This window comes from Rutilus rutilus (assembly GCF_951802725.1).
Source record: "Rutilus rutilus genome assembly, chromosome: 7".
Classification (NCBI taxonomy): Eukaryota; Metazoa; Chordata; class Actinopteri; order Cypriniformes; family Leuciscidae; genus Rutilus; species Rutilus rutilus.
This window is the reverse complement of record NC_140221.1, coordinates 44,550,751-44,672,646: the sequence shown is the minus strand read 5'-3', so window position 1 is coordinate 44,672,646 and position 121,896 is coordinate 44,550,751. Positions and strand designations below refer to the sequence as shown.

The 121,896-nt window shown below is 37.1% G+C and overlaps 3 protein-coding genes across 4 annotated transcripts; 1 reads left to right on the top strand and 2 right to left on the bottom strand.

The window, feature by feature from the left end:
- Positions 1–774: 774 nt before the first annotated feature.
- Positions 775–34,935, bottom strand: rabl6a (RAB, member RAS oncogene family-like 6a). 2 transcript variants are annotated; one of them, XM_084413638.1, is made up of 16 exons: positions 34,752–34,935; positions 32,242–32,685; positions 29,080–29,214; positions 28,864–28,911; positions 24,394–24,446; positions 23,663–23,754; positions 22,141–22,281; positions 20,283–20,388; positions 17,312–17,415; positions 15,662–16,029; positions 11,871–12,033; positions 11,198–11,401; positions 7,878–8,088; positions 7,141–7,327; positions 6,050–6,108; positions 775–3,895 (listed from the first exon to the last, which is right to left on the bottom strand). In XM_084413638.1, exons 2-16 carry the CDS (start codon positions 32,369–32,371, stop codon positions 3,683–3,685), a joined length of 2,214 nt encoding a protein of 737 aa, XP_084269764.1. In that variant the 5' UTR covers positions 32,372–32,685; positions 34,752–34,935; the 3' UTR covers positions 775–3,682. The 2 variants fall into 2 exon arrangements, with proteins under 2 accessions (XP_084269764.1, XP_084269763.1); XM_084413637.1 differs by having other exon boundaries at positions 24,394–24,450; positions 28,865–28,911; positions 34,752–34,885.
- A 1,157-nt stretch (positions 34,936–36,092) lies between these two features.
- On the top strand, positions 36,093–47,214 carry LOC311293132 (TNF receptor-associated factor 2). Its single transcript, XM_084413178.1, is given in 13 exon segments — positions 36,093–36,206; positions 38,002–38,212; positions 39,015–39,093; positions 39,198–39,296; positions 39,405–39,566; positions 39,649–39,723; positions 39,837–39,911; positions 41,265–41,476; positions 41,478–41,526; positions 41,529–41,789; positions 42,847–43,024; positions 43,131–43,279; positions 44,989–47,214. Coding segments are annotated over 12 exon segments (1,746 nt in total). The 5' UTR covers positions 36,093–36,206; positions 38,002–38,024; the 3' UTR covers positions 45,208–47,214.
- Positions 47,215–48,989: 1,775 nt separating this feature from the next.
- Positions 48,990–106,405, bottom strand: tnca (tenascin Ca). The gene is made up of 29 exons (XM_084415061.1): positions 106,178–106,405; positions 87,739–88,291; positions 85,426–86,739; positions 84,168–84,431; positions 83,161–83,276; positions 81,391–81,544; positions 79,667–79,936; positions 79,379–79,564; positions 78,311–78,400; positions 77,086–77,349; positions 74,805–75,197; positions 72,685–73,113; positions 71,059–71,337; positions 68,623–68,895; positions 66,786–67,058; positions 64,763–65,035; positions 63,361–63,639; positions 61,063–61,335; positions 59,734–59,856; positions 59,440–59,583; positions 58,246–58,365; positions 57,829–57,972; positions 56,906–57,036; positions 56,151–56,283; positions 54,513–54,664; positions 53,584–53,680; positions 53,317–53,478; positions 52,681–52,844; positions 48,990–49,673 (listed from the first exon to the last, which is right to left on the bottom strand). The coding sequence occupies exons 2-29, from the start codon at positions 88,217–88,219 to the stop codon at positions 49,563–49,565; spliced, it is 7,092 nt and encodes a 2,363-aa protein (XP_084271187.1). The 5' UTR covers positions 88,220–88,291; positions 106,178–106,405; the 3' UTR covers positions 48,990–49,562.
- Positions 106,406–121,896: the final 15,491 nt, after the last annotated feature.

Below are 121,896 nucleotides of genomic sequence, written 5' to 3'. Positions count from 1 at the left end.
TGAATGCAACGTCAGCACTTCGGATTTGATTTTTACGCATCTGCCAAATATCTAAATGACAGTCAATGGTAAATTGACAGCGCGCCACAGATGTGGTAGATATTATCAAGATAAAATAACCTCGAATATTGCATTCTCCTGGACTGGGGCCACATAGTTAATGTGATCAGTAAGACAGAAGGGGAAGAGAAGGACAAGGAAGGTAGTATAAATAAGAGTTACTACTTACGGCAATGACTGAAGCTGGCACCAACGACTGCACTTATCAGCACTGAATACTGAAACACCATGCTATGAATGTATTAACAATAGAAAACAAATGAACTGGAAATCACAATGGCTGATAAATCAAAATAAATAAATCAGTCAATCAATCCAAACACACATCCTCAACTTTACATGGTGACTTGAACCTTCTAACTGTATAAATTGATCAAAAACTGCTCCCTCTAGTGGCGATAAAGTGTCACAACCAAGATGTCCACGATGTGGATTGGGACTGTAAACTAATCTAGAATCACATTTCCCGAACAAAAACAACAGTTCGGGCAAGGCAACAAACGAATAGTGCGCTAAAATGATCTAGAAAAGGAGAAACAAGCTAAATGTTTGAGGGACGTAGAAAAACAACCTGGGTATTTCTTCATGAGATTCACTCAAAGTGGCTAGAAAAACTAAAAAAAGTTGCATGAACGCTGCATTGAAAGCACTGAAACTATGATTAACACCACAACTTTGAAGTATATCATTACGATACAAACAACTCACTCGCTTGCTTTCAAATTTCGCTTGCATTTATTACACAGTTGAAACACATAAATCAAAATATGAACACTGTGGGTAGTGAAACAGGGTAACAAAAAATAAATAGGCAATCACAACCATTTATGGTCCCAAATAAAGGTTTTGGAATGCATATATGCTGGATGAACAAACAAATGGATTTAAAACTAGCGTTCCCAATCATTTCCAGTCCATAAAAGCAGTCGTGGTGAAACGCAGGTAGTGTGTTGGTAACTGCATCAGTCCAGAGCTAGTGCAGCACCAATGCATTCATTTCCCATCTCCTTTTTCCCCTAACAGTGGGAAAAATATGCATGCCAAACGGAGAGATAAACAAATAAATCAAGCGCCCTTCAGAGTCAATCATACTTGAGGCAGAGTAAAGAGGAAGTTGATATGTGTTCGAGTCGCTGGTTTGGGGTGAGAGTATTAACAGTGTACTCGTATATCCAGGAGTGTGTGACTATTTATCACAGTGAGCGTGTAGACAGTTTTCCCAAGCGAGCAGTTCCATGGTGACAGCGTGATGCATCACATGGTCTCAGTGGCGCATGTGGAGCCGGCAGCCGTGCTCGATTTGCAACGACCTAAGAGACACAGGCGATGGTCGCAAGAGACACACGGGAATCTGCAGGTCTTTAAACGTACCGTTATTTAATGGCTAGTCGCCCCAATGATCTCCGTTCCTCTTTGAGAATTCCTTTGGGGATTCTGGAAAAACATCTTTACGAGCAGGAATCAACATTCAGTTGTCGGCACCGCTGTGCCTGAGGGAAAGCCGTAGCGGGACAGTGTGTAGAATGCAACATCTTGGGCCGAAACAACCAGGTTCAAAGGTTGATGCCAAGGTGAACGTCAAGCCGGAAAAAAGGCGGAAAGTACGTTGCTATTTTGTCCCAATAATAAGAATTGAAAAATAGAAAATCCATTGAAACCATTTGAAATGATGAGGTGCACTAGAAGGGATGATGTCATTTTGCCACTTAAGCTGGAGCCAATCAGATTCCACAACAGTCTAGTTCATTAGAATAAAATTCACGCCTGAAATTATTAGGTTATCACTTAACAATACATGATGAAAACAAAAGCAAAAAGAGGGCGTTGCAAGTAAACATTGGGCTTCGTTCATGAATCACGAGCAGAATCAATCGTTGGTAAAACCATTCTTACGTAAATGGTCATTTTACATTCAACACCATGCAAAAATAATTGAAGTAAGAACTGGTGAAATTATTTGGTTATTATTAATCAACACATGATGAAAGTAAAAGGAAAAAGGGGAAAATTATTCATGAAATGAATCGCTGATAAAACCATTCTTACAAAAGTGGCCATTTTACGTACAATCTGATGCAACAATTGAAGTAAGAACAATTCTAATCTGTTTTCATGAATGATGCCCATTATGAGTAAACAATTGTTTGCCAATACAACTTTCATAACATTATTGGATCATTTGAAGCCAAAATATTTTAGGTGATATCACAAAGTATAAATGTGCGCATTCAAAATATGATTTTACTTTCACTACTATACGCTCAAGAAGTTTACAAATTTACATATACAGCCCGTTTTTCTAGATCTTTTACTAAAACGTAATTTTCTCTGCTTTTAGTCACCTAGTCATGCAAAAATATGAGGGATTTTTTTACATCAGTTCTGTTTCGTTGCGCTCGAATCATTTAAACAGGGCCGTTGCTAAAATGTACACATTTCTATGCATGTGCAGCCAAACACTAGGTCTACACACAACTTCTCACAGGTACACATGCCATAACAGAAATAAAGATTAATCAACAAAGGAAATGGATCAGGAATACCGGAATTTTTAAATCAGAAACTATGATTATGAATCTTAAAACGCATTATTAGAATTGTAATACTGGTTTAGAAAATGCATGAATATAAAGAAAAATCAAAAGACAATCTGACCGACTTGCTGTGATTATAGCATATATCTAAATGCAAACATGATTTTGCTTGCGGAAAGAGTGCGTCTCTCCAGCTGGCAGTAATTCTGTCTATGTTAGCAGTGTGTCAGAGCCTCAGCCATTAATTAACTTTATACGATTGCTCTATAAAGGCTTTCATTATATTAAGTGTAAAACAATTTAAGGCAGTAATGAAAGAAACTGATGGCAAAAGCAGCTTTTGTAATTAATTAATAGTTATTAGTTGCCAACTGATTATTTGAGGATCTGATGAGCAGAATCTGTGCACATTCTTTGTGAAAACTATTAATTGTTGGATAGAATTGACAATTTATGCAACATTTATGAAACACGACCAAAACGATTCAATTAAATGCAAAAATAATGAGAAAATAATCATTTTTCGAATGATTTACACAGAAATTAGTGTTGCTCGTGTATTGAGGGCCAATATGTGGCCTTCTACTGCTGTGCAGATCTGAACGGAAAGTCGGATTAATCCCTCTATAAGTTTGCTAAATTAAAATGCAAGCACACACAGAGTTGCCAAACGTTTTCAGGGACACATATATACACACACACACACACATTGACAGACACACACAAAACAAAACCAATACAGCTAAAAGTGACCGAGTTTTTGTAGAACGTCATCATTTTGCTGGAATAACGGAATAAACTCTGGATCGACTGAAGAAGCGGGTGAAATCTGCCTCTGTCCTTCCCGAAAAATGCATCTAAAGTTATAGGTCTGAAAATACTGATACACTTTGGAAAACGGCATGAGGCGAACAACGGTGCCATGTACCCATTTGAGAAAGCACAACGTAAAGCTGCACTGCTGGAAGAACAAACACGCTGTGAACATTCAAAAGGTTAGGCACTGAAAAACAGGTGGAATGGATTGGAAAATGACCTGGCGATGTCACACGGTGTTGATGTCAAACCCTGATTGGTTAGATGGAGCTCTAGAGTTCTTCATAATCTCCACCCTCACTGTGTCCTGGTCCGTCTCCACCGGCCAGGAAGGCCTCAAGATCGTCCACAGTTCCTGCTTTCTTGGGCCTTGATGATTTCTTCTTCTTCTTTTCTTTCTCGTCTACTGTTCCTGTTCCTATTCCCGCGTCATCTTTTTCCTTTTTCTTGTGTTTGTGTCGTTTTTTGCTGCTTTTCTCATCCTCCTAGAACAACAAGATTTTTTCTTCAATTTCACTAATAAAGGCAGTTTATGCACAAGCAACAAAATCTGAAACGCATGAGAAAATGTTATGCCTGGTTCAGATTACACAATTTTTTTTGTCTGTTATGATAATCACTGTGTCAGATTACACGATTTTGACTCCTAAAATCTTGTCGTGTCGTGGACAAGAAACTACACGTTGCTTTCCGACCAGTCATCGTGTGCTGTCTCACACACACATTCACTTGCACACATTCACGCACTGACACAGTCACGCACTGACACACTCACACACTCTCGCTCACTCACACTCACTCACACTCACTCACACTCACTCACACTCACTCACACTCATTCACACTCACTCACACTCACTCTCACTCACACTCACTCACACTCACTCACACTCACTCACACTCACTCACACTCACTCACACACACACTCACTCACACACACACTCACACACACTCACACACACTCTCACACACACTCACTCACTCTCACTCACTCACTCTCACTCTCACTCTCACACTCACTCTCACTCTCACACTCACTCACTCACACTCACTCACTCACACTCACTCACTCACACTCACTCACTCACACTCACTCACTCACACTCACACACTCACACAAGCTGTGTCTGAAACCGCTCACTCGTTCACTCATTCACTAATCCCTACATAGTGAATGGCAGTTGAGTGCACTACATCAGCAAAGAGTGAATGAAAATGAGTGAGCGAATTCGGACGCTGACATAATTATCACGCGCCAGAGAGCTCGGACCATTTCGTCATAAACATTACCTACCCATCTTTAATATTTCCTTTTTTGGCTGTATGAATTGTATGTAACAATTGTATGTACTTTTCACGTTTATTGCGTTATTTGATCAAAAAAAGATAATAAAAACACTTGCTTGTCATATTTTATTTTTACATTTATATGTGAAAATAAAAGAGAACAAAACACTACACAACACATTCGTTTATTCAAATATAGATATAACGGTATATATATAAATAAATAACCAGGCGTCTGGTCTTATAAATGATTGTTTTCTATCTCGCGTGCGCCGTTGCCATGGTGACATTGTTGCCGTCCGCCATATTTATTTTTCATTCACGCTCTATCGCCTTATCGTTTTGGATTGTGGGAAATAGTGTCTCAGCAAGTGTACATCGGATGTACACTCGAATTCAGAGAGGATTGTGGGTAAAAGTAGTGAACGAATGTAGGGAATGATGTCGTTCACTCAGAATTCGGACACCACTACAAAATGGCCGACACCCTAAATAGTGCACTATATAGTGGATAGGGAGCGATTTCAGACACAGCCTCACTCACTCACTCACTCACTCACTCACTCACTCACTCACTCACTCACTCACTCACTCACTCACTCACTCACTCACTCACTCACTCACTCACTCACTCACTCACTCACTCACTCACCTCACCTCACTCGTCGTGGAGGACCGGAAAAATAAAATTAAACATGCTAGTCTTTTTATCGTGATGTCGTGAAGCATTGTAGATGCGACGTCGGTTGTCGCCCACTATGACGCACACTATACAAGATGATACGATCGAATCTTGCGCCCCGACGCCCAATGTCGTTTACGAATCCCCACAACACCCTACGTCAAACGGATCGTGCCAAAATCGGGCTAAAATCGTGTAATCTGAACCAGGCATTAATAAGAGCGAGTTATCGACCAGTGGAGGCTTTTTGATTGCTGATACCGACTGATGTCCAATATAATGTTGTTCAATTATAAACTATAAACATTAAATTAATATTTACATCAAGCACAATTAAACTCCATAAATGGATTTAGCAGTATTTACAGAATGAGAACACAGAACAAATGAATTTGCTGTATAGTCACATTAATTGTTTCCTAACTGCAAAATATTGCAACACTGATTTACTGTTAAAGCTGCTTTGAAACAATCTGTATTGTATAAAGCACTATATAAATACATGTGACTTCACTTTACACAATATTTACTCATTGTCATTCTCCATTGTCAAGCTGTTGGTAGATTTTGGAAGTGACGCACAACCTCAAAATAGCAAAATATTGTTTGTTTAATTGCCCTAATTGATATTTGTCTATCGCTAATATAATCAAGTTTTTCATATCTTACCTCTTTGCTTTTCTTTTTCTTCTTTTTCTTGTCCTTTATGGAGTGTCTGCTTTCATTATCTGCAAGATAAAACAGACTTGGAAATGTGCACAAAGTCATCCTTTAACCCAGTTGTTAAAGACTGCAGACATTAAAAAATAAAAAATAAAAATAAAAAGCCCTCACGAAGCATTTGAGGGACGCGAGATCCTTTTTAAGGGTGTGGGATTATATGGGTTACATTGAAAAGCAAAAATACAGCCAGAAATATTTACACGATTGCCCGTCCGCTTCGAAATCAATGGATTTGCAGCATTCTTTGACAGCATAAACTCTTAGTTTTACCTGCATTAATATAACTTTGAAATGGGCATCAATGCTTTTAAAGACCTGTTTTTATATAACGTGTCAATTAAATCACTTACAGTACATTAAAGTGCCCCATTATGATTTTTTGGATATTACCTTTCATGTAGGGTGTAATATAGCGGTTTGTGAATGTAAAAGGTCTGCAAAGTTTCAAAGATCAAAGTGCATGACAAATAAAGTTATCATCTCCTAAAAGCAAGAACCGATTCTCGACTGCCTGAAACGAGTCGTCAGCAACTTCCTGCTCGAAGGTTTGTAACAAGTTTGCATAATGCCAGCCTGTGTTCTTCTATCTACTTTGATCTGCCCTCAAACACTCTAGCTGTAACTGAAGAGATTGGTTGAGAAGACGCTTTTTCTCTGTGCAGTGATAGCAAATCCACTTTGCATGTGCTTCCATGAGGACTCAAATTGATACGGAGGGGTTTAGAGAGATTGAATCCTTTACTGAACCGTTTCTGACACAGTGAGCAAAGAGCTGATGCTGCAATGTATATGATGAGAAAATTAAAGTGTTTTTTTGACCTTGGATGAATGTAAACCTATTGTAGGAGACCCCAAAACTAAATTATGGACATTTAAAATAGCATAATGGAGCACTTTAAAATGAAAAAAAAGTAGGATAGATTTCAATGTCTGAGTAAATAATGTTAATCCTTACTTATCTTGTAAACATAAAGCCCACTTTGGCTGAAAGGATGTGAATTCCCTTTATTTGTGACCAGTCATTTACTGATTGTTACCTTCCTGATCTTCACTGCTGTCTTTACTCTTAGGTGTCGTCTCTTCAAATCCCAGGCCGAAGAGGTCAATGTCGCTATTGAGGGTCTTGAATGAGGGGGCGACAGGTTTGGGGGGCTCCTGGAGTCCAGCTAACACAAAACCATCATCCGACCGATCAGATAAGTCATCTAGTGCAGAAAGTGCCCTCTAAGAAAAACAGACAAAGCATTAAATATGAGTGGCTAAGTGGGAATTATGTGGTGGCAAAATAGATCAATTATATTCATTAGACTTTAGATGCATTAGATGATTTACATTTCTTAGAGAACAACACTTGTGATGGATTTCGGTCAGGGTTATTATAGTTAAAACTAAAACTAAAACAATAAAAATAATAATTATTTATTTATTTATTTATTTTAATTCGGCTAGCTGCCAAGACAATATTTCTCTTTTTTTTTTTTTTTTTTTTTTAAGTACTAAAATAACTAAAACTAAATAAATTAAATGTAATAAAAAAAAATGATATAGACGTTCTGTATTTACAACAAAATAGTAAAAATGACAAAAACACACGACAAAATGACTAAAACCAAATTTAAAATGAAAACAGAAAATATAAAAATAAAATCCAATTAAAAATATTAAAAACTAATAGGATATCAATTACATTCAAATAACACTGATTTCAGTGTGGAATAACAGGCCATGGGTTGAAATTTCATTAATAATCAAGAACCTAGAAATGGTTCTCTACCGTCTTGATCTTGTGTACGCCAAGTTCTTCACTCTCAAAATCAGGGTCATCCATGGCAAACGACAGCATCTGCTGAGCGTCTGAGTCTGAGTGCACCTCAACAGCGCCCCCTGTCTTTAGACCTACAGGTCCTGCTGTTGTTTTCAGGCTTTGGGGTCTCTCGGCTGGTTTAGACATGGTTTGCAGATGTTTCATGGAGTTCACTGAAGATCTGAGAAAATAAATGTTAGTTACTACAGGAAATGTCAGTCCGTCCGTCCAAATCCATCCATGTATTTCATCCATCCATCCATCCATCCATGTATTTTATCCATCCATCCATCCATGTATTTCATCCATCCATGTATTTCATCCTTGCATTTCATCCATCCATGTATTTCATCCATCCATCCATCCATGTATTTCATCCATCATCCATCCATGTATTTCATCCATCATCCATCCATGCATTTCATCCATCCATCCATGTATTTTATCCATCCATGTATTTCATCCTTGCATTTCATCCATCCATCCATCCATCCATGTATTTCATCCATCCATGTATTTCATCCTTGCATTTCATCCATCCATGTATTTCATCCATGCATTTCATCCATCCATCCATCCATGTATTTCATCCATCATCCATCCATGTATTTCATCCATCATCCATCCATGTATTTCATCCATCATCCATCCATGCATTTCATCCATCCATCCATGTATTTTATCCATCCATGTATTTCATCCTTGCATTTCATCCATCCATCCATCCATCCATGTATTTCATCCATCCATTCATGTATTTCATCCTTGCATTTCATCCATCCATCCATCCATCCATCCATCCATCCATGTATTTCATCCATCATCCATCCATGCATTTCATCCATCATCCATCCATGCATTTCATCCATCCATCCATGTATTTCATCCATCCATCCATGTATTTTATCCATCCATGTATTTCATCCTTGCATTTCATCCATCCATCCATCCATCCATGCATGCATTTCATCCATCCATCCATCCATCCATCCATGTATTTCATCCTTGCATTTCATCCATGCATTTCATCCATCCATCATCCATCCATCCATGTATTTCATCCATCATCCATGTATTTCATCCATCCATGTATTTCATCCTTGCATTTCATCCATGCATTTAATCCATCCATCCATCCATCCATCCATCCATCCATGTATTTCATCCATCATCCATCCATGCATTTCATCCATCCATCCATGTATTTCATCCATCCATCCATGTATTTCATCCATCCATCCATGCATTTCATCCATCCATCCATGCATTTCATCCATCCATCCATGTATTTCATCCATCCATATATTTCATCCATCCATCCACCCATGCATTTCATCCATGCATTTCATCCATTTCGGCTCAAGGGCCACACTGGGTTTTAAAATTTGACAGAGGGCCGGCCCAGTAGCAGATTATGAAACACGATTTCATCTTTTTTTTTTTTGCGTGCATATGCTGCACACTGTAAACCCCTTGGTTAGGATTAGGGGTGCGGAGTGCGTGCCTATTACACGCCATTAAAGGGATAGTTCGCCCAAAAATTTAAATTCGGTCATCATTTACTGACCCTCAAGTTGTTTCAAACCTGTATGAATTTCTTTTTTCTGCTGAACACAAAAGAAAATATTTAGAAAAATGTCGGTAACCAAACAGTTGATGGACCCCATTGTTTTCCATAGTAGGAAAAAAAAATACTATGGAAGTCAATGGGGTCCATCAACTGTTTGGTTACCGACATTTTTCAAAATATTTTCTTTTGTGTTCAGCAGAAAAAAGAAATTCATACAGGTTTGAAACAACTTGAGGGTGAGTAAATGATGACCGAATTTTCATTTTTGGGCGAACTATCCCTTTAAGTGCGTATCATATGCACGCGAAAACTGCGTTTCATAAGAACTACAAATACAATTCGTGGTATTCGCACTTTCATGACATCGGGCTGAGCAAACACATTTACGTTGTGGCAACGTCTGCGCGAAATTCAACAACTGAGAGACGACATTCTGACAATACATTTTTTATGCTATATCCCCCATTTAGCATGTTATGTTTTGAGGTTAATTTTTAATTAGATGTTTGATAATTATAGCCTATACTTTTTAAATATTGTTTATCCTTATTATTATTTAATGGGCCCAACCATAAATTAGAAACAAAACACCTAAGTGTACACTTAGAAGAGTAAAAATGACAGAAGGTTACGTTCATTCAACTTTATTAAAACTGCATGGCAATCAATTTGCACTTCCAAAAGTCATACATTTGTGGAAAAAAAAAAACTAAATAAACGAATATACAAATTTATTTTAAGTATAATAAAATAAAACATAAAAAGCAAAGGCAGATCAGAACATTTAATGAACAAAACCGGGTTCAGTAGCCTACATGGCAGACAGGGGAGCGTAGTCGAAAGCCGGGCGAAAAGGTCGGTAAACGGATTAACGGAATCAGTCAGGAGGATCCATCCACAAATCCAGAGTAACGTTAGGCAAACTAAATAGCAGACAAATCAAAGGAAAAACTAAACGTGTGCAAGCGGTTACCAAACATTTTTTTCTCTGTGAGTTTTCAAAAAAAGGAAAAAACATTAACGTGCACCAAGTCTATGCCGCGGTCTGTTTGGTTTCCATGGTGACGCGTCTAGCTTGTTACGTGACACACCGCAGCCACAACAGCGCTGAATGAATGATGATCTGCTTTTATGTCATTTTTCCTTTTTTACATTTGTTAGCTATGGCATGAAATATCTGATATTCTGATTGTCAAATATATGCCACGCAATATATATAAAGCAAAGTATTGCAAGAAAAAGGCAAAATGAATGCGATCTTAAGACATTTTTTTTAAATACTCGACGGGCCGGATTAAACAGCCTAACGGGCTGTATGTGGCCCGCGGGCCGTAGTTTGCCCACCCCTGTTTTAATCCCTCCATCCATCTTTTTCATCCCTCCATCCATCTATCTTTTTCATCCAACCATCCATGTCTATCTGTCAGTCTGCCGATCTATCTACAGAAATCACTGCCAAGGTAACATTAATTGAAAAATAATATTATCAAGAAATGTAAATTGGTTTTGCCTTCATTACGGGTGTTTTAATTAAAGTAAATTAGAGAAGTCTCTCTGCTAATGGAATAATTTCTATTTTGGAAGCTCATCAACAGTGAGGGAAATTAATTAAAACCGTACAACAAATCTTCTGGAAATTCTGGTCAGGTCTCAGCATGTCTGTATCCCACTGATGTCTTTCTATTAAAAGTAAGATGCATTTGTGCATGCGGTTTTTTACCCCTTTGAGTTTGTTCCTGAGCTGATGCCTTTGTGCAGGGCAACAGAGGGTAGGGATAAATCTTCCTCCTCTTCGTCACTCGTGAGTGTGACGCCCACGCTCGGGACCACCGCTTTAAGGGGAGGCTGGCTCAGCGCTCGGTCATCCGGATCTAAATCATCCTGGAAGCCGGAGACCAGAGGATTTCCCCGGCCCTCTCCATCACTGAGGAAAAGACAGGAAAACTCATCATGAGTTTAACATGCGACTACAATTTAACCCAAATGCCTCTGCTCTTATTGCGATCAATGCCTCAGTCCTTATTTAATATAAATATGGTTATGTAACTTTACAATAATATTTCATTTTCCAACATTAAATAAATTAGTTAACATGAACAAAGAATGAACACTTCTACAGCATTTATTAATCGTTGCTAATGTTAATTTTAACATTTACTTAGTTAATGCATTGTGAACTAACAACATACAATTTTTATTAACTAACATTAACAAAGATATATAAATAATAAATATTATATATATATTTCAATCATGTTGATCTGAGAAAATGAAACCCTGTCCAGTATGTTAATGAGCTGCTAAAATTACAAAAGTAATATTCAAACAAGCGTATGGAATTATTATTATTTTATTTTTTTAGAAAGAATAAAGGACGTGTTATGACAGCTCACCTATCACTGTCCAGAATGGGAGCTGATGTTGGAGGTTTTTTCTTCGATTTAACTGCTGTTCCACCGTCTTCCAGAAAGGTCCGGTCCAATCCAACCTCCGGCACAAACTCATCCACGCTCTGCACCTTTCCAGAGGGCTTCGGGCCTTCAGAACCTGCAGTTTCTGATGAAAATAAAAGACCATATTGGGTTAAAATGAACATATGCAATAATTCCAACATTTGGAATAGTAATGTGCACGAATTATGATGCACAGTTGCAAAGAGTCAAGGCAAGTCAAGCCAGCTTCATTTCTATAGCGTTTTATACAATACAGATCGTTTCAAAGTAGCTTTACAGTGATAACAGGAAAAAATGATTCAATGATGCAAAAAGAATTCAATTATGGAATAAAGCAGCATTGTTGAGCTGTTTCAGTGCAGTTGTTGATTCAGTTCTGTCATACAGTGATGTCATGGTCCAGCTCAGTTCAGTTCTCATCCAATAGTGTCAGTGCAGTCAGATCAATAATATTGCCGAATATTGTGTGTTCCCAACTAAGCAAGCAAGAGGTCACAGTGGCAAAGAACCCAAAGTCCATCAGGTGACAGAAATGGAGGAAGAAACCTTGGGAGAAACCAGGATCAGTCGAGGGGACGATTCTCCTCTGGCCAAACAAGCCAACAGTGTGCTTATGAATCCAGGCTGCATCACAAGTCAGATATTTATACCATATTTACACCTGAAACATATTTGACCATTTTAGAATTTTGGTTTGATTTTATTTTCTTGTTTATTAATATTAAGCTGCTTTGAAAAAATTAAATGTGCTACATAAATGTGACTTGACCTTTTTTAGGGATTAAGATATTTTGCATTGATGATAATCAGACCCCTTCCCCCCCATATTCTCATAAAAAAAAAAATCTCATGCTCATTAATAACATGCAAGAATGCATTTGCATGAATTAAAACAGAAATATATTTGACTTTTATAGAATTACAGAGTTGTCTTATGATATTCTATTAAACTTGCATTATTATTTATTATATTATAATTATTCTGAACAAATTAAATTAGGTAAATCTGTCATTACACATATGAAAAAATTGCATAAAATAAAGGATATTTTTTAAAACTATTAACATATTTTGCATCATCCATTTTTTCTCTCACATTTCTCTATAGTTTTCTTCTTCAACAGCCGCTTGCACCCCCTGCTGGTGAGGACGACTAACAGCTTTGGAGATCATCAATCGGCAATCTACCGATATTCCCGGATGTCAAATGTTGAATTTTCTGTCGAATTTGAACCACTGAATTTGTGGAAGCGAAATAAAAAAAATGGACCGAAAATTGCTGGTCGAATATTATAGGTTGTATTTTTAAACAGAATGAACATTTTGGAAGTGAATTCTGAACGTTGAATATGGATTATTGAATTTTTAATAATGAAAATGTTTTGAATTAACTGTTTTGATTCACAGCCTAAATATACAACCATGTTGAATTTCAGCCCATAAAAATGCAAGCCCTAAACATACAATGCATTAAAATGCAAGCAGGGTTAATGCAATGCATATTTTTTCAAGTAGTGCAATTCAACAAGCTTTTTTGTTTCAAAAACATTTGTCATTATTTTACTTCCATAAATTTCCCCCGAAAATTCTCATTAAAAATCTCATTCGTTTATTACAGTAATGAAAATACAGACACGATGATTTAATTTAAATCAGCAATACAATAGGCAGTACAACAACTTTTAAAAAATATAAACTTAATGAGATTTCTTGGGGGAAAATGTGCTTAATCATGATAATATTAATAAACAGTAGAATAAATAAATAAATAAAAAAGGCTTGAGATTCACTGAAACGCATGAAACGTACAAAGGAAATAAATATATGAATATATCTAGATTTCATGGGCATTCAGCACACTTTCAGACATATTAGAAGGACAGATGATGGCAGCAATGAAGACACAACAAGTATTTGTACTGTCACAGATGAAGGAACTGAATACTCAGCACAATCCTGTGATTAGAAAGTCTCGGTAAGCATGTTGTTGAATAAAGGAGCTTTTAAAGGTCCTAAAAAAGGAAAATGTCCAGAAGAAATTAGCAAAAACTGCAATCTGGACCATCTTGAATGCTGAACTAATGATACATTATTATTAACGATATCTTGGACCTTTCATACCAGTTTAGACATTTGTCAAATTGGATCCAGCATTCCACACAACAAAAAGGCCACTTCTGTGAAAATGAGCAAAAACACAAACTTAAGAGAGCAAAATATTTGCAAATGATATTTATATGGAGCCATTTGACACACTTTCTGTGTGTATATGTGTTGATGGGCCCCATCCCCCAGGATCTGCAATGCAGCAGCAGATGCACTGGTGCAGAGCCGGCGTGTGTTTGTCAGTCCAGCGCTCTCCGTAATGACTGTGCAGCGGCGGGTCCAGCGCTGCCTGATAATGTCTCATTGGTATTCAGTATATAAGGCAATGAATGTAGTCCCTGAACGACTGCCCCTCTTTAGTACAGTTCATATATTCACATTAGCAAACCTACACACACACACACACTCTCAGATCTGAAAACACACTAGGGAAACCGTGTAAGTTAAATGTTGTGAAGGTCTTTGAAGTACATAATGAATGTAAACAGACCCTTTTATACAAAGAGACTTACTGGGGATTTTCAAAAGTTGCACCTTGCATTCAATTCCGTGAGAGTAAATATTCTAAACTGTAGACTAAACTTTAAAAACAACAGCATTTTGAGGCATTATAGACACACTGCTGATGTTAAGGATGTTGCAAATGGTAGGTCGTAACGTTAAATCAACATTTTATTTAGTTCATTACCGTAAAAACAAAGCTAGTGTACCCAATATTGGAGTATATCATATCAAGTGTTTTTATTTGTGTGATGCACAGAGTTGCACATGTAGAGCGTTTCAGATCAGACACAAACAATCAGTTTGGATGTTGCCTTCACTCAAAAAAAATAAAAAATATATAGACCTACATTTAAGATCTATGTAATTACTAGGGCTGGGAAAAAATTAATCGCGATTAATCGCATCCAAAATAAAAGTTTGTGTTTGCATAATATATGTGTGTGTACTGTGTATAATTATTTTGTATATATAAATACACACATATGCATGTATATATTTAATATATATAAATATATATAATATAAATGATGTATAAATTTATATACAGTATATACATGCAAATATTTCTAAAATAAATACATGCATATGTGTGTATTTATATATGCAAAATAATTATACACAGTACACACACATATATTATGCAAACACAAACTTTTATTTTGGATGCGATTAATCGCAATTAATTTTTTCCCAGCCCTAGTAATTACATAAAATCTTCATTGATTTGGGCATTTAAAACACACATTAGTTTAACAAACTAATAATTGGATCTTGCTTGAACTAGCTATAATTAAATTCAATGACTTTTAAACTGATTAAATGTAATTGTTTGCACAATTAACAGACTTATTCTGATGCAAAGCAATTTTAATAAAAACATTTTGAAAATATGATTATTTGAAAGAAAAAAAGAAATAAGCAAATAATAATAATAAACTATGCCATGATTAATTTGTGTGTGAGTGTGTGTTTATGTAGGAAGTAGGCGACAAGACGGCTTACAGAACAGAGCTTATCTGTGCTACAGAAAAGCCTCATTCTTAAAAGTGAGATCTTTCAGAGCCGAGACATAACTGGCAACAGACTACTAAAAACAGACTCCTCTGACGTTTTGTACTGACCTGGTGAAGTCTCTGCAGCAGACGAACCAAACAGGCGTGACATGAAGCCTCGTTTCTGGGCATGAGGAGGTGCGGGTTGGGTAGATGCGGGTACGGTTGCTGCGGGCGAAGGCTCCAGGGTTTGAGATGGTGTTTGGGGAGCATGGGCGGCTGTGATCTGGACAGGAGGGTGTGGTATAGATGGAGGTGGTGGCGGGGCGGATTGGGTCTGGAGAGGGACAGGGGCCTGTGGTGTACTGGGGCTGGAGTTACTGGGAGAGGCGGCACCGGGCAGCACCACAGGGGACTGGGACCCCGAGGACGGGCTCTGGCCATTAGAGGGCGCTGGAGATCCATAAGCTTTGCGTGCCTCCATCATCTCAAGAAATCTGCAAAAACAGCAGTGAAATTTGTAAAAATGTTGGTCAGGTGGTCTTAGTGGGTGGCTCTTGGCCATAGTGGGACTTTTGCTTTGCTAAACTCTGAACTTGTGTGACATCTCATGATGCTCTACAGCAGGGGTTTCCAAACTTTTTATCAGCCGAACCACTTACATTTGAAAAATGTAATAATATAATGCAAGTTAATATTTCAATAATTTATCAACACAGTAATAATAATTTCTATTATAACTATATATACTATAATATTGATAATAAAGCAACAACAATAATAATAATATAAATTATTATTAGTATTATTTTTGTGTCACTAATATTATTTATTATCATGTTTTAATAGAATTAATAATAATAAAAATAATTATTATTATTATTACCATTATTATTAATTCTATTATCTTATTATTTTAAATCTGAAATATATTACTGTTGTAAATTACAATTGTAGTGTAAAATTAAAATAATAATATTTGATAATTATGATAATTTTATTTAAGAATACATGCAACAATATTTATATTTATGAGTCTTAAGTTCTTTATTTTCAAACGTTCAATCCCTCCATATTTTAACATGCCAAAACATTCATTTTGGAGGAATACTGGTGAAATACTGAACATTTCTTTGGAATTTGAGACATGGTGTAGAACATTTTTTATAAAAATGAGATGGGAGGATTGCAATCTCTCACCAATGTTTTGCATTCACCTGAGAAACTTTGCGTTCGCTCGCAAAACGTTTGTTTTCCTTGCGAGCGAACGCAAAATTTCTCGGGGGAACTCAAAACATTTGCAAGAGAACACAAATATTTTCCCTCCCATCTCATATATTTTCCCCCCACCACGTCCACTTAGATATATCTATGTCCGCATGTGTATATATATCTATTAGATGTATGTATGTCCGGCCCTATGTCCGCCGTACATATCTGTTCACTAAATGATGTTAAAAATAATGCGAATGTGTAAAGATAACCTAGCACCCGGTGCGTTACCAAATGCACGTGAACTACAGCAGTCGACATTTGAAGTGGATCAAAACCTTTCATCAAAGTTATACATGAATTTTGAACAATACCCGTTCTTGTCTTAGGACAACTTTGATGACCTTTTTTGATCCACTATAAAATGTTGACTACTGTATATATAAATATATATATATATATATATATATATATATATATATATATATATATATATATTTTTTTTTTTTTTTTTTTTTTTTTTATATGCATGCATAGTGTCTGTGTGTGCTTGAGGTTCACACTCACATGTCATAGTTCTGGTCCTCCGTCTCCTGCTGAACACTGAGTTCTTCTAGCATGGCATCGATGTCAAGCTGATTTGTCTCCAGTTGTCGTAACAGAGTCTCCCTCTGCAAACACAAAAACACCACATCAAACACACTGTAATCTCTCAGGACATCAACAGTGACCTCATTTTGACTCAAGTAAGCACTGTCCTGCTTTATTATTTCTAAATTAGGAGGAGGACTGGAAATGAATGGGTAGAGAGAAGCACAAACTGAAAAACACGCACCAACCAATAACCGGTTTCTGACCGAACTGATACTTGGGGTTAGAAGTTTGTTCAAAGTCACGGAAGTTAGAAGTGGCCTTTAAACTATGACTGAAAAAGATAGCAAGGAGAGGGAAACAGATCTAGGCACAGTACTGAAAGTTTAATGAGTTTGACACGGACTAATTCTGAGCAGCGGGATTTGCATCACCTTTACAGCAACCAGTTGTTCAACTGTCAGCAATATTCGCAGATAATAAAGACTTGTGTATAACAGGGGAAGGTCAACCGTGTCCATCAGACAAAAGAATTACAAACAGATTGAAGTAACCAGAACCCTGTGAAACCAATCAATATACAGAATCTGATATACAACGTTTATGAATTATTGTGGTTGCATCTGTAATATGATGTTGCGCATCTCTTGAGTTTTATTATCAATCTATGCTGAGCTGGATAATTGAACAGAAGTTAATTTATCTAACAAGATCAATAAAATACATTAAACTGAAACCAGTCCGCCAACCCACTTACTGTGGAGTAACCTTAGGAAGAGAGGCTGACACATAAGACACAGCGGCCGCCATTGATCCCCAGGCTAATTTCTACATTCCTAATTAATTAATGCCATTCAGCCAGTCTCAAGAGACATATAACGACTTTAAAGGGGATCTATAATGCCTTTTTACAAAGTCTTTCTTTTGTTTTTGGGCTCTACTAGAACAGGTTTTCATGCTTTAATTGATCAAAAAACACATTATTTTCCCCATATTCTCAACTGTTGCAGCTCCTCTCTTCCCAGTCTGTCAGTAACGCTCTGTTTAGCTCCTGTCTCTATGAAGCCCCTCCTTCTGAAAAGCACAGTGTGCTCTGATTGGTCGGCTGGAGCAGTGTGTTGTGATTGGCCAACTGCTCAGAGCGTGTCTGAGAAATGTCCCGCCCCTCACCATAACCGCCAGTTTCAACACTACTAACTCACTCAACCCCGCCCCTTTATTTTGCGTATGCCTTGGGCGGCAATTATATATATGAGGAATATTGTGATGTGTTTGTTCCTAGAAGAAAACTCAAGACTACAATGGAGGCGTTTCAGGGAGTTCAGAAACCGTGCGCACTAATATAGAGAATAACTCCCGCTGGAGGGACTTTGTGCTTTGTAAATTTGCAGACCATTTCATTCTCAAACAGCAACATTACACACTAACGAAAGTTGAAAATGTAAAAAAGTATAACAGGAACCCTTTAATGCTACTGCTAAAGTTAGTCCTAACTTGACTGTAAGACTAAATCTGTTGGGCAACAAAGACGGGGACTCAAATCTACAGCTGCCTACTGAGTGCACTAGAGAAGGTCCTATTAAAGGGTTCCCACAACTTTTGACCAATTCATTTCCATGATTTTTTTTTTCAGTAATTGAAAGCGAGCTGAAATAAAATAAAATATAAATATTACTTATTCAATGAAAACCTTAAGTTTTTTTACGTTTTTTTTTTTTATGTTGTCTTGGCAATCTAACTGAAATATAATAAGTTTTAGTTGAAGTACTAAAACTAAAATAAAAATAAAAGCAAAATATAAATATAAATATAAATATAAAAAACCCTAAAACTAACAAAAATGACATAAAATAACAAAAACTTGAAAAAAATGAAAACTCAAAATATAAATGTCAAAACTAGTTCAAATAAATAATATATCAATAAAACGAAAGTCATTAAAATCCCTTGAATTGATTAAATCATAAAAAAACAAGTAATAAAAACTCAGTGAGTGTTTTAGCGCAATTTTCTCACGTCATGGGAACACAACACTCAAAATTCAATTTTTGAAGCATAAAGGAAAGATTTTTGATCAAATCTTTTTTTCTAATATTATTGTAAATTTTAGAAGCTATCGATTGCAATTTGTTTCAACTCGATAGCTATTATGGTTGCCGAGAAATTAGCAAAAAACTGAATTTTCTTCTGGAATTTCCAGGAAATCCAAAATCTTTTCCTGGATTTTTTTTGTGCGTTCCCGAGATTAGACCTTCCTTAACATAATGCCGAAAACCCGAAGTCTCTAGGTGGTCTGGTTGAGGAGTAGATAGAAGTGCAAGATTGGTGCGCACAGACAGAACAGAAATCATGAGTTAACAATCGCAATTTTGTCCGGTGGAAAATTGCGCTAAAAAAGCTACTGAAATTCCCATATCTAAAAAATAAAAAATTTAAATGGAAAATTCAACTATAGAATTGCCTGATTTTCCCAGGTTTCCTGTGAATCATAAGTGATTTTGTCAGAATCAAATTCATGAATTGAGCAATTTCATATTTCTCTCATTTTCACTTCCTGACAAAGACTATAAAAAAAATAAAGTGAATTCTCATATTTTATGCCTGGATACTGTACATCCTTGCATGTATACACCATAGCAGCTTTAGCATACTATTTTCAATGCACTATGATTTAGCACACACTTATTTTTTGCTTGCATACTTTTTAGAATAGATGCAAATGAGGACGCAGCCCTGAAAACTACAGAAGATCTGTTAGAGCGGGAAGGCAGATCTCCAGGATCAGCATCAAGAGCCCTTGCCGTAATCCACAAACTCTTATATCACCAAAACATACGGATGAACTCAAAGCCCCATGTAAGATATGTGAAGATTCCACTTGAAATGACGCTCGAACCATCTAAACGTTGACCTGAGAGCAAACATGACTTCGAGAGTTTCCTCTGACCTGCAGCTGCAGGAATGGGATGTTGAAGAAGCGATGGAGGTATTTGAGACCAAAGCCGTTTTTCATGGAAGACTCGGCATAGTGGATGTAGGAGGAGCCCGGAGGTCTAAAATGAAAAAGGATTATGGGATTAGGGAAAAGTTGGCTGATAAGTGACACATACATTATTCATAAGAGCTTTGCATTGTATATTTGGAGACATTTTTAACTTTAAAACAGTAATAAAAAAAACTGTTGTCAGTATGTAAGTTTTTATGTAGGTTAAAAGGCATAAAAGACATACATTCACTTAAAAATAAAAGGAATTGTTACATTTTCATTTGAATACATTTTAAAAGATTAATTAAATTGTTCATGTTTTATGCCTTTATTTGATTACAACTGTTTTGATAAATTATTATTAAATTGTTAAAGTTTTATGAATTCGATTCATTTGACATTTGATTTAATTAAACGCCAGGTCTTCAACCTTGCTCCTGGGAACCCACTGTCCAGCAAAGTTAACGACTCTAACAGTGCATTATGGGTATTCTCTAGCTGAGTGATTGAAAGATTGATAGCTGAAAAATGTATTATATAGGGCTCTACTTTAAGCATGGACTTGGACTAAGAGGGTCTATAAGCCCCAGAATAAAACTCTTCTCTAACTTAAGAAAAAAATATAAGATTATTTTGTATTCCCAAAATTTTCTTAAGAATGATCTTGAGACAGCATTTAAGAAGTATTAATATTCCTGGAAAGAATATTCTTAAAAATAATTGTAAATAATTTCTTAGTTAGGATAAACCTCCACCTGTCTTGAATCCCCAAAGGTGATGATTAATTAATTTATTGGGTTGTTTTAAAGATTCATTTCAACATAACACTAGTAAAATATAATCCATATTACTAGTACCAGGATTGTGGACGAATACTCTGAAGTGATACCGATCATTTGAGCGTATTTATATGATGCGCTCACTTTAGCTAAAAACTAGCACGGCAACACACGGATACGGGATGCATTCACTCTAGAGAGAGTGCAGGAAAGACAGAGCGCACATGAATGGAAAAGAGCACTAATTCTTGGGACAGGCTCTTTTAAAACAACTATTTTAACTTGAAAGCACATTAAAAAAAACTGCGCTGAGTGATTAACTCCCATCAAGCTGAAAAAAAATAAAATAGCACAGACAAGTGTCTGAGCACTTATGTCATGTACAGTAATCTATGCAGGGCAAAAAGATGGGTTATGAGGTGTTTTTCATTCAGCAATACCAGCCTTTCAATCAAATAACACCAAAGCCAGTCATTTTCTTCTTAAGAAAAAAATAAGATGATGTTCTTAAAATATTTGAGAACTTAATTTTTCAAGAATTGCACTTAGGAACATTCTTACAAATTTCTTAGCATTATATCTTAAGAATTTTCCTAACTTCTTTCTAAAGAAGATTTTTGTGAATCCGGCCCCTGGTTTTGAGGGTTACAGTCACCATGAAATCAAAATTTATAAAAAAAAATGTTTATGGAACATTGTAAGAAATTATTATAAATGATTTATCGATGCACATCATTATTTTTTGATTAAGTTAGCATTTCCCAGATGACCGATTGCACCTTTAATCAAAACAACTTCCCCTCCCTCATGCAGTGACATCTCTTCTATTTTCTAAAGACGAAGACAGAACAACCTGTCACTCACATGAGATCCACCAATAGCAAACCACAACCATCCGATCAATCCCAATGGACCAAATGAAGTCCCGCCCTACAGTTTTTCTTGTTTGAGAAGCCGTTTCACTCGGATATACGACACAATAGGAAACAAAAGACTATCACAACTTCCGTTTCATGCCGACTTTAATCTTATCTGCTCACCTGTTCAGACTGTTGATAAAATCTCTGATGTCATCGGGTAAGATGACCCTGTGCTCGCCCATATCCCGCTGGTTACCCAGGACACACACTGGGACGTGTGTTGGCACTTTTGGTAACTCCCTAAGGATGTAGTTGAACGTCCTGCAGTAAAGACAAGAGTCTGTGATTCATACGAAACATACACTGATGTGATTTTCTTGTGTATTGCACAATTTTATACATCATAATCTAAAAATGTGAGTTTTAACATTCAGCACGGTTTAAGATATTTTTGAACAGATTCATCAAATTATGTTATTTGCATTATTGGCCACCACTCCCAGACTTCATACCACCCACATACTGTATATGTTGGGGGGGGGTGTAGTGAAATGCCAGGATCTTATTAGCAAGCAGCATGGAAAAGCAAAGCAATAAATACATCATATTGTGTGTTCATCTTTACCGGCCTCACAGCAGCATAAATACCAAGCAGAAAAATAATCAAGGTTATTCGACCGTTTACCTGGTAAGAGATTCGGATTAAACATAAGAAGCTTAAGAAAAATCAAGATCACAGCCGACATTCATTTAGTGAGCTAAAAAAAAAAAAAAAAAAAATATATATATATATTTATATAATAATAATAATAATAATAATAATAATAATAATAAATAATAAATAAATAAATAAATAAATAAATAAATAAATAAATAAATAAATAAATAAATAAATAAATAAATAAATAAATATATATATATAAAAAAAATGCAGTTCACTATGCATTCATTTAGTGGCCTTATATTTAAATACATTTTCAATATATATCATATATAATCAATTTTAACACTATTATTATTTGAAAATGTGGAAAATAGTCACAATAAAGAAAGTGCTCTTTCCAATCAACATCAACACAAGAATGAACAATTATCTCAACAACTCAATTAGTTATTCCAATCACGCATATTTGAAGAACTGAATCAGACAGCGAGGATCTTGTTAGATCTTGTTATGCAATCCACAAAGAATGGGGCACTGATTAAATGTTGGTCTAAACACCCAAAAAGCACCTGCTGGTCACAACATTCCCAATGGTTTAAGCAAAAAAATTCAGCCCTATCAATAAAGCAGAGCCCATAGGTTTGCAAACAACGGGCACCTGTGATGGTGTGCTTGGGTCAAAAATGTAAAGACCCATTGTCAGAATGCAAGGCAGATCCAATGAGCAGAGAGATAAACAGAGTCAGAACCTTTAAGAGACACTGAGCTGCAGGTATTGGTTTCATTGCGTTCTTTGTTCCTGACTGTGGCCTCGACTCTACTGTGAAAGAGACGCTCAATGACCCGCTGCAACCCAACGCCCAAGTTCCTCCACCTGATCCTGACCCCCCGATAGCTGTCAGACCAAAAAGAGGGGCGGCAGGGGCGGGAACGGAGTGGTGGAGGGACAGGAGAAGGGTGATGGAGAATGAATGTGGGGTTTGGAGAGAGTGAATGTGGAATGTGGGGAAAAAACTGAAGGAATGGCAGATTCCTTACCACTGTTTGGTGATGTCAAACATCATGATCACGCCATTACAGTTCTTATAAACATCCAGGAACTCTGCGTCGAGAGCCATCTCGGATTCAGACTGCAACAGAGAACAAAACATCTCCGAGATTACCATGTTGTTTCCAGCTGACTGAACATTAAAATTATCTTGCAAATAGCTCACAGATTCCATCCTGAGATATTGGAAGATGTCAAATGATTAATTAGTAAATTAAATGTATTACTCAATACATTTTTAATTCAGTCAAAACAAAAGATTGAAGTATTAATCACATGGTAATTGTCTTACAAAACAGTTTAAAAGTTTGCATATTTTTAAAAAGACATTAATAGTTTTATTCAGCAAGAACACATTAAATTGACAGTAAAACATTTACAATGATACAAATGATTTCTATTTCAAATAAAAGCAGTTCTTTTGAACTAAGCAGCACAACTGTTTAAACATTGATAAGAAATGTTTCTTGAGCAGCAAATCATCATATTACAATGATTTCTGAATGATCATGTGACACTGAAGACTGGAGTAATGATGCTGAAAATGCAGCTTTGATCACAGGAATAAATTACATTTTAACATATATTCAATTAGAAAAGAGTCAATTAAAATTTGAATAATAGTTCATAATATTACTGTTTTATTGTATTTTTGATCAAATAAATACAGCCTTGATGAGCAGAAAAGACTATCAATCCCAGTGAAAACAGCAGTGAATACCTCCTGAGGTTCGTTTTCCAATTTCAGATTCTCCCCACGTCTTTTCCCTTTCCCTGCAGTAGTTGGAGAAACACAGTTATTACAATTAGTGTGGCTGCACTTCAGGAACTGTGAGTCTGAGATTCGAGAAGAGAAATATTCATCAAGAACCCACCAAAGCAGACAAACTAAAATTATGGTGTCCTCTTACGCAAGTTGCTCTGAATCTTCACATGTTTTAACAAGACTCTGTGAACACCTGACTATCTTACCTAGTCAGTCACAGCAATTCAAAAGTAAAGTATTACTCAGAAAAACAATGGGATGTTATTTTTAATTTTCATTGATGTATTTGGCAGATGCTTTTATCCAAAGCGACTTGCATTGCATTCAAAGTATACATTTTATCAGTCCATGCATTCCCTGGGAATCAAACCAATGACCTTGGCGTTGCTATTGTCAGGCTCCACTGTCATGATGACACACATTACTCAAACACACAATGATTTTTCAAAGGTTCTTTAAACATAGTAACAGTTTAGAACAATTTCATGCTTAAAAAAAAAAATAAAAAAAAAATAAATAAATATGTTTTAAGCTAAAAAAACTTTTTGTGTTAGAGTTTAGGGTTCTTTATTCTCGCCTTTTTTTTTTTTTTTTTTTTTTTAATCTGTAACTGTCAAAGAATCCATTCAAAGCCATCTCATTATTGATTTTCTGAAGCTCAACTACCCAAGACAGTCAACACACTGTCAAAGAGTACTTGATATCCTTCTTAAAATGTCTATACATTTTGGGCCCTATCTTGCACCCAGTGCAATTGACTTTGTACACCGACGCATGTCTCATTCCTATTTTGCACCCGCGCACAGCGGACTTTTCCCTCCACAGACGCACGTCGGTTAACTAAGAAATACACTTGCGCTCCCGGGGGCGGTTCAGCGCAAAGAGGAGGCGTGTTCCGGCGCAAACGTTCCCTCATGCTATTTTGCAGGTTTAGAAAACAATTCCGCCACTGACCGAAAAAAACTAGTTTAAAGTCAGTGGCGCGTTGCGCATGTTATTATATGCTGTTTTAAGGGTGCAAGCTTGGCCATAATCAATGTAGCGTGTGCACAACGCATACACTTCGATTCTCTCATCTACACAGAAGCAGCAGTTTTCATTTTTGCAAATCATACATTATTACGATAGATAGATAGATAGATAGACAGACAGTTTATTATAAAAGCATACATCTAGCTTACACATTTACCCAAATTATCATACGCTTGTTTAACCGAAGTTAATTTGGGTGTGTTTCTCCATCCCCAACGTCACTTCTCTGTGTTTTACGGCCCTGACGAGAACGTCGGTCTCCTCGGCTGTGAACCGCTCCTGGCGTGCGCCTGGCAAATCCGCCGTTATAATAGCAATCCGCCATAGAACAAGCGCGCCTGCTCTTAATGGGAATGTGAGATGACGCTCTGATTGGTTTATTTCACGTTACGCCCAAACCACACCTATGAATAATGAAGCTACTTCAGACCAACCCATTTTAGATTTGCGTCGGGCGCAAGAGTCATTTATCCCGCCGGTATAATAGCAACAGCGCCCGAGATCCGCCCACAAAGTTACTTGCGTTTTGCGCTTGATACTTGCGTTTCAGATCGATAAAATAGGGCCCTTTAACTTTCAAATTGTAACTGGTTTCCTACCAATCATGTATTTTTTTTTCCTTTAAATTTTTTAACAGAACATATACAGTATGTGCTGTTTATATAAACTTCAATAAATACACTGCATTTTGACGCATTACTTTTGAAAAAATCTAAATTACAATTTTATACTAGAGTTTTATATTAGATCTTTTTTTATCTGATGATTTAGTAGAAAGTCTCACCCCTCCTTCCCAGAAACCACTTTATTCACATTAACCCCAGTGGCACATTATTCAATAGCTTATTTCAATATTTACACATCTATAAATTGAATATAGGAAATAATTAGAGCAGACCTGGATCAACAGCAGCAGCTCCTTGTGCAAATATTTTCATGGTAACCACAGTTTGCTCCTGTAGTTAATATAGATATTGTTACTGCTAAACCCTCATAAACTCAGATGGGATCTCTTTCCAGCAGTGTAAATCTCTTCCCAATTTTTATGTATTTTTTTATGACAGTTATAACAAATTTTTAACAATACTTATACGTTTTTTTTTTATGAAAACTATGGTTACCATGGTAAAAGGTTGTACTAATTCCCAAAGTACCAGATTTACTAAACAGGGCAAATTAGCGTGAGAGCACAATCCCATAAAAGCGCAGATGTGAGTGGAAAGTTCTGCGCGCGATCTACTGACGACACACAAATTAAAGAACACAGACGCAGCCGGATCATTTCCATAATGATCAATGCAATCTACCAAGAGCAGCACATATTAGCGTTTGGTTTAAAACATGCTTTCTTTGTGCGGTAAATAATACTAGTAAATTGTCTAGCGCAAACCTTAGTAAATCACCTTTGTGAAAAGCAAGTTTTTAATGTGGTTTATATGTCTATTATGCTTTAAGACAAACCATGTCCAAATTCATAAGTCAACACCATTGCTGAGTATTTTCTCCTTAAACCTGCAGTGAAAAATAGAGTCTCAAAAACGTGGTTTGAAATCACCGGTGTTTCTTACATCACAAACTACCTTGTAACCAATCAGATCAACGTGTGGGCGGGCTTTAGCATATCATTAACTGCTGTGAAGCAGGGGAGTCTCAAGAGAAGCCAGGTTATCCCGGTATATTTTATACATTGGATACGCAACACATTATTAGCTGTTTGATAACATAGTCAAGCAAAAGGCTAATCATATTAATTACCGTAATGTGTCCGACGTTGTAGAGAGCGATACATAAAAGTTTAAAACGCATTACTATTCTGATACATCGACTTGTAGACGAGCCTGTATGAGTGAGTGGAGGCGGGGCTCATTTGCATATTCATGAATACGCGTAAACTAAATGAAGTAAGGGTGTAGAGTTACATTCAAGCTATTTTAATGCAAACATACATTTTTCTCACAGGAAAAAAGCATTAAATATGTCATTTTTGATGATCAAAGATGAGTTTTAAAAGATAAAATTGACTACGTGGAGACTTTACGTCTGAATTTTGCGTCTGAAAGGAAAACTCCCATAAATGCATATTCAATAAGGTCAGCCGCAAAAATAACCCTATCCACGCCTTTTCAGCGCTCATTTTTCACTGCATGTCTTTAGTAAATCCTGACAGTAGCTTTTTAACGCCAAAAGAGGGTTTGCGCTGGTTAGTAAATCTGGCCCTACGAGGGTAAATCGAAAACTCTGGCATATCTGAAAGTAATATTGTTGTTCAATCACAATTTAAACCACAAGCTGAAGAATCTGTTGAATTTCCACTTCATGCAATTTTAAAAGAGGGCTGTTTGCAATAATGATACTAATATTTACACCTAATATTCAGCAATATAATCAATTTGAATGCACTGAAACTATGGATGAGAACTGAACTGAGCTGGACGATGGCATCACTGTTTTTCTGCAGCGCTGCTTATAACTGAATAGAACTAATTTCCATATTCGATTAACTTTACAGTTATTGGACTGAACTGAATCAAGACTGAACTGACTTCAGCTGAACAATGACACTATTGTTTTTTTTTAGAGCTGCTTTACAGTAGAATCGAATTCTGTTTCCATCACTGATCATTATTTTCCCGTTTATCACTGTAAAGCTGCCTTGAAACAATCTGTATTGTATAAAGCGCTATAGAAAAAAAGGTTACAAGACTTGACATTGTAGAAGATGATTTAACAATTTTTTTAAAAGCTGTAAACTTTTTACATATAAATACAAAATGAAATCTATAAAATAAAATAAAATAAAAAATAAAAAACATAAAATGCCCCCTATTAAAATAAATGCAGTCTGGGAAAAAGTGGCCATCTGATTTTAATGCAAGTACATTAAAATCTAGAGTCTAAGAACAGCACAGACTACTGAAGGCAATGTCTATTCTGGGCACAGTTTTATAAAGAAGAGAGGTGAAGACCACAGCACACACACACAAACACACACACACAATGTTTAATGTTTAACTACTTGACTACTAGATCTCACCTACACCTTCTGGAAGAGGAAGCTTTTGTCCTTTAAGTATTTGCAGACCACAAAAATATAAGTAAAATACAACATTACTTCCTTTTCCTTCAAAGATAGTTGAAAACATACCACAATTTCATTAGGTTTGCACTTTTGAGTGCTAATATCTACTGTGTGAGAAAAACAATTCAGCTGACTTAATTTTACACACATTCATTTTAATGATTTGATTGAAATCATTTTCAAAGCGTTTACTTTGCACTGGAAATTAAAATGTTGCTTCAAAAGTCTCACTGCTAAACTGAATAGCTGTACAACATGAATAACTTAAGTTCAGATCTACGTCACTCGTTCCAGGGTGTTTTCTAAACACTCACCTTTGTCTACCACATCCCAGACCTCAACTTTCACCACATCATCGGTCGCTGTGAATAAGAGCAAACACAAAACACAGTCAGAAACGTAAAGTCAAGGAATATTGTAAACAGCTTCTGATACTTTCTGATAGGGTAGTCTACTTAAATTATTTTTATAAACCACTTCCCTTCATAAAAGACCACATAATCAGTGTGAACGTAGCCATTGATACTCACTTTTGTAGTTCCAGTGAATGCTGGTGACCTGGATCTCCTGCGTGGGGATGTACTCTTCCAGGAACTTTTTCCCTTGAAGTCGGTGCCAAAGTGCACTTTTACCGGTGTTCCTGTCCCCACGGATTACTATTTTCACTGAGAGAAACAAGGAGATAGGAGAACACTGATATGATATAAGAAACCCCAAATCAAACAGACCAAGTTTCAAATGAACTACCACAGGGCACTGACTGTACATGGAACTATCTGAACCAAGACAAACCTTTCACACTTACTATGTGCTAGATTTGTACTGATACAGCACATATCTACCAACATTTGATTAAAGGGGTGGTATAATGCCCTTTTCACAAGATATAAAATAAGTCTTTGATGTCCCCAGAGTGTGTATGTGAAGTTTTAGCTCAAAATACCCCACAGATATTTTTATATAGCATGTTAAAGTTGTCACTTTTTGAGGGTGAGCAAAAACGTGTCGTTTTTTGTGTCTGTCCCTTTAAATGCAAATGAGCTGATGCTCCCGGCACAGGGGGCGGAGCTTCAACATCTTGTGTCCTTTTACCTCACACACACATGCACTGGAAATTTCTAAAACCTTTAGCCTTTTATGTTCAAACCGAAGTCAGAAAGATGGAGTGACAACATGTAGACAACATTAGCCTAGTTATTGATTAGCATATTCCGTCTTCTGTCTACCACAGGGCACTGACTGTACATGGAAAGATCTGAACCAAGACAAACCTTTCACACTTACTATGTGCTAGATTTGTACTGATACAGCACATATCTACCAAAATTAGGCTTGGGTGCCGAAACCCGGTTCCAATAGGGAACCGGTTCCGACTTAAACGGTAGTAACGAGACCGAATAAGAACGAAACTTTCAGTGCCTGACTTTTTTTACCGCCCCCTATAAAACATCTCGCGGCACGAATGTTCCAATAATAAAACATCTCCAGTTAACCAGCAGAGCATTAATTTCGTTCGTTTGTTAAATAAGAGACGATCTTTTTAAATCAAGTGATCAAAGTGCTCGTTGCCGCTGCGATCAGTGGCGCTGATACACCGTTTTCTTTTGTGGCTCACGCACACCGCACCGTCTTTACTTGGACGCGCGCTTCAAAATGTTGCGGAGACTCTATTCGTTCTGGTGAAAACACAAAACATAATGCACACAAACGTGTCCCTGCTTGATATACAACCACTGATAAGCATAATTGGTTTAAAAAAAATAAAAAAAATGTACGAATGCGGATTAGAACCCAAAACCTCTGACACGCCTGACGAAAGTTCAAGTTCAGCTGCCAGTGTCGTGGTGGACATGGTAAGTCTACTGTATTTTAATGCCAACTGCAAATCTTGCATATCAAGTATGAAGTAGGCTATGTTATATGAGGCTATACTGGTTGTGTGTTAAATATTTCTGCCCAGTGTCAGATATTACTCTGTTTTAAAGTAAAAGTCATAATATGAGAAGACAAAATTTTGATCTTAACTTAAGTGTTTTAGGCTACATGCAGTAGCCTATTAAACGGCGCAATTTTTCATTTAATCAGAAATCAGAAAATCTTTAAAGATTTAAGTTAATATTGTGTCCAGTTTGGGGGGACACACACACACACACACAGAGAGAGTTTTTTTTTTTTTTTTTTTAAACTGTGTGCGGTTTTGTTTTCTTAAGTACCGGTTCAAGAACCGTTTAAAAAATACCGAGTAGGTACTGGTATCGGATAAAACCCAACCAATACCCAACCCTAGCCAAAATACCCTTTTCACAGCTGAAATGCTTGGTATCTTGAGATATCTGCGTGTCTAAAAAAAGATACCTCTACCAAGGAGAAGCGACTGGAAAAATAGGCCAGTAGGTGGGTGATCGTGTATCATTCATGCATTTTTTATTAACACAGAGCTGCGGAAACAGCACAACGAGTATTCAAAGCGAGATCAGTGAAGAACCGCCGACTGGCTCACTGATGCAGCATCACATGTCAAAACACGTCTACACAACATCTACACACCAGTACGAGGGATTCAGTTACGCCTGTGCATTTAAGACAGAGTGGGCTCTTGATCTTCAACATTGACAATTGTTATGATGTCTCAAATTTTCCCATGGACGGATCTTTAACTTTGTGTTTAATAATTGTGCTAATTGTGATTGAAATAACTATGACAGAAAATAAAGCCTATTTAAATTTTTTGCATTAACATTATTTCATGGCATTGACAATTAAACATTTTCAAATCCAAATTCACAGTATTGTAATGCAAAAAAATTAAAATAAAATAAAAATCTCATTAAAATGCACTGAATGACATTTTACCTTGGATTCTCATTGGATTTCCATTACTATAAAGTTTTTATTTTACTAGAATCAGCATAAATTGGAAGCAGTGCAGAAAAACTAGTCTATGACTAGCATGAATACGTCAATTTAAATAATATACTGTATATATTTTTCACATTATGTTTTTTTTTTCTTTGATATGGTGGCATAACGCATCAGATGCGTTTCATTGTTATGACAATGTCACAATGAAACACTTTTATGAGTCCAAAAAAAGCTTTCTGAAACTAAAATATTTTAATACATAATCTTTTTACATTTCAGATTTTTTAATTTATCAATTTTAATGATTTAGGGATGAAATATTACAGGCAAATTTTTTTTGTCCCTAAAAATAAGCATATCAAATTAAACATGTCTCACAAATTTCAATTTGTTTTTAATTTGTCAACAAACTTTAACATAGCAAGTACTGCCGTGTTCAAAGTGGATAAGTGAGTCAAATGTTTCTATCTACGGTAATAATGTTCCCCACTTTACATGATCGGTTAAGGTATTAACTTCATGTTTTGATTAATTGATTTAAAAAAATACAATTATAATAGTTTTAAATGATCTTAGAATAAGTGACACAAGGTATTTCTCCTGTTTTAGGAAATGTTTGTTGTTTGTAAATTATGTTTTTGTTTCTTTTTCATATAAACCTACGTGTCTGAAATAAAGAGTTCAACAGTGTAATACTTTAGACAAACCACAAGGGAAAAACTCACTCTACTACAAGCCCAAAATAAAATAATGGATGTCTTTAACACAATCGAAAACTTTTTATGAATGGCTCTACTCAACTAAAATAAGATTAATCATGAAGCTCTTACTGTTATATTGTACACCCTTGGCGAAGCGTCTCTGTAGACTCTGGTTCATGGATTGCAGGCCTGCAGGAATATTTCTATCCCTGAGCTGCCCTGCTTCAGAGCCCACTAGCTTCTTCAGAGCGGTAAACATCTCGAGCAAAGGCTCTTCAACAGTCCAAGAATACTAAAAACGGGTCTTCAGGGAAACACTCGCTGCAGCGTCAAAGATCGAAGACTTCTAACTTTCTTAAGCAAACATACTGACTGGCAGGTATGACGTGGTCTAAAGGTCAAAAGTGGAGTCCGTCTACAATATACTGAGATCCTGAAGAAGGTTATTATGGTGCCAAATCCAGTCAGCTGATGGTGACTTTCTATTTCAACAGTTTACAATCCTAAAATGCGCCATTTTAGCTACTGTAACTGTTGTGATGATGTCGGTCCATCCTGGTCTACTGGCATCACCTGTGGGCAAAACATAAATTTCGGTCAAGATCATAAAAATTTGACATTTCATTCATAACATTCAAGTCATTTACATTTTCTTTCTTTCTTTCGAGGAGCACAAAAGGAGACGTTTAGCCATATGTTTACATCGTTCTTTTCAACATAATGAAAGCACAGTGACCAAAAAGGACACAAAGAGCAACATATAAGTAGTCTAGATTAATTCGCTAAGTCTTCCATAGCCATAAATTACGTTTGTGTGAAAATTGGACCACAATTTAAGTTACTTGAATGGAAAAGAGCAGCGGAAGAGTTAATTGATAACAGACTTTTGGGTGAACAAACTTGAGCCAAACTAACCTACTAAAAGAATTAGAAACTGCTTTTACCAGCAGAAACGACATTACGTAATAATATTTTATGTTTCAGATAACTGATAGGTATTATTTTTAATTACAGTTTTATTTAAAATGCATTTAATATCTATCTATCTATCTATCTATCTATCTATCTATCTATCTATCTATATATATATATATATGTATATATATATATTCACAAGCAGAAAACAAAGTATTATGGCATCATATTTTACATATTTTACCAGCAGAAACGACATTACGTAATAATATTTTGTGTCTCGGATAACTAAGAAGCATAATTTTTAATTACAGTTTTATTTAAAATGCGCATATATATATATATATATATATATATATATTATACATACACACACACAAGCAAGCAGAAAACAAAGTATTATGGCATCATATTTTACATTTACATCATATTATAACAAACTAACTTACTAAAAGAATTAGAAACTGCTTTTTACCAGCAGAAACGACATTACGTAATAATATTTTGTGTCTTGGATAAATGAGAAGCATAATTTTTAATTACAGTTTTATTTAAAATGCATATATATATATATATATATATATATATATATATATTACACATACACACACACACACACAAGCAAGCAGAAAACAAAGTATTATGGCATCATATTTTACATTTACATCATATTATAACAAACTAACTTACTAAAAGAATTAGAAACTGCTTTTTACCAGCAGAAACGACATTACGTAATAATATTTTGTGTCTTGGATAAATGAGAAGCATAATTTTTAATTACAGTTTTATTTAAAATGCATATATATATATATATATATATATATATATATATATATTACACATACACACACACACACAAGCAAGCAGAAAACAAAGTATTATGGCATCATATTTTACATTTACATCATATTATAACAAACTAACTTACTAAAAGAATTAGAAACTGCTTTTTACCAGCAGAAACGACATTACGTAATAATATTTTACATTTACATCATATTATAACATCAAAAGCAACATAAACATCATCACAACTTCAGATTAAGACAGATGCAGCAGACACATGATTTAATTCCGACTGCAACAAAAAGTGTACATGTAAACATTGCTATATAGAGTCTATTAGTTGTTTATCTTATTATAGTTAACATTCTCACAAAATCAATATCACATTATGTAACGGCGTTACGTAACGTTAATCAGGATACAAAAATCTGGTAACTAGTTACGTCAAAAAAACCCCCAAGTAAACAGATTATATCTACATTTTGTAAAAAACAATACTTTATACACAACATTCTACTATAAAGTCTATACCCAAACAAGCACCATCCAAAAGCATTCAGTCGTACTAATCTAAGCACACGTAATATCTCTCTCACCTGTCCGTGGATAAAACCGCTGTAAGAAAGCTGTCAGTTTTACCACAATCTCAGAGTGGACCAGCTGTTAAATGTTCTTTTGCAGTCAGTCAGCAGAGGTTTATATTCACTCTGTAAGCTGTTAAATCCCGCTGAAGCTCTGACAGGGAAGTGTGAATACTGTCCCTGTGAAGGCTCTCATTGATACCTGTGTGTGTTTAGTGAGGTGAATTATTTGCGCTCGTCTGTTTTTAACGGCCATCAGCTTCACAGCTAAAGCGACGTGTCAATTACAGCACAAACACAACGGCAACGTTTCATTGTAATTCAGAGCCGTTTTACTTTGAACAAACTCATTACCTTGCTCACGGTCTTCGCCTGCGATATTTCAGTCGCATTCTGCTGTCGGCTGAAGTTCACGATAGCCCATTTTCTGTGTTGAAGGAAAACATTTCCTTAGCATCCCTCTCTCATCCCTCTATCAGCTGTGGAATGCCGTGAGGAGCGCGCGTCGTGTGCGCGCTTGTGCTGCAGCTCCTCTAGCGGTAGGATGATGATTTGCGTCACTGTTGTGCTGAACGCCTCTAGTGGTGGTGTTGCGTAACAGCAGCACTTTAGCGCCTCTAGTGGTGGTGTTATGAAACAGCAGCGCTTTAGCGCCTCTAGTGGTAGAATGGAATCTATTATGTATGTACAGTACAGTGTATGTCCAAATCTAATCCAAACATACAACTGGCCGAGAACAGTATATTGCTATTATTAACACCTCCCAGATAAACAGTAATCTAAACAACAATAAGAGCATCTTAGAAAAAAATGTACCCCTCCCAAAATTAATTTTCAGAGGACAAAATAAAATAAACGAAAATGAAATAACAAAATAAACCCTAATTAATAATCGTGAGAAAGTTAGGATATATATATGTGTGTGTGTGTGTGTAATTCTTCGCTATTTTTTATTTACCTTTATTTTTAAATATGATGCTGTTCAGAGTCTGTACAATAGTAATCAATATGCATATTATACATTTGTATTAATATTAGGCATATGTATTTATATTATATACCGACCAAAATGAAATAAACCCAAATAAATCCAAAATAAATAAATGAATAAGTTAAATATGATAAATGAAATAATTAGACAGACAGACAGACAGACAGACAGACAGACAGATAGATAGATAGATAGATAGATAGATAGATAGATAGATAGATAGATAGATAGATAGATAGATAGATAGATAGATAGATAGATAGATAGATAATGGATGGTGCATAATGTAGTGTAATTGTGATGTGTTCATAGTGATTATAACTGTAGATTATTAACTGTAAAGCGTCTTTGATTGTCTAGAAAAGCGCTATAAAAATAAATGTATTATTATGAATAATAATAATAATAATATAATAATATTATTATTAATAATTATATTAATAATATGTATATGTATTATTATAATAACAATCACTATGAATACATCACAATTACACTACATTATGCACCCAACAAAAAACAATGATACAAATAAAAAAATATGAATACATTTAAATGGATATGATGTATTTACAAGTAATCCGGTTTTGTTATTTTTTTATTTTTTTACCACGATAGACACAGTCCTGAAAAAAAGAAAACTGCTTTAGAAATCCAAAAGCCCAGTGCACGCTCACATTATGACGTAATCCTGTGAAAGAGCACGCGCTCTTCTCAACAATGTCGACCACCAAAACACAGCAGCCGCGCCGCGCGCCTCGATCCGTCAAAGCGCGAGCACAACCGAGCAAATGAAAGCGAAATCTCATCGCGGTGCGGTAAGTGCGTCGCTCTCATAATCAGTTCTTTGATTCTTATTTTATTGCATGCATGTTTATTGTCAGGCTCAACATATCCCTACATGTAAAAGAGGCGTGGCGGTACAGAACGGACGCAACAACCATTCGAAAGATGTTGCATTTGCTTAGCAACAGAGGAAAAGATGAGATTTGCAATTGTCAGCTGACTGTATGATGTGTATATCGACGGGCTGCATGGTCGATATCTGATAAAAGTGCTTTCAGATATGCATGAAAGGTTCTAGTGTGTGTTTTATGGGAATGTTTACACCACTCTACACTATTATACATCATCTGTGTGGTCTGGATGTCTGTAAGGAAACACGCACGTATTCAAGCAAAACTGAAACAGAAACAAAGAGATTGGGATTCACATTAAGAGACCTGCTGTGCATGCTTAGGTTTATTAATGCTTATCTAATTACTTTAGAGAGAGTCTTTCCATTTCACCCTGTAAAGCATAACAATCTTATCAAACGCATTCAATTGTCGCCCACTAATGCACAAATAATCATTTATTAATTTGTACGTAATATGTTTGCAAACAGCAAGAAGGCTCTAAATATGTCACTAAAAGCGTATTAGACAGCACAATATGTTATAAGTAATGCTACATTTTGCATGTCAGTGCTTATTATTCTTTAAAGTAAGATTACTTGATAAATGGCTAGGAATATGATGATGTACAACATTGCAACAGTTCATGATATTGAACTGATATTGTTTATTTCATGACTTTATTATCTCACTGATCGCATGGCTACTCACCAAATAAATAAATACACGGACATAAAACATTGATTTAAAAATTTGGATTATGTTGATATGATACAAGCATTCCAGAGAGCTGTGTTATAAACGTTGGTTACTCTTTATGGGAACACTTTATTTTACAGTGTCTTTGTTACACGTTACATATGTGACCCTGGATGACAAAACCAGTCTTAAGTAGCACGGGTATATTTGTGGCAATAGCCAACAAAACATTGAATGGGTCAAAATTATCGATTTTTCTTTTATGCCAAAAATCATTAGGATATTAAGTAAAGGTCATGTTCCATGAAGAAAGTTTGTAAATTTCCCACCATAAATATCTAAAAAATATATTTTTGTGAGTGGATGCAGCACAATCGCGAATAGAAATGGACAACTTTAAAGGAGATTTTCTCAATATTTCGATTTTTCTGCACCCTCAGATTCCAGATTTTCAAATAGTTGTATCTCGGCCAAATATTGTCCTATCCAAACAAACCATACATCAGTGGAAAGATTATGTGTTCAGCTTTCAGATGATGTATAAATCTCAATTTTAATAAAATTACCCATAAGACTGGTTTTGTGGTCCAGGGTCACATATAGTTACTGTAGTAATAACTATAAATGATGCATAATTACATGCAACCAACCCCTTTTCCTAACCCTAACCCTATAGAAAGTGCATTTAGTTCATTAACATTAAATGTATAATTACACTGTAACAAGGACACCTTAAAATAAAGTGCAACCCTCTTTATTTTAATGTCTTTTTTACACTGTCTGTAATAATACATGTACTTACTATAGGGTTTGGTTTGGTTTATGGCTAGTTGAGTATATTTATGCATAATTTCTAGGTATTATAACTATAGTAACTACATGTAACAATGACACAGTAAAATAAAGTGTTACAGTACCTAATCTTTTTTTGGAGACGGAATAGAAAGTCACTGTTGTCATATATATATATATATATTTGAAGGTAGTGTTCAGCCCTTATGGATTGTCTCTTGTTTAGACCAGGAACGTTTAGAGCGGGATATGGCTGCTCAAGAACCCTCTCCCCCGTCCTCCATGGAGAACAACAAGCCAGGGTTCCCAAAGAAGATCCTGGCCAACAAACTTGAAGACAAACATTTATGCAACTGCTGTCAGAACATTTTGAGAAGGCCGTTCCAAGCTCAGTGCGGTCATCGCTTTTGTTCTTACTGCTTCAACCGGACTGTTGGGTAATCCAGCCTGCTGATCTAAAACAGATGCTGATCAATCCAGTTCTGACAAATAAATCTATCTAACATCATATTAATGACATTCATTTTTGTGAAAACTACAAAATACACTGCTGGTCAAAAGTTTGATAAGACTTTTTGTAACTTATTTTGGAATTATAGATATGCTATATTATATGCTGATTTGCTGCTCAAGAAACATTTCTGATTAACATCAATGTTGAAAACTTGCAGCTTAATATTTTTGCAGAAACCGTGGGACATTTTAGTTTTCTGGATTCTTTGATGAATACAAAGTAAAAAAATCTTTTGTAACATTATAAATATGTTTACTTTGATCAATTTAACGAGTCCTCTCTGAAAAATAATCATAATAATAATTCCTTTAAAAAACTTTTTACCTACTACAAACTTTTGAACAATAGTGTAATTTTGAGGTATAAAAGTGATTTTTTTTTTGTATTAAATATTTTTTTCTTCTGCAGTCTAAAGTTCGGTCTTTGAATTTAAATTATTATCTGTTTTATCTTTAAGTTGTTAGTTAAATTACCTACCAGTCACCTGATATGCTTTTCCAATAGCAGCATCTACAGAATGTATTGTTCAATATCGACATAAGCTATAGAAATCAATTACAATAACTGAGATAAGTAATTTAGTGCTCTTATACGTTTAATTGTATAAATACATTTTAACACAATTTTTACTCAGAATTCACAAGCAATATTTGAAAATAGAAATGAACCGATGCCAAAAACACTGATGTCAAAATAGCAAACCGTGTCTCGCTTTGCCGTTTTAGATCTGGACCACAGAAATGTAATGCCTGTATCAAGGAGGACATCTTCGAAGAGCCCACGTCAATCCTCAAACAAGGCTGCGTAAGCACAATGCTTTGCTTAATGTGAAATATCAAGAGTTATGAACACTTTTAAAATGACTTACTGCCAGACATTCATTGCACATTCCCTGTGTTTTCCTGCAGGCGTTTCCCGACAATGCTGCCAGAAGAGAAGTTGAAAATCTTCCAGCTGTGTGCATCAACGAGGGCTGCGCCTGGAAAGGCAGTATTAAAGATTATGAGGTTGTGTGTTCATTAACATTAGCTTTATTTAAATAAAGTCTTTCAACACTTAAATGCACACAGTTTCTCATTTGGTAACTTGTTGTCATAACTCTGTTTTTGTTGTAGTTGAGCCATGAGGGGAAGTGTGAGTTCATGATTCTGTCCTGTCCCTTGTGCAAGGAGCTCATTAGATTTAACGAACAGGAACGTCATAATGAGCGCGTGTGTCCTGAGAGAACGCTAAACTGCAAATACTGTAAAGAACCATTTCACTTCAAAAACATCAAGGTAAGTGAGTGGTCTAAGAAAAGATGTGATGTGTTTGAGAGGTGAAAAGAGATTTTAATGTTACAAAATAATGTTTTCGCAGGCCCATGATGAGATCTGCCCCAAATATCCTATGATTTGTGAAGGATGTGCGAAGAAGAAAATCCCCAGGGAAAAGGTGCGGTGATTAAAAACATTGATCCAAGTCGCATTGAACGTGAACACTGGTCTTCAGTAACACTCATTATTGACTTCTTTAAGAAAACAGAACTTTACTCTTTTTTTTTTTAGTATGTTGACCACATCAAGTTCTGCAGCAAATTCAGGACTCCGTGCAGATATCATGTGGTTGGCTGTGACATGTCAGTAAGTACAGTTTTTTATATCGTAGCATTCAACCAGACCAAGAACTGAGTTCATGAAATGGCAGTCAATGCCTTTGCTTCTGTCTGTTTTTCTTGGGAATGTTGCAAATTTGTACTGTAACTTCATTTGCTCAGCGTTTGTCCAAGAGCACTTCTGAAAACAAGTTTCCAAACTAAACATCATCAATCGCAGTCAAAAAGACGGTCATGACCTGTTCTTTTCTTTTTCTCTATCCCAAAACCTCAATGTACAACGTAATGTACATACAATGTACATAAAATGCAATACGTGTGTAGAGTAGAGTTGAAAAATATACATAAAATATACAATGTTCAGAAAATATCAATGGAATAGTAATAACTAAATCTGCTATGTGTGAGAATAGACTATTATGAATAAAAAATAACTGATAAATTGTTAGTCGATGAAAAACTTCAACTTCAAACTTAAATGTCTTGGCAGCTAACTGAAATAAAATAAGTTAAAGTTGAAGTACTAAAATTACTAGAACTAAAACTGAAATAAAAATAAATAGAAATATAAAAAAGTAATATTAAAATGACTCAAGCACATGAAAAAAAAAAAAAAAAAAAAAATAACAAGTAATTTAAATTATTAATAAATACTAAAAATAACACTGAAGGGGAGTTCATATCAGGGGCGCGGGAAGTACGGGTCATGTTTTCACAGCTATAAACGCAACGCAAATTTTATAAAGAAATCAATACATTTTAAATCAGAAAACCTTCAGTAAGGAATTTAACTGTTTATTGTAAGTGGACTGCAAACCATTCTCTTATTAAACTCTTTTAATCTTGCATAGTTTACTTTCTCAAAACGGGATTAGTCTATTATTTCATTCTTCTTGGATATTGATTGGCGCGCACCAGGGACTGAAATTAACGGGGGCTTGTGCCATCAGAATTAATAAAAATGCTCCCCAAAATTAAGTTAAGGGTAAAAATGCCCCAATAAATGAGTTCCTGATTTCTATATTTATAGCGATATAGGTAAACAACAAGACACAAGCAAGAGTGCTTTTTGTCCCAGAAAAGCATATTTAAAATGTGATATTGATATTATAGAACAGATAAATAAACAAGCAGTTAATATTAATGTTCATTAATTAAAATAAAGCTCAAATAAAATTAAATATTGCATGAAAAGCTTCAACTTAAAAAAATTAAGTTGGCAACTAAAAAATTTGAAGTACTAAAAAAGTTGAAACCTTTATATTTTCTAAAGAATATGTGAGCTGTGCAGAACTCTCCACACAATGGAGGAATAATTCATGTCTATAGCATAAACGGGATGTTAGACGCTTAAGTTTAACCCCGTTGATTTCCCTCTGAGGTGGAGAAGGAGAAGATCCACGATCACGAGCGTGCCTGTGCTCACGAACATCTAAACCTGCTGCTGCACTACATCATGGGCATGAAGGTCAGTCTGGAGGGCCTGCAGCCACAAAGCCTGGAGCTGGCGGGTCACAAAGCTCACGAGCTTCACCAGGCGCTCCGGGACCTGGAAGCCAGAGTGAGTCAGCTGAGCGCCATCCCCGTGCAGGGGGTTCCCTCCTCTTCGTCCTCCTCCTCGTCCTCCTCCTCGTGTGCCGTCGTCGCTCCTCCACCTCCTCTGCCCACGTCCTTCACGCCTCTGCCCAGCTCGGTCGGCGCCGCCCTGGAACTACAGCTCCACAGCGAGAAGACCAAGGTGGCAGATCTGGGCCGCCGCTGCCAGGACCTGGAGGTGAAGGCGGGGACGTTTGAAGATGTGGTGTGTGTGCTGAATCGAGAAGTAGAGCGCTTCGCAACCACCATGGAGGCCAGCAACCGACAACACAGACTCGATCAGGACAAAATCGAGGCTCTTAGCAACAAGGTGTGCTGCCTAAAAATACATCAATTTAAGCTTTAACCCTGTAAAGCCTGGCTTATGAAATAAGAATCTTTTGTTTTTGAAATGGAAAAGTTGGGTCTTAGCAGTCATGCCAATAATATAAGATGATATTTAAATGCTTAGTTTTATGATCAAAGCTCTCTAGTTTGAAATTGTTCGGGGGCGAAAAAACATAATGCAATGATGATTAATAAACGTTCCTCAAAATGTTTATGGTATTCCAAAGCTTCCAAAATAAATAAATTCATACATATATTTTTATAAATTAGTATTTATACTTTTATTTCCTTATTTATGTATAATTGCATTTTTCCACATTTATTTATGTATGTATTTATGTCTACTTTTATTTTTCAAATCTATTTATTTACATTTATTTATTTCTTCATTTATTTATCCATATGGTTATGAGGGGGGGCATGTTTAACCTCAGACATAGATCATTTTGTAGACATAAATAAATATATACATGAATAAATCTGGAAATAAATAAATGTGGAAAAAATACAATTAAACATGAATAAGAAAATAAAAGTATAATATTTATTTTTGTTATTTTACATTTATTCGTATATTTATTTATTTATATATTTATTATTTTTGGCAGCTTTATAATTCCATACATATTTGACATTCATATAAAAAAAAGAAAATTCTAATAAATGATGTATGAATAATCAACTAAACCAATGTTGCTTGAGTAATTGTTCATCTTGAAATATTACTAACAATATAAAAGTTATTCATATGTTATTCTTATGTTCTTACGTTTACTTAAATCAGTAAAGATTTCACAGCATGGACATTTTTACAATTATACTAAAAGGCCTTTTACTTGCTAAAAACTTATAAACTATCAATCAGACAACAGAAGGCATGACGTAGATTGTGTGCAACACAAATGTTTGATCATGTTGATAATTCATATTTCAAATATGACACATTAGGCTTAATATTGTCAGTATAAATCTTGTGAGAATCATTAATGATCAAAATGTTTGCTCTGTATTTCTCCATTCCGTCTCTGTTCATCTCATAGGTTCGTCAGCTGGAACGGCAGGTGGGTGTTAAAGACCTGACTGTTTCTGAAATGGAGGGCAGACTACGGGATATGTCCGCAACCACGTTTGATGGCGTCTTCATCTGGCGGATATCAGATATTACTAAAAAGAGACAAGATGCCATTGCTGGACGGGCGCCTGCCATGTTTTCACCTGGTAAAAAAAAAACATATGAATCAGAATAGATAAAGTAATTTCCTTAGAAGTGAGTCAGTGTTTTTTTACATATATTTTGACTTACATGCTCCTCGGTCCTGTTTAGCATTTTACACAAGCAAGTACGGCTATAAGATGTGCCTGCGCATTTACCTGAACGGGGACGGGACGGGTCGTGGAACTCACCTCTCGCTGTTTTTTGTGGTCATGAGAGGAATGAACGACGCGCTGCTCAAATGGCCCTTCAACCAGAAGGTACGTCACCTGTTCGTTCACTGCATGTCTTCAGACTAATGCTATTGCACTCATGAAAGTTATTTAAAACTTAAAGTGATCATAGAAATGTTTGGTAACACTTTACAATAAGGTTTCATTAGTCAACTACTTTAGTTAACAACATGAACTAATAATTAACAACACTTCTACAGAATTTATTAATCTTAATTATTTTTAATTTCAGCATTTACCAATACATTGTTAAAATGTTGAATTTGTTAACATTAGTTCGTGATCTGTGAACTAACATGAACAAACAATGAACAGCTGGATTTTTATTAACTAACATTAACAAAGATTCATAAATATTGTAACAAATGTATTGCTCATTGTTAGTTCATGTTAGTTAATGCATCTACCAAATATTTTTATCAATATATATTTTTGCAAAGAAATTAGGTTTTAAGTGTATGTTAATATTGCATAAAAGTTTTTGCAATTTATATACAATACAGAAGATACAATACTAACAGATGTAATTAAACATAACCTAGAATACTTTTTAAAACAGATTTACATATTTCCAGCTAAACAAAGTGTCACGATTAGATCCAAGGAAGACAGAGATCATTGAAAAGTAACAGGTTTGTTTAATAAGTAACTCGGAACACAACCAACAGGCGAGACAGCGTGCAACGCACAAACAATACCGGACACTAGACAGAACACAGGCAGGAACTTAAATACACAGGGATGATTAACATAAACACTAGCAGCTGTGATGAATGTGATTAGTGTCCATGGTGACAGATCAGTGGCGGGAAACACATGTGCGGAATGAAAACAAACTAAAAGTCTATGACCTGAATATAACTGAACATAATGGTGACACAAGGTAAATTAAGCTTGAAATATATGTTAATAGTTCAATTTGTTTTTGTTAAATAAACAAAAATTCATAAAAATAAACTGTAATATATATATATGAAGACTTCAGATGCAAAAGCCTCTAAGTGCCATCTGAAATTTTCTTCTAGAATGATCATTTTTATCAAGCTCGTATATTTAGGTTCAGTAATTTCACTTTAATGACAATTAATAGGTCATTTTCATTGCCATTAAAGTGAAATAATTGAACATAAACATACAAGCTAGATAAAAATGATCATTCTAGAAGAAAATTTCAGATGGCACTTAGAGGCTTTTGCATCTGAAGTCTTCATATATGTGTGTTAATGTATGTTTATATAACAAAAAATGAAAGTATGACTAAAATATTAGCCTTTTTTACAAATTGAGGTGAATATAGAAATGTTTTTTGTGAATAAATTCGCATTTAAATATTAATATCATATAAATAATAATAATGCACACTATATATATGTGTGTGTGTGTGTGTGTGTATATATATATATATATATGTGTGTGTGTATATAATAAAATAATATATATAATACAGAAGACTGTATATAAGATATTATATATATATATATACATAAAATAATGATATTAATTATATTTGTAAATTTAAATACATATCAAATAATATATAATACAGAAGACACATGTATGTCTTCTGTATTATATATTATTTGATATGTTTTTAAATATTACAAATATGATTATTTTCTGTGAAAAATAAAATGAACAAAATGAAAAATGAATGAATATTTTCACAGCCTGAACCACAGTACCTGTAAAAGCATTGCTATGTGTTTTGTGAGCTGAATCTGGCCGCGCTCTTCCAGGTCACACTGATGCTGCTGGACCAGAGCAACAGAGAGCACATCATTGATGCGTTCCGTCCCGACATCACTTCCTCCTCATTCCAGAGGCCCGTCAGCGAGATGAACATCGCCAGCGGCTGCCCGCTTTTCTGTCCGCTGTCCAAGCTGGAGGGCAAGAACTCGTACATACGGGACGACACCATCTTCATCAAAGCCATCGTGGACCTCACTGGCCTTTAGGTTTTCAGGAGCTGCTTCACCACAGCAGGAGCTTTATTCCATGACGTCTGTTTGGACACGTTTCCCTGCATGCGTTAAGCCGTCACAAGCGTTGCACTGCTGCACAGTTCCAGAAAGGGTCAGTAGAGCTCTATAACAGGAAAAAGGGTTGTGAAACACTGGAATTGAACGTGAAGTCCGGTCCAGTTACGTAGTGCAGATCACAATTCAAAACTTAAGTTCTTCAGCACAGCGCAGGCTTTTTTTCAATCATGGTAAAATGCATTGAACTATTAATGGTAGTTGAATGCATCATCACATTAGAGGATATATTTAATAAACAAACAGGCTGATTAGCATTTTACAAATTGCGGTTTGCATGATGAAGACTATGAAATGTGTTCAGACCTTTTTTGTTTTTCATTGGCAAGTAGCTAAGCTGTTTTTGAGGGCGAAGGGGTTTTTAATTGTCATACAATAAGTATAGTGAGGGTCATGATCGTGGATTTCATTTAATCGGTGTTTGGCTACATCTGTGGAAGATAGTTTGAAGTTTAAAGGTTAAATCTTAGCGTAGGTGTCTGTGAAATGGTCCTGAGCAGGAGCGAAGATTGAAGTTATTGCGTTGCATTTTGTATATTTTTAAGAAACTACGAGTCTTGTTATTACTTTTGTAAATAGGAATATTTATACAGTTTACTTGGTACATCGGAGCTTGAGTTTATAGTGTTTGCCGGCTTCATGGAGTGCAAGTTTGTATTTTATTCCTTTTAAATTGTTCTCACTGCCAAATGACGTACGAGGCAGTTTCTGTATTTTCTAGGCTAAATTTAAGCTCTTGAGATGTTTACACAGGACCAAGCTTTTGCTATACAATTGTCTTTTATATTCGGCACTGGGGGTATGACCACGCGTTAACCAGAATCCACTGATTTTAAACCAGTTATGACAACTATTGAAACTTCTCTGTGCATGGGAGGCCTCAATCTGCAAATGCACATGATATTTATCACAGACAGTTTTCTCATCCAGTGAGTGACGACACCACTGCAGACATACTTTAGAGATAAATGAAATAAATATTAAACGTAATGATTATTTTATACGATACACTGCTTCTATTCTTAAAAATACAAGCAGATATCTATATATTCATACTATATAAGCAATCGATATGTATCTTTATATATAACCATAAACTCTCAAAGCGAGTGATCTTTATACAGGAAATGTATATACAGTTTACATCTATTTTATTATATTTAATGCATATTATTTATATAGCTGTACATGTGCAGTCATGGTGGTTTAAAACTAATTTTAACTTCTTCTTAGTAAATTGTCAGAAATACAAATTAATTTGTACATGCGATGCCTTGTGATAACTTGAATCCGATCACTTGATACAATCTTCAAACAGAAATATCTGAAAGCTGAGGATATAAACTGCAATACTGAGAAAGCTCAACTTTAGGGCATTTATTAAAAGGGACAAAAATAGATGGACATTAAAGACCAGACATTAAAAAAAAAGATATGTTATACTGTGTTTCTGTGACATTATTTGTGCCAAATATCCATAGTGAAGTGCTGTTAGAGTTAATAGATAATGATATGTCCTTTAATGAAAACTGACTGAATGTATGTCAAACTCAAAATGTGCAATTTTATAAAAACTAAAACTTAATGTATACTGTATTATTTTCCCTTTCCCTTTTAAATTGAAATTTGTGACAAGTGAAATTTCTAGCAATTTTTTTTTTTTTTTACTATATTACAATGCTAATGATATACCCCCAAATTTGTAAAATGCTAGATTAAAGGTAAAAAGTTTAGAAAATGTTGCGCATACCAAAAATGTAGCCACAATTATTAATGCCACATTTTCATTTAAAAGTTGATCCTGACAGCTCACAATAATTTACTTGTTAGAAAGTCGAACGACGTTTTTCCTGTACCCATTTCTTTTTTAATTTTATCCTAGTATGTTTCTATGTATGATGCAAAAATTGTTATAAAACATTCACATTTCACAAACCTTGATTGTGGCTGTTGTTGATATTTGAAAGTCCCAAACGTCATGGTCTGCTTAGTCGCATGGTATTACGCTCATCAAGAAGACAGTTGCGCTGTCACAAATGCATACATGTGGTCATTATGCATAATTAGCAGCATTGCTGGCTGTCTTAGAAATGCATTCAAAATGATTAACAATATATATATGTGCCTAAACATTATGACCAGTCATAGGTGAAGTGAATATCATTGATCATCTCCTAACAAGGCCACATATTAAGGTCTGGGTAGATTAAGCTGTGTTCCCAGCACTTTTACAGTGTTTACAGCAACTTTCCCCAGAAACTAGCGACTTTGGGTTGGCACTCGGTGTGTTTCGACCGCAGGAACCATGAAGTTTCGGGTTAAAATTCCCCCCTCAGAAAGTCCCTGTTCACGAGGTAGTACTTTTTCAAAGTTCAAGAACTTTCGGGGGAGGCACTTGAACATGCTGATTGGTTCAGTTCATGCCACATTTTGAAGATTTGACTCATTTTAACCACCATTTTAAAAAATCTGTTGCGGTGCGTGCAGTCCTACATCACTGGACTAATTTGCCTAATCTTCAAGGTACTTTAGACCACGGTGGAAACGCAGAAAGCAACAGGTCTGGGGGAAAAAAGTTCCTGGGACAAATTGTTCCAGGTAATTTCGGTGGAAATGCGGCTTTAGATGGCAAAGGGACACTCAGTTCTCATAATCAACATGTTGGTTGCAGGAGAAATGGGCAGGAATAAAGATCTCAGTGACTTTGACAAGGACCAAATTATGGCAAGGCGGCTAGGTCAGAGAATCTCTGAAATGACAAGGCTTGTGGGTTGATCCCGGTCAGCAGTGGTGAAAATTCACCAACAGTGTCCGAGGAGGAACAAACCATAAACCGGTGACATTGATGCACGAGGGCAACAAAGGCTATCCCATCTGGTCCGAACCGACTTAAGGTCTACAGTGGCACTTTGGCACCAGCCCTCTGCCCAGTAACACATTTCCACACTTCACACAAAATTTTAATGTTGGATATGGGAGGAATGTGTCACAACACATAATGCATCACACTCTGTTGCGTATGGGGATGCATAGTGCCTATGATGACCCATGTCCACCATTGAAAGCGCCTACAATGGGCACGCGAGCGTCGGAACTGGAACTTGGAGCAGTGGAAGAAGGTCACCTGGTCCGATGAGTCCTGTTTTCTTTTACATCACATGGACGGCCGTACACATGTGTGCCGTTTACCTGGGGAAGTGATGGTGCCAGGATCACTGTGGGACGATTACAAGCCAGTGGTGGGAGTGTGATGCTCTGGACAATGTTCTGCTGGGAAACCCATTCATTAAATTTGACGTGCCAATGACCTAAACATTGCAAACCAGGTACACCCCTTCATGACAATGGTGTTTCCTGTTGGAAGTGGCCTCTTTTAGCAGGATAATGCATGGAATGGTTTGAGGAACATGATGAAGGGTTCAACATGGTGATGTTGCCCTGGCCTCCAAATTCCCCAGATCTCAATCTGATTGAACATCTGTGAGATGTGCTGGACTAACAAGTTTGATCCACCTTGCAACCTACAGGTCTTGAAGGATCTACTTTTTTGGGTAATGTATCTTTGGGATAGTTATAGGAAAATTGACAACATATCAATTCCAACATTACAAATTATATTTTTATTTCCTATTTTGTTGAAGATCAATTTTAGACATTCAAGGAGAAGAGATACAGTTTAATCGACAGTTCTGCATTGAGGGATTATAGACATTTAGGACTCTATGGGGGGAAATACATTACAAAAATAAATTTAAAACAAAACAAATCATCAATAATCAATCAAAAAGCAAACTGGCTTATACAAACTTGTCAAAAAAAAAAAAAAAAATCACATTAACATTTGCTTACTTTTATTTCGTATTAAAAAATGAACACACTTATTTGCACCATCCTGGCTATGTCAGACCTGAGTGGTAATGATTCAGTCGAGGAAATGACATCGCTGGTCTTGAAAACTGAGCTAATAAAGCTAACTCCATTAATCATTATAATAGTGGAGACTTATTCTCATAGTAGCATTCTTATAGATCTGTTTTAGATTTGTTATAGGAAGATTTTGTTAAGTGAAGGTGTCACTTTCAAATATCACGTGTCAAGTTCATGTAAAACTCCCCAATAATCATGCAGCCTTTTATAACATATAAAAAGGATTGACGAAACATTATTCTGTGGCATCCAATAACGTTGAGGCGAAAGACAAAGTTTGTATCGGGGGTTGTATCGTGCTTTTGACTGTGTGGGTTTTTGGAGAAAAGAGAGGGACATTTGAAGTCTTATGATCTTTTCCGTCTGCCTTCCAAGTTTCTGAAATTTACTGGCCGGATCTTCATCTCCGCAAATGGAATCGAATGCTCGTGGCCTTTCCAGTGGAACCAATTGATACCCTGTGAATTAAAACAGGTGAAATAAATTACAATTACAAAACATTTTAAAGTTTAATATGTAGGGGTGTTAAGCATATTTAAGTTAAAAAATACCCCATTTTTACAAATTACAAAGTTATTCAGACCACAAGTCATTGGGATGCATATCTATCCTCCTCGAACCATAGACTGTAGCGAAAGGGTTTTTTTGTTTGGCGACTTCAGGGAATCTTTCGGTTCGGTGGGGAAGCGCAAATTCGTCTGCAAGTACCGCCGCATCAGAAAGCTTTAACACTTTTTGTTCATTTCAATTAACTACAACACTTTCCAGCATGCAAATTTTAAAATCTTCCAGCAAGACTGACTCTTGCAACTCCTCATAAGTGGTAGTCTTACTGGAAAAACACCACTTTTCAAAAAGCGTTTTTTTTTCTCTGGCGAACTCGACATAAGTTTGTTTGGCTTGCTCTGAATACACTCAGAATTTTGGACGATTCGCTAGTGATGGGGACGAGACCGCCTATGCCGAGTCCGAGTCAAGACCGAGTCTTTGAAGGGTCGAGTCCGAGTCGAGACCGAGTCCGTTGGTTTTCAAATTCAGTCGAGTCCGAGTCAAGACCGAGTCTTTGAAGGGTCGAGTCCGAGTCGAGACCGAGTCCGTTGGTTAACATGGGAGGATTTGAACTTGAAACACGGAGTGTACTGACGCCTTTCCGTGGTTAAAACAACATTGCTTCTTATGTTTGTTCATGTTTATTTGAGGCTATAAATTAACTAGAAGGAAGAGATGATCGGTTCACGAGCAGCTTTAACTGATGCTCTACAGCGATCTGTCACTACACATTTAAGAGCCACAAAACGGTATTTATTGTTTAAATTTCTTTTAAAAAATGACCAAGTTTGAAAGGCGAGACTTTGTTTAATATGTTTAATATCAAAAGTAACCGAAAAGTAACCTGGTCTGTCCTGTCTGTCAGCGTGTTGTCAGTCTCCTCTCTGCTCCGCGATGTATTTTTCACTGCGTGAGAACATGGTGTGGCGTGAGTCAGAACGGTGTAGCTTGTCGGACATAGCGACAGTAACTAAGGGGGGCGGGTCTTTGCGAACAGTCAATTAAAATTTTCTAGTGGTATGTATTCTAGTGGACTAGTGATGGGACGAGACCGCCTATGCCGAGTCCGAGTCAAGACCGAGTCTTTGAAGGGTCGAGTCCGAGTCAAGACCGAGTCTTTGTAAGAACAAGTCCGAGTCGAGTCCGAGAAAGCAGAAATCGGTCTCGAGACCGGACTCGAGTCCGAGACCGGACTCGAGTACTACATCACTACGATTCGCCTCTGGCACCAATTCGTATGCTCTTAAACTGCTGTTCTCACAGTGTCATAGTCCAGTGACTCCTCAATTGGCAAAGCTTTCCCAACCATGTTACACTGAAGTCCACATGTCCTTCGGCCAATTCAATTTAAAGGCGACACGCTCTAAAGCAATAAAATAAGAGTGTCCTTCTGCTTCACAAAAAGGCGGTACCAACAAATTTGCCTATATTGAAGTCAGATTTAGACTCATCGAGACCAGTAGAGGAAGGTGGTATAGGAACTGGTCGACCACATAAGGTTTGCGCTTCGAGTTCAAGCACCCGTACAATCCCGGACGAGCCCCCAATTAATAGGTAACACCTCACAATAAGGCTCCATTTATTACAGTTAACTACATTAGTTAACATGAAAAAACAATGAAAAATATTTCTAAAGCATTTATTATTCTTAGTTGATTTCAAAATGTACTAATAAATTATTGAAATAATGGACCTGAGCAAACATGAACTTACAATGAACAGTTGTATTTTTATTAACTAATAAAAACAAAGATAATTAAATACTGTAACAAATCTATTGCTCATTGTTGTAAGTCAATCATGACAACTCTTGGAATAGTTTTAGCATATCATTGAATATGTCAATGTTAATGTATTTGGCCTTGGCAGAATAGATCTGCTACCCTGCTTCTGCAGAGCAAGTATGGACTAATACACATGACAGAACTAGATATTTAATGCATTAAAGGATTAGTTAACTTTTAAATGAAAATTAGCCCATGATTTACTCACCCTCAAGCCATCCTAGTTGTATACGACTTTCTTCTTTCAGACGAATACAATCAGAGTTATATTAAAAATGTCCTGGTTCTTTCAAGTTTTATAATGGCAGTGGATTGCAACCAACAAATTGAAGCTCAAAAACGTGCATCCATCCATTTTAAACGAACTCCATATGCCTCCAGGGGTTTAATAAAGGCCTTCTGAAGCAAACCGATGAGTTTGTGTAAGAAAAATATTCAAATTTGAATAACTAGCTTCCGGCCAAACGAACATACGGATTGCACTTAAGTGTAAAGCACAACTTATGCAAGTAATGCGACGTACTGCTGATATTTACGCTACGCCATGACGCACTACGCTACTTCTGACATCATAAATTTCGTAAGTTGCTCATTAGGGGCAAGTAGACTTTGTATGGCCGTTTGACCGGAAGCTAGAATTTTACCATGTTAATTTTACCGTTAAATATGGATATCTTTCTTACACAAACTCATCGTTTTGCTTCAGAAGGCCTTTATTAACCCCCCGAAGCAGTTTGGAGTTCATTTACGATGGATGGATGCACGTTTTTGAGCTTCAATCTGTTGGTTGCAATTCACTACCATTATAAAACTTGGAAGAGCCAGGACATTTTTTAATATAACTCTGATTGTATTCGTCTGAAAGAAGAAAGTCATATACACCTTGGATGGAGTAAATCATGGGCTAATTTTCATTTGAAAGTGAACTACTCCTTTAATTAACAGGATCTTGCTGTAAAGTGTTACTGATATATTTTTTGCCATTTCACGGAGATAAGTCGGATTATGTATCTGTTACTTAACTTTTATTTAAAACAGCCAGTAAAAATAATTTTGATGTAAAATGTAATTGGCCAAAACCATTCTTTACTTTTGTCTATGAGTGGAGAATATTACTCGATGTGTTCCTTACTTTGCTGTGACTGTTGTCTCCATATTTCCCCATCAGATTCACTCGATGGCAGTTTTTATACCAAAACGCTCCCTTGTAGGAGAGGGCGCAGTTGGTGACGGCAATGTCATTGTCCTTGTCAAACGTGGAGAAGGGTCTGTTCTGGTGATACGACAAGGAATCGCCTTAAGAGAGACACAAAGACACAACATTACAAGCTTAAAATTACAAAACCTTTGCAATCATTGGGTATGAAATATTAGAAATCACCTAAGAAAGTAGTAACATTAAGTATGCATGTATTCAAGGGTGAAATGATCTTTATTATGATCTTCATATTTGCATGATAAAGTAATACCTTGAATACACTTTAAGGGGCCCTTCACACAAGACATGTTTTGCGTTAAAAATGCAAGACACATTGCAGGTCTAGAGACTTTAAAAAAAAAGTTGAACTTATTTCTACTTTAATAGTGCCGCATTTTTACTGAAGAATGTCACGTCATGCAGAAGATGCGAGAAGCAAGTCAAAGATGTCCAACAAGTCACACTGAAGATCAAGGGTAAACATCACAGTGGGATGCAAAATTGCGTCGCTTTGGATAAAAGCGTCTTCCAAATGCATAAATATAAGTGTAAATGTTCAATCTAATTCACCTGCGGTACCACTGTATGCACCAATCTGGATCTTGTAGCGAGAATTACGGTCTGCGATGTAAAATTTATCGTAAACAGCAAACACAGTCTCTGGTCCATCACGCAGGTCCACACGCATCTCATACTGACCAGCCGTTGTGATTTTGTGAAGATTCAACAGTCCTGAAAGACAACGATGCACAGTCTTTGTCAGTGAATGCAGATTCAGAAATGGACTGAGTAGATTTTAATGTTATAATGACATTGGCCTGTCAAATAGAGTCCCACCGAGCCAAAACTCATCGTTCGTGTCACCGAATCCTGCAGAGTAATTCCTCCAGTTCCTGTAGAAATCGACCTTACCGCTCTGACGCCGTAGGAACACCTGTGGATAATGGAGATGTTACAATTTTTTTTTTTTACAGCCAGTGATTATAGTTTATGAAGTTATAAATGGAGCCCTGGAGCCGTATGGATTACTTTTATGATGGATGGATGCACTTTTTTAGGCTTCAAAATCTAAAGTACCATTCACGCCCATTATAAAGCTTGGAAGAGCCAGGATTTTTTGTGTTTGGCTGAAAGAGGAAAGTCATAAACATACTGTAGTATGACTTGAGAGTGAGTAAATTATGGGATCATTTTTGGGTGAACTATCCCTTTAAGGCAGAATGTAACTAATATACAAAGTAAAGCTTATTCACATAAAATGACGTTTACCTATTATATTTAAAAGTATGTTTCCATTTAAATAAGATACTACTTTATCATGGATAAGGTATTTGTACATGTAAATAACATTCAGAAACTGTATTTGAAGTTATTAAGAATCAATAAATAAATACTGATACAAAAAACATAAGAAATTACATTTATTTATTAATGTTCGACACAGACCGCGCGAGACGCGCTGTTTATGTCTGGTTTATGTTGAAGAGCCGCTAACAAAGTACGTTTTTCACATAAATGCTCTCTCTTTTATAAGTGTCAACATTTCCATATACTGTATGTCTAAAGGACTGAAGTCTGTCAGGTAAAAAGAAGAGCTTATTGATGAAATTAATCAATCTGCTGTTTTATTCCAATGTTACTCCTGGTCCGAGGCATCCATAAATGTTTAGTTTATCCATAGCATTACATGTTAAATTCATAGTTTGTAAGTTGCATACTCAAAACTAGGCTAAGTTGTACCGTAAGCACAGCTCATCTCGACTCACCATCCAGCCGCCGCCGTCGGTGGTCATGTCACAGTACACCTGGACCGGTTGTTTCTCATCTCCGGTCATGTAGATCGTGTACAGACCGGAGGACGTCTCTCCGTTCAGCAGAGCTTCTGAGCAGTCCTTGGCTTTACTGTAGAGCACAGCAGCTGCACACACAAAACAAGGTTTGATTCAAGAATCAGACACTAATAATGAACATAGATCACAAAAACTGCAGAACGCTGTGCGTCAACACCTTAAAAACAGAACAATGCAAAATCACTGACATCTTTTATAAAGGTTTGTAGATGAAGGTTTGAATTTTCCCTCAGTCAAGACTGTTTGATATAAGCCACAAGGAAAACATGGATTTATTTTTAAAGAACTTTATGCATAAAAATGACACATGACTGCAATCATTTTGTGTTTGCTAAGGTAAGTCTCACTAATAAAATTGCTCATACTAAGAGTTAAAGATGGCATGAAACAGAAATTGCAATTGTTTTCACAGACCGCGTGACACGTTCCACAGTTATTAACATCGTCAATCTATCAATTCATCAATTCATAAAAAAAAAAAAAAATTGTTAAGCAGATTTATAACACTATACTTTGTTATATTATCTTAGCATTAAATTACAGAAAACTAGTTAACGCTGCTGTGTGAGTGTTTCTGAGGGGCTGTTTACACGACACCGTTTTCAACTGAAAACTGAAAACTTTTTATGTGTTTTGGGCCGTTTTTGAAAACAGTACCCTTATCGTCTCTGTACAAACTACAAAAACTTTAATTTGTGAAAATGGTCGTGTAAACGTACCCTAAGACAACGTCAGAGGGAATGGCACCAAATTTGACATTTTCTCTCTTCTGACACTGTAATCAATCTCTCAATATTTTTTCCTCTTCTGGAAATTCATAGAAATGCTCTTGTGGATTTTTTCTTTTGCTGTTGGAGCAAATGGGAATGCATATATATATATATATATATGAAGAGTTCAGATGCAAAAGCCTCTAAGTGCCATCTGAAATTTTCTTCTAGAATGATCATTTTTATCAAGCTCGTATTTAATTTCTGTAATTTCACTTAAATGACAATGAAAATGATCTATTAATTGTCATTTAAGTGAAATTACTGAACATAAATATATTTAGCTTGATACAATTTTCAGATGGCACTTAGAGGCTTTTGCAACCGAACTCTTCATATATAGTATTTGTTGTATTTTCCATTCTACGTTCTAGTTTACCCAACTAAGTTCTAAGTTAGGTTTAGCTTGATTTCACACGGCAACATTTCAAAGCATACCAAAATGTGTTTATGCAATCAAGATGGATTGGCAAGTTAGCTTTTTAAGATGAAGAGGCACTGTTTGGTTTCCAAATGTGATAAATAATGTGCTCTGCTCACCAACAGAATCAGACACAGATTTTTACGCGACACATTTCCACTTATGAATTATGAGACAGCTTGATTTGTTGGGTCCAGAGTTCGATTTCAATTCTGATCTGGACTGTGGCCCGATGTAACTGAACTAAGTGATAAAACACGCCAGGTTCATCGAGACAGGTGTGAAAACGCCCTATAGTTTGAGCAATAGTAATATAGCTAATATAACAAAACCCAGCGGTGTGTGTGTGGTTAAGTGACTGACCAGTGGTGAAGACAGTGCTGATCACGTTGCTCCTCTTGTCCTCAGCGACGGCCTGCAGTCTGACGGTGTATTCTGTGCTGCTTCTCAGCTCCGACAGATCGTGTGAGGTGACAGATGGGTCTAGTCTCAATTCCTGTGTTAACATACATCAGTTATACTCTGAATATCAGTAAAAAAACATATTTTTCGCAAAACCGTTTAATATTGAATAACTATTGCTATTATGTATCATATATGATGTATTACTTCACTTGTTTTAGTAATGTGCTATAGCGCTTTGAGTATAAGAATTATTACTGATGTCTAATCATGTCCAGAAATATAATTCTATAATCTGCACAATAAACAACACTCTACAGATGTTTAAAATTTTGTCTGCCACCAGACAAATTACTAATGCATGCAACATATTATTTATACTGGATTGACTAATAATTTAGACAAAAAAGATGCATAAATTCTATATAGTATTTTAAATACAACTTCCGGTGTAATTTGGTTCTGGTTATTTTACCTGTATAAAAACAGTCATTATGACAGTATGCTGCTTTATATTATATTATATTATATTATCTTAATGTAATATTATAATCATGAACAGATCATAAATCAAATAGTTTTACTGTTTACTGCATTTGTGAATCTTCTAGTTATTGTGGCTAATGAATCAGAAGTCTCACACATTCACAGAATGTAGCTTGTAAAATAAGGTGATATGGCCTTTGAGAGTTTGTAGTATGTGAGAAATGCCTGACCCTGACATCCCCGTCAGACGTTTCAAAGGTCAGTATGTAGTCGCTGATGGCTGCTCGGGGGGGCTTCCAGGAGAGCACAGCGCTTTCTGTCTGAATATTACTGGCAACCAGATCACGCGAAGCATCCATATCTACATAACACACAACCAGATCACATTCATGCATGACAATAAGATGACAGAGGAATAAAATGACAACTTCTATCACTGATGCATTATGGGAGACAAAGCTGTTGTTGTTTTGACAAAGCAGAATAAAAAGCGCTGAAGTGAGTTATTTTGTTGGAAGCGAACAATTTTTCATAATATTATCCAGGTAGGTACATTGGGTACTTTTTGTATTGATTCCAAAATGCTAGGCAAAACATACAATATGTAAAAAAAAAAAAACATTTGTTTGAATTATTATTATTATTATTTTATTTTGCAAAAAATCTTTGTCATACATGAAATGGTTTTAATTTCTTATAGCTGCTTTTAATATTTATTATTATTTTGTAAATTATTTTTTTGTGATACATTAAATGTTTTTTATTCTCAATCAGGACATTTCTTAAAAAAAAAAAAAAAAGCTGCTTTTTAATAGTACTACTATTATTATTAAAATCATTATTATTTTGTAAATAATTATTTTTGTGATACATTAAATGGTTTACTTTTTCGATCAGGACACATAAAACTATTTTTATATTTTAATCTTAAATATTTAATATTAATAATTATGTGTTTTGCATATATATATATATATATATGCAAAACACTGCACATGAATAACAGAATTTCACTAAGATTTTATATGTAAATCCTCATTGTTTTATGGGAATTTCCCATTTAAACTCTTCAGTAAAGCTGTGAAGCTGTATATCGTGTGGCCTATAGGGGGCGCTACAGCACTAGTAATGGTTGACTGTGACTGCATCTCACCTGTTGTGAAGTCTGTGGTCGCTGGAGCACTTTTCTCTTGGTTTCTTATGGCATAAACATTGACTGTGTATTCAGTTACTGGAGCCAGTGAAGTCATCTCAAACTCCACCGTGTTGCCAGAAACCTGCTCTGATATCGGGGGCACTTCAGAGAAAAATACAAGAAGTATACAGAAGTTAACCTATCACACTTAAAGCGATAGAGCCTAAAACATATTAGAAATAAGGATAATGCAGTAAACTGAATAACAGGTGTGTTTATATGTATATTTTGGGGTATCAGTGACGGCAGTGTCCTGCAGATATCTACAACTATTTTTGCTCTACTCAGGGCGAGTAGCAGTAGAGACCTTGCATGCAAATCAAACATGAATAAAGAAAACCTAAAATAGAGCAAGAGAACGCAGGAGGTTCCCACCAGTGTCTGCGCTGTATGTGATGACATATCCATCCACAGTCGCAACTGCAGGCTGCCAGAGCAACAGCGCACTCGTGTCAGTCACATTGACAGCAGTCAGGCGGCGTGGCGTATCCAGGGCTGGAGGTCACAAAACAATTCATGTTTGAAAAATAAAAGTAAAGAATGAAGACAAAAACTATATTTGCTATGATATTATTTGTTATATAAAAAAATTTATATTATATATAATATATAAAATACAGCCAAAATAAAATCAAAATAGTTATGGGGTTAGTTATGGAACTGACCGAGCAGAATAATGACACTATTACATTTTTTAAAAGGGTTAGTTTGAGTTTGTTTTCAAAATTGATGATTACAAAAATTTAAATAATTAACACTTTTTAACAAAATAGTTAATTATTGTGAAGCTGCTTTGAAATAATCTGTATTATGTAAAGTGTTATAGAAATAAATGTGACGACTTATTTTGTTATATGTAAATTAAATAAATAATAATTATATATAAAATAATAAAAATAAAAACTATCTTAAGGTACAATTTGTTATATACAAAATAAATGTAATATATATTTATTTATATGATAAAGTAATATTTATATAATTGATATTTTAATTGTATAAATTGTCATGTCTTTATGTACATGTACATGAATTACTGATTTGTTTTATATATATATATATATATACACACACATACATACATACATGTGTATGTATATATATATATATATATATACACATGTATGTATGTATGTATGTATGTATATATATATATATATATATACATACATACACACACACACACACACACACACATATATGTATATTTAGAAACGTTTGTTAGATGTGATTAATTACAATCAATTGATTTGACGCCACTAATTATATTATATTATTATATATATAGTACTGAAAAATCGATTAATCATGATTAATTGCAACTAACATAAAAGTTTGTAAATATTTAATATATTTTGTGATTTATACATACACACACAGATATATATGTATCTAATAATCTATGTATGTATGTATCTATCTATCTATCTATAATCAATTTGACAGCACTAATTATATAATATATTATATTTAGGTTTAAGGTTTTGCTCAGATCACTAACACCCTGTTTGAGCAATACGGCTGCTTATCTTAGAAAACACCACTAACCAGATAAGTGCCTTAACCGACCTGTTGTAAAAGTGTCGGACGCTGGTTCGCTCTCCTCCAGACCTTTCACTGCAATAACTGACACCTGATACATCTCTCCAGGAACCAGGTTTATTAGCGAAACCTGAGATTGTGACCCGTCCACCATCACGATCATGGGAGTCCCTGTTAATACACAGAAGAGAAGCAATAACGAATGAATTTACAGTATAGTACTTGAATATACTTAAATAACGTGGTTTATAGTAGTATTCACTACATTGCATATATCTATTTTCAAGCATTCTTTAGGGTTTGAAGAGGACCAGCACTCGCCTCCTTGGACTGGGAAGTAAGTGATTCTGAAGGAGTCCGGCTGGGCACGCGGCACAGTCCAGTAAACCACAGCTGATGTGTCCGTGACGTCAGAGAAACGAAGGTCTCGTAGAACTCCAAGGCCTGCCAGACAGCAAAGCAGATTTATGTTTAGCAATGTCAAGAAGAAAACGCTGAAAATTGGGAAAATGTTCCACCCAGCAGGGTCCTTATGGCCATTTAGAGATGAAGTGAATTAATACAACAGCCACTGGAAAATGGACAAAGAAAGACCAGCATCAAACACTGAACTGCAGGAGAAGCGGGCCTTTCCCTGGCGCAATGAAAAAGGCCTAAAAGAAAGATTCGTTAGTCTTAATAGTGCAAGTTTCCATTCCAAGAAACATCCACAAAAGCTCCCATTTGTGCCATGATCAATCATGCCGAAATCATTAAACTGCATTCCACAAATTTACCTGAGACAATGACAAAAAGAAGGAATGTTATTTAGATCGGACCATTTGCATAAACCAACACAGAATCATTAGTTCTCAGGGCATGCGGACAAATTAACATCGCTTTCCCAAGAAACTTGATGGTTTAGTAGTGACATGAACATCAGGAGACTTTCCTCTGGATGCATGAACACACACATGAACGTTCCTTCGTGAGAGAAACGAAAGCATGCAAGGTTAAAGTCAACATGAACTGAAGTTGAACATTTGTCAAAATGTCTTTTTTCCAGCTTCTAAAGCACCCACTTTTCAAGCCCCAATCAAAGTATTTTTCTAGTTGAATATTGTATTTAATTTGATGCTTTTGTGCATCTTTTGTGAGTAGCTTTGGATAAAAGCATCTGCTAAATGCATAAATGCAATGTTTGCGAACAGAAATCTTTCACACTCTCAAATGTTGAATACTAACGTTAACATTAATACATTTTTGTTAGTTCATGTTAACTAACGTAGTTTATTAATGTTAACAAACATAACTTTATTGTAAAGTGCTATCAGTCTTTCTTAATGGAAAAACGTTGATTCTTGTGAAGAAAAGACATTGACTGACAAACTAAATCTTTTTAAATGACAGAAAGAAACTTGTCAGAGGACCACAAACTAGCTCTGTTTCAACCTCAGTATTTGCTGTTGACTTTAACCCTGGATTGAAACATATCATGATAGATGTATTTCAAATCATGGTGCACCAAAGATTAACACATCAGTCAGAACCTGTTTAGGATGAAGAGTGTTATTTAGTTGTTAAAGACACTTCCACCACATTGCAGCCAAGAAAGCCCTCTCAAATCCAGAAATGATGCGAAAGGCAATCCTATGACACTGAACACAATACCTGTTCTGGCAACAGCAGTAACGGGTTGGGAGCGATGTTCCAACGTGACACCGTAAAGCTCAATTTCATACTCAGTTCCCCCCAAAAGCTGTGTTAACACTTTGGTTCTCTCATCGCCCGGCACAATCAACTCTCGAGGGTGGGAGAGCTTTCTCGAATCTCTAACTTTGAGCACAAATCGATCAAAAACGTCGTCTTCTGCCGTCCAGGCCAGCCGGAAACTCTCAGGGGTGACGTCCGACACGAATAGGTGCTCAATCTCTGGTTCTGCCTCTGATTGACAAGAGGAAATGGGTCTTTTTCTTGGTGTAACGAGGAAAAGAGTTTGAGTTCATTTCCAACTACCTTGCCGGTCTCCAACCATTTGACATGCATCGAGTATTACTAGACTACTTCTCGTGTTAGTTGGACACCATGGACACATAACAACAATGTATACGCGTCCCTTCTTTTGACACCATATAGGCATTGCAAATCATGCACGCCACTTACACACGACATCTTTCTACTGTGCAGTGATTTCATGCAAGACTGTTTCCTTCTGAGCGGCATCATACAAGATCTCAGGCCTCATGCTGGTGAAAAACCTTGATGAAACCTGATGATACGGGACTTGAATATTGATGGATATAGTTTTTGCCAGCCATTTAAGTAGAAGAAAAAAAAAAACTGTTTAAATATGGCATCAGACATGTGGGACAAGTGAAGCATGTATTGTTCACTTGAAACAAAGAAAAAGACTTATCGATGGAGGAGACCTGGCAAATAAACAAGGGATAGTATTGAGGGAGTAGTTGAGTTTCCCAACCAAAGCTTAGATCAAACAGCATGCCATCTTCTCAAATATAAACTGTGACATCAAAGAGGACGTGTAAACACAGGACATGTTCATTATTTTTAATTGTTATCTGCATAAGCATTATGGGTCTTTGAACTTTTGTTTTCTAGTATTTTCTTTTGAGCCTTTCTCGATCAGTCTGTACAACAGAAGCCGCATCTGAAGCGGCACCATGGAAAAATGTGGCATAAATGTATTTACACTGCAATCCCAATTTTGGGAAACAATCTAATGCTCAAGTTGTATTAAAGTAATTTTACAGTTAAAAGTGATATTTATCTTGCTAATTGGTGGCACTGTGTACCATGTGGCTTTGCTTCAAAGAACTGCTTCACCCCAAAACAAAAGGTCACAGCCACTTCAGCCTCTCATTTCATTGAACAGACATGTCAGGTGATATTATATATTTAAAAAAATTAAAAAATAAAGGGGCGGTGTGGGGTCCAAAAAGGTAGTTTGTTACCTGAGGGCAATGCCATGCCATAGAGGGTTAAAATAACTAAATAATCTTCAAACCAAATACATTTTCTTGAAAAGCAACAGTGCATAACATATTAAAACTGGTGTATTTTGTCTTGATGCACTGGCAGATGGTTTTTTTGTAGTAAGACCAAATATACCCAAGATGCATTCTCTGAAAAAATAAAACATTAAATATCTTATGCATTACTTCTCAAACAAAATATCTTGTAATCTTCTTGCAAACTTTTTTTAATTGACAAAAAAAAAAAAAAAAAAAAATCTGTGGACCACAATATAACAGTTTCTCTTTATTTCAATGGTCCGCTTTAGACATTCTACAAACTATAAGTAACTTTGCAACTACAAGCCAACTAACTCTCATAACTCTTATAAGCAGATGATACTAGACTGTTAGGTTAGGGTTCAGGTTTGTAGAATAAGTTTAAATAGTTGCAAAGTTACTTATAGTCAACAGAATGTCTGTTGGCGGAGCATAAAAAAAAAAAAGAGTTAGCAGATATTACTGAGATAGACAGATAGACAGTCTACTAATACTCTAATGAGAGTTAGTTGACATGAAGTTGCAAAGTTACTTATTATGGTTAATAGAATGTCTAAAGTGGACCATTGAAATAAAGTGTTACCAATAACATAGTTCTCGTCAGTACTGATTTTAAAACGACTGACCAATCAGAAGCAGCAGCAGCTGGGGGCGATAAAAGCATCTTGAGCATATTAAGTGTTTACTGTAGAGCAACTGTACATTTGATCAGGTTTTCGTCATGGTGTAGTGTTGTGTAACATATCAGAGAGAATCTATCGATCTTGAACATGTCCTGTGCATACAAACCCCTGCAAAAAAATGCAATAGCGGTCAAATATGATCTGCTAGAGATTAAAAACAATTTGCTAGGCAACAAAGTAAAAACTACTAAGCTTGGGCAGTGAAAGCTCTGAGGTGAAGGAGTGACGTGCAGTTGAAAAGCAGAAAGCGGTACCTGTAACAGCCACTGTGGTGATTGGACGAGACTGTAACCCATTCCCTGACACCCCGGTCACACTGACCTCATAGCCAATGCCAGTAATCAGGCCCAAAACATCCAGTAAGGTCTGGTTTCCCGGCACTACGAACTCTTGTGGCTCCAGCAGCAGGCCAGAGTCCGACACCTTTACCTGAAAATGGCTGAAGCCCTCAGAAGAATCTGCTTCCCAGGACACCCGAAATCCGTATGGGGTAATATCCGAAACGGTGAGGTTTCCCACTTTAGGTAATGACGCTGGGATACGTGGTACAGGATTCATTTGGGTCCCGTAGTTGCAGTGTTATAGGAGGGGACAATACAGGGTGAGGATGTATAATTGATTCTGCAGTGATTGCAAGGTCAAAATAGCTTGTTATTTGTCAAATGTTAAGATATTATTGTATGAGCTTTCTTTCTCCATGTAAAATAACCGAGTATATTCAGTGGGTGCAATACAACTGCATGCATATGCAATGACAAAAACGGGAATGATATCATCTGTGTTAATAGAACTAAACAACATGTGGTCAGACAGATGCAAAAATGAGTTTCCACACTGCTAATCTACTTTTCCTAATGCGCAATCATGTAATGTTTCAAGCACAGCAGATTTTGTTGCAAACAGAAACATCAGAAGGAGGATTAGTGAAGGTCTTTTTTTTTTTTTTTTACCAAGCACAAAAAACTGCTTCAAGTTCCAATGTTTTTTTCTTTCATTTTTGATATAGTCCAAAAATCCACACTTGGGGCCAGATTTAACAGCTTGCACCAGCGCAAACCCTTGGCTTTCAAAAGCTACTGTCAGGATTTACTAAAGACACGCAGTGAAAAATGTGCCCTGAAAAGCCGTGGGACAGGGTTATTTTTGCGGTTGTCCTTATTGCATATGCATTTGTAGGAGTTTCCCTTTCAGACCCAAAAAATGTATGGGAGGAGAGAATTTAAATGAATCATGCAAGGTGATTTACGAAGGTTTGCGCTCGCCAATTGATTTGACGCTATTTGTCAGCGTTAATTTGCGCTGCTCTTGGTTGCGTTGATCATTATGGAAATGATCTGGCAGTGTCTGTGCTCTTTCATTTGTGTGTCACGAGCAGAACTTTCCACTCACATCTGCGCTTTTATGGGATTGCGCTCTTGCGCTAATTTGCCCTGTTTAGTAAATCTGGCCCTTAGTGTAAAAAGGCCTTCGGAGTCATTAAAATAACCATGTTAAATACATGCATGCAATTGTACCAAAACAAACAACCAAACAAACAAACAACCAAACAAAAATGTCAATTTCAGAAATGTTCTTGCAACCAGGATGCAAATGTGTTAGTTCTGTCTGTTAAGTCCTGATTTGTTGTGATAGAAGCATGAAAAACTTGCACAGTACCTGTACTGGTATTGAAGGAAACTGATGGAGTTTGACGGCCACGAGACAGACCATAAAACACTATGTCATAGACCGTAGAGTCCATAAGACCCATCACGGTAATGTTCCTCTCTGATCCTGATAGCCTGAGCTCTACAACATCATACAGCTGCTCACGGTCAGTGATACGAGCAGCAAAGCCATCAAAGTGGCCTGACAATGTGCTCCAGGACAGCGCCAAGCTATTCGGGAGGGTTTCAGACACCACAATGGTGCCCAATTTAGGCTTAGGCTCTGAATGAGAGAAAGTGGTACTGTTACGAAACTTAACAGTAGCTGAAACAAGCGAAAACTGGATGTATACAGTAGGAATATTCTGGGTTATTTGCCTTAATGTCTATAAGCATCTGTGGTCTGCAGTCAATTGCGGTCGATGAGAATTACGACTTAGTCCTCAGTTTGAAACATGCCAAAGAAAATGCATAAGCATTCAGTGGGACCAACTCATTTTTCCACTTTGAGGACAAACTATTTAGGTTTGCCAGAAAAATGGCATCAAATCACTGATAGCAACTCAAGTGTTTCATTTTAAATGCTACGTAGTAAATCTAACATTTTGGCCAGAATTAGATGCAAAATGGACCTGGTTTCATCCCACAATTCAAAATGACAAATTGGACATAACTTGTGCAAACACAAGGTTGGGAAGCAAATCTTTCCAGTCCTATTTACACTAGTCCTGCTTATCAACAACATGCCATAGACATTAACTTGCAAACAACCAGGATTTGTATTTTGTGCCATACTATGAACTATGTAATTGTGATTTTTTTTTTCTGCACAATTCTGACATTATTTCTCAAATTCTGAATTAATAATTCTGAGCAATTTTGAGAATGTTTCTCAGAATAGTGAGTTCATACCTCGCAATTCTGACTATTATATAAAAAATAAGTATACTTCAAGTTCATTTTATTTTTAAATATACTTTATGTAGTAAGTATACTAATATCAATGTACTAGAAATATACTTACCGTTTCAATATTACTTGGGACTAAATTGGCCCACTTTTTAGTGTATAAAAGTATACTTTTCAGTATAGTAGACAGTACTAGACTGAGTACACAACTAGTTTACAACTAAGTTTTTCATTTGTACTGCAACTATACTACAAGTGAACTTATAGGTATACTGATAGTTTACTTGTCAAGTACATTTACTCTTAGTAAACTGCTAGTTTAGTAGTTTTATAATGCAAATTGTTTTCTTTAAGTGAACATAATACCATACTTATAGTTTACTATTTATATATTATTTTTGCACTTTAAGTATACTACTATGTTCCTATTTAGGTAAAAATATATATACCTTTAACTGAAGGCTACTTTTAAAAACGTTTTATTCTAGCTTCATGCATCCTTTTTTTACCAACACTTGAATGAAGTGGGTCATTTTCATAAAGAAGCAACATTTTAAACAAAACTACACTTTTGTCAAAGACTATGTCCAGATCGGATTCAGATCGATGATCAAAACACAGATGGAGTAGACTGAGTCCACCAACACCCCCAGAGCTTCACAGTCGTTAACCCTTCCTGGGTCGACATTTCATTCGGTAACATTAGGCAGTTTTGATTTATATGTGGTTTAATGTTTGATTATCGCGTTATTTTACATTTGCGTAAGCAATGCCTCTATCGCTTTTCTCTGCTCTTCAGAAGATGCGTAATAGCGCCCCCTACCGTATAACAGTGAAAACATACATGGATAGATTTTAAGTAAATTTTTTATATTTTTATATGTTTTATAAAACAGTTTTGTATGTGGGAATTAAACATTTTAAAAGGTAAAAGTCCAAATTGCGAGATATAAACTCGTAATTGTGAGAAATAGTCAGAATTGTGAGATAAAAATGTGCAATTACCTTTTTATTGTTTTATTCCACGGCAGCAAATGGGCTTCCATAGCAAACCAAATCTTCAAAACCCAATATAAATGTTTAAAGCATGTATTCTGAGAACTCAAAAGCATGCTCTGCTGTACCTGTGGTTACTACAGTTGTCAGGGCAGCTGTGTTGGCGCCACCAGAGGTGGCATACAGCTTGATCTGATATCGCGTGTCTCCTCTGAGCCCGGTCAGCACCGTGGAGCGTGTACCTGTGGGCAAGGTGCGCCCCGTCGCCTGCGTGGGCAAAGCAGACTCTCTCACCTCGACTATAAAATTATCAAACGCCTTCTCTCCCGTCCGCCAGGAGAGCGACACTGTGTCTGAGGTAATGTTTGAAACAACTAGCCCAGACAAGTCAGGCTCGGCCGCTACAGGGGGAAAAAGCCAGCCATGGCGTTTTGTTTAGTGTCTCTTTCTCTGCTGTCAATAGTTTTAGAGATCTGTCCATGCTAACTGTCCACCTAACAGCCTTGTTTAAAGAGATAGTTCAGCCAAAAAGCATTTACTCATCCTCATTTCGCTTCAAATCTGTATGCTTGTGTGCCTACGTCCATAGCACTTGCTTTCCCCTAAACCTCACTCCCATCCGGGTCACGGCACCAAATGTAACCAGTTATACTCGACCAGCTTCGAGATTCGAACCAGGGTCTCTGGTATGGCTCGCTAACAAGGACACTAAAAACCGCAGCCTCTTGAGGCCAGGGGAGTGAGGTTTACACGCACAGCTCTTACTGGCCTACGTCCGTTACACTTGCATTCTTCCGTGGAAGACAAAAGGAGATATTTTGAAGAAAGTCGGTCAATGTGTATAGTGCTAACTTGGCGAAAATGACAAAAAGCACCGTGAACCCAGCTAACAGGAAACAGTTGCAGGACTTTAGCTAATGTTCTGGCAAGGTTCTCTCAAATTTATTAACAAACATTCTTCCAGTAACGTTAATAGGACATTCCCTGAAAGTTATCTGGTCTTTAGTAATGTTCAGAGAACATACAAAAGTAGCATTCCCATCATGCAGAATTATAAAATGGAATGTTTCCTCAACAGTCGCGTAACCAAGAAAAAAGATTACTTTTATCTGACGCTTTGAAAGTTCAGAGACCATTCAGAAATAATATTTTCATAACTTAATTGTTAAGAAAATGGAGACGTTAAGAACATATTTTTTTTAGCTGGCAAAGTTCAACTGCACTGTATTTTATGTCTTTTGAAGTCAAACAGCAGCTTTGTGTGAATGAGGGCATTTACATGACAATTTTTACCAAATAAAAGGGAAACGTTTTCTGCGTTTTTGGCTGTTCATTTACATGACAACAGCGATTTGGGGGCCTGAAAACGCAAACTTTTGAAAACGGGTTTCAAAGTGCAATTCAATACAAAAAAACTAAACAAATTTGTGAAATTTGTGTTCAGTCTATAGGCACGTAGTGTTTCTTTACTACGTAACATCGCCATCTACTGGCCTGGCAGCAGAATACAGCACTTTTAGTCATTTTCGAGGAACGTTGTCATTTGTGCGGAAAAAAAAGCAACGGAAAAACTTTAGTTTGTAGTACATCATTGTCGTGTAAACCCTTAATGTAGTCACGTACGTGCTTGCATACAGAATTTAATGCAAGTCGAACCTGATGCAAATCATCTTGTGGCACCACATTCAGATTTCCATTGTGCACAGGCAGTTGCTAAAACTTTAATTTAGTCTTCAATTGTGCATGTTCCTCACACAAAGCTATAACATGACTTCAGAAGTTTTATGGACCACTTTTAGAGAAATCTTCAACATATGAAGATGAAGAAAAAACATACAGGTTTGGAATGACATGAGTACATAAATGTGAACTTTTTGGTTGAACTACTCTTTAAAGGCCTGATTAATCACTTCCAATATAAACAAACGGGGGAAAACAGCAAGGAAAAGAGAGAATTCCAGTTACCTGTGGAGGCGAAAGCACTGACGGAGTCTGTTCTCCTTCCCTTCATAACTCCAGTGAGGTAAGCTATATAGTCAGTAGTTGGCTGTAGCCCAGTGATTTCATATGACTGTGTACCGTGTGTTAGGTTATATTCAACTGGCTCCCGCTGCCAGCTAGAGTCTATAATCTCCAGGATAAACCTCTCAATATCTCCTCTCGTGTCATTCCATGAAATGGAGAAGCTCTCTGATGTAATATTAGACACATACAGACTGCCAACCACTGGAGCGCTCTCTAAAGGAAGAAACGGTTATTGGAACAGAGGTAATGTATAGTTGCAAGGCCGTACAGTGTTTGGACATTGTCAACCTTAATGTCTATGGTGGTTACATCCTTGCTGTACAATATGCATAATTTGCATGTATAATTTGTTTAGCCGAGGAAATGATTTGCTATTTATTGTGAGAACTGATATGAATTGTTATAGGCTAAATGCTTGACGGATCAGGCCTGTTTTCTGTAGCATGCAAACAGCGCATATTTATTTTTGCATGCATACAGGTTACAGTTTTCATAAATTAGATTTCATGGCAAAGTTTGTACAAATATAATAAAAATTTAAATAATAAGCCAATTAATAAATAAATAAAATACTTAAATTCTTCATGTTTAATGTTTTCATGAATTGTTCGCTTACACACTGCAGATGCGTGATGTTAAACGGGCCTCACTATGACACCAGAAAAGCTGGGCAGAAAAAAAAAAGAAAAGGAAAAGACTTCAAGAATTTTTGTTTAGATATGAATAAAACTAAGGCTATTTTGTTGTATTTGTTCACTGTAGTGTCAAAACAGGTTAAAAAGAATATCACGTTAGTGCATATGAAGCAATCAACACAAAAGATGTAAAAAGATTATTCCAAATTATTCCCATGCCAATTTTTGATTATTCCCAATCCAAACAAGTTAATGCTCAGATGGTGCCCAGAAAGCAGTATGTTTGAATATCACATCAGTATTTCCAGTGAAGAGGTAAAAACATAAATAACAGGGTTAAAAAAAAATTCATAAACGTGTTAGAAGAAACAACATGTCAGAAGATGGATGAGCAGCATCTAAATGATTCTGAATCTTATAATGGTGACGGCCAGTATCTATTTTGGTTTATGTAAGGCTACTTTAATTATTTCAAGAAGTATATTTAAAAAATGTACATCAAAATGGGTTCAGCTGACGAAATAGATTGGGAACCGCGGCGCTGACATGGAAAGGCCTCAAAATAAACACTACATCAAAATGGATTACTTATTCAAATGCATGTTGCTCCTTTATCAAACCAATTGATGTGTGAAATGATGCAGGTAGATGATGAGATCACGCAATGAAGTCAATGTATGAGGATGAAATATGTTGCAATCACTGCAGCACATCAAAACTCACCACAATGCGGTAAATAAATGGATGGGTGGTGCCATGCATTTGGGGTAGCTGGATGAAATGGATGATATATAATGGTTGACAATGATTACTGCTGAACACAAAGCTTTGATTTCAGTGGAAATGAATGGAAACATGACATATCCTTTGACCCAACGCAATCAACTTGGAGGCAAGACCGACACAGTGGCTGGAACAGTACAGCTGACAATCAGTTAGCTTTGTTAAATGAAGTCGTTTCACAATCAACAAATTATTGTGGACATTCGAGAGACGCCGTTATGTGTTCGGTCATCATTCTCATGGGCCACATGCAACAAAGATGCTTAGGTTTCGTGAAGAATTAAAAAGAAATGTTAAAGCACAGAAGCACCTGCTTGACACCACAGCTCCCAACTAGAATGAAAAAGGTCAGAAAGAGAGAAAAGATTAAGAAAAAAAGGTATAATAGGTAATAGGTTTCCCATCCCTTGTGAAAAAGAAGTGGGCTTAATTGTATTGAATGTGCACTTGCATTGCGTTTTAAATCTTAAAAGTATGTTTATAAAAACTGTACTTGCAGATAATATGATTAATTGATTGATTGATATAAAATGTATTATAATTAATATAACATTAATTGAACATGAAACACACCCATATACATATATATATATATAAATGTAATACATAAATAAATAAATACATGCTTGTCAGATTTTTTTTTTCCAGCATTTTTCAAAGACAAAATGTTTCATGTAAAAATTAGTTAAATATGTACTTAAGTGAGTCATGTTCAACTAATTTGAAATGACTAAGCGTATTTGAAATGAACTGGAAACTTGAACTTACTAAAAATTAAGAAGGGGCTGATTTGTGAGTTTGTTTCTCAATTGAATGTGAAATGAATACGTGATGAGTTAGTTAAACTTAAGTTCAACTCATTGTATTTAATATAAATTTAAACTATAATACATTTTCATGCAAATAACATGCAATTAAGTGTCTTTTTCACAAGGGATATCCAGGTCAGCATGGATACCTGTTGCTGCTTCAATGTTGATCGACCCCAGGATCGAGCCCTGATGCACTCCGTATAGTGTAATTGTATAGGACGTGTCGGGGCTGAGCCCAGACATCCATAAACTACGTGCATCACCAGATACCGAAAGGTTCTGTTTTTCTGGACCACCTGCTGAATTTGCCACTTCAATCACAAAACTGTCAAAGGCAAGGCCATCCTCAATGATCCAGGACACATTGAAACTATCCCAAGATACATCAGACACACTCAGACTGCCAAGCTGCGGCTTCTGCTCCTCTGACAGACAAAGAAATCAGAAATGAGTTATTGTCACTGAAATTAATTACATTTGCATAATGAAATGAGCTCAACTTGCCAGTGCCACTGGCATAAACACAATGACAGATACAGATAAAACAGTTTATAGATGGAATGAAACGATATGAATGAAGACATGAGGCACAAAGATGGTGTTCATTCATGTTGAGAAATAATGGTCAGAGTGATCCGATATAAAACGTTTATAATTATTTCATGCCATAATCCCGAGGGGACGTTCGGAAAGCACAGGAACAATTCTGCAAGCGTTTTGTGGCACTAGAGGGATCACATCTTGGGTATTACCTAAAATGTTTAGTTTGATTGGAGAACGTGAACTTCAAATAATATTCAATGTTTAATAAATAATGAATACACTACCATTTAAAAGTTTGGGGTCGGTAAGATTTTGTCAAATGTTTTTGAGTCTCTCATGCTCACGAAGGCTGCATTTATTTGATCAAAAATACAGTAAAAACAGTGATAAATTGTGAAATATTATAACAATCTAAAATTATGTTTTGTATTTGAATATGTTTAAAAAAAGCTATTTATTCTTGTGATCAAAGCTGAATTTTCAGCATCATTACTCCAGTGTCACATGATCCTTCAGAAATCATTCTAATATGCTGATTTGCTGCTCAAGAAACATATATGATTATTATCAGTGTTGAAAACAGTTGTGCTGCTTAATATTTTTGTGGAAAGAGTGATACTAAAATTAAAATTAAACCAGAAAATCGAACAATAAGTTCTCATTTGTAAACAATGAACTAACAACGAATGAGCAATATACTTGTTACAGTATTTATTCATCTTGGTTAATGTTAGTTGGCAGTGCATTAACTAATGTAAACAAATGAACCTTTTGATTTTAACATTGTATTAGTAAACATAGAAATTAACATGAACTATGATTGATAAATGCTAACAAAAGTATTGTTCATTCTTAGTTCATGTTAGCTAAAGTAGTTAACTAATGAAACCTTATTGTAAAGTGTTACCAAAACAAACTATAACAGTATATCAATGATACTAAAATAACACTGATACTGTATAATGCTTCCTTGCTGAACAAAAGCATCCATTTCTTAAATTTATTATAATTTCATAAACATAATTTCTGTTGAACTTTTGAATGGTATTGTACAACTAAATACTTAACATGCACAGAGCGTCGCTTGCAGGATTTGGGTTTGAACTAAACCAAATTTCTTTCACAAGCCATCTTACGCCTGCAGAAATGCTCCTAAGATAAATGACATTAGTAGTACTGTGATGGCGGATGACAGATGACTGTGGTTTCTGAAGATGATGTCCATGTACCTGTCTTGACGTGAACATTGACTGGTCGAGATTTTTCGCCCTCCTTCATCCCATATAAAGTAATGTCATAATGCATGCCAGCGGTCAGCCCATCAACATGGACCTGCCTGGCTTCTCCAGATACGTCAATAATGTGCTCTTTAGACTTATTCGACGTTGAGTTCAGCTCAACGATGAAGCTATCGAAGGCTCCTTCTGGAGCTGACCAAGATAGCCTCAAACTATTTCTGCTCACATCTGAGACTTTTAGGTCACTTGGAGGCCCTCGACTTGGGCCCTCAAGTTCATCACCTGAGGCTTCAGCTTTAAAGTCTTCTGTTAAAAAAGTGGAGGTAGAGACTGCAGGTTGAACCTCCTTATGGAGGCTTGGTAGCATTGTTGAAACACTTTTGACGGTCAAAGCAACAACATCAGGAGAGGTAGACTGTGCTAGAGGAAAGTACATTCATTGCATTTAAGGTCAGAGATTAAAGACGGGACAGAGTTAGAAGTGCTTTTCCTGTGTAACAATTAGTGCACAATTAAAGGGGACATGAGAAATCAAATTTGCCTTGATCTTTTGACATATAAGAGGTCTTTGTACCATTAAAACATCCTGAAAGTTTCAAAGCTTAAAAAGTCCTCCTCATTCTAAACAAAAGCATTCATTTAATCAATAAAACGGGTCATTTCAGACAAAGTGACCAGAATGAAGGTTGAAAATTATAGGTTTTTTTGCATATATATTTGTCACATTATAAGTCAACCTCAAGGAACATATTAAAATAATTGTCATGACCCCTTTAAAATATGACTATTTTCACTTTAAACATACCATTAACCTCCCGTTTATCCTGGGAAGTGGTTCTTTGATTTGCTCCATTAATAATTTTAAAATAATTTCTACTGAAATCTCAAAAGTACATTTTATAATTCTTTTTGAATTAACATTATGAAGGTCAATCATATTCTCACTGGAATGCCATGAGGCTGTATTCATAAAATAGTTGCACCACTTTAACAAGTGGTATTTCATCCACATGTGTATGTCAGGGTTATTATATTTAACTAAGCATTTTCATTCATATATATATTATTCAAAACATATTCCATCCTCACTTTCTCAATGTGCACTGAGATTTGAGACACACTTCATGCGATAAAACTTAATTCACATGCAAATGATGTTACCAGTTCTTGAGTTATTGAAATCTGCATGCATGTATCTGAAAACATCTGGCATTAATGGCTATGATGAGCCATTAATTGCTGAAGTTTCCAAGTAGTCCACCAGAGTGGAAGTACATGGGACACTTCAGACTGATGGTCAATCCATGCAGACCTCGAGATGTTTTGAGGAAACGGCATGCATGAACTCAATTCGTTGTTAACTCTAACAAGTTAAACAATATTCTACCAATCAGTTTTCTCATGCATTCTCTTTTTTCACCACACAGTTTAGTTTGTTATGAGCCTTAACTATTTTCTCCACTGAGATTTGTGGATAATCTTGTCATTTATAAACTTGGGCTGGGTGATAAACTGCATATTTGCAATGTATATCTGAAAAACCAAAAATAAGAGTTCTTTATGCATTTATGTCATTTTTAAGCAGCAAATGTTTGGTTAATTTTAATATTCAATAAACGATTATTACAATAATTATAATTATTATATTATATGAAATAAATAATAAATAAATGTGGCATTTTTCCTTGTGTTAATTTAGCAAAAACAAATGTTTTAATGCAAAAAATATTTATTGCATTAAACAACCTGAATTGGCTTCAATTCTTGTTAAAATAATGGCTCCTCTTATAAAAAAAATTAAATGGTCAAAATTAAATATTGAGATAAATATTGAATAGAGTAAAAAGAAGGAAAAATATAAAAAGTATATATATAATTATTATTCTTTTTTTTTTTGGTCTATATCACCCAGCCCAAATAAGCATCCATATCCTGATGCATCATCATCATGCATATTTTTTGCTCTACCATTTGGTATATGGGAGCAGTTGCATATCATATATCATGCAAAATATGTCATTCCACTCTTAAACCTATGAGACCAAATATTTCTTAAAGTAGCAATGGCACGAAATCAAACAGATGGCTTGAAACCCAAAGATAGTTTATACCTGTAACTGCTACTGCTTCTAGTAGTGAAGATCTTTGGTTATTGGATATTCCATAAAGCCTTACTTGGTACTCAGTGGAAGCCCTTAGACCTCGGATTTTAGTGTCATTCACCTCCGCATTGAGATGAACCTCCTTGTTCCATTTCCCTGAGAAATCTTTAAGTTCTACAGTGTAACTATCATAGCCAATGTGCAAATTTGACTCCCACGAAAGATCAAATCCATCGGATGTGACATTGGACACGGTCAAGGTGCCGGTCGGATCCTCGTATCCACTCCCAGAGAACGGGCTCTCTGAGTTGTCGAGAGGCACAAAGCTAATGACATTGTCGTCGGTGCCTTTGGCTGAACCGAGCTCAGGAAATGTGTTCGCTAGATAAAAAGTGAAAGATGCTACAAGAAAAAGACAAAAACATTTGAAACTGGGCAACAACGGATGAAACCTCATGACAAGAGCATGATCACACGTGCAAATCCCATTCATTCAAGAGCAAATATGATTGACTATCATCTAGACAGATGAATCAAATTAATGCCAGCAAAAAGCCCTCACACTGTTCCCTTACCAGGTGCAACACAATACGTTTCCTGAAAGTGAAAAATGCTGCATGATGCCACAAAACCGCAAAGAATCTGATCATATTTGATGTTTAATACACAGCTGTGTGGAGAGAGATTTGTGTTCTGGCATATTCAGAAAGTCAGATTTACAGATTTACTGGTGTCGCAGCTGGTTTGGACACAGTGTTAATTAGTTATGACAGGAAACATTCTTCACGCAAGTGCACAAATGCAAACAATGCACTACAGCAAGTATGCAGATCTGTTGAACCAACTTAAAGGAACACGCCGACTTTTTGGGACTTTAGCTTATTCACCGTATCCCTCAGAGTTAGATGAGTCCATACATACCCTTCTCATCTCCGTGCGTGCCATAACTCTGTCTGACGCACCCACCGCAAGCCTAGCTTAGCACAAAGACTGGAGGTAAATGGCTCCAGCTAGCATACTGCTCCCAATAAGTGACAAAATAACGCCAACACTTTCCTATTTACATGTTGTGATTTGTATAGTCACAGCATGTAGAAATAACATGGTCACATGAGACACAGCCATCTTCTAACCGGATACATAGTAAATAGGAAAATGTTGGCGTTATTTTGTCACTTATTGGGAGCAGTATGCTAGCTGGAGCCGTTCACCTCCAGTCTTTGTGCTAAGCTAGGCTAGCGGTGAGTGCGTCAGACAGAGTTACGGCACGCACGGAGATGAGAAGGGTATGTATGGACTTATCTAACTCTGGAGGACACGGTGAATAAGCTAAAGTCCCAAAAAGTCGGCGTGTTCCTTTAACACACGCCGTTTCTCTGCACTGGTGATGACGCTAAAGTTTCCGCCATGTGTGTTACGATTCTATCCACCTTATGTTTCAATGCAGAGGTAAGCTATTTTCTGTGAATGTGAACTGAATTACTGGCTCAATGTGAATAACAACACTATTGTCTTCTGTAGAGCTGCTTATAGGTGAATTGAACAAATTTCGTAATTGAATAACTTTACACAGTTATTGAACTGAACTGAATCAACACTATAATGAATAATGACACTATCATTGCATCATTGAATCATTATTTTCCTGTTTATCCCTGTAAAGCTGCTTTGAAACAATGTGTATTGTATAAAGAGCTATAGAAATAAAACAACAACAATAAATGACTTGAATGTGCGATTGAATGTTTTGATTCATTATCGGTTATAGTTAAATAATATTAATTGCTAGCACTCCTCATTTGTAAGTTGCTTTAGATAAAAGCATCTACTAAATGAATCATTTCAATAATATCAGTTTGCAATATCAAGCAGACTGTTTTGCACAGCTAAAATAACTGGAATTGGCTGGCATGGAAAGCCTTGCACCCACACCCACTCTTACATTAAAAATAAGGTGGATAAACATGCTCTTAACTTTAGATAACTTGCCTACCGAGTAGAGAAAACTGACAGCAAAAGGAAAACATTAATGCATGCTAAAGCAATCCTTGCAATGATGATAATTGCATTGCGGTATGAATTGCATTGACACATTTTGGAATGCTTCCAAAATTAAACGTACTGTAGCTGAATGTTTCATGCCTAAAACTGATGAACAAATATTATGGGGGGAAAAAAACATGCATATAAAAGTTAGTCATGATCGTTTTCACAATCTCTTGTCCACACCTGCAAAAAAACAATGGCATTATCATGTTGCAAAAGCAAACAAAAGTAAGGAAGCCCTCACCTGTGGATGCGGTTATAGTGGCTGGAGCACTTCTTCTCCGTGCACGTTCTGCCACGAGGGTGACGGTGTAGCGCATGCCAGGAGTCAGGCCGGCCAGCGTGTGTGTGGTGGCAGTAGCAGGCAGCTCCAGTTCTTCCCGTCGCCCGTCGGCAGACACAAACGTCAGCCTGTAGGTGGAGATCTTGGCCCGGGGTCTCTTCCAGACCAGCTCCAGGGTGGTTTCAGTGGAGTCTCGCACTTCCAGGTCTCGCGGTGGATCCAGATCTATGTGGATGGAGGTTCAAAACACAGCACAGAAGATTCATCGTCATTCAAGAGAATGGAATCAAGAAGACTGAAGAGATAAAGACTAGTCTGTCATCATCTACTCACTCTCATGTCATTCCCAAACTGGGAGTCTTTTTGTTTTAGGAGGTTTTTAGGAGAATCTTTGTTTGTGTACCATGTAATAAATATGAGCCAGGTGTTATCAAGCTCAAAAAATGACAAAAACACCATAAAACTGTTCACTATATAGTAGTGTAAAACATGATCCATGGATGAAAGTCATACTGGTTTGAAAAGAGGACATAAGAGTAGTAAATGAGGACATAATGTAAATTTCTGGGTACAGTTATATTCATGTTATTGTTCTTGGTATAACTCTCGGTAGGCATCTTTATAAACAGCCTATATTTAAACAAAGTGTAATGTAAACTACTGTTTTATAAAGAAGATTCTTTTGCTCAGCAAGGCTACATTTCTTTGATCAAAAATACTGTCAATAATTGTGAAATATTATAATATTTAAAAGTAATTGTTTTCTATATGAATATATTTTAAAATGTAATTTATTCCTGTGATCAAAGCTGAATTTTCAGCATCATTACTCCAGTCTTCAGTGTCACATGATCCTTCAGATATCATTCTAATATGATGATTTGATGCTCAAGAAACATTTCTGATTATTATCAATGTTGAAAACAGTTGTGCTGCTTCATATTTTTGTGGAAACTGTGATAAATTTTTTCAGGATCCTCTGATGAATAGAAAGTTAAAAACAACAGCATTTATTTGAAATATAAATCTTTTGTAACATTATACATGTTTTTCTTAACTGTCACTTTTGATCAATTTAATGCACCCTTGCAGGATAAAAGTATCAATATCTTTCAAATAAACAAAAACCAATAATATTGATCCCAAACCTTTGAACGGTCGCTCATATAAAGAGAAGAGGTCTCACCGGTCAGTGCATTGGTGGTGGCCGGCTCACTCTCTCTCTCATTCTGAACGGCTGTGACTCCAATGCCGTACTCCGTTCCAGGCTTCAGGCCTACGGCACACAAAATAAGTTAATCCAGAAGATGAAACTCTAAACTGATGCATTTTTAAGCAGGGAACAAGGGGGAAATTCTGAGTTAGGACTCCTCTATGTGAACATTTTCACTTCTGTATGCGAGTGTCTTTAAATAATCCTTTTGTTTTTATACAATGCACCATGTTTAAGCACTTAGTAGTCTGCACATCAGCAAACAAAGTGCACTTTCCAGGAGTTCGAAACAAGTTGCATCTGTGACAAATCAAACTCTTGTTTACAGTATGGGTTTAAAAACAGAAATGTGCCGTTTCTATTTTTGTTAGAGCACTTTAAAATGTTTTTGAATAAATAATACATTCTTTTTTGTGATGATCTTTTTCTTTTATCTTTGTGCATATTGTGCAAAAATCACGGCAGAAGTTATTGGATATAACTGACATGACCTTTTTTATTTTACAACTCTAGTTTCAAGTTAAAACATAAATTGTTTGTGTCTTGTGGCAATACTTTCTTATCGTGTATTTTAATGTTTGTGTTGCCACGTTTTTGCCGTTTTTTGTCCCCCAGACTAAATTACAAATCACAATCAACACACTGCTAAAAAATATTTGCTTGCTTAGTATTTTTATCTGGATTTCCATTTCAAATTTATAAAATTTTTATAAATTAGAGGGGAAAATGACTTAAGATATTAAGTCTCGTTTTCTGACAAATTGATCAAAATTAAGTGAGTTTATGACAAAATATCTGCCAATGGGGAAAGAGACAATCTTGTTTTCCCTTTGAATTAAGTTTATTTTTCTTACTCTATTGAAAGACATTTGTCAAATATAGTCACAAATGTATTTATTTTTTTAGAAATCAAGATTTAAATATTAAATGTTTAGATATTTGCACTAGAACAAAATGACAAAAATGCCCATTAAGAACAATTCTTTGCAATGCAACTAGTAAATAATATGCAGTTCTCAGTAACAGCAGTATCAGTGTTACCTGTAATTGTGGCCCATGTCGTGTCTCCTGCTCTTCTAGGGAACATGTCTTCACCATGAGCACCTCCTGCGATCGGTCCGTACTTGATACGGTATCCTTCGACGGATGAGCGGCTGTTTTTCCATTCCACTGTGATGCTGTTGTCAGTCTGATCAACAGCTTTAAGGTCACTGGGGGAATCCAGGCCTGGGACACACAGAAATCCATCCCAGCATCAGTAAAACACTGGTTTGGCTGAGTTAAGTAACTCCTGATAACCGACATATTTTATACGTAGAGTGATCATACCTGTGGTGAAGCTTTCAGAGATGGGCTCGCTGGTCAAATCTCCCCTTCTAGAACTGAGAGACACTCTGTATTCAGTGTCGGGTTTCAGGTCCTCCAGGCTGTACTGCCTGTCTTTGGCCGAGAGGTCGACATCACGATGGACTAACGGGTCTGTGCTTGGCCCGTACGAAACCCTGAAGCCGTCCACCTGAGACACAGGCCTGGACCAGGAGATCACTGCCGACCTGTCAGTCACATCGCTAACGTCAATCTGTCCTGGAGAATCGATTCCTTCAGCAAAAGGAGGGATATGTGGTTATACTTACAATGATATTCAGTTAAAATAACATTGTCTCAGGTTGTGTGTTCATTCACTCGCAGAGCGCTCTTGTCTCGTGTGTTTTGTGAGCGTCTGTTTTGCTCGGTGTATCATGGCTGGTTTTATCGGCCGTGTGCTTTCATGTTTTGAGTTCTCATTAGCTGCACGTTCGTGTTTAGTTTGAGCACATGGCTTGAGTTTGTGCTCGTGTTTTTGAGTTGGTTGGTGTGAGCACATGGCTTGTCGTGTATGTTTCTATGTGTCATGTGCTCTCCTGTCTATTGTGTTTTTATCTGATTATTGTTCATTTGCCCCACCTGTCCTCCCTCATCACCTGATTTGTTTGCTGCTCTATTTATTTTCGATGTCTGCATCCGAAATTGCATACTTCCCTACTAAATAGTAGGCGAAAAACCATATGTGACAAAAGAAGTATGTCCGAATTCGTACTTCAATTCGGAAAGTCCCCGTATGACCTACTACTTCCAGTGAGATTCTGAAGTGTGCATAAGATTGACACTTTTCAATCCCATGAGGCCACGGGAGAGGATTTGTAAATGGCAGTGAAGCGACGTAACTGATGCTGGTAGGTCACATGATAATGACAACATCGCAGATGTAGTACGTCCAGGTTACATTCATACTCATACTATATAGAAGTTTTTTTTTTTTTTTTGCGGCCATGAAGTAATTATGTATATATGTATTTATTTATATGATTTGAATATACACCTCTCCCACAGGAAGACACACGATTTGAGGAATCAAATCAAATGCACACTTGCACACTGCAGTTTAATATGTCGTGTTAAGGGTTAATTCAAATGAATAAACTAGACTATAAACTTGTCAATGCCCACAAAATTCGTTCATGCAGTAAATATGCACTGAGAAGCACATTTCACTCAAAATGGATTGACGTCATCATGACCGATATCTCCAGATCTAGAAATCTGAGCACTTTACAGGCAGTAAAATGGGGAATTACACTAACTACTGTCAGAAATCAAGGGCCTGTTGAAACCAAAACACGCCTTATTGGTTGTTATCGAGGATTGCATGTGTGCAAAGGCTGTAAATGTCAAGCCAGACACATGGATCTTCCAGATTTCTCACAGTCCAGCACAGAATTGGGCTGTTAAAGCTCTGCTGTCCGGCCCACGCTGGATGTTTCATTTGGTTAAATGATGGCCTCTATTCTTCTTGGCCTTTCCAAACAGCAGGCTTTCAAATTCTTTACTGCTGAGCTAGTTTCACCTTTGACCTCCGACACTTTAGAGCCGTTTCCCAGATGTAGATTAAGCCAAACTCTGCAGTCAATTACAGCACAGATCAAAAGCGACGCCTTCAACATTTACTTCAATATTGAAATGGGATCATGACACAGACAATAAACAAGAGCTTTGCTTTAGAGAAGGATCATTACTTGTCACTACAGTCGAGCTTATTTCGGGTCCTCTGGTGTTGTTCTTTATGACGGACAATGTGACTTTGTATTCCTGTCCCGGCCCGAGTCCTGGTTGCTCAAAGTTGGTCTGGGAAGGTTTCAGGTTGTTCACGATCTTCCCGTTTTCTTCCTTCTGTTATGGAGAAGACAGAAGAATATACATTTGGCTTCCTTTAGTCATGAGTGTTTCTGCAAAACCTGTAATATACTTAGTAAATGCTAAAATCCAGATCAGTGGGAGCCTCAGACATTTTTCCAAGGGGGCTTAAAGATAACTTAAAATGATTGAAAATAAGACAAAACAAGCATCAAAATAAGACAAAACAACAACAACATAAATTCTTGTTTTAATTCACACCCTCAAAAACCTAGATATATAAGGTGGTATAATTTTAAAGGGTGAAATAAAAAAAAAGTAATAATGATGGAAAATCTTGTCAGGTCAAAAAATAGGCTTTTTTTTCCCCACATGCAAAAATTATTATTTTTTTTTGTATTGTATTTGAGTGATGTCATGAGAGTTACCCTTAAACAAATGAAACAAATTCTGACAATCTGACAAAGTATGAGATACTGTAAATGTTCTCTTAAATCTGAATTTTGTGTCATGCACATACATTTTGTGGCTTCTCAGGTGAGTTTATCTTGTTTTAAGGATTCAAATTTTTTTGTATTGGAAAACATACCAAAAAAAGTTATATAATTAATAAAATCTCATAACTCCATGGGCATTTTTTTTAAATGAATATAGTATTTCTAGGTATGCCAAGATCTAAAATATTTTATCAAGAAGAAATTTGTGTAAAAAAAATCCTTGGGTTAAAAAAAATAATGGGTTTTTCTAATATTGTTGTAGACAATGGGGAGCCTTGGAGTCAAAAAGGCTGAAACCCACTGAACTTGATGACCTCAAATCTAATAGACGTGTACTAAAAGTCACAAAAGTCCAACTGTGAGTCTATATTTATACCCCCGTTATTGGCAGTCATGATTTGAAAGAGAAAACGTGTCATGCAAAAGTTGACAGTTTCCTAAATGCTGGTGGCATGAAACAACAGAACTGAAAGTGAGCAGTAAGTTCAAACATCTGGGATTTCTGGAGCGCCATTAAAGCAAGTCTTAATGGAGACTTTATGGTTCAAGGATGGTTCTTTTTAATGGCTCCTTAAATGAGTGTATGAGCTCATGGCCGCCTGTAACTCTGACTCAAATGGAGAAAATGCCCATTCACATCACTTCTAATGAAGAGTGATTAAATTGTCCATTACTCTGTTTTAAATACGAGAGAGAGAGAGACTCTGAAACCAGCCGCATGACCGTATAACCCTGGCACCTAGGGCCGCGTTTAGAAAAAAGAAAACGCTGTGTGAACAACTTACCGCAGTAAATCTGCTGACCTAAAGGTTGACATGTTATGTTCTACCAGCTTGTACAGAAATAAATTTTTACTATTAGTTTTAAAGCAAGTTATTAAAGTGTTTCAAGATATTTCAACACTTTTCTCGCACTTTGCTTTAAAGAATGTGGCTCCAAAAATGTTCATGTCCTGAGAAGATGTTTTTATAAAGTTAACGACACTGACCGAAATACCTTTGCCTAGTAAGGCATCAAAAATATATATTTTTGGTGTACTTTCTGAGTCAAGTTTTTCCACCCGTTTTTTTTTTTCTTTTAGTCTGAACAGCCAGATAAATACAGGTAAGTGCGTAGGAAAAAAAGCCTTTATCATTATCTCCCGTTGACACTAACCGTGTTACGAAAGTTGAGCTCCCAGCCGTCAAAAGGAATGTTCAGCTGGTCCCACACAACTTCCACAGACGTATCAGTGATGGATTTAAACTTCAGGCCCTCAGGCTGCGGTAGATCTGTAGGGAAAGAGCACAGGTTTAGTAGCCGAGTATCATTACATTAATTCCATTTTATTAGCAGTGTTCAGTTCCTGGATTTAAGAGGTTTACCTGTGCAAATGTATAGTGGCTCAATGGATAAGTTCCTAATGCTGTTTGGACAGTTTTGCATGTGCAATGAAAGGTTTGACCAACTTTACTGTCAGTGTTAAAGATGTTTCTGGGTTTACAAGGGCTTCTCAGTGAACTACTATCATTATGCTTTGAGCAAAACACTTCACTCCAAATTGTTCCAAACTTTCCCTATAATTCGTGAACTGTGAGCTGCTTTGAATAAAAGAATCAGCTAAATGACAATAGAAAGAGGAAGTGACACGAGTGGCACGGAAAATTACAACAAATACTATCATGATAGATATATATTTTATAATCTTTTACATTAAACATTGCAGTAATGAGAATATAAAAATTTTACTTTAATTTTGATGATATAGCTATGAGAGCTGGGGTGAGAGGAAATGCTTAACTGTCATAATTATAAACAGTTATTAATTAATTAATTAATTAATTAATTAATTAATTATGGAATTGAATAAATTATTAATAAATTATTAACTGTGTTATGTTATTTTATATTATTTATTATATTATTATAACTGTATTAGTATTATTAATAAAATGTATTAAAATAAAATAAAAATACCAAAAATTTAGAAGATAATAAAAAAATCCTAAAAAGTAATAATCCCCAAAAAAGACATACTTTTCTAATTTTTTTTTTTGCAACATTTGGAATTGCAGTGTTAAACATATATATATAGGCTATAAACATTTGTTTCACCACAAAGTGTGCAGGTGTGTATAGTGATTGCACGTGTGTGTAATGTTGACCAGAGCGTGTGGACGTACGTGTGGCCACTCTGGCACTGACGGGAACGCTCCTCTTGTTGTTGAGGACGGCATACACGTTGATCAGGTACTCGATCCCAGGCTCCAGCTCAGAGACGGTGGCAGACGTCCGATCTCCAGGCACTCGGAAGTCTAACTGCAGGCCGCCTGGTGAAGTCGGGATGTACGTGACTAAAAACTCCGTCACCAGCATCTCGTTCTTCCATGTGAGGTTCACCTTCTCTGTGGTTACATCTGTGACGGTCAGGTCTTCCGGTGGTGAGACTGGGAAAGATATTAAGGCTCATTTACGTCACAGATGTTGAGAGACCGAATGACCTTAAGTGCCAAGTGGTTGGAAAATTCTCCATGTTTCCATTGTGGTGACCCGAATTCATCCAATCAAACTATGGAGAGGTTTCAATAAAGCTACACAGAGTAAATAATCTTTCGTTTTTTTTTAATGGTCCTCTATGTAAATCTATTTCACAGGCACACATATGGTATTAGTCAAAAAATGAGTTTATAATTAGCCGAATAAACCTACTGGTTTTTTTTTTGTCCTTAATGTTAATCTAACAACAAAAGACAAAGAGAAAATCACTCACTGCTCTTGACTGAATGACTTTTGTAACTTTAATAATGTTTAAGTTATATTTTATACTGTGAAGACTATACAGTGTAATTTTACATTTGATTACTTTATTCAATTTCTGTACCTGAAAATTTTTATATTTCACTGGTGTCATTGAGCCCTGCTGGAGCAATAAATATTCACTGTGCTATTAAATTAAAGATAAAATATGATAATGCAAAAATATGAACAGTGAAAGTAACAGAAGATCCTACTAATTTTTTAAAAATAATTAGGCATGGAAATAACTTAAGAAAATATCTATTTGCTAAGTGATAAGCTCAATTCATATTCTTTTGGTTTCTCTGCCCAATATTTTAAAATATAAAAAAAATGAAGGTATCGGAACTGGTATCGGACGGTGCATCTCTAAAAAATACAGTAAAAATATTAATATTGTGAAAGACAATGTGAAAATTTTTAAACATTGCCTTAGCAACTAGTTTAAATAAAAAGTTTAAGCATTAAGCAAAAACATTTTATTTTATTCCAGTTAACATTTATTTTATTTCAACAAATGCTTTTTAATGGTTTTAATTTTAATTTTATTTCAAAACAATAGACATATATATTTTTTAAATAAAATACTAAACTTTAAAACAATAATAAAAATGAATGCAAATTAAAAACAAAACAGAATATCACCTTCTGAGCAATCCTCGCCAATGTAGCCTTCGTCACAAACGCAGAGGCCGTCCACACATTGGCCCACTCCCTTGCATTCGTTCGGACAGCTTCTTTCTCCACAGGCATCTCCAACGAATCCCTCGTCGCACACACATTTCCCGTTGACGCAGCGCCCGCGGTTGTTGCAGTTTCCAGGACAGGTGGGAACGGAGCAGTCCTGACCCTCAAAACCCTCCTGGCAAACACACTGGCCGTCCACGCAGCGTCCACGGCCGAGGCAGTCATTGGGACACTTCTTTTGAGCGCAGTCCTCTCCGGTGAAGCCTTCGTCGCAAACGCACTGCCCTGCGGCGCAGCGTCCACGGTTCAGGCAGTTGCTCGGGCAGCTCAATTCACTGCAGTCTTCGCCTGCGAAGTTTGCAAAGCAAACGCACTTCCCGTCCACGCACTGGCCTCGACCGTAGCAGTCCGACGGGCAGCTTTTGATGCTGCAGTCCTCGCCGCCAAAACCCTCATCGCAAACACACTGCCCGTTAACGCAACGCCCACGATCATTGCAGTTATTAGGGCAGCTGACCTCTGAGCAATCGAGGCCTTGGAAGCCAACGTCGCATTCGCACTGACCGTTTATGCAGCGACCTCGGTTGTTGCAGTTGTCCGGGCATGAGAGCTTCCCGCAGTCCTCTCCGAGGAAGCCCATGTCGCAAATACACACTCCGTTAAAGCAGCGTCCTCTTTCGTTGCAGTTGTTCGGACAGGTTAAGCTGGAACAGTCCTCGCCTGAGTACCCGGCGTCACATACACAGCGGCCATCAATGCAGAAACCTCGTCCTGAGCAGTCGTTCAGACAAGAGATTGTCCCACAGTCTTCTCCGGTGAAGCCTTTATCACAGTAACAGGTCCCGTTGTCGCATCGTCCGCGGTCGTAGCAGTCATTCGGGCAGATGAGCTCGGAGCAGTCGAAGCCAGTCCAGGGTTCGTCGCAGACGCACTCACTATCAACGCATCGGCCGCGTCCCAAACAGTTGTTGAGGCAATCCGACTCTGTGCAATCTTCCCCAGAGAAGCCTTCATCGCAGACACACGCTCCATCAACGCAACGCCCGTTCTCGCCGCAGTCGACGAGACAGGTTTCCAAGCTGCAGTCCTCACCCGTGAAGCCTTCGAAACACTCACACTTCCCGTCAACGCAGCGGCCCTGGTCGCTGCAGTCTCCGGGACAGACGGGAACGGTACAGTTGGGGCCCTTCCATCCGGGAGCACAGACACAGCTGCAGGTTTCAGTGCTGTAGTTTCCACGACCGCTGCAGTAGGGCTTCGTTCCTACAGCACCTAAAGAATCAGGAGATACGTGTATTTACATTTATGCATTTGGCAGATGCTTGTATCCATCAAGGTATACATTTGATCAGTTCACACATTCCCTGTGAATGGAACCCATGACCTTGGCGTTGCTGGCGCCATGCTGTGCTGGTTGAGCTACATACATAATACGTATATGCAATTTTCAATTATGGAAATATCATTGCCAAATAGTATTTGCTAAGGAAGAGGCATGTGTACATTAATGCACTTTAAAAGCGCCATGACCTCCTATTTAGAAGCTGTACAGGTTTGCCAAAGTATATTGCAAAGAGTTACATGATTACGCCACATGAAGACTTAGTGACTTTATAGATTACTGATTATTTATTTATTTATTCTCTATGCAAACAAACAAACAAACAATTATTTTATGATTAAAATTAATTCTGTAAATAAGGATAGTAAATAAATGTTTTCTATAGGATTTATATGAATTATGTTCATGAGGTTTAATAAATAAATAAATCATTTTTTTATGATTTATATTTTTTAGAGTTTAATTAATTCTGTAAATGAGGATAAAAAAAAAAAAATTCTTCATGATCAATTCTGTCTTTGAGGTTAAAATAAATCAATCAATGTTTTCTTTATGATTCATATTAATTCTGTCTCTGAGGTTAAATAAAATTGCAAAAATGAGAACTATTTTCAAACTGGTTTTGCAAACACTTCCCACCTCTTTCATTAAACAGCCCATACTCAAATTTACACCATTGGTTGAGACAATTTTGCTATATCGGGGTCAGGATGCTCAAAAAGATCGATCTTTTAAATGGGACGCATCGTGTTTATACTTTTTGAAGGAATCAGAGTATGAATGGCATATATTTGTCCCTGCATTATGATCCTATGAATAAGAGAAAGCATTTAACATTAAAAACAAAACACCTTTAAAATCTGACTGCCAGTTAACACTGTGAAACTTTCGACCCTCAATAAAGAAGTTAATCTGAATGTGTCCTGTACCTGAGACCTCTGAGCTGCAGCAGATCGGCTCTGTGCCGCATTGCTCTCTGAGTGTGGACACCTCACCCTCCAACATCTCCAATCGACTCAGGAGCTCCTTCAGATCCGGCAGTCCACCTGTACAGCCACAGGCCTGCTTGGGGATGTTGATGCGATGGGTGAAGACAATCTGATTACTGCCGTCCAATGTCTGGTCTGTTACCATCTGGTCTGAGCCAGATGGTGCATCCTTCTGCTCGAGATCCGAACCACCACCAGGAGAGTCTAGATCCACACACAGAGAGCTACCCGGGACTTTGATGTTGTAAACGTGATTGAAAATGACCGGTTGGGAAGAGTTTGGAAGGGTTACGTTGTGTATGCCGGGAATCGTCAGAGCTTCCCGTCGGTGCCTGATCATCTTCTTTACAAGGCCGGCGTGATTTAGAGTCATCAGGGTGGCCAAAACCAAACAGCTGAAAGTCAGGCGACCTGACCACATGTTTCTGCACTAATGAATGCTTGTCTTGGCAAGAAAGCCTGCCTGGTGAGTCTGGACAAAGTGGTGCTGTCTCTGAAAAAGACAAGACACAAAACATATTATAAAAAATGTAAAATGACATTACGATTTCAAGAATGAATAGAAAAGGCAGAAAACCCATTCAAAGCACCATCAAATATGAAGCGTCAACCAGTGTCATTTTAGTATAATTGAGATACTATTATATTTTTAATTCATATTTTTAATTTTGGTTATATTAATTTTGGTTCCAAGGAAACATTCTATTAATTTCATTTAACTACTAAAATAACTAAAAGTTAAACTAAAAGAACAAATAATAAATAGACATATTTAAAAAAAAAAGAAACTTATAAAAATGACAACAACAAACAACAGAATCACAAACAGTCCCCAATAAAGGATGATTAATTGTAGTAATTAAGCTTTGACAATTCTGTTATTGTAAAGATCCATGTTTTTCTATGGATTGCAAAATGGTAATTATATATATATATATATATATATATATATATATATATATAGATATATATATATATATAGATATAGATAGATATAATGTAAATATGAAATCAAATATAAGGGAAGAACAAAACACTAAACTTAGTTAAGGTATTTATCTGACAAAATTATTTCGCAAAGGCAAACTACAGCTATAAGTTTTATTTTACAACGCAAAAATAAAATGGAAAATTTCACAGGAAAAAGCATACATTGACTACAACACAACAGTCTCTAGTGGGCAAGAGAGTACAATTTTCACCACTATGGAGTGCTGGAAATTGACCGGCTGGTTTTCGGAAACTGCATCCCAGGCAAGATGCACTGTCCCGGGGATGACTTAAATAAGACGGGAGGAATGTCCTCCTCAGAAAAACAACTAAGTCCAAATTGCCATATTTGGCCAAACACCCATACTCTTTGACATCCCCCTCCAGCCCAGGGAGGCTGCCTTGATTCGAACGCCCTCTGAAGAGCAGTCGCATGTAAAAGACTGTCCGAAAATGGGCTGTCGGGTGTTGGCGATTGGGTGACAAAGTGGTTCTTGAGGCAGAGCCACATTAGACCATCGTGAGCTCCGCTTTAGGCTCTCTCTGGTGGGTGTGAGTTCAATTTCCACCGCTGTGGAGCTCTGGAAGTATGAAACCTCCAGAAATTGACCGGCTGGTTTTCTGAAACTGCATCCCAGGCAAGACACACCATGCTGGGCATGACTTAAATAATGGCCCTCTGCCTGGAAGTCTTGACTTTTTTTTAGCGGCTTTGAGAACTAAGCTCCAGGGCCACATTAGTCCATCGTAAGGCCCACAAAGGCTCACTCTGGTGGGTGAGAGAGTTCAATTTCCACCGCTGTGGAGCTCTGGAAGTATGAAACCTCCAGAAATTGACCGGCTGGTTTTCTGAAACTGCATCCCAGGCAAGATGCACCATGCTGGGCATGACTTAAATAATGGCCCTCTGCCTGGAAGTCTTGACTTTATTTTTGCGGCTTTGAGAACTAAGCTCCAGGGCCACATTAGTCCATCGTAAGGCCCACAAAGGCTCACTCTGGTGGGTGAGAGAGTTCAATTTCCACCGCTGTGGAGCTCTGGAAGTATGAAACCTCCAGAAATTGGCTGGCTAGTTTTCTGAAACTGCATCCCAGGCAAGATGCACCGTGCTGGGCATGATTTAAATAATGTCCCGCTGCCTGGAAATCTTGACTTTTTTTTAGCGGCTTTGAGAACTAAGCTCCAGGGCCACATTAGTCCATCTTTAGGCCCACAAAGGCTCACTCTGGTGGGCGAGAGAGTTTCATTTTCCACCACTGTGGAGCTCTGGAAGTATGAAACCTCCAGAAATTGACCGGCTGGTTTTCTGAAACTGCATCCCAGGCAAGATGCACCATGCTGGGCATGACTTAAATAATGGCCCGCTGCCTGGAAGTCTTGACTTTATTTTAGCGGCTTTGAGAACTAAGCTCCAGGGCCACATTAGTCCATCGTAAGGCCCACAAAGGCTCACTCTGGTGGGTGAGAGAGTTCAATTTCCACCGCTGTGGAGCTCTGGAAGTATGAAACCTCCAGAAATTGACTGGCTAGTTTTCTGAAACTGCATCCCAGGCAAGATGCACCATGCTGGGCATGATTTAAATAATGGCCCGCTGCCTGGAAATCTTGACTTTTTTTTAGCGGCTTTGAGAACTAATCTCCAGGGCCACATTAGTCCATCTTTAGGCCCACAAAGGCTCACTCTGGTGGGCGAGAGAGTTCAATTTCCACCGCTGTGGAGCTCTGGAAGAATGAAACCTCCAACCTCCAGGAATTGACAGGCTGGTTTTCTGAAACTGCATCCCAGGCAAGATGCACCGTACCCAGGCACGAATCAAGCTTAGACGCCCTGGAGGATTGTCGAACATCCATGCTCTCTGACGTCCCCCTCCAACCCTTGGTCCCGGTCCTCTGGTGGGCCAGAGAGTTCAATTTCAAAAAACATATTTGCAAAAAATATACATTGACTACAACATAACCAGTGTTCAAACTTTCCTTAGTACGTATCTTCATATTTGGGTGAACTATATCTTTAAATTCTTGTTTCAACAAATTGAACATGCATTATGTGAGGGGTAATGTGACTTATCTGTAAGAAAATATTGATAGGCAATATATTCAATGCATGTATTGAATAAAAGTCTATTTAAAGTCTGCACCAGTTATTGAACAAAATTGATTGGCACTGTATCTTACAAGACTATGAGGTCCATCGTTCATCACGATACCCTTATTGCTGAATCATAAATTTGTTTTTTTCTTTTTCTAAGACACTCTGCCAGATTCCTAAAAATACAGTCTTTGAGCATATTAATAAAATCTGTGTTTCCCGTCTGCACACTTGAGCCTGGATGACTTCATATCTGGACATGGGAGCTGTGTAATTTGTGGATGGTGGATGGGGGCCAGAGTCTAACTCTCCTCCGCAGCGTGGGAACGCTCATCTGAATCTCCTTCTGGATGTCCATACAGCCTCCACATGTCTCAGATGTCTGAGAGTGTTTGAGTCGGAGAGGAAAACTTGACTGCGGGACCCCAGCGTGATTCAAAAGAGATATCAGACACCTACACACGACCGCAGTGAGAGGGACTTCCTGTCTCTACTGTGTGAGGGCCACTTACAAACTGATTGCAAAATACATTTTTTCACTGAGCAGTTCAATGATAAGCTTTGTGCCTCAAGTTAGATGCATACAATAGGTGCATTTTTTGCATGTGCATAATTTGAGAACACTTTAATGAGATCCTTTGAGTCCAGGCCTGTAATTATGTTAATAAAAGTTACTTGGCAAGACTTGGTTCATTTCAACGATCGACGCACTTTCCTGTCGCTAGTAGGGCTGATATGTTGAATATTCACATTAATAGATATGACATTTCTGATATAAAGGTGCTGTAAGTGACTTGTTTTGGTATAACACAGTGAAATATGTGTCATGTGATCTCACACCTGCACCTGTGACACAACTACAGTCTGTAAACCGAGTCAGGCTCTCTGCCTGTCAATCATTTTGGTTAGAGTTAGTAAGTTTGATTCTTTTCTATATCAAAGAATCAAAATAAAATGACTGATGTTAAAGTAAATAAATAAATATATATACAGAAACATTGAAAAGTAGTTTAAAAAATATTTTATTGTCACGAAGGCTATATCTGTTTGATCAAAAAATCACTTTGAAATACTATAATAACTTAAAATAACTTTTCTATTGTAATATATTTTTAAAATGTAATGTATTCCTATGATCAAAGCTGAATTTTCAGCATCATTACTCCAGTCTTCAGTGTCACATGATCCTTCAAAAATCATTCTAATATGAAAACATACATATACATACATAGACATGTGCAAGCTATTTACAACATATACTGTACAGTAACTTAAAAACAGAAGATTCAGTCGCTAGGATGAGAAGAGTCATCCCATCCTTTTATGACTCCCTTTCATGTGATATTTTGAGCGTTTTAAGGTTTTTTATAAACGTTTTGCCAACTTCATAAAACTGCATGTAACCTAATATTTCAGAACCATAGTCATCACATTCTCAGAGCGCTAACAGCCTTTAAAACACATTAAAAGTTTATTCATGACCAGACAGAAAGTACAGCCAGACTGATGCATTTAGAGTATGATGCAACAAACACGTGAGATTAAGAAAATGAGAAACAAAATGTAAAGAGGACTTTTTGTTGAAGTGTTCTAGTATTATTACGTGTTCTACTATTATACATATAAATAAGTTTATAATACTGAAATTGCATGTCATTTGCATATTACATAAAGATGCAGGTGTTTGCATTACATGAGACCAACCAGTGAGATTAACAGTAGGGATTCCTCTGTGAAGTGTACTTATTAAAAGAAAACACAAAAACACATTAGATTAATCATCAGTGAGTGAATTCAAACTGTGAGTATGTATCCTAAGTTGCTTGCTATTTAGGATGGATTTAAATAAGGTAAATTACAATCAACCAACTGCATGGTTAGTTCGCTGTGAGCAGCCTGCTAGCTGTTAAGACATGGAAACCTTCCAGTTTAATGATTCTTCCAACCTGTGACCTTTGGGTTAGGACCCTGAACCCACCATCACCTCATCATTGCACTTTAAAGTGTCCACTCTACACTCCCAGGTTTTGTACATTCCTTCAAACCCTAACAAGAGCTGACCTTGTGACCCTGTAGCCCTTAAAGGTCAGATCAAAATACTTAAAACTAATGCAAAGGATATACAACACAGCATACGAGTTTATGAGATCGTATACACAGCCATGCACACAATAAAGTTAAAATAAAGGCCAGCGATTGGGTCGCTACGGTAGGTTCAGGAACAAAGGTTTGAATTCAGTGTAGATCTAATACGTTTCCTCCTACATTCTGTAAAACCCCAGGATGTGAACATATAAACCTGAGCTTGAATTTCACATCTGGTGAGAGTTTCTGGAAAATACCTTGTGTGGCTAATGCTAATCTGGCTACAACTCACTACTTACTTATGCTTTGTTACTTGCGACTACGTTTGGGCGGTATGATGTATGAACCACGCAAATCTGTTAAGCTCCAGAGATTCTGCAAGATCATTTATTCAGTGTATCCAAAGAGCAATTTAAAAAAAAACTTGACACCAAGCGGAAAACTACAGCCTATTATGTAATCCATTGTAGTGGGTCTTTCCAAATAGTTCAAAAGATTTATTTTCCATTTAAAAAGCAATTCATTTACTGGCTAATACAAAATAGGCATAAATGAGTCACGTAAAATGCATATTTGCATTTCAAAACCTTTCATCAAAGTTATACAAATTGTCTTAAAAGTGTTGCATTTATAATTTTGTTCAGTGTGTATATACAGTATATATATATATATATATATATATATATATATATATATATATATAGCTTGTTATGTGAGCAAAGTTAATATGAGCAATTTTATTTCAAGGTATGGTAGGTTATATGTATATATATATATATATATATATATGTGTGTGTGTGTGTGTGTGTGTGTGTTTGTGTGCATATATATATATATATATATATATACACACTGAACAAAATTATAAATGCAACACTTTTGTTTTTGCCCCCATTTTTCATGAGCGAAACTCAAAGATCTAAGACTTTTTCTATGTACACAAAAGGCCTATTTCTCACAAATATTGTTCACAAATCTGTCTAAATCTGTGTTAGTGAGCACTTCTCCTTTGCCGAGATAATCCATCCACCTCACAGGTGTGGCATATCAAAATCCAAAAACCAGTCAGTATCTGCCTCACGCAGAGCAACACATTTCCTTCGCATAGAGTTGATCAGGTTGTTGATAGTGGCTTGTGGAATGTTGGTCCACTCTTCTTCAATGGCTGTGCGAAGTTGCTGGATATTGGCAGGACCTGGAACACGCTGTAGTATACGCCGATCCAGAGCATCCCAAACATGATCAATGGGTGATATGTCCGGTGAATGTGCTGGCCATGCAAGAAATGAAAGCTATAGCATAAGTTCTGCCAGGAAGACTCAATTACTACGTCACTTATTACCTTCACATCTATCCAATCATGTCCTAATACTTGCTGTATAAATGATCAGTACTTACACATGTTTGAGTTTGCAGACGCTAACGCAAACAATTACCTCCACCCTCTCCACCACCACCAGGATGGTCCTGTCCATACCTGCACAACAATGGGCCTCAGGATCTCGTCACAGTATCTCTGTGCATTCAAAATGCCATCAATAAAATGCACCTGTGCTCGTTGTTCATAACATACGCCTGCCCATACCATAACCCCACCGCCACCATGGGCCGCTCGATCCACAATGTTGACATCAGCAAACCGCTCACCCACACAACGCCATACACAACGTCTGCCATCTGCCCTGTACAGTGAAAACCGGGATTCATCCGTGAAGAGACCACCTCTCCTAAGTCCCAGACGCCATCGAATGTAAGCATTTGCCCACTCAAGTCGGTTACGACGACAAACTGCAGTCAGGTCGAGACCCCGATGAGGATGACGAGCATGCAGATGAGCTTCCCTGAGATGGTTTCTGACAGTTTGTGCAGAAATTCTTTGGTTATGCAAACCGATTGTTGCAGCAGCTGTCCGGGTGGCTGGTCTCAGACGATCTTGGAGGTGAAGATGCTGGATGTGGAGGTCCTGGGCTGGTGTGGTTACACGTGGTCTGTGGTTGTGAGGCCGGTTGGATATACTGCCAAATTCTCTGAAACGCCTATGGAGACGGCTTATGGTAGAGAAATGAACATTCAATTTACGGGCAACAGCTCTGGTGGACATTCCTGCAGTCAGCATGCCAATTGCACGCTCCCTCAAAAGTTGCGACATCTGTGGCATTGTGCTGTGTGATAAAACTGCACATTTTAGAGTGGCCTTTTATTGTGGCCAGCCTAAGACACACCTGTGCAATAATCTTGCTGTCTAATCAGCATCTTGATATGCCACACCTGTGAGGTGGATGGATTATCTCGGCAAAGGAGAAGTGCTCACTAACACAGATTTAGACAGATTTGTGAACAATATTTGAGAAAAATAGGCCTTTTATGTACATAGAAAAAGTCTTAGATTTTTTAGTTCAGCTCATGAAAAATGGGGGCAAAAACAAATGTTGCGTTTATAATTTTGTTTATAATATGCACACAGGCACATACAGTATATACAAATATATAGCTTGCTACCGTTATACTACCATTAGCTTGATATAAAATTGCTCATATTATTCTATAATGCTTATTAAAAAAAACTGCCCCACTGCTACTTTTCACTTCAGTAAAAAAAAAGAAAGAAAACTGCATACGCTTAGAAACAAATAGGCTATGTATTTAGGAATATTATAAAGGGAAATCCTCCTTCTGGAACACAAATCAGCGCTTTAAGTTATAATCCAGAATTACTGTATCTTTATTAGTTTTCCCTGTACTGGCAAAAGAAAGGGAACTTTCCCACCTGGAAAACAGGGACTAGGAATGTTGGCCTGTGTATTCAGCCATCTGTTTTGCCTGGTCCACAGCGAAGACTCTGTGCATGTGTGTGTCATACGAGTTTAGACTAGAAAAGCTCCGGCCGTCAAACGTTTTCAGCATTCAGTAGATTCCATATACAAATATACAATTATGGTGGAAGTCTAGAGCTTAAAGATAAACTATCCACTGTAACCCTATAGCAGGATGTATCAATCTACACTCCAGGAGAAGTGTAGCGCAGACTCATGCTGTATATGTGAACACTCTAACATGTTTAGTCCACTGCCAGTGGGCAATTACAAGACTTTGATTGATGTCTACACCCAGCACAATGCCACATGCTGGTTTGATTGCTGAAGGAAACAGATTTAGAATTTTTCTGTGTACTAATTACTTTCTAGAAAGTAAAGCATCAGTGCATTGTTGTGATTAATGTCATTCTTTTATTATATCTAAAATAAAAACATCTTATAATCCAGAAGTTTTTCCTCTGGATTTTACGTTTAGTTTTTTAGAATTATTTACTTCATTGAAATGGTACAACTGGAACACACACACACACACACACACACACACACACACACACACACACACCAACACACACACACACACACACACACACCATGGACATAATTCAAAAAGGTGAAATGGTCCTGAAAAAAATTGTTACAATTGTATTGTTTGTGGACAAAAATGCATTTGGTACTGCAGCCAAACTAATTTTTACCGAAAGCTCATTTTTTTGAGATATCAACCTCAAATTTGTATCACAGCTTATTTAGATTTATGGATTTGATTTTCTCACAGTTTTAGAGTAAAATGTGTTTTGGAAAATATACATTTCATATAAAAATTTAAAAAGGTATTTTTTGTGGATTTTTTCATAGCAATAAATGTAACATTTTATAACTTTTTTCGAGGTAACTTTTTGAAAAAAAAGTGAAATGTGTGTTGGCAGTGCCTGTACACAACCATCATAAAATGATAAAAATCCATCCAGTGTTTTTTTTTTTAAATCATCTTATATGTTTTCCCCCATCTCAAATCAAGCCGTTCGACCGTGTGACGTCACACCGTCTGGCACCCCTCCCACGATTGTTGATTGACAGCAGCGTTTCAATATAGACCTGCCCTCGCTCGTGAGCGAGCTGTCAATCATAGTCCGCGGCCGCGCGTTCATTGTTGATACGCTGGAGCACTGTCTATGAGCAGAATGGCGTCTAAAGCCTAGTTCACACTACATGATTTTAAGCCCGATTTAAGCCCGATTTGCAAATCGTTGAGCTCGCCGACAGGTCAGGGTGTTATCGCGTGCAAATCGCGGGGGATTAGCGGGCGATGAACGTTCGCCAATCTGTTAGTATGAAAGAGCCAACAACGCATCAAATACGCTCGCAGACGCCTCGCAGACGCGTCGCCGAGCCCAGAAAAATATCTAGCATGCTAGATATCCAGAGCTGTCGCACGACTCAACCTCACTGATGTCATGAGCTACAGCCAATCAGAGCAAGGCATGGGTTGAGGTCACCGGGTAAATACGCGGGTAAATACGCGGTTTTCAAAGAAACACGGAAGAAGAAAAGGTGGACGGAAATTACAAACGCTCTCAAACAGCCAGGTGAGCAAAATGTTATTTTTACATTATCTAAATGTTATAGGTTGAAATGTAAACTAAATATTTTTACTGTAATTCTGTTTATTGTGATATATATTATTGTGTAGTAAGAGGATATTCAGTTAAAGTTTAAAGGAGAACTCCGGTCAATTTTAACATTGAGCTCATTTTTTTTGTACATTTGGAGTGCTGTCAGTACAGAGAACAACGACAAAAATCGGTGTTGCCTACACCGTGTTATTCTCTTTTTAAAATGTGCACCCTGTTGACTTCAATGGGGCAAGTTTTAAACCTGCTTTGTAGACAAGATAGAATCGTTGGGTGACAGAGTTGTTGTCAACTCGTGTAGTGCGTTACCTCCTGTTGCGGATCAATCACGTTGTGTCGTGTGGTGTGAACAGCTCAACAACTTGAACACTCCTGATTTCACAGAGAGCAAGTCATGTAGTGTGAACCGCACAGTTCAGCCCGACGTTTTAAAATCACGTAGTGTGAACTAGGCTTAAGCGATTGTGGTGTTCTGTTCTTGGGTGTAAGAAGGAACACAGCAGTCATTTTGATGTTCCTAAATCCGAACCGCTGAAGACGCAGTGGCTGAGTTTGTTTTCGAAGGGAATATTCCCCACGATCAACAGCAATGCTTTCATGTTTGCGCGAATCATTTCACACACCAGACTGCTTTACAAACGAGGTCAGTATAAAGCTGGTTTTGCTAAGAAGCTGCTCCTGAAAAACGGATCGGTACCAACTATTCGTGTTCCTGCTGCACCTCCAGAAGAAGAAGTGAGTGTAACGTTTTATTACCCTTTATATTAAGATTTATATTAATCTTTGCAAATCGCTTGCTGCACGCTTCACAATGAATGCGGCTGTTTACACTCAGGGTACATTACGGCATGTTTTCTTACAATACTAATGAGAATTTTTAATTAAAGTATATTACAAACTTTTAATTTAGACCCTAAAGAATCATATTAGCTTGTACAAAAATGGCATTATATGACCCATTTAAGTGTGAATAAACTACAAAAAAATAAATAAAATGCACAGGAGGGGCAACCTAAATTCAAAATGTCATACTTTAAGAGTGAATGAACAACTCATCTCATGAAGCATTATTTATAAATTATGTTATCAAATAAATGTAAAATGTGCAATATAAAACTATATAGTTGACTTATAGTGCCTGATTAAGAGTATAAAACGATATATTTTAAGTTTCGACATGTACAGTTAGAGAGTAAAGGGAGACTCAACTCATTTGCAGTGCTTCATGGGAGTGAGAGGTTGCTGCTGAGCTCTTTTGTATGGGTTGCCAAGCGTAACAAATTTTGTGGACTGAATGAATTATGCGACACCAAATGCATGACAAAATACAGTTACACTTTAATGCATTTTGTACTCAGAAAAGCTGTCCAAAGCCATAATGCATTTCATACTCTGAAAGGCAAAACTAAGAAAACATATATATAACATATATATAAAATAACTATATAACAACTAACATATATATAATTATATAAGATATTGGTTGATACGTAACTGATAACTGTGATACTGTAGCATGTGACAAGCTCTGTTATATCTGAATAATTTTGGATGGAAAGATACTTTATTGTCCTGCGAATCAATGCTTTCCTCATTAAGGCGACCTCCAGAAATCTCCAATTTCACTGAACTGCTGAACACCTCCAGAACACTGACCATGATGAGGATACCATCAGAGAACTGCCCCTACGTGACACTTTCCCTTAAGTAAGTGAGAAGTTTCATGGTGGAACGGATACACCAGACATGAATTCCCTCGTCTTCAGTGGCCGCTCACCAAATCAAATGAGTGATTCTCATAAAAAACAAAAGAACCTGGAAGTGATCCATCAGCACCAGGCCATCTGCAGTACAGGTCCACATGCAACCCAGACCTGTCTGTCTAGACTCACAGAGATTTATGGGAAGTAGGCGCTTATATCAAAGATTACTCATGGGAACACAGACCCTAGAACACACCGTATAACTGGTTTGCTGCGCAGCTGTCCGGTCCAGATCACCGTTGACGTTCATTTTATTCAACAACACCTGGATGTACTTGACTAAAATGAAAAATTTCACTTGGACAAGGATTAGATTTCTTTAGTTTGCATGCTAACATCAAAAATAAAGACTTGTTGACATCTTCAATGTTCAGAACAACACACTAACTTGCATTGAATGCAGCATAAATCCGGTGGAAAGTATGTAACGTTTCAGCATGTATGGAATAACCACATGACCTACTGCTTTTGCGAAATGTGCATTATACAACCAGAGCACACTGCACAGACCACTGTATTACACAACACAACGCAACGTATAACAAATGAACCAGATTAACACTTCTGTCTTGACTTATTTGATCGAATTGCAAAAAGTTAAAACATCTTCGCTTTGGCAGTAAGCTGTGCTGCTAGTATATTATTCATTTTGAACATATCATACAGATCCTTAAATATTGCTCTTTAGGAATCATATAGGATTAATTAATGAAAATAGTTAAAATGATTAAAAGTTAAAATAGAATAAAATATAAATACAAATTACAAATATGAACTTACCTTAAAAAAATGAAAGGGATAGTTCACTCAAAAATGAAAATTAGCCCATGATTTACTCACCCTGAAGTCATCCTAGGTGTATATGACATTCTTCTTTCAGACGAATACAATCGGACTTATATAAAAAAAATGTCCTGGCTCTTCCAAGCTTTATAATGGATGTCAATAGGTATATATTTTTATAGTCCATCCATAATAAAAGTGCTCCACACGGCACTGGGGGATTAATAAAGGCCTTCTGAAGCGATGCGTTCATGTAAGTAAAATAACCATATTTAAGAGTATTTAAGTGTTACTCAAAAGAGTAACACTTGACGACGATGTATGACGTGATGTAGGAGTGGCGTGGATATTGGATATTTTTCTTACACGAATGCATCGCTTCACTTCAGAAGGCCTTTATTAATTCCTCAGAGCTGTGTCGAGCACTTTAATCATAGATGGATGCGCTTTGATGGACTTTCAAAACAATATACCCATTGACTGCCATTATAAAGCTTGGAAGTCTGAAAGAAAGAATGTCATTATACACCTAGGATATATATTTATATATATATATATATATATATATATATATATATATATATATATATATATATATATATGAAAACTGAAAATATATATTAAAAAATATTAATACACTAATATATTAGTACATGAATAATACTCATATAACACTGCATGACACATTCATTCTCATTTCTCTATATTCTTCACACTCTGACAATCTATTCATAAGCAATCTGGACTAAATGAATTGGCTAGATGGCTACTATCAAATAAATGGCAGATTGGCCCACCAAAATAAAACCTCAAATTTCACACTCAAACAATGTTCTTTTTCTCTTACTTAAGTGAAGCCCTGAGGCCGAGGGCCGATCTCACTCCAGCTGTCCTGACAGACCCCTTCCACTCTCACTTTCTCTCTGTTCCCATCATTCCTTCCACACCATCAAAGGAGGAAGAGCACATAGCAGAGGCGTCATAAACCCTGTCAGCCGCTGACCTCTTACAATTTATGACCTTTCATTTCAGGGGCTTGACTCTTTCCTCAGGTCTTAAACCTCGAATGCTCACCTCAAACGTCCCACTGTGCTCACCTGATGCACTTCCATAAACCTGCAGATAAAACTGCTAGGGTGAAAATAAACACCATCTGGTTTTTAGCATGAGCTTCTGAACATCCACATGAACTGCAACAATTCACTCTGCCTAATCAGGCTGAGTGATTATTTCTATACCACAAAAAAGCCACACGTTCTGTTAGTGCAGTAGAAGTCAAAACATCATTTATCATTGAAGAGACATTTTTGATGACACTGAGTGACATTACGCTTTCCAAAAATGGTGCATTTTCCTCATATAAAAGCTTGTGCTGTGTCATACAAATGATAAAGACTCTGTTCCAAAACCTAGAGAGCTGCCTTTGCTGTCCCTTGTGAAAAAGTACACTTCTGCATACTTTTAAGAGTACTTATAATGGAAATAATTAATACTTAAGTGTGAAATGAATGTAATGCTTTTGGACACATGCATGTCATTTGCAATTAAATAAAAATGTATTATAGTTTAAATTTAAATGCAATTAGCTGTTGAGTGCCTACAGAGACAAATACTTTCTAAAAGCCTAAAAGTACCACTCTACATGCTGTTGGCAGTCTGTGTGTCATTCATGTAGAGTTTGGCATGGGACACTTGACTCACAATTTATTTTAATAGAGTCTGACGGTAGTGTGTTGCTACAATGCAGAACTCGAATAAGCATAAAACTTGACTATTTGTTGACACTTTTCAGTGATGAAAAAGGTTTATTTATTACAGAGCAATCTGGGATTTTCTTCTCTGCAAAGGAGAATGCAATGATACATTATAAATTGCATAAAAGCAAGTAAATTACAGGGTAGCATAATGTTGCTGCCTAACTTTTGAAATGGTCTTCAGGATGGTAGTGCACAATGCTTTAAAATGCTCTCTATGTAGACAGCTCACTAGGTTTTGGAAAAAAATTTTGCCCATTTTATTGTCCTGATTGTCTCGATATTTACTGATTTGAGGAATCGCTCACAAATGGTGCTGGATGAGTTACACACTAGTTTTGCAAAATCTTTAAGCATGAGCTATTATAGTGATGATTTGTTAAAGCAAGAGCTACACATTAAAAAGTAATTGTCCATTTCTGAACCTCAAAAACCACAATGTCTGGGGTCTTTCCCTTAAACACAGACACGCGTGCACACACACACACACACACACACACACACACACACACACACACACACACACTGACAGCAACAGCTTCTTCCCAACTGCACTACAGATCATTCTCCTGTTTCCGTAGGAGAATGTCATTTTCATGAGCACTCAAGTCATACAGAAATGCACAGACTGACAGATGAATATAGTATGTGCCTTTTGCCAGGTGATATCAAAGTAAGACAAGAGCTGTCAGGGTTCTGTCACTTCTGTCTAGTGTATTTCTTGGTTCTGTGACAGAGCTCTGACACTCCTGTTTTGTCATGTCTTTGTGTGGGCGCGTGGCTTCGAGCGTCCTCGAGCCATGCGCTCTCTTGTCTGTATGCCTTGTTTCATGCGCGGGTCGTGGTGTTTGGATCCCGGCACATCTGTCTAGTTTGGTTTCGGTTCTGAGTCGGGATTTGGACATTCATGCTCTGCGTGTTTGACCTCTGTTGTGTGCGCACAGGGTGAGCTTTCGCTCGTTCTTGTGCGCTCTGTCTTGTCGTGTGAGCGTGCTGTTTCGAGTTCTCGGACCGTACGCTCTCCTGTCTGCATCTGTTGTGTTCTGTGTAGCACGCCATTCATGGTTTCATCGGCCGCATGCTTACATGTCATGTTTTATCTTGTACTGTGTAGCACGCAGCTTGTGTTTTACACTAGCTGTGTGCTTTCATGTTGTTTCATGGCTTATGAGTGTTCTCATTGGCTGCGTGTTCATGTCTCCTTTTGTGTGAGCACATGGGTTGTAATTTCTTTTACTGGCCATGTGCTTGTGTTTTTTGTCATGTTTGGTGTGAGCACATGGCTTGTCGTGTTTCCTTGTGCCATGAGCTCTCCTGTCGATTGTCTAACCCCACCCAACTTGTTCCCTAATTATTGATTAATTTGCCCCACCTGTCCTCCCTCGTTACCTGCTTTGTTTGCTCTCCCTATTTATTCTCCCTGTGTTTGCAGTCCTGTGCTGGTTCATTGTCATATGTACGTTGTATGTTTACCCTTGTGTGGTCTTCGTCAAGTCTTCGTCAAGTCTTCGTCAAGTCTTCGTCAAGTCTTCGTCAAGTCTTCGTCAAGTCTTCGTCAAGTCTTCGTCAAGTCTTCGTCAAGTCTTCGTCAAGTCTTCGTCAAGTCTTCGTCAAGTCTTCGTCAAGTCTTCGTCAAGTCACAATATGTAAGAATTTATCAAAATATCCAAAACCACTTGCACAGTGTTATATATTTCTTTCAATTGTGTACTTTGCATTATCCTAAACGTTTCCAAGAATTTGTAAATTCAGAAATTCAAAATTTTAAAAAGTGCCCATCCCTGTTCACTTGTCACCTGTCAATGACGTAATATCTGCGTTATCCCTGGTTTCCGCTCATACTGCCATAGTGACCATGGCAACGGACGTGGACAACTGCGTAGTGCATAACGTCTAGCGGCACGCTCACGCTGTTGTTGTTTCGTTCAAACATTATGGACCATGGCGAGCAGACTTTGGGACAAAAGGAGAACTAAAACGAGGATCAATATCAGCGTGGCGTTTTCGAGATGCCGAGAGCTCCGCGTCCGCGACTAAATTCGACTTGACGGAGACGCCGCTCTTGCGTGTACTTTATTAGACAGGTGAGCAAATGTACATAAAACTAATCAATGTTATATAGCTCAACATGATGAAATGTTAGAATATGATCAGTATGTTATTCTGAAGTTGATCTAGCTTATTGCTAGTCTCATACAGACAAACTAACACAGATAATATAACTTTCAACACACTCAAATACAGTTTAGTATGATAGTGTAACGTTCTAATGTTGATCTAGCTTACTGCTAGTCTAATATAGCAAACAAACTAACACATAGAATAGCATTATAACTTTCAACACACTCAAATGCTGTATGATAGTGTAACGTTAGACCAAATGAAACAGCGCTGCCTTACCTCACAAGTTTAATTCGTCAAATAAACTGACCAGTGTGAGTATTATTCAGCACTTGCGGGTAAGTTAGTTCGGTAGAATTAAATGTCCTTATTCCTTTATATCTGCGGGACTCGCGTGTGGCGCTGATATCTGTCTCTCATTAGCAATCACGCCCTGCTTCATACCACAGTCATGTTAAAAAACATGAATGTTTTCACTCATCCATAAACATTATTAGATCCATCAGCATGACAGCAAGTCCCATCATTCCGCTTATCACTGCGTCATCAACTTAAGCCTTCGTTATTGTAAGAGGTTAGCGACCCCTAGCGGCGAAATTGCTACATATTGTAGCTTTAAAGTCACTATGAAATCAAAATAGACAATTCTTGGAATTGCAGTTTATTATAAATGATTTATCCATGCACATAATTTTTGTCAAATTCATATGCTCTCGTAATCAAAATATCTTCCCCTCCCTCTTGCAGCAACATCTCTTCTCTGATGACGTGTTTACTGGCACAAGGGCGGAGCAACCTGTCACTCACATGAGATCCACCAATAGCAAACCACAACCATCCAATCAATTCCTGATAGACAAAAACAAGTCCCGCCCTAATTTTTTTCTCGTTCGAGAAGCTGTTTCACTTGGATATGTCACAATAGGAAAAAATACTACTGCAACTTCAGTTTCATGCCAACAGGTGCAGTGCACATTATTAAAAAAATACATACAAAAAAAATTCATACCTTATATACAGACATACATGCATACATACATCTTTTTTTTAAATAATGTGCACTAGTGAGACATTCTCAATAGGACCAGGAAAGTATATTCAGATTTGCCTAAATAAAATGTCATAAATCTCAAATGAACTCCATAATTAGCAAATGATGTATGCTATCCACATTCATTTTAAAGCACTGCTCTTCTACTGTCTATAAAATTTGTCTCATTTGGGTCTCATTTTCTTTTTTTTTTTTTTTAAGAATTTGAGGAGAAACATCTGAGACAATGTTGATACTTCAAATAACCAGAACACAACTGAATCTCCACAGCTGTGAAAAAACAACCTCTAAAAAAAGTATCTTTAATGTCTCAATTGTTTCTCCTATACAGCAAATGAGATTAAATGGAGAGCAAAAGGAGTCTCCTCCGAAAAAGAACCCATTAATCTCATGTGTTTCCAAGCTTTAGAAGAGATCTTAACGTCTCATACTGCGCTCAGTCTTGATAACAGCTGACTCATTTTGATATATTTTACTGGGATTTTTAGGAGAAACATCTGAGACAAAGTTGATACTTCAAAATAACCGAGAACTCCACTGAATCTCTTTTGAGAAACCTTTAGGTTACAACATGAAAGAAAATATAAATGAGATCTCTTTAATGCCTCAATGGTTTCTCCAAGACAGTAATGGGATTAGATGGAGAGCAAAAGGAGTTTTAAAAATCGTAATGTCTCATACTGCGCTCAATCCTGTCAAGAAATCAATATCTGCGACCAAAAGTCAGTATGTTTCTCAATATGAACCCTGCATGATAACAGCTGACTCATTTCTATCTATTTTTACTGGGATTTTTAGAAGAAACATCTGAGACAGAGCAACTGAATCTCCTCTGAGAAATACAATTTTGCTTTAGGTTCCAACACATATGGAAATAAAATAAAAATGAGATCGCTTTAATATCTCAACTGTTTCTCCAAGACAGTAATGAGATAATAAGAGAAGCAGGAGACTCCGTTTGCTCAACCACTTAGTTTCGGAGATCTTAATGTCTCTTGACATGTCAAGAAATCAATGTCTACAGTCAAAAGTCAGTATGTTTATTGCAATATGAATGGAAATCTAACAGCTGACTCATTTGAATCTATTTTACAAGAATATTCACGAGAAACAACGAGAGACAAAGTTGACAAAAAGAGGCTTAATTAAGAACTCAACAATCTCCTGAGCAAGGAAAGAGAAATTCTCTTCTTGGTCAGTAGCAGAGTGAATGGAAAGTTAAAAAAAGCTCAACATCCAAAAAAAGACTAAAGCACTGCATCCATAAGCTAAGTCAGATGAAGAGGATAAAGATACCTGTGGTGATGAATCAAGCGTCCACTGAGTAAATGAGGTGCAGAAGACGCGAGTCAAACCTGGCGACGAGATGCGAGACCTCCAGCTTCCGTCTGTCTCCGTGTCTCCACGTGCTGGAAGATCTGAGAGCGTCTGTGATGTATTCCACACACCCCTCTGCCCGCCGAGCCTCTGGGCTGAAGTGTGTGAGAAGGAGAGAGAGAGAGAGAGGATGAAAGCACTACACCTCTTTAATATGAGAGACTTCAGTCAGAGCGCTGTGAATTGCAAGGACTGCCCTTAAATAGCCTTTTCACGAACTCATACACGTTCTCTCTCTCTCTCTCTTTCCCCTCCTGTTCTTCCCTCCTACTGCTTTGAGGTGTTGAGATGCCTACACACTCAGCATATATTACCCATACTCTCTTCTCCCTGGAGCGAGAACATACGCCTATACGTACAAGTTCAAGTGTGGTGTAAGATTCTACAGAGACATAAAAGCAAAGAGAATATTTAATAATTCTACAATTTTAATCCAAGTGCGCTACGGAGATGCTGTACGCACAGAAACATAAAGAGGATGGACTAAAAAACAGTAACTATGTGAGTCACAGTTAAAAACATCTGACTGACATTGCATTAGATAACAAAACATCAACTCAAGAATGCATACTGCCCTTTAAAAGTTTTTGGAAAGAAATTCATATTCCGTAAGGATGCATTAAATTGATCAAAAGTGACGGTAAAGACATTTATAATATCATTAGCCTCATAGCATAATTGCCTAAGTCATATTTCAATGTTTTTGGAAAACAAGACAAGTTTTGCAGCAGTGGTAGGACAGTAAAGTTAGTCAGATTTCACAATTTGGCCAAAAAATGACTTGTGCAATTATGCTATGAGGCTAACGATATAACAAATTATTTATATTTTCAATAAATGCTGCTCTTTTTAACTTTCTATTCATCTAGAGTCCTGAATAAAATGCATCACATTTTAAGTGGCACAACTGTTTTCATCACTGATGATAATAATAATAATAGTTTCTCGAGCAGCAAATCAGCATATTAGATACTGAAGACTGGAGTAATGATGCTGAAAATTCAGCTTTGATCACAGAAATAAATTACATATAATAAATTACAATATAAAACTATAATATTTCACAATATTACTGTTTTTATTTTATTTTTAGCACATGAATATTGAATGAATATTGAACACGGGACTTTAAAATCCAACTACCCAAACATGTTTCAGTTGATAGCCATGCATGATAAACAAACTGGTCTGGCCGGTCTTAGCTGGTTAAGGGTGAATGTAGCTGGTTTAAGATGGTCAAGTTGGTCTCTCAGCCTGGCAAAGCTGGTGATCAGCTGGGTTCAGCTGGTTGGTCAGCATCCTGACCATCTAAAGAAGTGGCCAAAACCCCTCTAAAACCAGCCTACTAAACCAGCCATGGCCAGGCTGCAAGACCATCTAAGATCAGCCTAACAGCTTAGTCTGGTTTGAGATGGGGAGTTTTTTCCAGCAAGGATAGAAGATACTAAGACAGTCAAGAGGCATGAAGATGCAAACCAGATCTTGGGACCAGAAGCTATTCAGGGACAACTCAGTTACGTAACAGATGAGTAAACACAAAAAGCATGTTTCACCTCAGGTGAAAATGTCAGAAAGCCAGATTTATTGACTGATGTAGCACTAATTATCAACTGCAGGCTTGAAACACTTTCACTTCCAGTTCTAGCAGAAAGAAAGGTTGGAAATTATGTTTAACAGATTAAATCTGCAGATATGTCCTTTTGTATATCTGTCTGAACAGCAGCCTGAAGATGCCACTAAAAATGCCATTATAACTGACATACAACATCAACAACCACTACTTTCTGGTCAATCAGCCACCTGTTTGCAATTATCACATCAACCTCTCTCCATTTTACCATTACAGAGTATTTCCATGTCACTTAAATGACAATCTGGGTGGAATCCCTGCCAAGAGGTTATAAACTACTGTGCAATTTCTACAGAAAGTGTGCCTAACTCACAAATGTAGCTTTAACGGAAATCTTTTCTCATTCGGAGATACCCAGAGGGCCAGTGTGTGTGTGTGTGCCAGATATTTTCTTATCTATATGGGCATTTTGCTAGTGTTAACTGCATTCAAGACTCAATCTAAATGCAAGCTGATATTTTGATGTGCTGATCCCAGTCAAAACCATTTAAATGACAGTGCATGAAGTGTTTAGCTAAAAAATATTTAATGTTACAGTCTAAATTACACTTTACTTTCCACAAATAGGACTGGAAGATCAACTTTAAAGTTAAGAAAAAAATCTCTTCTACGCATTTCTCCGCTTCTCTGGCTTGTTTCCTAATCTAGTTGTCTAATAAACCTGCAATTGTATATTCCAAATATTCTCTATTGTAAGACGCTTTGGATAAAAGCATCTAAATGCATGAGTTAAATTATAATAATGCATTTTTATTAATGCTCTTATTAATGCCACTTACTTTTCAACCCCTTTCAATAAACAGATGAATGTCAAATTATCGAAATAATCTCAGTTTTGAAGTGACAAGAGAAATGCGTTAAAATTAGCTATACATTTCATGCAACATTTATGTTATTTTTCATAAGTTTAACTAGCATATTTAATAGTTCTCTCCCTGATAAGTTTTGTGCTTTTATGCTTTAAACAAAAGTAATGGAACATTTGTGAAAATATTTAAATATTTGTGAGATTGTTCACTGGCCAGTATGCGTTAATAAAAAAAAAAATCTTCCATGATTCAGGCCCGTTATATACAAAAGTTAAGTCATAAAGGCTGGATTGTGTTGTTACCATTGTTTGCCGATTATGTCATGTTCACCAAATAAAACAAAAATGCCCACACCGGCATGACAAGAGCATTACCCTATTTTTCCATTACGGATCTGGAACTGTGTAATTGTAAAGTAAAGCTAAAACTATTAAAGTTATTTTCAGTATTTTCAGAAATTTAAATTAAGCAGATTTTTTTTTACATATAATTATTATTAAAATAGAAAAATATATATAAATATATGTAAATATTATGTAAACTTAAACAAGTTAAATAAATCGACTGAAATAAGTTTACACAAAAAAAAAGAAAAAAAGAAAGAAAGAAAGCTAAATAACTAACTTTTTTAAATGACGTTTTCTCAAACTTGAAATCAATTCAAATGAATACTGAAAATAAAACAATTGAGCACAATTGCACAAATGAGCGCAAATGCATTTGCTATTCAAACAACGTGGCGATTTCTCACATCGGGACAGGAGAGCTGTCAGTCAATAAATGGGAAAACAAAGTAACGTGCATTACTTATATTTTGTTGTAAATTTAAAAGTAATGAGTTTACTCGTTACTTGAAAAAAGCAATCTGATTACGTGTTACTTGTAATGTGTTCCCTTTCGAGGGAACTCGCACTGCGTTGATGACGACACTATGGGGGACGCCTCTTAGCGTAACGCGTCTGAAGCATGGATGAAACTAATACAATCCTATTGGCGTTGTGTGATGACATAGCGTGTGACAGCATACACGGAAGCTACAAAGCATCAGCAAGCACTCTCTGTTGTGTGATTGTCTATTTGGTGTTGTCTGTGATATATATAATATTGTGAAATGACAAGTAAGCAGTTCAGGAAGTGTGTGCATCCCTTGCCTCATTTTATCACGGGTGGGGACACACATGACATGTGTGTGTACTGCTTGGGAGCGCAGCCTTTGAGCAGCCCACCAAATCCTGCCGTACTACATCTGCTGTGGTGGGCAGAGCTTTAATGGTGGCAGGGCGGGCTTGTGCGAGCCTGCATACTATGGCCACCTTGCAGGCTTACCAGGCCAACCTGTTAAAGGACCTTGATGAAGGCGAGGGTCCCACTGTAGAAGATATTGCAGAGCTGCGCAAAGCCACAGATCTGTCTCTCTGTGTTACCAAGGAGACAGCCCATGCCATCGGTCGCTCCATGGCAGCACTGGTAACCACAGAGAGGCATCTGTGACTTAATTTGTCAGGTATCAAGGAGAAGGACAGGGCATTCCTCCTTGATGCCCCCGTTTCACCTACTGGCCTGTTCTGCGATGCCGTTAATGCGGTCATCGACAGGTTCCAGGAAACGAAAAAACAGAGTGCAGCTTTCAGGCAGTATCTCCCTTGCTGTTCAAGGTCCAAAAAGGCTGCCGCCAAGAGGTGGTTCCCTTGTTGAATTTTGGGGTTGGATGCCATAGTGCAGGCGTGGCCGAAGCAGCATCTGTACACCTTTCCCCCCGATCACTCTGCTCCCGGGAGTTCTGGAGAGAGTCCGTCACGACGGGGCCAGTTTACTCCTGGTAGCCCCATTGTGGCCGGCCCGAGGTTCTCAGACATGATATCACTCCTGGCAGGCCCCCCATGGGAGATTCCCATCAAGAGGGACATGCTGTCGCAGGCAGAGGGCTAAATTTTCCACCCTTGCCCAGAGCTGCGGAAGCTATGGGTCTGGCCCCTGAGGGAGCACAGTACATAGAGGCTGGCCTGTCAGCAGGAGTAGTCGAGACCATACTCAGCCCAGTATAACTCAGTTAACTGCCCGGTGGCTTCAGTGCTGGAGTTGCTCCAAGACCACTTCTCTGGTCTACTCAAGGTGTACATGGCTGCCATTGCGGCTTTCCACACTCCTCTGAACGATGGGCCCCTGGGAAGACATCAGCTGGTCGTACGTTTCCTCCGTGGGGCCTGGAGGATGAAACCAGCGACTCGTACCAGAGTTCCCACGTGGGACCCGGCAGTGGTTCTCGAAGGGCTGGTCGAGGCCCCCTTTGAACCTCTGGAGTCGTGAGGCCAAGAACCTGTTGCTTAAGGTGGTCTTTCTCCTTGCCATTACCTCTCTTAAGACGGTAGGAGATCTCCAGGCGCTCTCCATATCTCTGCAGTGCCTGGAGTTTGCTCCTGGGAGAGTTAAGGCCATCTTACACCCTAGACCGGGCTATGTCCCTAAGGTGCCGTCAAATATGGCGAAGTCGACGGTTCTGCAGGCATTTCAACCCCCACCTCATGTGATGGCGGAAGATGGGAGACTTAATTTGCTCTGCTCTGTCAGAGCACTTAACATCTATGTTCAGAGGTCTACTCAGTGGAGGAAGGCTGACCAGTTGCTGGTGTGTTTCGGGTCACCCAAGAAGGGGCCCCCCGCTTCTAAACAGACCATCAGCAACTGGATTGTTCAGGCTATTTCCCTGCCTTTAAGGTGTGCAGTTTGCCTTCACCTTTGGCCGTGAGGGCTCACTCTACCAGAGGCATGGCATCATCTAGAGCCCTCCTTTCAGGGGCACCTATTCATGAGGTATGTGATGCGGCTGGCTGGGCCACTCCGCACACATTCATGAGATTTTATAGTCTGGACCTTCCCTCTACACCCGGCGCACGAGTGCTCTGTTGTGTAATCAGATTGTGGATCTTTATTCTAGGGTGTACACTAGAGTGGTTATGTTAAATAAAAGTTACGTAGTTAACATGAAGCCAAAATTGTAACTATTGGATTTCTTAATAAACACTTCAGGTCTTATTGTGAGTGTTTCATGCATTTCATGCATTGTGGCATAGTGGGTATTTCGTTTTCCATAGTGTCGTCATCGTCGCAGTGCGAGTTCCCTCGAAAGGGAACGTCTCAGGTTACGACTGTAACCCTTGTTCCCTGAGAAGGGAACGAGACACTGCCTCCCTTTGCCACGCCTCCTCCTGCCTGGGAGCGGCTTGCTTCATCGCGAAGCTAATGCTGTTGTGTGCCGGCGTCCCTTTGTAGTTTCCGTGTATGCCGTCACACGCTACGTCATCACGCAACGCCAGTCGGATTGGATTAGTTTCATTCATGCTTCAGACGCGTTACGCTAAGAGCCGTCCCCCATAGTGTCGCCATCGACGCAGTGTCTCGTTCCCTTCTCAGGGAACAAGGGTTTCAGTTATAACCCGAGACGTTTCCCCCAACACTGGAATTAAGACTCACTCAGTTTCTCTCTCATTTCTTTCTCTCTCTCTCTCATTAACACCTCATAAGGTGCATGTCAATCCATGACAACATATCCGTTCTTAACCTTTCAGAGCTGGAGCACTTGAACGTCTGGAAGTGACATCATCGTTTCAAAAGAAGCTAAAATAAACATGGAATTACTCCAACGAGACCACCACAGGAACACAACATGTGCTATATACACAGAACCACAAATATCTGCTGAAGTCAACAAAAAAAGGTGACTCAATCTGCATTCATAAACATTTCAGTGCATGCTATTCTAAAAAATAAAATTGTTTTTGTTTCAATAAAACACAATAACTTGTTATTTTATTTGGAAATACATCACATTATAGACATAAAAATGCAAAAACTTTATCCTGGAATGCAAAGAGATGTGCCTAGTTAGGTGCCGTCTAAATATTTATCAGAGTGATTCCTCATGAGTGCATCAGCACAATAATATGCGTTCAGTAAGCACCTGTTGAGCCCATCTGGACACAATGGACACGGTTTCTATTGATCCTCCGGACATGAGGACCTCCGGGGGAACGGGACGGTTCATTGATGGGTGAGATGAGAGATGGGAAACTTAGCCCAATGAAATGTGCTTCAAATATGAAGTCTGGCCTGATGTTCAGATCATATCACAGAACACATGTGGCACGCAAGATATGGAGTTTTTAATGTTTTTAATCTACCTATCGGTCTATATCTATCTATCTAAAAGAGAAGTCATTTGAGAAGTTAAGCAATTACATTTGGATGAACGATTATGAAAAAAATAAATTCTGTGAAAAATGCACTGAATGCATTGATGCATGAAACACTCACAATAAGGCCTGAAGTGTTTATTAAGAAATCCAATAGTTACAATTTTGGCTTCATGTTGACTACGTAACTTTTATTTAACATAACCACTCTAGTGTACACCCTAGAATAAAGATCCACAATCTGATTACACGAAATACAAGATAGTTAAATTAACTTAAATAAGGCCTTTTGATTAAGTGGCAGAGATGTGAGCGTGTATCAATGATTTTTAATAGGGTAATCAAAAAGTTTATGATGGGGAATGATGTCAGTGTCAACACACACTCGTATACTGAATCAGCAGGTACAAAAAATTATTCAAGAATATATATACTGTTTTTTTTATGGTTATTTTGCCATTAAAAGCACATAAAATGAGTCTGTTGATTATAATGAGGTCCTAAGTGGGATATCTTAGAACTGAAGACTATGAAGGGTTTTACACACGCTACTCCTCAGACATACAGCAGATCTGTCGCCCTCTATATAAACATGAACAAATATGGTATTTCAGCCACAGTTCCTTCCGATTCTGCCAGCAGCTCGAACCCCTCGGCCTGGCAGAGATCACTGACAGAGGTCTGAGTCAGTGAACCAGGCTTAAAACACCCAGATCCGCTGCTGTCTGCATGACTGAGAAACAACATTTAATAAGGGTGTGACAACGATTCGGTCCGATACACTGACAAAGCCAAAATAGAGTTCAAATGGCGTGTTTTTATTAATTATTACTCCTAACACATATGGTAAACAGGTTGGAAAAATATTGTTCATTAAAATGCTAAATTTGCTATTACTTCAGGGCTGGACTTGAGATAGAAGCGCTTCATACTAGACAGAACCTTTTACGGGTTCCCAAATTTCGTTGTAATTATTAAAAAACTCTATATTTAACCTTTTTTTCTATAGTAAAATTATGTTAGACTCACTTTAAGACCTGATGCACAGATCCAGTATACTGTTTTCTTTCTCAACTGTTTACATTCACTTAAAAATAACTGACTGCATGTGTTTACGTGAATACTCCTCAAGACCGGCATTTTGACATTATTTTGTGTGTATTTGACTGTTTAAGCGCAATAAGCTGTGAAAAAGAACTCAATTTAGTACTGAGAGGCAACTTTATGTGGCGCACTTTGGGTGCAAGGACAAAATCTGCGGGAATGAGTAAAATTATGCGCAATACACGCAATCCCACGCTCAACTTCAAGCCCTGTAACACCAATAATATTCATCCGGAGCAAATGAAACGGGTGAGTGAGGAGAGGCGGGTTTGTGTGTCACTTTCTGTACAACACTACTCTACATTGCACATAGTTTATTATTTCAGAAGTCTTTTAAAAAGACTACAATTGAAAAAATGTATATATTATTATATATACAAGTCAACCCGCTAAAGTGGCTAGTAGGAGTGACTCTGTTACACGCCAGTGCTGAAATCTACCCGCATTTGGCGGGTATTAATGTCATGCCCTGGTGACATGATATATTGTTATACCACCAACATTTAAAATCAGCAAGCGTGTCTGATTATCATGAGCAGATGGTTTTAACCCCAGGGGAAAGCAAAAATAAGCCCCAAGATTTCTTTAACATATTGATTTTTTCCTCTTCATGAAACACAAGCAGAATGAATTTGGGATAAAACTATTCCTGTGTAAATAGTTCCATTCACTTCAATCTGACAACTTATGCATTTGTAATTTACATAGAAATATTTATGCTTATTTCTCATGAATGAGATCCAAACTGCAAATTTTGCACAAGTATCTCGATTATCAGATTTTCCTTGTCAGAAAAAAATACCCAGTAATCTCTTAATATACAGAGACTCAAAAAATCTCAATAATGTCTCAAAATGTGCTCAGGTTTGCCAAGATACCAGCAATCAAAATCTCAATCCCTTCATTCATTTGATCCCTCTATACTCCTATTGTGTGTCAACTATTGACTTAATTGTGTCTATTTTTACGCATTCAAAGGAATTTTAGGAGAAACATCTGAGACAATGTTGATTCTTCAATAACAAATACTGCAAATGCACTGCAAAAATGATGTTCTTCCTCAGTTTTTTGTTGTCTTGTTTTCCAGTGCAAATATCTAAACAGAAGCAAAATGGCGTTTTGTTTTCCGAATTTTTATTATAAAAGTGACTTTTTATAAGTATTTAAGTCCCTTCGATTTGAAATTACTTTTCTGACCCCATTGGGGTATTTTTTTTGTTTAAAGCATAAACTCACTTTATTTTTATGACTTTTCAATAAAAAAAAATATAAAAAAAAAGTTTGTTTTTTTCTTTTCTTTGCAGTGTGAGAACGTCATTAAGTCTATTGTAGTTATGAAAGAGCAACACAACACTTAAGCAACATTTCCATTAAAAAAATAAATAATCACAAATTAAATCTTTATAATATTGCATTTGCTTCTCAATAATATTTCAAGGAGTTGTAACCCCACTGAAAAGAAAATTCAGCTATGAAACATTTTTCCTTCTATAGACAGCAATGAGCCTCATAGTCAAAAGTCGGCATACAGTAACAGTATAAAGCTGTTGCATGATTGCATGATCATTCATTCAAACTTTTATGAGAAATATTTGAATCATATTGAGATCTCTGACTTTTGTAGGCTGGTATCTTAGCAAACCTGAGCACAGTTTGGCAAAAGCATCTGTTTGCCCTCAATCTGATCTCATTGCTGAGATGAGAGATTTTTCTTTCCTATGGGATGAAGTTAATTAGATTATAACTTCCAAACTATATATGCTGTAGACCAAGAAATGTGGCATGCACCATATGAACTGCACGTCTTGCTTTGTTAAAACATCATAAAACTTAAGAAATATATACAATATGACTTATTTATGGTGTTTTGAGTTTTCTCCATGGAGAGATGGGTATGAAAGGGGCGCATGGAGAGAGTGGACGAGATTGTGATAAATTATACAAGGTCACAGCCAGGTTACAACCTTGAATGCTGAAAAATTGAAACAGGACAATTGAGAGTTCACTGAGCTCTTTACACATTACAAAAACATGAGCGTGACTGCAAAGATACACTTGACCTCTAAGGGAAGGTCACACAGATTCATGGAAGCCATATGTATTTCTCAGGGATGTGCTTTTGGATGGATGAATCATGGAAGCACTTTGACAGCTCAGTCCCCTTGACCAATCCTTCCTTAGAAAATGTATTACTCGGAAAATTATGAATATGTGAGTAAATTAAAAAAGGTGTAGACAAAAAAGTAGACACCAAACAACCTCCTGTGGTTCCCGAACTCGATTGAAACACTGGATATTGTAGGGATGGGCGGTATGACCAAGATCTTATATTAAACTAGGGGTAATTTTACACTACTGCATATATATCACTATATAGTTATTTTTACAGGAAATTCAATTTAAAAATGCTGGCGTATATTTGTCATCAATATTCCTGGTTCGTTTTCCAAGGCGAGAAAGACTGTAAAACATAGATGCATATATTTAAAGTAAAGTACTTAAAATAAATAAAAAATTAACTTTTAATATCTCTACCGGTTGACACATTCCTATCGTTGTAAGGTATATATCGTCATCCCACTAAGCCCTGTGGTCCAGCAGTCCTAAATCAGCCATCATGTGCTGGACTGGACCACCATCACATCAGCATGACCACCACCACCCAAGACGTTCCTGAGAATGACTTCAGGTTCAACATACTGAATAACCTCATAAACAAGATAAACAGGAACTCTTTCATGATTACAAATGCTTTCGAAATGTTTTGGGTGACGTAGCGGTGGATAATTCTTGCCAACTATACTGTACTATACTATTTGCATAGTGCTTTTAACAACACACATTGTTTAGTGCAAGAAAACATACATTTCTGTGCAAATTTGGGGATTTTGCATACAAAATGATGAATGGAAACTCCAACATCCGAATTAATTCTAAAAATGTGCATGAAAAACGAATGCACTCATTTGCGGTGTATGATATTTTTTTATCCGACAAGAAGACATGCACATAAACTACGATGGAAAAACATTTACCAAATAAATCCCTTGATGCACAATAAAAAAACTCATATGACTTTGCCTCAACAGAGGTTGTGATTGGATAACTGGACTAACCAGCGGACCCACAGCAGCTCAAATGTTGGTTTGGTCATTCTAAAATGTCTGTCATCAAAATGATTGGGTACCATTTTGCACGATTGCATTCCCAAACACCAGGCATCCATCTCTGAACACAAGATAACATGACATTGCATTTCGTAATGTAGTAACACAAGTAATTTATGATTTACAGAAAAAGAGCCACAGTGATTCCCCCAACTGCAGCATATTCCTTTTTTTTTTTTTGAGGTTTCGCACAAATTTCCCAAGGAAGTGAGGAATTTGTTCTCTTGAACACATGGTATGGAGACCTTGCTTTATTCGCAAATGTTTTATGCAGTATATATAGCTACTGTTACATTTTCAATGGAAACCAACGGTTTTAATGGAACTCAGTGGAAATCAATGGTTTACTCTGGGACAGAAAAAAGCATTTTAACTTTTAACTTTAACTTGCGACTGTGGTTCAAACTAAACTGATGCCACTGACCTGCTAACCAATGGCAAATCCAGTGATCGTTGTTTCCTCAAAAGCACTCATTGATTTAATTGCATTAAAAACACAATTTAATTTCCAGGCTTAAGGCCCTTGCACACTGAGTCCGAAATTCGCGTCTGAAATTTTCGCACGTGAAAAAATAAAGACCTCACGTCAATCACGCTTGCACACTGCCTCCGAAACTTTCTTCCATCCCAAAAAAATTCGAATCAGGTTCGATTTTCTGCGTTTTTCGCATCCGTAGCAAGCATTTTGAATGGTGTTTTGACAATTCAGAGCCACCGAATCACGAATGCGAAAAAACGCATGCGATAATTTCGGACTCGGTGTGCAAGGGCCTTTAGGAATGCAATTAAATTGTAACTAGGGATTTCAGCCAGATCTTGTCAGTTTTGTGTGCAATATGCATCAGACAAGCTAAATGAAAATGAATCACTAAAACATCAGTGATTTATAAAATAAAGTATATTTCAAAAGCAGTTCTAAAAAAATGTATCTATAATAACCTCCTGTTTAAAGGGAAAGACAATGCAACTAAAAAGTACCACTCAATTCACTGATGACTGTTGATGGATTTATTATTATATATTTTAGCAATGTCCACACTAAACCTTCTACTAGCCATTTAAAATGGTAATGACTTCTTTTTTGGGGTCATTTAATGATACTAGCAGGAAAAACAGATGTTTCCGGTCGTGGAATTTTCAAGCGTTTTACATTTTGTCTGGCTGCAGATCTGAGTCTTAATTTGGATGCTCGGCATTCAGTGGAATTAGAACGGCTAGTTCCCGGACATCTCTTCCAAAGACAGCGATGAAGCTTCTTGAAGGCAAGATGGTCCGATTGCATAACAGAGAAAGACACACAAGGGCTGTGATGAGTATTTTTTCCACTAAAATATCCAAAAGGCCCCTGACAAGCTGCGTACACTATTATTATTGTCATGGATACTGCTGTGGTTCGAATGCTCCTTTTTCGTCATACAAGGATAGAGTACTCAGTCATCTGAAGCATCTGGTTTACGTGCTACAGTAAGAGGGCTATTCATTCTGTGTCATTCCCATATGACAGCGAGCTTAGAGATTTGTCTGTCATAATACCCTAAATGGAACTAGCAGTGGCCCCTGGACTAAAGCTAAACCTGGTCTTTCCAAATACAAGCAGCCAACAATCCATTGATTTACGGTAAAAACAAATAGACATGAAAATTACATAAAGGTATTACATAAAGGTATTTTAAAGGGGTGGTTGAATATGATTTCACTTTTCTAACTTTAGTGTGTAATGTTGCTGTTTGAGCATAAACAACATCTGCAAAGTTACAATGCTCAAAGTTCAAAGCAAAGGCAGATATTTTCTTTTAAAGAAATTGCTTTTTAAGGACTACAACAAACAGCTGGTAGAGACTACATGACATTCCTCCCGGGTTAGTGACATCACTAACCTAACCTAAAATTTACATAAATGTAAAATGTATTTATTTTAAAATCCCCCAGGAACGCGATTTATAGATTGTCAAGACAGAATATGCTAATCAATGACTAGAAGATAACCACACATAAGCTACATAAATTCATCAACTGACCATTGAGAAACGTCCTGTTGCTTCTACATGTTGTCACTTCTTCTTGAGTCTCTCCATCTTTCTGACTTCGGGTTGAACATAAGATGCTAAAAGTTTTTGAAATTTTCAGTGTGTGTCTGTGTGAGATAAAAGGACACGAGCTGTTGAAGCTCCGCCCTCTGTGCCAGGAGCAACAGCTCATTTGCATTTAAAGGAACAGACACAAAAACGGTGCGTTTTTGCTCACCCTCAAAAAATGACAACTTTAACATGCTATATATAAATATCTGTGGGGTATTTTGAGCTAAAACTTCACATACACACTCTGGGGACATCAGAGACTTATTTTACATCTTGTGAAAAGGGCATTATACCACCCCTTTAAGCTGTGTGCTTGAGCTACCTAAGTTGGTGTTCCAACATGTATTTTATATTGCTTGTAAATGCTTTATTATCACCAAATATTGGGTTCAGTCTTTCTGTCAAGTTTTCTATCAATTAGCCCAGGTTTTGAATTTCTTTTTGGAACAGATTGATCATAGGCCTCATTGATCTGAGCTTATGCACCTTCATTTTTGAGTGAAAAAAATTACACTCAAGCTTATTATATTTTTTTACATGTGGAATAGGCCGGAATTGATTGTAGCACATCCAGAGGCAAAGCAAAACAAAACTCTCTCTTGCCAGCAGTAAGTTTCCAGGAACAGAGCAAGATTTATTGAGATTCATTCCTACCAATCTGCCAAACTCATTTTGGAGAAAACATTCACCTGCACATTTGAATCATTTTGCAAACGCATCCTAAAAGTTTCCAACATTGCACCTTCGTGAGGATCCAATTCGAAGGGATTCTGTCAATGTAAGCTAAACTACAACAGCACATCACAATGGAAAAAATACAGCCATTGGGGATACATTTTTAGCTATATTTTTTAAAACTTATTTGGTTATGATTTTTGTTTCTTAATTGCAGGTTCATTTTAGTCAAATTTAACTGTCCATAAATATAATTTTGTCATTTAAGAATTAGTCTTTATAACAAAGTATCGCAAATTGTTCCAAATGCTTATGAAAAAAAAAAACACTTAAAACATGTGAACTATGTTTAGTAGTTTCTACATCCATCAAATGGCAGCCTAAAGTCTAATTCACTCAGAATTGATTAACTTTATTCAGAATTGATTAATTAAATCATCCATTTATAAAAGCTTTACGATTGCTGTCATTATGTTGATTTTACACATACCAGTGTGTATTCAAATGTGTATGAGCAAGAAACACACTTTGTGTGCACCGATACCAGAGATATCATGAAAAAGAGAAACCCCGTATGGGTAAAATCCATTTAATCTCTGTCGGTTTGATTATTGGATCAGTAAGCACTGCATTCTCTTTGGAAGAATCTCCCTGTAAGACAAACAGCTCTAAAAACTGTTTATCAGACAAAAGACATCGGTTTGTATTTAGATTAGACTGTCATTTGCATACCTCTTCAGTGAGGAAAGTCTTGAAAGAAAGCACTGCACTGTTGTCAGCATAAATATTTATGAAAAAGGAACAGTGATCAATGCTCTGATGTATGAAATGCACCGAAAGCAAACAGGACTATCCCTACAGTCATGTTCAAAGCACTTTATATTTTGAGTTGTTTTCATGCGTAGTTAATAGGTAAGCGATGACAGCTATACTTGTATGGTCAATGTGAAATCAAAATTCCCATTTTGTTCCTGATCGATGTTTTGAATGATGGTTTTAGTGGTTGCTTACTGACCCAAGTCCACACTCAAGTCTATGTGACATTCTGCTCTCTAGATATGGCTGAAGTCCTTCATTCAATGATTTATTTCCTCAATTTACCAGGCAAAAGCTGCCTGTCTGATCACGTAGTTAAGTAACAGTGCTCAAGTGTGGAGCACTAACTGTGTGGGAAAGTTAAACACAATTTAATACTTGTGTTAGTGATTTAAACAAACCCCTGACCCTAAGTGTGAGTAATAGTAATAGTGATAAGAACCATGCTTTAGGTCTTTGTTAGCAAAAGAGACTCAATTTGCTTGTAAAGCTAAAAAGTCTGTAAACACTACAGCTGCTTCACAGTCTAAACAACATCTCTGAGTCACTTCTGTTCTGCTACTGTAAGTCATTACATTCGGCTGAGTTGTGTGCGTTTGCAGGCGGCATGCATTTACATTCTATTATTAAACCAAAACCAACTTTCTTGCACTTAAAAAATAAGTTGTTCCGCTTAATCAGTCTCTAATAGCTGAAAGAAATATTGCCTTAGCTAAGATCATTTAGTAAATATGCCTCATTAACTTTCTAAATGAGACAGAGAAATTAAACGTTTAGGAAGGATATTAAACTGCCCAAGTAAAACAGGTTTTATAATCATATTTAGTATTAAACTCAATGTCATGTTCCTGAGGCTCAGTCAAATAAATCAAATTAACATCTCAAAATACTGCTTTAATACAATATACTAGCATTACATTCAGCGCAACCATTTGTAGCAAATCGGTTTTTATTTATGCATTTCGAAGACACTTTTATCGACTTACATTGCATTAATGGTATATATTGGCTGGAAATCAAACACACAAGTAATAAATTCAGAAGTGGAAGAAGAGGAGGAGAAAAGAAATTGCAATTGTTTTTGTTGCAAGAAACGGTCACCCCTGCCAGCCGGAGTGCCTATGATAGCCACCAGAGGGCACGCCTCCCTGGTCCTTTGCCATTCCAAC

Excerpts from the sequence above, each read along its gene's own strand:
- tnca (XM_084415061.1), bottom strand. The coding sequence starts at position 88,219 with ATGTGGTCAGGTCGCCTGACTTTCAGCTGTTTGGTTTTGGCCACCCTG. Across the intron at positions 57,973-58,245 it reads CACATACAGCGCAGACACTG|TGCCCCCGATATCAGAGCAG; the intron begins GTGGGAACCTCC and ends TTTTCTCTGAAG. Across the intron at positions 52,845-53,316 it reads TGCATACAGTGGTACCGCAG|GCGATTCCTTGTCGTATCAC; the intron begins GTGAATTAGATT and ends GTCTCTCTTAAG.
- rabl6a (XM_084413637.1), bottom strand. The coding sequence starts at position 32,371 with ATGTTTACCGCTCTGAAGAAGCTAGTGGGCTCTGAAGCAGGGCAGCTC. Across the intron at positions 24,451-28,864 it reads TCTGGGATGTGGTAGACAAA|GCAGGGAAAGGGAAAAGACG; the intron begins GGTGAGTGTTTA and ends TCTCCAACTACT. Across the intron at positions 23,755-24,393 it reads TGGAAAACGAACCTCAGGAG|TCTGAATCCGAGATGGCTCT; the intron begins GTATTCACTGCT and ends TCTCTGTTGCAG.